Source organism: Sciurus vulgaris (genome assembly GCF_902686455.1).
Source record: "Sciurus vulgaris genome assembly, chromosome: 8".
NCBI lineage: Eukaryota > Metazoa > Chordata > Mammalia > Rodentia > Sciuridae > Sciurus > Sciurus vulgaris.
The window spans coordinates 142,777,413-142,919,354 of record NC_136468.1 but is presented as its reverse complement, the minus strand read 5'-3'; the positions used below and the strand labels follow the sequence as shown (position 1 = coordinate 142,919,354).

The 141,942-nt window shown below is 53.5% G+C and overlaps 1 protein-coding gene and 1 long non-coding RNA gene across 7 annotated transcripts; one reads left to right on the top strand and one right to left on the bottom strand.

Moving 5' to 3' along the window:
- Positions 1–42,921: 42,921 nt before the first annotated feature.
- TBX5 (T-box transcription factor 5) lies at positions 42,922–122,876 on the bottom strand. Of its 6 annotated transcripts, none has more exons than XM_079151875.1 (9): positions 122,752–122,876; positions 83,720–83,904; positions 81,775–81,869; positions 79,557–79,676; positions 78,617–78,764; positions 75,129–75,281; positions 68,360–68,451; positions 53,696–53,922; positions 42,922–43,555 (listed from the first exon to the last, which is right to left on the bottom strand). In XM_079151875.1, the coding sequence occupies exons 2-9, from the start codon at positions 83,864–83,866 to the stop codon at positions 42,981–42,983; spliced, it is 1,557 nt and encodes a 518-aa protein (XP_079008001.1). In that variant the 5' UTR covers positions 83,867–83,904; positions 122,752–122,876; the 3' UTR covers positions 42,922–42,980. The 6 variants fall into 6 exon arrangements, with proteins under 6 accessions (XP_079008001.1, XP_079007999.1, XP_079008003.1 ...); XM_079151873.1 differs by lacking the exon at positions 122,752–122,876 and adding an exon at positions 87,916–88,068; XM_079151877.1 differs by lacking the exon at positions 122,752–122,876 and adding an exon at positions 87,916–88,051 and having other exon boundaries at positions 83,720–83,899.
- Positions 88,432–93,741, top strand: LOC306668469. Its single transcript, XR_013765874.1, has 4 exons — positions 88,432–88,776; positions 88,991–89,117; positions 89,218–90,716; positions 91,922–93,741. It is a non-coding gene; the product is annotated as an uncharacterized lncRNA (long non-coding RNA).
- Positions 122,877–141,942: the final 19,066 nt, after the last annotated feature.

The window sequence follows — 141,942 nt, the reverse complement described above, 5'->3', positions numbered from 1 at the left end:
GGATTAGAAATACATAGACATTTTTTTATTTCTTTTGGCTTGCCTGCGTTTTTTCATTTTTATTTTAAAAGAAACAGGGATTACTTCAGAAATATATAGAGTTCCAAATATATCGGGGTTAGGGACCCCAAGGGCTCATTCATTAGGGCCACCTGTCCTCTGCTCAGGCAGTCCGTCCCTCCCTAACCTGCCCCAGTGGAAGCTCTGACCTGACTCCTCTTCCCGCCTTGACCAACTCGCTTGCCCTGGGTCCTTACCCAAATCCAGGCTCCAGGGCACCCCAGGGTCCCCCAAAACTGCCCCATGCGCCTGTGCAGGGGCCAGCTGCTCCTCTGGGGAGCCGGGGCCTTGCGACTAGCTCTGGCAGGCAGTGCCTGCAGGGTGGAGGGATCCCCAGGGGCTGATTTGCTGCCCACCGAGGCCCACGCAGAAAGCAGGCTCATCACGTCCCCTATGTGGGATGGTCCTGGCAGGATCTGTGGCTCCAACAGAGAAGCTTTTAAAAGACCATAAACCAAGTTCAGGGATCAGGAATTTTATCCGATTGAAATGGAAGTCAGGAGGAGGAGGCCTGACCTTCAAACCCGGCCAAGGTCCACCTCTTCGCAGGGAGCAAAGTCCCTGTTCCAGGACAGATCTGGTCCCAGAGGACTTTAGAGCAGTTCTTCCCCCAGCCCTGAACAGATCCTCATCCTTGGGCCGATCAGAGGTCTACAATGAAAACAGCCATCTGGGCTTTATCCTGAAGAAAAGAAGGTGTTCCATTCTTCCTCCCAGAGAATCGAGGGCCTCCTCCCAGATGAGGCTGGGGCATAGGGCACGGGCAGGACTGCAGGATCTTCCTGCAGTGGGACACACCTGCTAGGTAGGACGGAGAGGCTGAACACGTCACTACACAAGGAAGACCGTTGTCACTACGCAAGCAGCACCGTGCTGCTGCTCCGGGACCAAGCTGAGAATTACTAGGACTTTGGTCCAATGTCGGGGGGCCTCGGAGAAAAATAGTATCGAATGGGAACCCGAATAAAGCTAGAAGGCGGGAGAACAGTGGGATCTTTTACTCCTGCCCCAGCTCAGCAGCTGTAGATGCACCTTCAGGCAGAGGCTGATCCAGTCTCATGCTGCTCATGACTGACTTGGTCAGACAGCCTTTTCGAGTCAGATCTCTCCCCTCAGCCTGCCTCTCTTTCTTGCCTCAAATCCTCTCCACTTTGCCCTTCTCTTCCAGCCTAGATATACTACTTCTCACTCAGGGTATATAGCTTGTTCTTTCTGATAATAAATTCTCATATATATTCTAGGGTCTACATTCCCCAAACAACCTTCACTTGGTATCTTTTTTAAATATTAGCTGTAATGGTTCATTTGAATTGTCAACTTGATTGGATTAAGAGATGCCAATCATTAAGAGGCCTCTGGGTGTGTCTGTGAGGGTGTGTCTAGGAATGATTGGCATGTGGGATAGCCAACTGGAGTGGAGACCCTCCCTAAGTGTGGGCAGCACCGCCCCTAGGATGGAATAAAGTGGGAAGAAGGAGGAAGCGGATGGAGCCACAAGCTCAGCTCTTCTTGCCTGTGTTCCTGATCTGTGCTGTGATCGCCTGAGGACATCGGACTCCAACTCCTTCACTCTTCCAAAGTGGACTCTGCCAGTGATTCTCAGTGATTCTCCAGGAGCCTTGGACTTGGACTAGGGTAGCATTGCTGATCCCTCTCATTCTGGGGCTTCTGCCTCTTGGACTGCGCAGCTGCTGGTTCCTCCAGCTCTCCAGCTGCAGATGGCCATGTGGACTGTCCAGCTTCTGGTCATGTGATCCAATCTAATAAATCCCCTTTTATAATCATCCCTCCTGTGGATTCTGGTCCTCAAGAGACCCTGACCGATACCTCACCTCACTACCAATGTAGGCTGAGCAACCTCTGGGCAGAGGTGGGGACCAGAGTGAGAGGGTTGTAGGCAAGGCCCACACCCTTGGGGAACCGGGGGACTCCATCAATGCAACGAGGAGCCCCTGGGCTGCTGGACACGAAGGGCCGAGGTCGGGCTTCAACATTCACTGACGCCAAGGTGGCTCTGGAAGGTGCTGCAGCCCTGGCCGCGAGCCACATGCGCCTGTAGCTGGGCAGCAGGGGCTTTCTTGAACGGAGACCTGGACGGGCCCCTCTTTCCACCCTACTGAGGCCAATTCAACGGGCCGAGCTCAGAGTCACAATGACCAACAGGGTTGGTTCTTCTGGCTGTCTGACCACACTGGTGACCGAGCGGACCTGCCCAGAGACCGGCAGGCGCAGGCGGAAGACCCACCGCAGCACAGAGGTTGGAATCGGCCCCGGGGGTTCAGATCTCGGCTCTGCCACCCGGGGGCCACATGGCGTGGACCAGTGACGTGCCCTCTCTGCCCTCGAGCTTCCCCGTCAGTCCTCACGACCAGCTCGGGCATGGAAACGGGACTCCATAGTCACATTGCCAGTCTTGCCGAAGGGAATGTTCTAGAAAGTGCTCAGAAAATGCCAGGCGAGGAAACGGCCCTGGGGCTTCGGCAAGTTCCCAGGTAGGCGGTGGGAGGGTCCGGGCCCCAGGCAGAGGGCCGCCTGGACAGGGGCCGGCGGCACAGGTGGGGCCCCTTCAGCGGGTCCAGCGCCACCAGGCGGCTCCGACTGCTTTTTCTGGCCAGAGTTTTCCGGAGCACGTGCCTCCGTCTTGCCAAGCAGCCCACCAGGGCGCGGCCGCGTCTCACCGGGGGACCCAGCCCGGGCCACCGTCCCTGCCGCTGCCCTCTCTGCTCAGAGCCTCGCTTCCTTCCAGGACAACAGGTGTTGGCACGAATTCTTTTGCTGCCACCCACCAAAAAGGGCATAAAAGCAGCCGGTGGCTGCCTGCCCTCCGCCCAGTCCGGGTGCCCTCCCGCTCTGCCCTTCCCTCCCATCCTTCCCGCCCGCAGGTCGCGACCGTCGTGCACGCTGCGGGCTGGGGCTCCTTCCTGCTCCCCGCAGGCCCCATGTGGGACAGTTGCTCGGCTTTTACTCCTTATCACACATGGAAGCATTTCCCCCGCGTCTCGGTGGCGTCTGAGCCGCCCCATGTTTAACCCCTTGGGTTCCAAGGCACCCGCTGGGCTGCCGCCCCCCGAGGTGGAATCACGGGAATCCTCCAACCACCTGAGGCCAGGTGGGAGCGTCGCGGGTGTCAGAGGACATCCAAGTGCAAAGGGCTGGCCCCCTGGGAGCTGGCCCCTCCGTGACTTGGGAAAGAGAGACTTGAATCAGCCCCTCCTCCCTCTCAATAACCTTGAACCTGAATCTCCAGAAGAACAGGGCCGTCACCGCACCACTTGGGTGCTTAATTCTTTCAGCAACCCACCAGATACATGTTGCTGTTAGGGCGTCCGTTTTACAGAGGAAGCCCAGAGAGGTAAAGTAACTCACCCAAGGTCACACAGTTAGCAAGTGGCAGAGCCAAACCCCCGGAACCACAGCAGGGTCCCTTTCCATCCACCCGCGAGGCTGCAGAGAAACACACGCCGTCAGGCCCTGGAATCCAGGGCAGGCTTTCCACTCCAACCCCCTGAACGACAGAGGTACTGTCACGGAGCAGGGAGGGCCGAGGTGACCAGGAGGCTGCCTAACAGCCCAGCAGATACGTTCTAGGTAGAAGGCAGTGCGGAAGCAGCAGCCTGGCTGATTTTCACTTTCTGCTTTAAGAAACACAAAGTTGAACCCTGTCCACCTGCCAAGGAGGAGACCTCCCGGTGAGGTGCCTCCGTGCTGGAGCCAGGCAGGGCTCGGTTTGACTCCTGAGGCCAACGTTCCCAAGCCAGGTGCGAGGGGCAAGTTGTCCCTTGCAAGGCCTCCGTTTCTTCATCTGTAGAATGGGCCCAACCTTAAAATCTACCTCAAAGGGTGGAGGTTAAAAGAAATCATAGATGAAGGATTGAGAGCTCTGGATTCTTCTTCTTAGGACCATAGAGCCTAGAACAGCACCTGGCACCCAGGAGGTGCCAAACTAATGCTCATTGAAAAGGGGGTAAATGGCGGTCATGGCTCCAGAGGCTTCACAGGCGACCCAGAGTCTGGAGCTCCTTGAAAGAAGAAATGAAGTCTTTACTTTTTTGTTCCTACCCACAACTAGCTCAGTATGTGCTCAATTAAAGCGTCTAGATCGGAGCCAAACTCAAAGAACAGACCCTGGACGCTCGGAGCTGGTGGATGCACAGGCTTGAGGGAGGGAGAGGGCTCCAGGCAGGTCCTGAAAGACGGGTGAGAGGGAGAGGAAGGAAGTGACCCGGATGAGGAGGACCGCCATCCGGAGAGGGCTAGGCGCTCACCAGGCTGCACCAGGGGTGACGATATGTGGGTGAGAACGGAGGCTGACCAGAATCCTGTGTGCCAAACCAACGGTGGCTCAGACAAGAAGACGCTTCCTTCTCCCACCTGCACGACTCCAGTGAGGTGGCCAGGGCTTCTGCGGGCGCGCCAGCCACCAAAGACTCGGACTTGTGCCGTGGCTGCTCTGCCCTCTGCCACGCACGGTTTCCGTCTCGTGGTCCAAGACGACAGCTCCAGATCCTGCCATTACATCTGAATTCCAGCCAGAGGGAAGGAAGAAGGGGAGAAGGGGTGGGCATACCACCCCCTTTCAAAGGCATGAACCAAAACTTACACAAATCACTTTGGGTCGCAGCCCAGCAGGCAGGACTTCATTGCATGGCCAAATTTAGGTGGAGGCCGTCTGGGGAATGTGTTTTTAGACTGTGTCACCACGTGGGAAGCTAAAGATTCTACTGCTGTCATTAAACGGCAGAACCAAATAACCAGGACTCTTCACCACAGTGTTCACTTGGGGCGAACACTTGGTTTTTGTTTTGGTGCTGCAGATTGAACCCCGGGGCGCTCTACCACTAAGCTTCCTCCTCAGTCCCTTTTGTTGTTTTATTTTGAGACAGGGTCTCACTATGTTGCTTAGGGCCTTGCTAAATTGTTGAGGCTGGCCTCTAACTTGTCATCCTCCTGCCTCAGCCTCCCAAGTTGCTGGGATTATAGGTGTGCCCTACCACCTGTACCCAGGTAAGAGATAAAATTTGGTAGTTTGATTTCACAACTTGGTCAGGATGAGAGTTGCTTATTGGCAAGAATCCTGGAAATCAGACCAGAGCAACCCCTTTGGTGTTTCCTGCCACAGCTGTCTGGCCCCTTGAATCCGGGCAGCTCTCTCTTGCCCCGGTCTCTTAGCATCTACTGTTCCCTCTGCCACCAATGCCCTTCCCTCCGACTTTGCACAAACCCCAGACTCCTTCAGGTCGTGACCCAGACGTCCCTTCGCCTGTGAGGAGACGCCCCCCCTCCCGCCCACGGGCTCTGTTCCACGGGGACCCCACCAGTTCCCGCCAGGGTGAGCAGGCCTCTTTCTTTATGGAGCATCTCCGCCTCTGACTGGGCAGGAGCTGGGGCTGCGACCAGTTCACGGCTGCAGGCCCCTCGGCCCTGCCCGTCCCTCTTCACTGAGCGACCCAGGCTGCCAGATGAGAGTGGCAGGGCTCAGAGCCGCGGGGAGGACCAGAGAGCCGCCGTGCTCCGCCGCCCTCCACGGCCGCCGGCTGGATCAGGGAGCCTGGGCGGCAGACCCGGCTGGCACTTCGCCTGAGCGCGGGAAGGCCTGCGGTGCGGGGTCCCACCTGCCCCCCATCCTCGAAGCCCCGCTCGAACCCCGGCTCGAATCCGGCTCCCTCCAGGATGCAGCGCTTGCTCCCACTTCCGCTGGATTTCCAGAGCAGACCCCGACCCTCTCTGTTCAGCTTTCAATATCCATCCGCGCTCCACCTCCTCACGTGCGCTCCTTCGCTGGCCCAGGCGTGGATTACGGACCCGGTGGAAGAATGACAGCCCTGGTCTCCTCCAGGCTCTGTGCCTCATGCCGCTGTCAGCAAGCTGATCTACAGCAGCTCCTCCATCTCTGACCGGAAACCTCCAGTGACTTCCGACCCACTCAAAACATCGCCAGTCCTGACCACAGTCTCTAACCTCTACAGGAAGTGCTTCGCCTGGACCTCCTGGCTTCTGCCTCTGCCATTCACTCCCCTCCAGGAAGGCTGGCCTCTGCCATTGCTCCAGCAAACTCCACTCATGCCTCAGGGCCTTTGCACATGCAGTTCACACTGCCCAGCTTAGCTGCATGGCCTGTTTACTTAATTCAGTCCCATCTCTACTCAAATATCATCTTCTTACAGAGCCCGCCCTTGACCTTATGGCGCTTATTGAACTCTGCTCTTCAACCTGTTCTTTTCTCTGTAGCCCCTTGAACTACACCTGTGCGGGGAGTGGGTCTGTCCCGGGGCAGCGGGAGGCGTGCCTGCTGCCGTCAGCCTAGGCAGCCGCGGCCTGGTTGGGTTAAAGAACTGACCCCTCTCATGGTTCTGGAGCTTGGGTTCTGAGACCTGGTTCTACCAGGGGACCCGGCCATGGCCTCGGGGGCTGGGATTTCTAAGTTTGGGGGCGGCACAAACATACCGTGGGGAAGACAGAGCCGCCCAGCCGGGCAGTCCAGGAGCCAGGGTCTCCGTGGCCGTTCGTCACAGGGTTAGAGGAGCTGAGAGGGGAGGATTTAGGGCAAGGAGACAATGCGGAGCCATCACCCCAGGAAGCTGTGGGGACCTGGAACAGGAGGCCCTAAGGGGGGCCTGCCGGGAGACGGGAACCACGGAGGACCTGTGGCCGCAGCAGGGGTCTCCACAGCGCCCAGAGGGAGCCCCCAGCCAGAGACATGCAGGAGGGCGACCCGATGCCTCTGACCTCCCATCCGCTGGTCTCCCTCTGGAGCCTCCCAGGAGTGGACCTGACCAGAAGCAAAGGGTTGGGAGCCCCCAGTGCAGAGGCCAGCCATCCTCTGGGCAGGAGCCAGCTGAGGAAGGGCAGGACGTGGGCCTGAGAACAGCAGGGGCCAGCGGTTCCTCCCTGTGGCCCGCCGCTGCCACGCTGTGGGTGCCAGCTGTCCCCCAGACACTCACAGGTTGGGGGATCGGCCCTCCGTGGGGTGACACAGAGAGACGGCAGGGATTTCAAGAGGTGGAACCTAGCAGGAGCTTGTGCCCGGCCCCTCCCTGGTCTCCTGCTGGCTTCCTGTCTGGTGACATAGGCACACACCTGTCACGAGGCCATCGGCCCTGGGACACAACAGATGGTGGTGCCAGGTGCTCGGGCCTCCAAAACTGGGAGCTAAATAGACCTCTTTTCTTTATACATTACCCAGCCCCAGGCATGTCGTTATAGTAACAGAAAACGGATTAGTGCAGTCGCCTTTCATCTCCTGTGGACTTCCAGCATGGCGGTTAAAGGGAGCAAATTTGAGTGGAAAAAGAGAAAGAGACACATGCTGCCCTTTGACGGCCTGGCACAAACCTACCCTCCACCTAGAAGCCCATGTGGCCCTTTTACAGTCCTCATTCCGGGCGAACTGCCTGGCCAACCCACCCACCCAATCCATAAAGTCCTGCAGGCCTGCCGGTAACCAGGAGCCTGACCTGGCTGTGTCCCAAATAACCGGAGGCGACTGGGCTCTGCTCTAAGCCCTGGGCAGCGCCCGGGCAGCCGAAACCAAGCCCTCTTCCTGTCTCGAGTTTGATGGATTCTGTAATAGTGGCTTCTACTCGGAGAATTAAAAAATAATGTTTGTGCAGCCCCGGCCATTAGCGCGCTCCCCTGGTGACGGGCCGCCCCCGCCCCCCGGCGGCTGCACCGGCTCCAGCCGGAGCTCTGGCTGACGTGCTCTCGGAAAGTCACTCTTGGACCCGAAGAGAGGAAGCGGGGCCAAAGCTCACTTTGTGGAAAGATTTTATTTCCATTTGAGTCCACTTCAAGGAACAGCCAGTTTTGTTAGCGTTTTTCTTTTTTTCTTTTTTAACCTCCCCCACCCCAAAAATGGCTGGGCCTTTCCGAAGCAGATTTATAGAACTGCTTGGCAATCGCACTTCAAACTCGGGGGACCAAGAGCCCCTCTTGGAGGGGTGTCTCCAAGTGGGCTGGAACCATATTCAGAGACCAAATGAAAACCAGTCATTGGGCCTGGCACAGGGGACAGTCGGTTCCAAGGCAGGGTGGACAGACCAGCAGGGGGGCCCCAGGGGACCCGCCGATCCCCTGTACACGGCTGGATTTAAGACCCCCGGAGGGACTCATCCCACCTCTTTGCAACCCGTAAGACAAGGAAACCTAAAATTTAGAGATTTTCCGTCTCGTTCCCAAGAGAACTGAGGCCGTGGTGTGCAAAACAGGATGCACAGCATAGTCCTCTGGGGCTTGGGGAAACTTCCAGCATTTCTACTTATTTTGTAGCTGGTCGTGGGCTGGGTACCTGCCTGTGATCCCAGGAACCTGGAGGGGGAAAGCAGAGAGATTGCAAGTTCCAAGTTAGCCCGGGCCACGCGAGAGCCTGTCTCAAAAGTCAAACCAAATCCAAAGGGCTGGGGATGTGGCTCGCAGTGGGACGCTTCCCTGCCCTCTGGGCTCCGTCCCCAGTAACATGAAGGGAAAAAAAGTACCTGATTGTAACTCATCCGTTTCGTTTCTATTTTTATGTATCATACAGTCTATAACATATTTCCCCGAGAGCACCTGAGCCTGTGTACGTAGGCGTACGTATACATAAAGGTGATCCGTGCTCAGTTTTTTCCTCCTGGTGAGAGAACATAAATTTAGGTCTGAAGATCTCTGGTCAAGTCCACAAAGAGGGTCCTTCCTCAGACTTCCGGAGGGACTGCGTAAGACGCGGAAACACCTTCCCCACGCTGACGGCTAGCGTTTCCCTCGGCCCGAAGTCATCTTGACACGAATGGGAACCGTGGCTGCGTGCCTCTTATGTGCCCCGCGCGCACCGGGAATTTTACCCTGTGCGGGGGGTCAACAGGGTTGTGCCCATTTTACAGATGGAGAAACTGAGACCCCGGGAAGTGACTCACTTACGTGCCCTCCCGTAAATCGCCAACAGGGCTTCGGACTTAACTTAGATTCAAACAGAAAACACGAGTAGGGTGCACGCACCGTGGTCCTCAAGGAGGCTGCTGTGGAGACAGATTCTCAGAGGCCGGCGCGTGAAATTCAAAGACCAGCCGAGCGCTGAGATGGGCAGCGTCCGCAGGGGCACCTCAGGTCCCCGGGGGCTTAGGCAGCGTGCGGGCTGTGACCAGGACTCTGCTCTTCTCCTGTGTCTTGACTTAGAGACCAGCACCCCTTTCTCTCTCAGAACGGACCACCGGGCACACGCGGGCTTCCGATTCTTCCGGTTGCATCTCAGTCCCCACAGACACCACGAGAAGACGCATGATCGTTATTCCCACTTAACTGAGGAGGAACTGCTCGTTTTCATGGGACAAGGGGCTGCTGGGAACAGGACACCCCAGAGCCACCCAGCTTCAGGCTCAGAGATGACCCAGAGCTCGGGGGTCCAAGCAATGTGCTCCTGGTCTTGCCACCGGGTGCTCAGCCCTCCCCAGCCCTGTGCACGAGTGATACCAATGGCCCGGGGCTGTGACACCCCACCAGGGTCCAGGAAAGAGGCAGGTGCTGTTGCACCTGTAGCCCTGCTTACCTGGGACACAGGTGAGGAGGACATGGGGGAAGCCAGGGTCAAGCACGCAGGGGACATCTGGTCGGCCCCCAGTTGACAAAGCAGGTGCTCTGCTTTCCCTGGGCCCTAGGGGAGCTTTCTTTGGAACCAGTCAGCGTGTGAAGTTCAGGGGAACCGGCAGGGCCAGGGCGCCGAGAGCCGGCGGGGCTTTTAATAAGCCATAAGTCCCAAAGAACCTTGAGCAAAGATGTCCCCGCCTGGTGCGGAATCGTCCATCCTCCACCAGGGAAGGCTGGGCGGAGGGGTGTGGGTGTGAGCTTCTGAAGGTCGGGGGCCAGCGCTCTCGATTTCACAAATGAGAGTGGGCGTCGCCTCTGCTACTGTCCTGCACCACCAGGGACCCCCTTCCGGGAATGCGCTGGTGCAGGACAGCCGTAGTCACGGTTATGTCTGTCACATGCCTAGCGACACCCAGCTGGACTCCAGAGACAAGGAGTCCCCTCGGTGGATGCGTGCAGGCTGGCCCCGCAGGGTGCAGACGCAGGCGCATTATGGTCATCGAAAGGTGGACCGGCGTGAGGACTGTGCTCTGCAGCTAGTCAGAGACCTCGGAGAGGCGAGACAGATTCACCGCCCCTCGCAGGAGTGAAAGTCTGAGGGCCACCATGTCACGCAACTCCAGGGGCCACCATCCACTGCATAAATGGTGGGTGGCATGCCGGGGGCCAGGCGAGCAGGCCGACAGGGACTCCAGAATGTCATCTCAACTTGGTGGCTCACTTTTCTGCTCTGATACTCTAAGCCCTGGCTTCATCCTCACTGGTGCCTCATGATCACAGGTGGCTGCTGCAGATCCAGCCATTGCATGAAGAGGAAAGAAAGAAAGAAGGGTCAGAGCTCTTGGGAAGTGCCACCCATTTCTTTTACCGGCATCCATTTCCTTTTCCATTTCTGGGGCAAGAGTGCTTCAAACCGTTTCTGTGTCTGACCCTAGTCGGCTCTGTGGCCTTAGGCAAGAGACTCCACCTCTGATAAGCGGGATTCCCTGGCTCCCAGGAGAGCTTCCTTCCTCATACAGGAAAGGTCACTCCTGACTACTTCCGGGTGCTGGCATGCCCCTGCAAAGCTGGGTTCCACTGTGCCCCCAAGGTGTAGCAGGATAGAAAGGACAGGGAAGTATTCTCTTTCCGGTCTGTTCTCTGTGTTGACGGCAGCACAGTCTAATGCTCGTAGCCAACAGGTGTTCCAACATGGCACCCTCTTTACCAGCTGGGTAGTCGCTGTGGTCCAAATGTGTCCCTCACAGATTTGTCTGTTGGGGCTTCATCCCCAACGTGGCCCTTTAGGAGCAAATTCAATCACACATGTGAAGCCCTCACGAACAGAATTAGCTCACAGGTCCCTGATGGCACTTCCATGGGGCCACTACGTGAGGACACAGAATCTGCCCCTCTGGAGGATGAAATGCCCTGGGGCCATCTTGGAAGCAAAGAGAACAGGCCTTCCCCAGACACCAAACCTTCTATTGCCTTGATCTCAGACTTGCCTGTCTCCAAAACTGGAAGGAAATAAGTTTCTGTTCCTTATAAATGTCTTGGCCTCAGGTGTTTTGTTATAGCAGCACCCACGAACTGAGACAGTCATCATTCAATTTTGGCCAGTCCCTCCATTTTTCTGGGCCTGTTTCCTCCTCTGTAAGATGGGGCTAACCAAAGTGCTCCCCTATGGAGTCTTGGAAAGAATGAAATGAGATTGTGCAGGAAATTTCTTAGCAGATGGTCGTATGCAGTCAGTGGCGCTTTTGAGGCGTTACAGAGCCTCCCTCTTCTCTGCAAGTAATAGGGGCGGCCGGCAGGTTCTCAGCCTGGGAAGATCAGGGAGAAGGAGGACGGGGACCCCACGCTGGCTAACGGGGTGCTGAGAGGCATGGGCTGCTAGTGCAGCCAGAGGGTGACCATGGCTGAGCTTTTCTTACATCCGTCAGCAAGTGATGAGGAGTAACCAGCGTCTGACCCGGAATACCTCCCACCCTAAATGTGAGGATTTCACGTTGAGATTTCTCAAAATGCTTTAAAAAACGTAAGTGAGTGTTTATGGCCTAAGTTGCCAAGTTGTGCTTCTTTTCTGAAACCAGACCTTTACTAGGCTACGAGATTTCTAAATCATCAATAGTGTCTCCTCAACCTATTGGCTGAACATCCCCCTTTTTTCCCGATATAATTAGAAATAGCAAAAACGAGGAATAATAAAAAGTACTCACATAGTAGCTGCAGTACTCTTTTGCCAAATGGGTGAGTTCTGTAGTAGTCAGCCATTGTTATGGTGCCTCATAACACACAGCCCCCAGGCCTCAATGGCTTCCATCGGTGACATTCTTTCTCACTGGACCTGTGACTAGCTGGGGTGCCTCGGCTGCAGGCCACGGATTGTGTTCAGTTCTGCTCTATGTGTCTGTCACTTTGGAATCCAGGTTAAAACTGCATTAATGACCCCAGGTGTGTTTTTCTCATGTTTTAGGGAGAAATATGAAAGAGTCACCCAATACTCTGTAAGCACAGTTAGAGTCTCTACTGGGGGAGACTCTAATTGCATTTCACCTAATCACATCTATTAGCCAGATAGCCAAGATGACTGTCAGTGGGACAGGGAAGCATATTCCTGCCAGGAAACTCCAAGGGGGAGGGAGAGGAGAGATGTAGGACCCAACGACACGCTTCTTAACCACTATCTCTATGTATGAGGTCACTCGATTCCCTTGATAACTGTATTCCATAGCTACTCTCACCATTGGACAGGTTAAAAAATAAATAAAGACAAAAACTGAATCCCAGGGGTGTAAGCAGGTCCTTGGAGGTAACAAAAGTGTCACACCTGGGGCTCGCGTATCCGAATCCTCACCGGCTCTTAACCTGGAGGCTAGCTGTAGAAATCGAGCGTGACTTTGATGTCCCTTAATTTCCCATTTCCTTCCATTCTGTGGCCACATATTTATTTTATATGCAATGAAATGTTTTATGATGCCGAGCCCAGAAGCTCACCTAGCCGCCTGGGCATTTGTGTAAACACCTCCCTGAGCGTTCAGGAGCCGCCTCAGGTTGTCCTCCGTAGGCTGGGTCTCCCGCAAGTAATTGCACTTGGAAATAAAACAAGTACCTGTGAATTTACGGGGGTAGGAGGCGTGCGCCGCGATCGCCCTGGGTCCCTTAGCACCCACGCTTCCTGTGCGCACCGATGGCTCCCCGCCTGGGCGCCCCCCTGGCTGCCGCGGCCCAGGGTAGACCAGAAGGCCCAGGCACAGTCTCAAGCAGCGGTGGACCCGAGTCTGAGGGTGTGCGCCCCGCTTCTCAGGGACTCGGAGGCACGTCCTGCTTGTGTCCCAGAGTTCCCCGGCAGGACCGCACCTCCGTTTCCACAGCAGAAAACCCACCCAGTCACACACGCTGTCACCTGCAAGTCCCTCTAAGGCCCTTGCTGGTCCTTACCAGGGTCCCCTTCAACCAACAAACAAAATGAGACTAAGATCGCAGCCTCTGGGGTGCGGGTCTCAGGAAATACCTCTAAGACCTCCGCTGATGAATGACAGCAGATGAATGTCATTAAAAATCAAATAATCATTAATAAAATAATAAAATCTCATCAAAAAACGATGGCTCTTCTCTACCTGCAGAGCAGCTGCAGGTCTGGATTTCGTCCCTTTATCCCAGAAGGTCCAGCTTTGCCGGTAGGACTCCGATCCAGGCCACGCCGGACGCACCTCCCTGGGCTCCGCGGGCCCCTGGTTGGTTCATTCGATAGGAAAGACGGGAGGGAGCGAAGCCCCGGCCGGCCAGCCACGGGGCAGAGGCCGGGCCTGCACTGCGGAGACTCCCAGGCACTGCCCACTCGCAGCCCCTTGCGTCATGGCTGAGCTGAGCGTGGGACACCCTCCTTTGAACCCTAAAATCCAGGCGAAGCAAAAGCCGGGCTGATCCCCCGCTGCCACGGGGCGCCGGGTTGTGTGGGCTGCTGATCTGCTGGCCCTGGGTCCCGGCTCCACAGCGCTCCTCTGCCTTCTCCCTCCGCGGTGGCGTCACCAAGGACTTCAAAGCCTTCCGCACCCTTGGAAGGGACTCCTGGGGGTGCAGGGAGCCTCCTGTCTCCTGGAAAGGAAGGGGCGTGTGTGCAGAGGCCCCACCCTCTCCAGCCCCAGGACCCAACGCGTGGGCATGAGCCGGACGCGCCCCTTGCGCCCCACGAGCCAGGCCTCCCTTTCCTTGGGGAGGCTCTCCCTGGGCCACGTTCACCATCCCCGCCCCGCAGGGTTTTTTGTTTGTTTATTTATTTATTTATTTCCCTTGGTACTGGGGCTTGAATCCAGGGGCGCTTAACCACGGAGCTACATCCCCAGCCCCCTTTTTTATATTTTAGTTTAGAAACAGGGTCCGGCTAAGTTGCTGAGGCTGGCTTTGAACCGACCATCCTCCTGCCTCAGCCTCCCTGAGCCCGCTTGGGCCAAACGCATGAACCACTGCCCCCAGCCAGGCCCCGAAGTTTGACAGTGGGTAGAAAACGGACTTGGAAAACTGCAGGCCCTGAATTGGAACACAGGGCCAAAGACAGCAAAGTTCACAGTAGGTGCTTTATGACCACCACCCATTTTGCTCTCGCTGACCTTGGTACATCTCCCATAGACCCTGGGCTGTTTTCCCTCGCTAAAAATAATCCCATTTTTTTTTTTCTACTTTTCTCTCCTTTCTTTGCAAAGTCTCCGTCTTGCTCACTCGCGAATCCTTCCTGACTTGAAACAGTCTCCTGGGTTTTCCCAGAGCAACCTACCGCCCAGAGCCCTCCCGTGGCCTCTCTCAGAGGCAATGAGATCCTCCTTTATGGAAAAAAAAAAGCCCCAGCAAGAAAAGACAAAAAAAAAAAAAAAAAAAAAAAAAAAAAAAAAAAAAGAAAAAAACAGTCCAGGCATTTGAGATGTGGTCTGACAATCGCCTCCTGCTCCTTCCAGAACAATGTGCTCTCTATTGAGGCTGCGTCGTAAATATTGTACTTGCTTATCCGAGGCTGGGAAACAGTCTCCGGCTGAGAGATTGCGTTTTTACTTATTTATGGGGGAGACTTCCTAAAATGCCACTCGGGATCTGCAGGGCCCATTAATGACAGGGCAGACGACCAGGTTTGACCAAATCAAGTTGCTGTATTGCTCAGTCCTCAGTTTCCTCATCTGGAAGTCCCATTACTAATGGTGATTAGACAATTAAATCATCAGTGAGAGCAGGCCGACGGTCGCAGGGTCCTGCTGTATCCCGGACATTGTGCCAAAGGCAGGATCGGTTATCATTCCCATTTCTGGGATGAAGAAACTGAGGCTCAGACAAACCTCATCAAGCTTAATGGAAGTCCGCGGTGGAGACAGGACTTGAAACGGAGTCCGTGGGACTCCAGAGCCCAACGCCTTCATCAGCCCCAACAAACCACCCGTCAGTAACTACGGTGCATGGTTACCTCCACAATCAAGAATCCAATAAGAAAAACCCATAGGGTATGACCAGGGCCACTAGGCAGGGTGGGGACGGAGCTGGTCTCTCTTCTATTTAGTTACAGACCAGATCACCCTAGTAACTACCAGCCCCCGCAGCCCCCGCCGGCAGAAGCAGGGCCTGATGTGTGTTTTTACGGCCAGCCTCACCCAAGAGCTAACGGGGCAGTGTCTGCGCCTTTCCATGACCCTCGGGGCCTTTGGAGCTATGAGCTAGCTCATTCCCCTATAAAAACTCAGAAGCTGAATTACTGTGGAAGTGGCTCTCTTTATGATCTGGAGGCAGGGAACAGCTTTGGACAGCTTTCTTGGATGTCCAGCCTGCTGTGAAAGACCCCGGGTGAGCAATTGGTGAGTTAATTCTCTTTGGTCCCGGGGAGAGTGGGCACAGCTGCCTCCTGGCCTTTACTCCAAAAGGACATGTCCTCATGGTCCCCTGGAAAGTTCCAGGCTGGCCTCTAGAAGACCCAGTAGACAGACTTCCAAATGTCCAGCTGGAAGGACCCCAACGGTCCCACCCAGAGGGAGGCGCCCCACTCCCCAGCCGCCGCTGGCCTGGGAAGACCTGTTCCCTTCCCTCTGTTGAGTCTCCAGCCTTAGTCTGCTCGGCTTGCAGGTAGGAGCTGGCTTCTCATCTTCCTCTCCTGCGAGGAAGTTGTCACTGCCTGAGGTCCCGGATGGAGGGGTGTTGATTCCTGGGTGGGGGTCTAACCGCTCAGTCTGGCACGGAGCCAGGCGTGGGCCAGGCGGGGTGTCCGACTCTCTGGGGTTAAGCCGCACTTACTCGCCTGTGAGTTTTGACAAGTGATTTGGGTTCTCTGAAGCTCAGCTTCTGCCTCAGTAAACCAGGGTCTGGATGGAGCTTCCCTCCTGGAACCGAGGCAAGGATTCAGCGGGACGGCCCTGTAGTTTAATAATTATGATCCTCACTAAATGTTTTAATGTCTTACGTATATGATTAATAAGCATTTTAATATGTATAAATGTCATACGGACGTCTTAAATGTGTTGTCAAAAAGCCTTAATGTTTATATGTTTATTAATAAATATTTTTATGTCTTAAATTTTAAATTTATTATCTGCAGTGCATTGCTGCCAAATGTCTACGGCTCTCCATGTATTGTGTTTAAGGTTTACTGAATGAATACATTTTTTTTTAAATGAATGCTTCCAATTCTCTCTTTTCCCCACTCTGTCTTCCAAAAATTGAGGACTCGGGCCCTGAAACCAGGAAAGGCAGCCCCTTTTCTGTCCCCTTTCTCAGGCCCACGTTCCCTTCCTCACAGAAACTTCTGAGCCGAGCATTCTTATGATGCAGCAGCTGCGACAGGTGCCTGGAAATCTGACAGACTGGGGTTCCAGTCCTGCTCTGTGTCCACCTCCTTCCGTTTCTCTTTCATTATCAGCAAAAAGAGGCCCAGCGTGTCTGCTGAGGACCAAAGATGAAAGTCTCCCAGAGGTGCTCCGTCGAGTCCACACGTACTAACTGAGCACCTACTTCATGCCAGCTGCAGGGTAGACACTGGGTCTGCTCTCAGGGAGCCTGCGTGTAGCAAGCGAGTAGCTTTGCCTTCTGAGTATTGGAGTCCACGTCCCCTGGAAGCCCAGGCTTCTCAAGTCCTTAGCCGGTCACTTCTCCTTCCTCTCAAGCTCTTCAACCCACTCACGGTGCAGATGTTTAAAGAATATGCCAAGTGGAAATACTGGGGCACGGTATTGACCAGACTGCACTGTCCTGCTGTGTGCCTGCACAAGGACGTACGGACAATCCCACCAGTGTTGCAATTATGATGCAGCAACAAAAATATGGGAAAAAATGTTCTAAGAAGAGGATGCGGGGCAAGCCATGGAGCGGCGGATACTCCGCCAAGCCGCCAGGTCCCCACTAGGACTGAAAGATGTGTTCCCTCTCCTGCTGGGAGTGTCGCCAGCCAATGGTCCTCAGCTGGCATTGCCCTTGGCTGCCAGAAACCCTTCCTCTCAAGGTCACGCCGCCACCTTGGGGCATTCCACACCCAGGGACTGGTCCACCCCAGTCCCTGCAGCCCTGGGCGCTTGGTTGAGGCCCCGCCCACTACATCCTGCTGACTCCTGCTGCTCCCTAATCTCGCTGCCCCCTGTCACCCATGCACAACTGTCGGTCCCCAGGGCCCTTCCATGTAAGCATCTTGCACACGGATCTCCATCGCTGAGTCAGCCGCCTGGTGAACTCAGCCTGCAGTCCTGTGTCCTCACCAGAGCATGGAATTGGGGTCAATCGATATTTGCAGAAACCTGGTGTGTTATTTAGGATTCTTTAGACGGCAAGCAGCAGAAACCCAACTCAAACTGGCTTGGGCAATACGGCCATGTGGAGCCATCCGACCAGCGTGTGGACATCATGAGGACTTGGCTCAGTCATCGGCTCAGCGTGGTCTTTTTCCCTGTTGGCTTCATCCCCCGCCTGACCTTCTTCCTATGTTGGCCCCTAAAACTCCAGCTTTGTATTCAGCCCACCTTTTTCCTTTGTTTAATTTAGCTCTTATTTTAATTAACAAATTAAAATTGTATCTGTTTCAGGTATGATGTTTTGAAGATGTACCCATCGTGAAATGATGAAATTGAGCTCATTAAAATACACTTTATCTCCCATTTCCAGTGAGAACACCTGCCATCTATTCTTTAAGCAGTTTCCAAGAATACAAAGCACTAACTCAGGCTACCATGTCATAGATAGGTCTCTCCACCCAGCCTTAAAATCTGCAGAAAGAAAAAACTTTCATTCTTTCCAAGAGCAGCCAAAGCACCAAAGCTGAATTTCATTGGCTGGGTTTAAAGTCACATGACCATCCCTAAACCAATCACTGCTACCTGTGGAGATGGAATTTCTGGATTGACCAGACTTCAGATGTGGATGCATCAGGGAGCTCAACTCCTCCTGGGCCACCATGGAAGTAGGGAAACTGAGAGACTCCTCCAGAAGAAGCTGGATGAGAGACTCTTCCAGAAGGGGATGAAGGTGGGCCAGGGAAAGCCAACGGAAGACCTCTCCAGAGTGTCTGTACAGAAATGTCCAGCTACGACTTGGTTCTTCTGCCTTTCTGTCACTCATGCTTCTCAGCACTTAAGTATTCTGTTAGTCAGCTCTTTGTCTCCATGACAGAGAGCTGAGAAAAATAACTCAGAGGAGGAAAGATTTATATGGGCTCAGAACTTCAGAGGTTCTCGTCTATGGTCGGCTGACTTGGAGGTAGAGAAAATATGGCGGAAGGGTGTGGTGGAGGAAAGCTGTTCAGCTCATGGAAGCCAAGAAGCAGAGAGAGAGAGAAGGCACAAATACAGTCCCCAGGGGCACACCCCCATGACCTACTTCCTGCAGCCATGCCCACCTGCCTACAGATGCCATCACCTCCCAGAATGGCCCCAAGCTACCAATGGATGAATCCACTGGTGAGGTCAGAGCCCTGTGGATCCAATGGCTTCCCAAAGCCCCACCTCTGGACACTCCTGCCCCGGGGACCGACGCGCGAGTCTTTGGGGGATACTTCATATCCAAACCACAACAGGTCTTTCTGGGCCCTTTTTAGTCTTCCTTGAGGATGTGAATGACCCTATCCGCCATGAGAATGTAAAGGCACTGGATCCAGCAACTGGCGGGGACCTTTCAATAAACGGAAACCTAAAAACGTACCTGCCAAATCCCTGGTATTCTTGCAAACTCAGCTCTATGGTCGCGATCTTCCAGAAATCTTTGCTGGATCATTCCAGAGAGTGATTCACTGGTTGCCCTCCTCCAGGTTGCCTCCGCCCGCCATTCTGTGGACTCCAGGAGGTGCCTGGGAACGTCGTTTCCCACCCATGTGTTCATTGATATGTCTCCACCACTGTGAAGACATACCCAGCGCAACCCCGGAAGTATTCTCCGGACAACAGAAGCTCAACGTGAACGCGCTCCAGCTCTGTTCTCCAGCTGGCCACCAAGAGTGCCGCCAATAAACCTGCTCAAGTAATTCTCGGAAATGTTCGTAGAGATTCTAGAACGTGTCTCCTTCTTAGAGGTGCCCACTGTCCCTGAGTATGTAGCCCATGGCAACAGTTGCTTAGATGGTCAACTGTGCTGGGCAGGAGGACCCTTCTCCCTCCTCCTCCTCCTCCTCAGCAGTCATTACTTTCTCTCTCACTTGTGGATTTCATGAGCTCTACCAGCCCAGAGAGCTAGTGCCTTCCATTATCCTTGTATCCATTCCCCATGCCTAAGGAGGTGGGTGTGATTTACCTCACTGACCAGGAAGCAGAAACTGTCTCAGAGAGGGTAATCAAGTTGCTCAAGGACACACAGCTAGTAGGAGGTCAAACCAGGGCTCAGAGGCCTTTGATCAGAAGCATTAAAGTCAGTGCGCATGTCATCCTGGCAAAACCCTGTGAGGCAAGAAAGAGGACGTCTCATCCCCATTTGACAGGAGAGATCTAAGCTATAGACAAGTTCAAAGGACATTTACACGTCACAAATATGTCCCAGTGGACACAAGGATGGGCCAAGCTTCTGCAGGAGAATGTTCTCATTAACTCAGGAAAGAGGAAGGTGCGGAGCGCAGCACGCGCTCTCCGGACTCTGCAGCGTGCATCCAGCACTTGGCAACAAAACCGACCCAGAACAGACATGCGCTGAGCCGAGGTGACGGGCTCCCGCAGGCCGCAGGCTCCTGACAGATGTGATCATGCACCGGGGGCCGTTCGTCCTTGTGATGAATGGGAGGCTGTCCCGGCCTGAGCCCCGGGTCCCCTAGGAACCCTGCGTGGAGAAGCGCCCGGGCGCAGCGCCTTGGACTGGGACTTGGAGCCAGCCTCCATTCTGTACCTCGACCCCCCAGTGGGATCCGCGTCCAGTGCTCCCCGAGGCAGCAGTAAGTGCTGGACGTCGCCCTCCGCCCCGGGCTCCCCCTGCAGCCGCGCACCGTGGCCACGATGTCTCCTCATAAATCACGCGGCCCGATTAGCTGTCTCTCAATCAATCTGTTCCAGGTGTGGCCTCGGGCGTCTCTCAAGGAGCCCACAGCCCCCGGGGCTGGGAGCACTTTAAAGCCTGCGAGCTTCTCTTCCTTCTCTGCATCTCTGGGTTCAGACTTGAGGCCCCCGGGGCCTCACAGACTGCAGAGAGCTTTAAAAAAGTTGGGAGAAGGTGGAACAGACTCCGGAGGCACAGGAGGACGGTCTGTGAGCACCAGGGACTTGGCAGATATGCCCCATTATTGGGATCTGCATGCCAGAGCTGGAGTGTGGGCCACCGGCAGAGCTTGGAGCTTGGCTCGTTCCTGAGAGTTGTCATTGCTCACAGCCTGTCCCCTTCTTTGGACACTTTGGTGGATGCAGCAGAGATAATGCTGTGTGTTCATAACATTTCACACGTTTTCCAAGATCCCTTGTTAGGTGGAAGACAAGGAACCAGGTCCTGGGCAATGAGAGGCAGGCAGAGGCATGGCCTCGACTTCCAGGTTTGGCCACAAGACCTCCTGGGGGATCACCTGTGATTTTCTTCTGTCCCTCCCTCGGTGACACAGGAGGCTGTGTATCCCAGATGGAAGGAGCCTGGATCCCTGAGTTACCGCTTGGAGAAGCACTGCCCCACATGCTTGCCCAACCCACACCCAACTCTGATGAAAGAACCATTTTGAGCCACCGAGTTGTAGTGCCTTGTTGTTGTGGCATTACCTGGCCCATCCTGACTCATCCAGCTAGTTCCAAAAGTCTATCCACTACGGGAGAGGATGGTAGACCCTGCACACACAGCCACCTGCCACGACCCATCTTCACGCGTAAACGCCACAACCATGGTGTCGCACCCCAAATCCGATGGCAGGAAGCATCGGTTGCTGGGATTATGCTTAGTCGATTGCAAACCAGACTGTCCAGTTGTCCCGTAATCAGACTTAAATCCCACCGGGGACTCCAGGCAGTGGTGAACCAGGTGGCCTCTGTGATCAGGCGGAGCTGGGTTTGGCTGTGGCTCCGTCACCCCCTCAGAGTGGCCTGGGTTGAGGCTTCACTTGGACTTGCTGACCCTCCAGAGTCCTCCTCCAGCATTGAGCAAATGACCCCCCAAGAAAGACGTCAGCCTGCAGCCCTGAGCTGTCAGAAACTGCCTCACCCACAGAAAGTCACCTGCTCCACCGTCACAGACTCGCCCTGGCGAAGCCCACACCCAGTGATGGCTTACGGGGAGGCTGGGCCTGGGGATGAGCCCAGCCCCATTCAGCACTTTGATCTCAGTTTCTGGAGATCCCATGCCACAGGGCCAGCAAGGCCACGCCTGGACAGCGGGTCCTGAGAAGCTGTGGAATGCTCGCTGGCTGCCGTTTTAAGCCGTGAAGATGGTAACTTGCTGTACAGAAATAGCAGCTAGCGTGGGGCTGTCCGTGGGACCAACGAGCGCTTCCCCGGGACCCCCGCAGCTTCGCCTTGCCCTCCGTCCTCTCCTGCTTCCTCTCCTTCTCAGCCACGATCATTGATCCCAAGGGCACAACACAAATCTGCATCTGGGGGGCTGCTTCTCTGAGAACCCAACCTGTGACAGCTCAGTCCCAGTTAGTCCCTTTTCTTTTTTGCTGCTAAACCCCTGACTTGCTTGGTTCTGCTTGACATGGTCCATGATTTCAGGGAGCCAGAGAGAGGCAGGTCCCAGGCCGTGGATGAGTGGGCAGATGTATCCATGGAATGGGTGGATAAATGGATGCAGATGGATGGATGGAAGCATGGAAGGATGGATCGGTGGGGGGAGGGAGGGAAGGAGGGAGAGATGGTGGGGGGAGGAATGGATGGACAGATGGATGGGAGGATGGACGGATGTATGGATGGGAAGATGGATGGATGGGAGGATGAATGGATGGATGGATGGATGGATGGATGGATGGGTAGGTGGGTGGATGAATGGATGGATGGATGGATGGATAGATGGATGGGAGGATGAATGGACAGATGGATAGGTGGACAGATGGATGGATGGGAGGATGAATGGACAGATGGATAGGTGGACAGATGGATGGATGGGTAGGTGGGTGAATGAATGGATGGATGGATGGATGGATAGATGGATGGGAGGATGAATGGACAGATGGATAGGTGGACAGATGGATGGATGGGTAGGTGGGTGGATGGATGGATGGATGGATGGATGGATAGATGGATGGGAGGATGAATGGACAGATGGATAGGTGGACAGATGGATGGATGGGTAGGTGGGTGAATGAATGGATGGATGGATGGATGGATAGATGGATGGGAGGATGAATGGACAGATGGATAGGTGGATAGATGGATGGACGGGTAGGTGGGTGGGTGGATGGATGGGAAGGTGGCAACATTTCTTTGCTTCCTTATGTCTTTCCGCCCAGATGTGTTTCTCAAACTCTGGTCTATAGACCTAAGCTGGTGTGTGTGGTCATGTTGGGACTTCTCGCTTCCTCTAAGTCAATGGCAACGTGAAGTAGGAGACCTCTCTGGCTCTTCACCGATGGGACTGACGTCTCTGTGAATGGGAAAGGGGGTGAGCGTGCACATTCCTGTCTATTCCTGTGATCCACTGCCACCCTCCCCTGGAGGCACAAACGAGAGTACCAGACTGGGATGTCCTAGGGTCCCTTTAAACCAACAAGGCAGAACCAGTGACTTGCTGTGTGACCTTCTGCCAAATCTTCTCTGTCTCCGAGCCTTCGTTTCCTCCTCTGTCAAATATGGGCACTGGGTGAGATGGTCTCTGAGTCCTTCACCCTCCCTGGCATGCTCTCTCACTTAGAATTTGCTCAGCAGCTGGTAACAAATAGATATGACAATATTAAAATACATTGTAGATTAAACTATCATTTAACAAAAAGTCTGAAGGCAAAAGTCTCCGAAGCTATTGCTGCTGCTCACGAATTTTGTCAAAGATATAGGCTTTTGCCATGCTTTCTCTGTTCTGTATTTAACGGGCTGGCTTCGAGTCTCATCCTTTTTGTCTCATGGTCACATGATTGCTGCCAGGGTGCCAATATCACATTGCACTCCAGTGTCTAAATCAAGAAGGGAAGGACCCCAGAAATGTTTCCTGCTAACAGGAGGAGAACTTTTCAAGAAGCTCCCAGTAGAATTCCGCCATGATTCTTTGGCCAGAACTGAACTGAACGCCACGGCCACTTCTTCCTACAGGGAAAGCAGGTACTTAAACCAAAAAAAAAACAGGCCTTGCCAAGGGCACACTGCGTCTGGATCAGGGCAAGGTAAGGGGTGTCCAGGGAAGGAACCGAGGTCGCCTGCCAGGGGACTCAGATGTGCATGTCCCGTCGGCCGTGCCCAGTCTACCCCGGACAGAACAGCCAGGCGGAGGCGACTTGAGGCCATGCGGGGAGGCAGATGGGACAGGACGGAAGCTGCTCATCCAGGGTGGGCGGGGCCAGCAGGGTCCGCACCGGAAGTGCCTACTGGATGGGAACGTGCGTGCAGACGGGGATCCCAACCCGGTTCTTCCTGCCTGAGTCAGGGGCCGTGGCTCCCTGTCCACCTTGGCACCAAAATCCTCTGCGCCCTCCTGGCTGAGGCCAGCTAGCCCCTGCCACAGCGCTCCCTTGCCCTGTCCCTGCTGTGGTTCTCCATGTTCTGATGAGTTCCCTGCCCTGTGCACCTGCCCCGTCCTCTACCCAGACCGACCCCTTCTTCTCCGTACAGTTGCTTGGGTCGCACCACAGGACCTTTGCAAACGTGGTTTCCTCTGCCCTGACAATTGCCACCCTCCCGTTTTTGCTACCTAATTCCTACTTTTCTTCCTAATTGCAGATTCAAGAACATTCCCTGCAAGCAGCCTTCACTACCTCTTCAAGGTATGGCATAATCAACCTATTTGCAGGTAGCTCATCTGAATCTAGCCTACTTGCCTCGGTTTCCAACAGTTCCCCAACTTCCCACCCATCTGCTCTTTAGCTCCAGGAGGGCAGGGCTGGTGTCCTTGCCAGAAGCATAATGGAGTAATTAAAGGCAGAGGATTTGGAGCCCAGCTGCATGGGCTTAAATCTCAGCAATGCCACATGCTCCCTGTGTGACTTTGAGCAAGTTCCTCAACCTCTCTGTGCCTCACTTTCCTCATCGGTATTAAGATAAAAAATAAAATCTACTTCACAAGGTTGCTATAAAGAGTAAATAAGTTAATATCTTAAAAGTTTCACGCAGTGCCTGTCATATTCTGTGTTGTGTTTAATATGATAATAATCTTTAGTATTATTAGTATCATTACCTACAACAAGCACTCAACAAACACCTGTAGATAGATAAATGCTTATTTTGCTCACTGAAGGTGGAGAACCCAGGTCTCTTCTTTCCTTTATCCCCATCGCTTGGCACATTTTAGATGAGCAATAAATACAGAAAGACCAAGCACCCAAAGGTGGGCCTGATCCCTCCGCCCCTGAGTGCCATGGATCACAGCATGAGCCACAAAGGGCAGAAAGACGGGGACCTTGGCACCCCCAGATCTCCTTGGACATTGACAGCCTTAAGTGGCAAACTGACATCCGGAATTTCTCCTGCTTTCCTATCACCAGTAAGTTTTAGTTATCCAACTAACACGTGGATATGTTCCCCTTTCTTTAAAAAAAAAAAAAAAATGGCCTGGGGTGGTGGCCCACGCCTGTAACCCCAGCGGCTCTGGAGGCTGAGGCAGGAGGATTGTGAGTTCAAAGCCAGCCTCAGCAAAGGCGAGGCCCTAAGCAGCTCAGTGAGACCCTGTCTCTCAATAAAATGCAAAAAAGGGCTGGGGAGGTGGCTCAGTGGCTGAGTGCCCCGGGTTCAATCCCCAATAGCCCCCCAAAATATTGTGGGGTTGAGGGTGTGGTTGGGGGCAGCATGCTGGCCAAGGCCCAGGGTTCCATGCCCAGCCCCACTGAAATGGATAAATAAGTGGCCTTCCAAACGAAGCCCAGGGGCCCCACTCCTGTCTTGGTCCCCTGGTGTCTCCCAGGCTGCGACCCTGGGTGGAAAGCTGTCCCTTCCCAGAAGCCACTTCAGGAGGGCATGCCTGGCACCTCGCTCACTAGCCGCCCAGGCGTGTGCTCGGGCGTGTGGCTGGCGGACTTTGGGGCGGGGACGTGGATTCACTTGGTTTCCTCTGGATGGCGCCACTCGAGCCCTGGACTTGACAGCTGGTCTCTGCTCAGTGACATCTCTGGGGGCCGTGCCACGTCCCCGACACCTCGCTTCCTGTTCCTGTAGGTGAGCAGAACCTGGTCTGCTCAGCCCTGACTGTGGGCTCAGCCAGCAGGGTGGGTGTACTTGGGGGTCTTATGAAAAAAGAAGTAGATGCCTAGGGCCCTCTGCATGTCAGAACGCGGCAGGGGCCTGGGACTCCCTGTGCTGTGACCCCCGTGACATTGGGACTTCCCTAGCTAGGCCCCCGAGGTGTCCACATCAGCTGGTTCCAAGTCTCTGATAATTAAGAGGGAAGCCCAGTGGAGCTGCCTGTCAGCCAGACTCTGGAGGCTGAGGCAGGAGGATCGTGAGTTCAAAGCCAGCCTCAGCAACTTAGTGAGGCCCTAAGCAACTCAGCCAGACCCTGCCTCTAAATAAAATACAAAATAGGGCTGGGGGTGTGACTCGGTGCTTAGGTGCCCCTGGGCTCAATCCCCGGAGCCAAAAAAAGTATATTAAAAAATGAGGAGGAGGAGGAAGCCTGCTGGGCGTCTCTGGTCACTCTTCCCCAGCATTGCAAGATCTCCTGGAGGACAAATCGCCCGGCTGCGGCTGTGGACAGCTGCTCTGGGGTAGGAGCCCACAGGACAGCTGCTGGGGAGGACGCGCGGGCTGCCCTTTGGAGTGGAGATGCCTCGGAGCGCCCAGGCTAGGCATATCGTGCTGAGTGACCCTCCTTCCGTCCCCGTCCCTGGGGGCTGGATGCAGAAGCTGGGGCTGGAACCCGGAGCTTCCGTCTCCACTGCCCCTCTGCTAATCCGTCCCCCACCCGGGCCCTCCTGCTTCGGAATTCCATTGCAGAATCTGGAGTAAGGGTCTGGGGGTCTGGCTTGGGAGGGACGATGGGAGGAGGAGGGGTGAGTGGAAGAGTCCTGGGGCGCGTGTGCGTGTGGACATGAGTCCAGAGAGGGTGACGGCCACCGGCTGGGAAGGGGGAGGGGAGGCCGGGTCAGGCGGCGGCCTCGGAGGGAGATAAGCGGGTCCATCTGTCTCTCCTGACACTATCTGTGGCTTCAGTCTTAGGGTCCCTCCCAGGCGGGGGAGGGGGCCCGCCGGGGTGCTGGGGGAGGGGAGAGGGGTCCCTGGGAGCGGCTCCCCAGCTGGCCCACTGTCCCCAAGAGCAGGGTCGACTGCAGACTGGGGGGTCACCCTCCCCTCTGCGCCCTCCTGGGCCTGGCCTGCCCCAGCTCAGCCCTGAGAGCTGGAGAGAGAGGCCCCTGGGGACTGGAACCACTTGAAACTGCAACTTGTCTTTCTCAAGTGGTGGTTGGGGAGGGGGTGGGCGTGGAACCCAGAAAGGAGAGAATGAGCCAGCGGGCGGGAAGGGCCTTTGGCAGCTGCCCCAAAGGGCCTCTGCCCTCTCTCTCCTCGGTCTTTTGAACCTTGACCGTGGTGGTTTAGAAGAGGTATGAGCATTTCCCCCCATGTGGAGATAAGGACATCAAGAGCCAGAGAAGTTAAGGAACTTGCCTGGGGTCACACAGCTACTCGGAGGCCTCCGCGGGATCAGAGCTGGACCTCTCTGAGTGCCGAGCCTTCTGCTGACCACTCTAGCTGGGCGCTTCTCCTCTCTTAGGAGAGGTCACGTCCACAGGGTATTGACGAAGATCCTTCGCTTGACCCAGTTAGAGTCTGACTCCCAGACTTTCTTCTGGGTCCTTCTCTGCACTTCCTTACAATCCCAGTGCCGGCCAAAGCTCTGCTGGACAGTGGGGCCAGAACCCACTCTGGACCTCTGATGGCGTTCCTCGTCCTCCACCCTGCCCCCCGGGGTCTGGCCACCAGGCCTGCCTTCAGCAGGAATCTTGGCAGTGGGATTACCCAGAATTCCCCTGGCCCCTGAGATTTCCTCCTGGTCCTTTCCACCCGCCGACGCCAGCCTGCCCCTGGGTTGCAAATCCACTTGCCCACGCTGGATTCAGAGTTGAGCTCAGGCCCCAGTGCAGGACCCCATGGCTGAGGTCCTTAAGCCTGTCCCCACGGTCCCCCACCCCGCTTGGCGAGGACTCTCCCTCAACAGCGTCCGATCACGTCTCCTTTCTCATTCAACAAACCCTTCTTGAGCCGAGCGGGCCTCTGGGCCATCTCGGCTCTGGGCGCCGGTGACACGGTCCTGGCCCCAGTTTCTTTCCGGTTCTTAGAAAACATCTCCCTAGATTGAAGCCAGGCCCGCCGAGACCTCGGTAACGCCACCTCATCAGTTGGTCTCGGGAACACCTTATTGTGCCAAGCTCTGACTTGGGTTTTATCGAGGAAGCCAAGAGAAACAGGCCCGTGTTTGCTGTTGCTTTTACCATAATGGCATCATCAGGAATGCCCCCAAAGGACTGGGGACCTGGCTCAGCAGCAGAGCATTTACCTGCCGTGCATGAGGCCCTGGGTTCCATCCCAGCACCACCAAAAAAAAACCAAGAAGCACCAGAAAATCACACAGGGTGACATCATCATCGCAAGACCCCCAGGAAGACGTCCTTCCTGGTTTTCAGCAAACATCTTGATTTGTTTGTCTTTTGCGAACTTTGCAGACTCTTCTAACTGACCATGATTCTCTCCTTGTTTGGGCAGCCAGGAAGCCCAGGGCCAGATATGTTCCTGTTAACTACACGGGATGTTCCAGCACCGAAGGCCGAGAAGCTAAATATCCTCAAACAGAGCGGATAAACCGCCGCGCGCCGTGCTGCTGGATTCTGCTCCTGGTCTCTGCAGCCCCCACAGAACTGAGGCTGGAACGGCCTGAAGGCTCCTCCCTCCAGTGGCTGGCGGTGGGTGGTGGCTGGAGACCGGGCTCTGCTCCTCGGGGTGTGGGTGCTCCGCTGGCTGGCTTGGGCTTCCTCGCAGCATGGCGGCTGGGCTTCCAGAGGGAGCGTCCCTGTTGGGAGGTGGCTGGGCAGGAGCGGGCGCCCTTTGGGGAGCTCGCCTCGGAAGGCTTGCAGGCTGAGATGGCAATCTCCTCTCCACGACATGGGTCGCCTTCCAGCCCTGCCAATTTTTCTTGCCTTTACTGTTCATGGGGTGCTTGCAGTTTTGCAAGACGCCTCCATTTCTTCATGGAAACAGGCAGGAGGTGGACCACTGGGTCAGTGCCATTTTCTGAGCGTTCCCAACGACGGTTCCCCCATGTCACTCACTTGATTCCAACGACCTCTCGCTGATATTTTACAAGTGGAGAAACCAGAGCCCCGGAAGCTGATGATATTGACCAGGCTCTGCGTCCCTGAGAACTGGCCGGGGTGGGGTTCGATTCCAGGCCATCTGGTGCAGCTCTGCACGGACGGGGTCATCCCACACAACCACGTTCTTGTCCCCAGAGCCTCGCTGCACGTGTCACACGAAGGCCACACCACATTTAGCCCAGTCTCCCCCAGACATCTCCTCGGATCCCCGAGCGTCCTTACGTGCGACTGGCCCTGGGAAGTCCGAGAGCCTTCGGTGACCTCTGTGCGTCTACGGGACGAACATTCTCTGCGACTTAGGTCAGCCGGCCGGCGGGAATCTGGCAGAAGGGCTCTGAGCACCCGCTTCCTGCCAGGCTCTGAGTCAGCATGCAGGCGTCCACGCCCAGGCTTTCCGTGTCCCACTGGACCGGGATCTGCTTGAGGGCAGGGATCTTGCGCCCTGGTCACCCCACAGCAGCCGCCTGGCGCGGAGGGTGCAGAAGCCCAGAGGGTCCATCCAGCGGCGACATCCTGGGAGGAGACGGCTCGGAGCCTCCGTGTGGCCTCACCCCAGGTGGAGATGAGCAGGCTCCCTGTGTATGTCACCGGTATCTGGACACCTGCCCCTTCTGCTCCCAGCTCACAGGCAAGTTTGGGACGGAAGCATGACAAGGAGATCAAAAGCTCAGCCCCCGAAAACAAGACTCTGGGAGCCGCCTGGGTCTTGAGCCCCCAGACCCCAACGAAATCAATGACCGGGGAGAGGGACGAGCCCCTGGGGTCCCTGGTTCCCCCTCCCCCGCCTCTGGAAGTAGCAGCCTCAATGCAAGGGGCTGGAAATCGGGGATTTGGTGTTCCAAGATGAATGGAAACCTCTTTTAAGAAAAGCGAACACTCTTTTTGTAATCTTTGATCCCCCAAGCCAAGGTCTTGGGGCCAAATGTCAGAGTTGGCAGATCTCACCGAACAGTGCATGGATGGCACTCAGAGGGGCTACGTCCTGGGCGGACCTGGTTGAGGGAGCAGATGGGAGCAGAGGCCTAGAAGAAGAGGAGGCAGCAGCCCCGGGACCAGGTGTGGCTTTATCTCCCCCGGCCCAATTATCACCAACCTCTGGTTCTATTTTTGACGTAGGATGTGGTGGGTGAGTCAGGAAGAAAATAGAGGCTCATTATTTGGTCTTTGCTAGCTCTTGGAAATATCCAGAATACTTGGCCCTCAAGTCAAACCCCAGTTCTGGGCCTAAAAGCTAAATCCAGATATGTTATATATTTATTCAAGGCAGCAATTGGCCAGGAAACGACTATAAAACACACATTTTGAATAAAAGAGGGAGATTTATGGTGTATTTGCGAATCTGAGTCACATCTCTCTGCCTCCCTCAGGCCTGGGTTCCTTAATCACTAACATACCCCAGCTTGTACACTCGGTGGGTACAGAATTGCTTCCTTCTGGATCCGTCCCAGTTAAAGATGTGGCCGGGATTGTGCTACTTTATCTGACAGTCAGTAAATAAATTGCCAATTCATTCTGGGCTTAGATGGGGGCTGCTTTTTTCCTTGGGAAGAAAAAAAAAAAAAGTGGGTTTCTTTCATATGTATCTTTGATCAGTTGGAACTTGACAAATTATTTTCCGAGGAATTTCTCTATCCTTAATGCCACAGGGAAAAAATGGATTTACTCTCAAAGAATAGCTTTTATGTTTCAAAAATTAGAGCACCGTAAAAGCTTTTTCCTTGGATTCCCTCTCTCTCTCTCTCTCTCTCTCTCTCTCTCCCCCTCTCTCTCTGCCCTCGCTCTTCCAACTGCACGGCAGGTAACAAATACAGCGGAGAAAAGGTGTTCACAGGAACTGGGCTTCTGGCTGGTTATTTCAAATGCATGAAGTTAATAGGAAGATAAGGCTCAATCCCTGTGTTCAGTGGGTTGAGAAAGCAAAGTTAAAGCGTCTGCCCTGCTCATCCTGGGAATAGCTGGTTTGGATTGGTTTGGCTGGTTTTCTCCTTTGAACTCTTGTCTCAGTGGCAAACTTAAAAACTAAAGAACATCTAAGCTGGGCTGGGGTTGTGGCTCAGTGGTGGAGCACTTGCCCAGCACGTGTGAGGTCCTGGGTTGCATCCTCAGCACCACATAAAAATAAAAAAAAAATAAATTAAATAAAGGCATTGTGTCCATCTACAACACACACATATATACACACACACACACACACACACATTTTTTTTAGATAAAAAAGAATATCTGCATTGTGTGTCAGCAGGATTCAACTTCCCCACAACTCTCTCCTACCCTTGGCCTTGATGTTCGATTACCTGAAGAAAGAGACTTTGAACAGAAGATCTTTAAGTGATGTCCATATTTCACTCAGAAAGAAAAGAATGTATTAAAAGTACAGTGGCCCAGGACCGCCATGAATGGTTGGGCAGACTGTGCACTGCACAACTTCAAAAGGTACCAGATAGACCATGCAGGTGAAAGACAGTCCCTTAGTGCTGTGTTCTGTGGCACCTTTGGAAGGGAACTCACAGAAAGGAAGGGAAGATCGGAAAACCACAATTATAATAAAGGGACAATCTTGGGGACCTAGGTGGAAGAAACTAAAACAATGTTGTTGTTTTGTTTTGTTTAGGGACTAGAATGAATGAGCCCCAGCAGTTTCAACCTATTTATTTCTCCATTTGAGATTCTCTTCCTGGGAGAAAAAGTTGATCATCTCTTTGTGGGTCAAGTACCCCAACCCCTTGCCTAAGGGTGGGTGGCTCTTTGATTGGCAGCCCCCACCTCTCCTTTGGGTTTCCCCACAGCAGACTCCGAGACCCGAATCAGGATCCGGCAGTTTCTCTGGGTGAAGGGCGGGATGGGGAGGAGCAGGGCAGCTCGGTGGACGCGGGGCCCAGCCCTCCTGGGATGCGCTGAGAGGCCACACGGGAAGCTGGCCCACCAAGGGGGACAAGGCCGGGACAGGCACCCCCAACTCCCGTCCCTCGTTCCTCACGGAACGCTCACTGGGACTTGGATTGCCTGCGCTGGAGGCCTGACCAGCACCCAGACCTCACACGCCTGTGGCCAGAGAAGGACGCAAACAGAGGGACATCGAGGAGGGGGGCCTGACGTCATTGGGGTTTGTGTTGATGACATCCACTGAAACTGCAGGTGACCTGGAGGGCGGCCATTCGAGGCAGGACTTGGCCCTGGCGGCATCTGCCACCCCCACCAAGGTCACAGTGATGAGGGAGAAATAAATTCCTTCTACCCGCAAAGTATGGAGGCTGCTACTTCCCCAGGAGGAGGATGGGATGCCGGAGGTCACGAAGTGCCCAGGGCCCTGTCCGAGGACTCCAGAATGCCATCTTGCCTCGTCTCTGCGCCTCTGGCCTTGGGCAGGCCACTGACTCCACTCTGGGGACACTCGGGCCTCTGTGGAGCCTTAGCACCTGGCATTCCCAGGGCCCTCCGACCCCAGGGTCAAATCTGGCTTTAGGACTGTGACAGAGAGCGAAGGCTCCCTGAACTCTTCCTTGGTGTCACCGAGCGCCCGCTAGATCTGTCAGAAAGGGCGCCAGAGTCCAGACCACAGCAGGGCTTAGAAGTCACGGACGGAGGAGCTGAGACGCAGGGGTTCCTGCAGGGTCGGAGGACACGGGCGCACCAGGCACGGGGGGCTGGCACCCAGTGTGCCCATTCTGCAGGCGCTGCCCTTGCTCCTCAGCCTCCCTCTGCGGACACGGTGTGGACTGCCTTGGGTGCGGTCGCAGGCCTTCCTCTTAGGGGTGGCGTGCACCCTGCAGCCCTGCCCGGGACTCTCGTCTGACCTAAGACCGACCAGCTCACCCCGGCCACTTGGCCAGGTGCCCGCCTCCCTGGCTTACCTGGCATCTGGGACAGCCTGGTCCTCCGGAGAGCCCGAGGGCGGGCCTCGGCTGCTGGCTTCCGGAGACAGCAGGGACCCCTGTGATCACCTTCCTGTGGTGTCACTTGGCGGCGCTGGGGTCCCCAGCTCTCCAATCCAACGAAGGCATTTTGCGGATGTGATTAAGGTCCCTCACGGGTTGACTTTACGTCACTTTAAGAGAGAACACCCCAGGTGACCTGGAGGGTATGAAAGCAGACCCCAGCCTTCTCCAAAGTGAAGGAGGGAATTCTGTCTGTGGGCAGCAGCTTTGGCCACCTGAGCGCTCCAGCCACCAGTTAGGGGTGGAGTCCTGCCCCCCGCAACCCCAGCAAAATTCATACCCGGAAGACCCAACCCCGAAGGTGACTGCTGTGGCTGTGTCCCCGGAGCAGGGAGAGACACCGGGACGGATTCCCCTCTCTCCCTGCACACAGGGAAGCAGCGCGTGAGGACACAAGGTGGCCACCCCCAGCCAGGAAGAGGGGCCTCGCCGGAAACCAACCCAGCCGCTGCTGGATCTTGGCCCTCCAGCTTCTGCAACCAGGACAGAACAAGCTTCCAGGAAGACCCATGCGGAGGCAGGGATGCAGGGGAGCCGGCCGGCCTGGGAGTGCTGGGGAGGGAGACCCAGCCCGTTCTGCTACCTCCTCACAATGCAGCACGATGGACCCTGTGTGGGGGGCGCATGTGTCATTATGAGGCCCTAATTAACATAACCATATTAACCACAGGAGAGAGATCAGTGCAGGCCAGGCAGGGAGAGGGGAGGGAGGGAGGTGCCGGGAAGGAGGCCAATCCGACCATGACGGGTGTATATGGATATAGCGTAGTGAATCCCACTATTAAGTATGAATATGATGCACCAAGAAAAATTCATCAAATTGCTGGGCCCAATGGCACATGCCTGTCATCTCAGTGGCTCCAGAGGCTGAGGCAGGAGGATCTCGAGTTCAAAGCCAGCCTCAGCAAAAGCGAGACCCTGTCTCTAAATAAAATACAAAATAGGGCTGGGGATGGGGCTCGGGGGTCGAGTGTCCCTGAGTTCAATCCCCGGTATCAGAAAAAGAAAAATTCTGTTGTTTGAGCCACCCAGTCTGGGGTGTTCTGTTATAGCAGCCTGGGCCCTTAAGGCACTGCCCTATGGACATCACCAAACCAGCCCCTCCACTGCAGAAGGCAGTCCTTGTCACACGTAGCTTATGTATGTACGCACATACATATGTACGTGTCATCTATGTCATCTATCACCTATCTATCCATCATCTGTCATCTACCTTCCACGATCTACCATCTGTCTATGATCTCTTACCTATCATCTGTCCATCCATCAGCCATCTCCCATCCATCATCTATCTACTACAATCTGTCTATAGTCTATCATCTATCACCTCTCTATCCATCACCTATCATCTATCTTCTATGATCTACCATCTATCTACAGTCTCTTACCTATCATCTGTCCATCTATCATCTATGTTCTATCATCTATCTACCTATCTGTCTATCCATCTATCTACCTATCTGTCTATCCATCTGTCTACCATCTATCTACCTATCTACCTGTCTATCTATCTATCCATCTATAATCTATCTACCTATCTATCTACCTGTCTATCCATCCATCTGTCTACCATCTATCTACCTATCTACCTGTCTATCCATCTATAATCTATCTACCTATCTATCTACCTGTCTATCCATCTATTGATCTATCTATCCATCTATCTACCTGTCTGTCCATCTGTCTACCATCTATCTACCTATCTATCATCTATTGATCTATCTATCCGTCTATCATCTATCTACCTATCTATCTACCTATCTGTCTATCCATCTATCTGTCTACTATCTATCTACCTATCTACCTACCTATTATCTATCTGTCTATCCATCTATTGATCTATCCATCTACCTATCTGTCTGTCCATCTGTCTACCATCTATCTACCTGTCTATCTATCCATCTATCTACCATCTATCTACCTATCTATCATCTATCTACCTATCTACCTATCTACCTGTCTATCCATCTATCTACCTGTCTCTCCATCTATCTATCCATCTATCATCTATGTATCTACCTACCTACCTATCTGTTTATCCATCTATCTATCCATCTATCCATCTATCTGTCATCTATCTACCTATCCACCTGTCTACCTATCTGTCTATCCATCTATCTATCCATCTACCTACCATCTATCTACCTATCTACCTACCTATCTACCTGTCTATCTATCTGTCTATGCGCTGAGACCAGCTGCGTGTGGCCTGGGCCAGCGGGACCAGGTTGCCTCACAGGCTCAGGGTTATAGACACACGCCATCGAGGCTCGGTCGCCGTGGTTATGCAGCCTCGCCGCTGGGTCCCAGGTCATCGATGGGGCCTCTCCCGAGAGGCACTCTCCTGGTGAAGAGAACGCCGTCCAGACTCACTTGTCACAGTGGCTAAGAGCTTAATGAAAAGCCATCGCGACATCGGACGCTGGGGCAGAGGAGAGGCAGGGCCTCCCTCGCGCTGCTGTGGGCAGGTCAACCGCGGCCGCTCGCTGGAGAACAGGCTGGCCGTCTCTCAAAACAAACGCAACGCGCAGTCACCACAGGCCGGCGATCGCCGCCCTGGGCATTTGTCCCAGAGAAATAAAGCTCGCGCTTGCACAAACACCTGTACACAGACGCTCACAGCCCAAACTGGAAAGGAGCCAGGGGTCTTTTAACAAGAGGGTGATTTATCCAGCCGGTGATCCATCCGCGCCGTGGAAGACTGCGCAGAGATTCGAAGAATGGAGGGTGGGTGTACTCGGAGCTTGCCAAACAGGGGACGGAGCCAGTGCCCAAGAGGCGACCTGCTGGTTGGGGGTTAGGGTCCAGCTGGGGGTGCGTGTGGTCGTAAAAGAGCAGCATGGGGGGACTCGTGGTCCTGGAAATGTTCCCTGTGTCATCGCGCTGGCAGATGCACAAACCTACCCATGGGAGGGAATCTTCTAGAACTAAACGCACACAGGCAAAATGAGCAGATGTGAAACCCAGACATCTGCCTAGCATCAGGGGTCAGCACCACTGTCGGTCCCCCCCGCCGTGACGCTGTCTACTGCTGGTGTCCAGGGGCGAAGCGTTCCCAGGGTGTCCTGTGCCTCTCTCCACTTATCTCCAAAGCCAAAGTTTAGGAGAAAGAGAGTAGGTGAGGCTGGAGAGGCCAGGGCTGTCTGGAGATGCGAAGCCCCTGCCTCAGTTTGGGCTCAGGACCTGGAGGATGTAGAAGGTGATCTGAGGGTGGGAGGATGGGAAGAGGAAAAGCCGCGGATTCAGTTCCTGCTCCCGGTTCTGTGTGGGTGGCTGAGGATCCCCCGGCGAGGTGCATGAACGAGCCTCCTGTCTGGGCCTCCAGAAAACAGGAGGATGGGCTTCTTCCACCAGCTCCCACGCCCACCAGGCGGTGGGCCAGGGTCATTATTTCCAGGCTGTGCCTGAGTTCAGGCTGAGGGAGCCGCCCAGCTTCAGGGAAACCCTGTGGCCAAAACCCAGAGCCTAGAGGACGATGTCCCCTCTACTATGGCTGAAATCAGAGGCTGGCCAAAGGGGTGCCACATGTGGCCCGAGGCCTGCGTGCCAGCGCCCTTGCCTGGCTGTCCTGCCAGCAAGCAGCATGTCTGCAGGGCTGCTGGCCAAGCCCTTTGCGCAGGTGACCGTTAGTGGACGCCTTGCAGGAGCAGGCGAGAGGGAGCCTGGAACAGCCCTCCCTCCTGAGAGGAGAGCAGACCTGCACAAAGAGAGGGAGGGAGAGGAAGGACAAGGCTCATGCCAACTGCCCTGGGGACATCACTGCCCTGCAGAAGGCGGTCACACGGGAGCAGGTGGCCTTTTGGGCCTTAAGAGAGGGCGCTGCGTCTGCCGGGAACTCACGAGGCTCTGGCCTTTGGCACCATCTCAGGCCCAGGGGCAGATCCCAGCACTCCCATTGCACAGAGGTGGAAACTGAGGCTTCGGGAAGCGGGTGAATCTTCACACGCGTCAGAGCGCGAGCTGGGCTCTGAGACCAGGAGCCGAGGTCCCTGGGAGGCAGCCAGTCCCCAGCCACCGTCGCGGAGCCTCCTTCAGTTTCCCCCAGGACAAGTGCCCTGGGCAAAGAAAGCTGCACGGTGCCCTCCAGACTGGGCTCCCTGGTCCTCTGCTCTGCTCCTGGGCCAGTGGGAAGGACAGAGACACACTGGCCCATCACCTGAGAGAGCCCGGGCAGCGGCCAGGGCGGAGGAGTCCCGCGCAGGCTGGCGCGCCCGCCGGGTCTCTCCTTAGCTGCCGTCTGGTCTACGAGCTTGTCAGATGGAGCCCTGGTCCCGAGACGGGCTGTCCAGGTGGGCTGCCCGCATGGGGACGCAGCCCACGGCCAGAGACTGAAAGCTCCTGTCACCCCTGCCAGGACTCGCGTTGATAGCGGGGTGTCGGCCTAACGTCACAGTGCCAGGAATGGCCGTGAGCGTGCACACCTGGCTCTCCCAGCCCGACACTCGCAAGTCTAGGGACAAGGGCCCAGGTGCTGAGGTTGCACACTCGTGAGATCGGCACACGGGAACCCGCGGCTAAGTGGAATGAAAGTGCCTTCTGAGGTTGGAGCACAAAGGGGGCTGGATGTCAGCCTCTGGGTGTGCGGAAGCTACTGTCACCTCGTTGCCACCAAAGGGCTGTCGGTCACTTACAGTCACTATTTAAATCATATTTAAGAAGATGCTGCATGGGACAGTTGCTTTAATTATTGTTAAGATGATGATGGTGATGGTGGCGATGGTGGTGATGGTGGTGGTGATGGTGGTGGTGATGGTGGTGATGGTGGTGGTGGCAATGGTGGCGGTGGTGATGGCGGCGGCGGCGGCGATGGTGGTGGCGGTGGCGGTGGTGATGGTAATGGTGATGGTGGTGATGGTGGTGGTGATGGTGATGGTGGTGGTGGTGGTAATGGTGATGGTGGTGATGGTGGTGGTGATGGTGATGGTGGTGGTGGTGGTGATGGTGGTGGTGGTGATGGTGGTGGTGGTGGTGATGGTGGTGGTGGTGGTGGTGGAGGTGGTGGTGGTGGTGGTGGTGGTGGTGGTGGGGTGGTGATGGTGGTGATGGTGATGGTGGTGGTGATGGTGATGGTGATGGTGGTGGTGGTGATGGTGGTGGTGGTGGTGGAGGTGGTGGTGGTGGTGGTGGTGGTGGTGGTGGTGGTGGTGGTGATGGTGGTGGTGGTGGTGGTGGTGGTGGTGGTGGTGATGGTGATGGTGATGGTGGTGGTGATGGTGATGGTGGTGGTGGTGATGGTGGTGGTGGTGGTGGTGATGGTGATGGTGGTGGTGGTGGTGGAGGTGGTGATGGTGGTGGTGGTGGTGGTGGTGGTGGTGGTGGTGGTGATGGTGATGGTGGTGGTGGTGGTGATGGTGGTGGTGATGGTGGTGGTGGTGGTGATGGTGATGGTGAGGATGGTGGAGATGGAGATTTTTCCTAACTCCCACTGAGCTTAATTCTACCATAAAAAAGATCAGAGAGCCAAATTTCCCAGCAAGAGGAGGAGGCGGAAGAGAAGGACAAGAAGAATCCACACTGACATCTTTTCCCCAGCCAACAAGTACTGAGCTCGTCTCTCTGCCCAGCCTGCGTCAAGCACTTGTGCTCAGGGTCTCGTTGAAACCCCACCAGAACCAGGACCCTCTGGGAGGAGGACTCTGGTATCTTCGTCCACACAGGAAGAATGGAAGGTCAAAGAGGTGAGTGGACTTGCCCACGGTCTCCGAGGCAGCACGTGGCCAGGTGAACTGATAACCCAGGTCAGAGATCAAGGGATAGAGAGAAAAGGGTGGACTCCGTGTGCACAGGCTCGTGAGTGTGTGTGTGTGTGTGTGTGTGCATGTGTGTGTGTGAGTGTGTGTGTGAGTGTGCATGTGAGTGTGTGTGAAAGAATGTGTGTGTGAGTGTGCGTGTGAGTGTGCGAGTGTGTGTGAGTGTGCATGTGTGTGTGAAAGAATGTGAGTGTGTGTGCATGTGTGTGCGCATGTGTGTGCATGTGAGCGTGTGTGTGTGCACGTGAGTGTGTGTGAAAGAACGTGTGTGAATGTGTGTGCGCGTGTGTGAGTGTGCATGTGAGCGTGTGTGTGAGTGTGCATGTGAGTGTGCATGTGTGAGTGTGCGTGTGTGTGTGTGTGTGTGTGTGAGTGTGTGTGTGGCATTTATTAACAAGGAAACACCTGCTCGCCCAGAACAGCAGCCTCACCCGCCCAGAGCAGCAAGCAGCAGCCCAGGAAGCAGGGACAGGGGTGGCCAGGTGTCCCCTTGCCACTGAGGCAGAGTGTTCTGTGACTAGCAGAGTCACAACCCCACCACGGCTGTGACTGGGTTTTCTCTCCTAAGCAGGAATGAAGGACAGCGTGCTCACAGGCTGCCGGGCACACAGCCACGCAGGCTGCTGCTTCTACTTACGATGCATCTGTAATGCCATCTTTAAGTATTGTCTTCAGTGGCCTTGTGACATTCCACCGTATGGCATATACTAATCTACTGACCCCATAGTATTGGATATTAAGCCTCCGATTTTGCACAGATTAAAAAATTATGTTGAACTTTCTAGAAAACATTTGTACACATCCCTGATTAGATCCTTAGAATTGATTCCCCCAAGCAGACTTATCAGTTTAAATAAATAGCAACCTTGCTTAAACTTTTGGTATATTTTGCCAAGTTCTTTTCTCAAAATGTTTATGTAATTTTCATTCCAACTAGAAACTTATGAGATTCCCTATTTTCCCATTAGCAATAAACATCACTGTTTTAAAAATATATATTGACTAAGTCCATGAATAAATAATGCATTTTGTTGATTTAAAGTCTTTCTTTTCAAACACTTATTGAACATTTAGTGTGTTAAATACCTTCCTGGGTGTTTCCACAGATATTATCTCTGAGTCAGGCAGAATACTTTCTGTTAATGGAGGAGGAAGCCAAGTCTTGCATAAACTTAGGTTCCGAGCTGAGCTCTTGCTATATAATCAGCTGTGTGATCTGGAGGAGATTCTTAACTTCTCTGAGCTCAAGAATACCAACAATCTGACTTGGAAAGTTCTGGTATTCATTCTGGTTCAAAATTTTAAGCCCCACACTCAAGCACACCAAGAAGCTAGGCAGATGCTATAATACTTTTAGCTTCAAAGAAGCCTACCAGCTCACATAACCAGAAACTGTCCTCCACAGCTGTGGGGGCTAACTAGAAAAGGACCTAATGCAATGAGCAGATCCTCAAAAAGAAAGGACAGTGACCACACACCATGGGTCCTTAATACATGTTTGTTGAACAAATGAACAAATGTGGACTAGATGAGTTCTATCCCTTATTAACCTACATCTCAGTCTTCTACCATCTCTGCCGCAGGACCTTTGCATAAACTATTTCCTCTGCCTGAAATAATTTTCCTCCCAATTTTTTACCTGGATAATTCCTTTTTCCTCTCTAGGGCTCAGCACAAAAGTCACCTCACCCAGACTGTGTTAGGACTCTTAATGGCACTATACACACAGCACTCGACAGCTCTTTCAAGCACTACAATTCATTGATAGCAGAGATGATTACTCAAGGGCTGTTTCTTTCACTAAGCCACAAGCCCCAGGAGGACAGGGCCCCTACACCTTCTTCATCTTTTTGTTCCCAGTACCCACCACGTACCCAGGTCAGAGTGAGCAGCCCTAAATACATTTAAGGAGCATATACCGATGTCTGTCGTGCCTCTGGACATCAACCCAAGGATAAAACTACATTAACATTGGGATACTCCCTCCTTATCGCTACCCACTCAGTGAGAAGGTCCATTAGAACAATCATGTGGAATCCAACCTGCATCTACTATGCACAGAGAGTTCATTTTATGATTCAAGAAGCCTGCTGTGGACGTGTCCTTCCTGATTTTTTTAATGGTGGCAAGACCGAATAGTGGGTGGGCATGTCTCCTCGGGACCAACGGAGCATCCCGATTCCGAAAGTCTGAAATCCAAAAGCTCCGAAGTCTGAAAGTTTCTGAGTACTGACCCAACACTACAAGGGGAAAATTTCACGAACCTCACCTTCGAAATGCAAGCACACTAAAACCATTGTGTGACATGAGCTTCAGGCTCCTGTATCAGGTGGAAATAAAACAAAACTGAACTTCATGTTCAGGTCTGACTGGCTTCCTCCAAGATATCTCATTATGCATGGGCAAATATTTCAAAATTTTTTTAAAAAATCCAAAATCTGGTCCCAAGCATTCTGAATAAGAAATATGCATCCTGTGTTCTGATGATTTTCATCGGAAAGAGTAAGACTGACTGACTGAATAGTTGGTTAAAAAAAAAAAAATTAGTGTGGAAGGTAATTTCTTCCAAGGCAAACTTTTTAAAATTAAACCCATCAGAATAAATGTCTATTCAGAGCCGAGTCAGAACTTACTGGTACAACTGTACTAATTCTGTCCCTTGGGGACAGAAAAGCCATTGACCTAGTTTCTCCATTGCATGTGAGAGAAGCTTAATTGTCATTTCTTTATAATTAATTCACATTTCTCAGGAGCTTTCTGCCTAGGAAAGGGCCCAGGCTGGGGGTGGGGGGCAGGCAGAAGCATTAAATGGATACTTTGTAACCAGCAAGTCAAATTGTTCCTGTTTCCAGGGGAGGTGACGCACTTAGTGACTCCAGACAATTTGCAGGGTTGTGGCGTGGAAAATCATAAAAACAGAAGAAAAAAAAAAGTTAGCGGCACTAAGTTCCTCTGTCCCATGTGGGTTTTAGGGGACAGACTCCCGAGGTTGAAGTTCATAGGATGCCTATTAAATACCAGATCCACTGATGCTCTATAAAGCCGTTCCCCGGGGACTCCCAAGATACCTGGTTCCAAAGGTGAAATCAGGAATTTGTTGGCCATGGTGGGGCCAACACCATGCTTAGATCTCTTGGGATTCCTAGAGACATTTCTTGTCCAAAGCCCAAACAAATTCAACCAAGACAAGGAACTTCCTTCCCGGGATGCAGACCGGTGGGTCAATATAGTCAGCAGCATCGGGGACAATGACTTGGGAATGCCCCGAGATCGGCAGGAGAAAGCAGAGTCGCACGTGAGGGGCCAAATGTCCCCTCTGCCCAGTAGCAGAAAGAACAGAAAAAAAAAGAAAAAGGTGTTCAAGTCCCTTGTACTTTCTTAAGCACGTGGCATTTATTAGGCATTAATGGCACACAAATATAAGGAACAAGTACTTATTCTCCCCCTCCCCCCTTAGCAACATGAAAGGACGAAGTCGCGGAGACACTCACGTACAAACATACCCACGCTCACCACCTCGGACGGACTCAGCCTCACAAATTACCCTGTTCTCTTTATTAGGGTCGGTAAAAAAAAAAAAATCAAGAAAGCAAAGCACATTCAGAAGAAAAGGGGGAAAGAAAATAATACAAACACCAACTTGGTTTCGAGTATCAATAAAATTAAAAGCTCTTGGTCAGCCTCCCATGCTGGATTCCATGTTATTACTTAATTAGAATTCCTATTTATAAATAAATAGAACCAGTAAAATATTACATCTGGGGACCCCGACGGTAATGTCTTACTTACACACACACTTTTTTTTTTTTTTTTTTAATACTGTTTTCTGCTTTTGATACACACAGTTGAGGGTCGGCCTTTGGTGCTGGTGTGAATTCTTTGGAGCTCGAGGGTGGGCGGATGTCGCCCCTGTGGGACCTGAAGCTTCTGCCCTGCCTCCCCGGAGGGCGAGGCGCGGGCCTGGCAGCTCGGGCTGGCTTCGCTGGGCTGGTGAAGAACATCCACGTTGGCTTTTCCTCTGGTCGGCACAGAGCTTGCTCTCTGCTCATCTCAGTTCTGCCCGCAGGTCCACCAGGGCTTTTTAAGTTTTTCAAAGCAAGATTTCCGGACAGGAAGCTATAGGCCACATTTTTTAGCGACAGATGGCGGGAAAGACCCAGGCTGGGGGACGGGGGGCCGCCCGATGGAGCCGGGCCTTGTCCTGAGTCCATCTGTGCAAGTCAAAGGCAGAACCGGGCGCCGGGAGCCGGCAGAGGTGGCGTGGAGACCCAGCCGGGGACGTGGGGGACCGTCTCAGAAACGTCACGTGGCAGAGGTAGGTGCTTTCCTCAGGCAGAAGAGGAGGCGCAGGTAAGTTTTAGGGCTGGTTTATTCCAGGGGACTCCCGCCAAGTGTCTATTTGGAATCTCCCTCCAATTAGGGACTGGGTCCCAGTAAGAAAATCAGAAGAAAAAAAATATATTATTATTTATTATATAACAAAGTCGACATTAACACCGAGACAGCGAAAGGTTCCAGAGATCCATCGGGGTGAGCCACTCACTGAGCAGGACGTTCTGGAACCCAAAAGAAGGAGTGGGGAGGACCTGGGGGCAGGTGGGGTCCCGCGGGCAGGGGACTCCGCTCTTGTTTTGAAGTTCTGAAACCAAACGACAGAGTCACATTTTTTGGACGGAGGTGGGCCTGCGAGCTCCGGCTGGGCTGGTGTCCTGGGCCGGGGGCGCGGACGCAGACGCAGAGCGCGGCGGGACCTCTGGGGTCCTCTTGCCCGTCTCTCTCCCGTCCCCTCCTCCCGCTCTCTCTCTCTCTCTCGCTCTCTCTCTCAGCAAATGTCTGCGCATGACAGGTGCTGCTTCAGCTGTTCTCGCCCCACTCTGGCACCATGCCCACCCCGTGCATGGAGTGGTAGTGCTGGGGGGACAGGGTCCTGGGCACGCCGTGAGAGTACAGGAACTCGGGGGGCTGCAGGCTGCCGGGGGACTGCAGCCCTGTCTGGGGCCCGCACTGCCTGACCACAGGCTGGTGGGCCACGGAGGTCTGGTGCTGGAACATCCCCTCTCCGAGCTGCGGGGAGCTGTGGTTGGCCATGCCGGCCAGCCGGGGGACCAGGGGCCCCGAGGTGAAGTGGGCAGAGAAGTGCTGGTAGGGCAGGCGGTCCACGGGCTGCACCGTGGTGACCGTGCAGCTGCTGTAGGAAGGCACGCTGGGCCACGTGTTGCAGCTGATGTCCTCCAGGCTGGGCACCGGCTCCCCGGGCGGCGCGGAGCTGGCGTACATGCAGGCCTGCCGCTGGGCCGCCTCTGTCCTGTAGGAGGCTCCCAGGCTCTGCTGCTGCGGGTAGCTGGGCCGGTAGAAGGGGTCCTCTTCGCTGGGCGGCGTCTCCATGTAGGGCTTCTTGTAGGGGTGGTCTGCGGGCGGGCACTCCTCATCTGCAGAGACAGGGCGAGAGGGATCAGGGGCCAGCAGCAGCAGAGGCGGCCGCGTGGCCAGAGGACTGGAGGAGGTGCGTCCCCACCTCCGTCCTGAGGAGAAGAGGGAGCTGGCCTGGTCAAGCGCTTGCAGGCGAAGCGCTACGCGGCAGCCTGACCCTTCTCGGCTCGGAGTCTGCGTCCGAGAGATGGAAAGGTACCAGGATTCTTCCTACCAAGGGTGACGGAGAGGACTCCGCGGGGAATGTGGGCAAAGCACTGGCTGGAGGAAGCGCTCTTCCCTCCCCCCAAGCCGCTCAGTCCCACGAAGGTGGGACAGTGTCTGTCTTCTCCATCACCAGACGCCAGACTGACTGGTTCTGCAATAATGCCATTGATATATGGACAGTAATAACAGCAACACACACAGCGCCCGCTCTGCCCGGTGCCCACCTAAGCATTCTCTAGGTGACCAATGGTTTAATCCTCCCAGCAACCTGCGAGGCGCTGGCACTGTGTCGGTCTCACTCTTTAGATGGAAGCAAAGAAGCACAGAGGTTAGAAAACTCGCCCAAGGTCTCAAGTGGCCGATCACGGTGCTAGACTAGACCCACGTAAGCTGACCGCCAAGTCCCTGGTCCCTGCTACATGAGGAAGGAAGGCATGCAATAGATATTTGTGCAGCGGATGGGTGGGTGGATTGAGGAGTGGGTGGGTGGATGGATGGGTGGGTGGATGGGTGGATTGAGGAGTGGGTGGGTGGATGGATGGGTGGATGGATGGATAGGTGAGTGGATGGATGGATTGAGGAGTGTATGGATTGAGGAGTGGATGAATGGATGGATGGGTGGATGGATGGGTGGGTGGGTGGATGGATGGATTGAGGAGTGGATGGATGGATGGATGGGTGGGTGGATGGATGGATGGGTGAATGGATGGATGGGTGGGTGGATAGATGAATTGAGGACTGGATGGATGGATGGATGGATGGATGGATGGATGGATGGATGGTTGGGGGTGGATGGATTGAGGAGTGGATTGATGGATGAATGGGTGGGTGGGTGGATGGATTGAAGAGTGGATGGATGGATGGTTGGATGGATGGACAGATGGATTGAGGAGTGGATGGATGGATGGTTGGATGGATGGGTGGGTAGATGGATGGATTGAAGAGTGGATGGATGGATGGATGGATGGATGGATGGATGGATGGATGGATGGTTGGATGGATGGACAGATGGATTGAGGAGTGGATGGATGGATGGTTGGATGGATGGGTGGGTGGATGGATGGATTGAGGAGTGGATGGATGGATGGATGGGTAGGTGGGTGGGTAGATGGCGGCTGGCTGGCTGGCTGGATGGATAGGTGGGTGGATGGATGGATAGGTGGGTGGATGGATGGATGCATGTATGCATGCATAGATGGATAGATGAATTGAGGGGAAGGTGGGTGGATGAATGAATGAATGGCTGGATAGACAGACAGATGGACAGACAGATGAATAGACAGACAGATGGAGAGACGGATGGTTGGATGAGGGGATGAATGGACAAGCAGATGAAAAGATGGGTGTCTGAATAAATCCCTTTTCCAGAGCCCTGTGTAAGGAGGCTCCCAGGTAGCAGGTGCTGAGTTGGTACAAGTGAAATGCTTTCCATGCAGAACCTGCGTGCACTGGTCAGTCCCTGATGTCAGATGCAGAGACCCTTCTGTCTCTGCAAGAGGGTCCCCCAGCCACTGTAGCCCAGGGCCCCTGTGGGAACCAACCAAAGCACTGGGCCAGCCCTAGGGCTCCTGGGTGTCATCCTGAAGGACAAAAGTCAGCAGACTGTCACAGGGCAGGCCTGCCCCGTTTAAGGCAGCACCATGCACCATGGTCAAATGAGGGGACCCGCCCAGGTGTCCGTCCACACGTGAACGGACAAAGAAAATGTGGTGTCGATCCACGAGGGGGTTTTATTCAGCTGTAAAGAACGCGACCTGAGCGCATTATGTTAGACAAGATGAGCAGACTCAGAGTGAAGGGGACTGTGTTCTGTCACATGCAAGCGAGACAGAAAAAAGGGCGGAGAATGGGGAGGATCTCCTGCAACGAGACGGGAGACCAATGGGACTGAGGAAGGGGACGGGAGCGAGGAGTGAAATCGGCCCGATTAGATCATCACGTTGTGCCTGTCACAACCAAAGAGCGACTCTTCACCCTTGTGTGTGAGTATAAGGCACCGATGTGTAAAAACGCTAGGCCCGACTGTCTCCTAGGAAAATGGAGGGGAAGGGGCGTGGGCGGGGCAGGAGAGCGGAGTGAAAGGGACGTCACCACCCAGGTACACGCTTGCCTGCGCGGCCCCCGTGCTCCTGCCACACGGACAATCCCGTTTATGAACCATCTGTCGTGTACGACTAGTTAGAACAAATACAAAGTTTAAAAACTACGCTGACACGTGACACACTGAAAGCGACGCACAGTCTGCTCACAACTCGGGGAGGCTGGGGCCTCCCTAGGAGCAGCCTCCAGGGGAAGGAGCCTCGACCCTTGGCTTTGAATCTGACTCTTGTACGTGATGCTGTCCAGCAGGGCGGCCACCCTCCGGGCTCTCTCGTCATTCCTGAGTGAGTGCTGGTCACACGTACCTCACCGGGGGACCAGGAAAGAATAAGAGGGAGCTGGGCTTCCCTGATGGGCCCCATGGAGGCGGCTGCCGTCGCAGGGAGACGAGTCGTCACCCGGCGGTAGAGCTGACCTTCGCCACCACGCTCTGGCTGTCCTCCGTGGGGCAGAACCCTTGGGGACACCTACCCAGGTGTGAGCCTCAAGACGGGGCCGTTCCTTTGCTGGAATCTGACCCCCACTGACCCGGGTGTCCCTTTGCTCATCTTCAGATCTGTCCAATCAATAATGGTCAAGGAATCAGGTCGGGGTAGAGCCTCCGCCTGGCATGCGAAGGCCCTGGCTTCCACCCCCGGGAACAAAGAAAGGGAAAGAAGGAAGGAATGAAGGGAGGAAGGAAGGAAGGAAGGAAGGAAGGGAGGGAGGAAGGAAGGGAGGGAGGGAGGGAGGGAGGGAGGGAGGGAAGGAAGGAAGGAAGGAAGGAAGGGAGGGAGGGAGGGAAGGAAGAAGGGAAGGAGAAAGAAAGAGAGAGAGAGAAAGAAAATGGGTGGAGGAAGGGAGGAAGGGGAGAAAAAGTGTGTGTGTGTGTGTGTGTGTGTGTGTAAGGGAAAAGAAAAGAAGTCATGCCTGTCTTTGAGGAAGACAAAAATCAAATGAAACATTCCATGCCACTCACTGAAGGTCACCGGCCACGAGGGCAGGACGCTGGCCTTAAATGCTGGGAGGAAGCAGTGAGAGGGTTATTTACTGAGCACCTACGAAGTGAGCCTACTCTGATCTCAGAGTAACTCCTCAACACATGAGTTTCATTCCTGTTTCTCGGAGACAGACGCCGAAGCTCAGAGAAGCGACCTGTCCAAGGTCACACGGCCGGGAGGGAGCAGAGGCCAGGTCGGACTCCCTGGGCCTAGCCACCCTGCTTCCAGGTCCCCTGGCTCTCTAACCACGACGTTGTGCACCCCGGGATGCGTCCGATGTGTACCAAGCTCCTACCAAGTGCCAGGGCGATGCTAGGTGCTGGAGAGGGGAGGTGCCATCCTCCCCAGGGGCACATCCCCGGAGCAGCGAGTGGGGAGGACTGAGCCCCGGGACTCAGATGGGGGTGTCAGAGGCAGAACTTCCAGAACGCCATTCACTTAACAGCAGATGCCGGGCTTTGGAGCGGTGGGTCAAACTGCCCCCGACCCAGGCTGGGAGCTGAAGCCTGAGCGGCACCTGACATCTCATTTGTGAGGGTCCTTCGAGAGAGACCCGGGTAGGGCTGTGCCCACGCAGCGGCGAGCGGGTTTACTTTTAGCTCGAGTCTTTCTGGGACACATCTGGGACTCATAGGATGCCCAAAACATCGTACAAAACGAAGAAAAAAGAAACAAGCAGTCCCTCTCCCAGGTGTCCCGTCTGCTTCATGCCAACCACCCAGACGTTTGAAGACATCCAGATGAGCCAGCGGCCACGTCGGTCGCCTTTCAACTGCGTGCATTCTTTTGCAGTCTGGGGGCCACTGTGACCCCCAGCTTGTTTTCGTGCTGGTTCCCGCCTGCCTTCTCTCCGGTCCCCTCCTTTCCTTCATTCTTCCTTCCACCCACCAGATCCATAAATCTGAATGTTTCCATTGTTGCTGGGCTCATAACCTTTGGTTTTTTCACTTAGCCAGGGCGTTCCCCTTTTCAATAATAGAAAGTACAGCTGCAGGGTACCCTTGGCAAGAGAAAAAAAAAAAAAACCAGGCCAACTAACCATCTCGAGTTTCTGATCCCTTTCCAGATTTGTTACAAGTAAAAATAAAAGGGGGAGGGGGGAGAATAATAAGAAAAAGCCCGGAACGCATTTTGGAAAATCGTAAAATTATACATTCCAGTCTTTAATATCCCCATGATCTGATGCAGAACCCTAAGAAAAACCCCTCGCTGGCTTCTCAATGGAAGCAGGTCCCGCCATGTGGACATTCCACTCAGTCCTCATCATGATTTAAAGAAATTCCGAGCAAAGATCCAAAGTTCAAGTCGGTCATGATAAGTGGATGGAGACTCTGTGTCTACTTTGGTTATGACTTGGTTTCTCTCTGCATATTGGACAGTCAGGTTTGGCTTCTCTAGTTGGGGAATAAGCTGTCGTCAAGCATCAAGCCTTCCGACGAGGTGAATCTACTGCTGGACTCCAGAAAATATATGGGGAGTCAGTTATATAGAGCACTGCATGGTGAAAAACCCAGTTCTTTGGATTTTTCTAGATGTTTTTCATAAAGTGGCTTCAGTGATGAATCTGGAGCTCAGATTTTAAGGCACAAAGAGATTGAGACTCACTGGCCAGGTGGCCATGGTTGAGGCACTGGACCATTCCAATCTCAGTTCTTGACTATAAATGGGGACAATACCTGAGCTTCTTATGAGGTTTAATTGAGATACTACTTAGGCTAATGTGCTTTCTCTCTGTCTTCCTTGCATACGAAGTCAGCACAGAGCTTTGAGATCTCGTGGTTCAAATCTTGTATGTTCAAATAACCCAGTTTTACTCCTTTCTCGTCTTTTCCCTCTTGGAAGACTGGACAGATGGTTTCCTGAAGGTCACCTACTACCTGGAGGTATTTGGGCAGATTCTAGAGCTGGAGACTCACAAAGCTGCTTTTAAATCACTAATCCCACTGAGCGAATAGGGTTACGGGGCCCAAGTGGGTCACTCCCCTTACTGACCAGGCTCATTCACACGAGAGACCTTTGTCTGGTCCTCGTGGCACCTAGAATTCAAGATTTCTGACTCACAAAATAGTGCTCTTCCTGACGGTGGCCCTGGGCTTTCTGTCTTCACACAACTCAACATGCTCTGCCAACGTGGAACAGTAGCCACCTGAACCCTCACTGATGGGTGGGGGGTGGGAGGGTGGATGGACAGGTGGGTGGATGGATGGATAGGTGGATAGATGGATGAATGGATGGATGGACAGGTGGATGGATGGATGGATGGATGGATGGATGGATAGAAAGGTGGATGGATGGATTTACAGGTGGATAGATGGATGGATGGATGGATGGATGGATGGATGGACAGGTAGATGTATGGATGGATGGATGGATGGACAGGTAGATGGATGGATGGATGGATGAATGGACAGGTAGATGAATGGAAGGACAAGTGGATGAATGGATTGATAGGTGGATGGATGGATTGGTAGGTGGATAGATAGATGGATGGACAGATGAATGGACAGGTGGATGGATGGATGGATGAGTGGATTTTGTGTGTGGGTGTGTGTGTGTGTGTGTGTGTGTGTGTGTGTGCATGTGCACGCTCCCGTGCACTTAGCACTTAGGTAAAATGAAAAGGATTAGAATGCTACTATAGGAAAATCCTCAACTAATAAAAGACTCAAGTTCAAATGTCACCGCATCACCACCTGAAATCACTCAATTCATCTGTCGGCCCCGTAACTCTCTCCGCCAGTGAGAACAGAAGCTTCCTGAGAGCCGGCCCTTCCTCCAGGTCCTCTGCTTATCGCAAGCACCCAGCATTATGCCCAGGACCTAGTAAGTGCTCAATAAATACGTATCTGATGACTTTCTACCCCAGATCTGCCACTCATCAACCACGTGACCTCAGGAACTAACCCTGGCTCTCAGCCCTCTGTTTGCCCCTGTGACATGGGGGCAAGAGCCCTCCCTCTAGCCCAGAGTCCTCCTGAGGATCCAGTGAAGAAATGATGTGGCAACGCCTCTGGGAACCCGCATTACTGAGAAAACGGACCTGCAGACCCTCCCCAGCATCTGGTTCCCCTCCAGCTCTCAGTCACTGGCTTCCCTGTGAGTAGCCACTTTGTCACCTGCTGGGCCACCACCATCTTCATCAGGGTGCCTAAGGGGAGGGGCCCAGAATCGGGGGGGGGGACGAGGGTTCTCGGAGTCCCCTCCCGGACTGGATTGAGCGGCACCGATGAACACCCTCTGGCTCTTCCTTCTTTCCCTCTTTCTTTTGCTCAATCCGTTGGGAGAGACAGTCTGGAGACAGCGGGTCCACACACAAGGGAGGCCTCTGGCCCGGCGGGCCCTTTGACCTGTGGCTGGGCCTGGCTCTGGGCTGCTTGGAAAGGAGACAGACAATGAGGGGAAGTCAGATAGCGGGGCAGCAGGGCCGGGGAACCACCCCGGACTTATCGCTTCCCGGGGATCCCGGACTGGAAGGAAGCCTCGCTGATTCCTTATCGCGGGGCCATGTGGAGGCCGGTGATGAATTGCTATTTGTTGTCTCCCAGGCAGGAGAGACGGACTTCGTCTGGAATGTTCCCGGTCACCGGGAGCTCCCTTTGAGGGGTAGAGGCAGGCGAGAGGGCTGAGGGTTCTAGAAAGATGAAGGGCCCCTCCAGGGTGCACGCCAGGTGCCCCCGAGGCCACGGGCCTTGGCGGGGATGGCGGGCCAGGCCCCTCACTAGCCAAGTGACTTTGGGCAAGTTCCCGAGCTTCGGATTCGGAATCCGAGGAGAAGGGGACCGTCCTTCGCCACGCCGCCTCCAGCCAGCCACGGAGGCCCAGCGCCAGCTGCGTCTCCAGCCTCTCCCACACCCTGCTCGAGCCTGCAGCCGCCTCTCGAGAGGTCCCTGGAGTCCATTCCTGTCCTCGGCTGTCACTCAAAACTGACCGCTTCCGGACAAAAAGAAAACCCTCGTCATGGCCGCTCACCCGCCAACGGCTGCCCGCTGCTGTGGGAGCCCAGGAAGCCCTAATTAAAATGGGCTGTGGCGGCTGGCACCGGCCGGTCCCTGCCCTCCCCCTTGGGCCTCACTTCCCACCGCTTTTTCCAGGGTCCCAGACTTTTGATCACTCCCCAGAGAGGGCAGCTCCCCACCAAGGGGCTTCGCTTGGGCTTGTCCCTACCTGGGGACACCCGCTCCCCTCAAGAGCTCCCCCTCCGTCCCTCCCAGATCGCCTCCCTGGTCCGACACTGCAACCTGACATTGCTCAGCACCAAGGGCATCTCCCCGAGAGCACGATTACATAATGACCGGCATACACGCTCACCCTCCTGCACCCGTGTGAACCCCGGGACAGCAGGACTGTGCTAAGGAACGTTGACGGGGTGCTGGGGGTGCCCTGCGCTTTCCTAGGCGCGCTCTACGGCCGATCTCAGCTCGTGCCATCTCGGCCCCGTGGGGTGAACACCCTTGCCACCCTCATCTCTCACGAGGGGTGGTGGAGGCCCAGAAGGGGAAGTGACCGGCCCGCAGCCGCACAGCTGCAAAGGGCCAGCTACACTGATTATTTCTGCAACCAACCGACTAAGCAGACCTTGGTTCATCCGAGCGCCTGCAATGCACCCTGGGAAGATCCAGTGCTCCCCTAATCAAAGAGGTCTACGGGCCTGGCTCTCAAAGGTTTCTCCCCGCACTCTCGGGGACGCACGCATAAGGATGCCGCAGTAAACAGTGAACCTAAAATGGGCATCGATTCTTTTTAACTTCTTCCTCCCCTTCTTCTGGTCTGGCATTAATTTAATCAACAGGACTCCCTAATTCAAACCTGGTGAGCCTGAATCGGCACATTGCACCCGGTCTCCAGAGCAAGCCTCCAGTGGAGGAGGAAATTGAGTGTACCGAGGAGACAGGATGGGGCGGTGGCGAAACTATGGATCTCCATCTCGGTCCAGGTTGGGGGTCACCTTCTGCCTTCCAGAACCGGCCAGCACCGCTTTTAACCTGCCCCACCGGAGCCTCAGCTTCCCACCCACGAGCTGAGCTCATAACGGCGCCTCCAGACTCATGTGAAAAGGCTGGTCCTGAGCTGGAGAGAGGACGCCCTCCGACAGATCACAGAGCAGGACCTCTGCGCGGTCCCCGGGCGCACGAGACATTCTTAACCTCGGCCCTGTGCTTGAGAGGCGGAGCCGTCTGCAGGCATCTGGTCGGCAGTCCACCCAGCAGCGCACGTGCTGGGAGCTGGGCCAGAGGGGCTGCTGGGTGATACTGTTCAGGCCTCCGAGAGGCGAGGATACGGGTCGGATTCGGGTCGATCTGGACGTCAGGCCTCCCCCGGCTCCGCTCCCCAGGCCCACACGCGGAGCCCGGCTGCTCTTCCCTCCTTCCAAATGCAAGACGGGTAAACATCAGATAGCCCGCTGCTTTCCTCGTGGGACCACAACTGCAGGGACATCTGCCAAAGTGTCCATTTCTATAGGTGCTTGTAGGTGAGTGGTCGAGTTTTATCCTAAAAGCCCAGGCATGTCGCTGAAATTCCAGAGGCGTTACGTTGGCTACGGAGGCTGTGGGGTACCACGGGCTGTGCTAAGGACTAAGAGTCGGGCTTTTGAGAGCAAAACGGCTCTGAGTCGACTGAGTCACACCGGACTGCACAATGTTATGATGTCTTCAGACTAAGCCAAGCGGACAAGCCCGTCCACGAGCTCCAGCAGAGTCTCATTTTTTTAAAAGGGGAGACGCAGGTTCGGTAGGTCCATATCCACATGAGTTTCCAAATACCAAGTGTGGGGCTCACCCCGATTGCTTCTGGAGACCACAGCCTGTGAGTTCTAGGGTGAGCCGTCCCCTCTGGATCCCTCCCCGAAGCCGTCACCTCAGCGGGCACTATCGCCTGGCTTCCTCCTGGAACTGGGTTTCTGGAACGATTCTCTGCCCTTTGTGGTTACCATCTCCTGGGTGCTTGCAGGATATCAGGTGCTCTGTGGGACTCATCCCCCTTCTCAAAGTGGGAAACTCTGCCTCAGAGAGGTGACGACATCTTTTCTGAAGTCACGTCAGAAGCCACAGGAGGAAGGAGGTTCCAGCCGTGTCTCCGTGGCGTGGCTGCCTGCACCGCCCCACCACACCCGTCCGTAGCTCACACCAAGCAAAGGTGTCTGCCGGTCCAGTTTGGTCACTAGGCTCCCTGGGTCAGCCACTGTGATTCTGCTTCCCAAGAAATTTTCTTTTTCTACCTAGCCTCTGGACTGAGAAGACTTGGGGAGAAGCATCATCCATTCCCAAGGAGGGCTTCAGACTCTGGAAGCCACCTGGTTGCCCAGCAGCAGGGATGGCAAGACAAACCCTGCTCATCCCTTACAGACCACACCGCTTCAGCAGTTAGCAAGAATGCACAGCTCCGGGACCCCAGGAGGACATCCAAGCAGAGCTCAGTGACAGAGCGTGTCCTGACCACGCACGAGGCCCTGGATTCAATCCCCAGCACCAAACACACGCACACATACCCTCAAGTTTTTGTTTTTTAAATGCAAGTTGCAAAATACATGTCCCCTAATGTCATCTGGGTTGGAGGTTTTCTTTTTGGAAGACTATTTCTCCCTGTAGGTGCGTAGGGCATGCCTACTTGAGTAAATGAATAAAACAGATCTGGGTATCTCAAATACATTTTCTCCAAGGAAAGGAGAACGGCGTGTCTAGTGAGCCTTCAGTTCTACTGGCATGATCTGGATTTCTAACCCTCTCTGTGCGTGTTGGCATACATCTTACACCTTTTTAAATAAATCGATGTTATTGTGCACCCCCCACCCCCACCCCCAAAAGGAAGGGCCGCCGGGAGGAGGCGCACTGGACACCGGGGCTTCGGGCTTACCTTTCCTCTTGGTGCAGTGGTAAATCTGGCTGTGCTCCTGGGGCAGCGGGTATGGGTTGGGTGGGGGTAGCAGGTCCTGGGAGGGGCCGGAGACCCCGTTCTCACACTGGTACTGGGACCCTAGGTTGGACGAGGCGGAGAGGGCGCGAGGCTCGCTGCTGAAGGGACTGTGGTTGGAGGCCACTTTTTGCCTCACTGTGCTCCGGGGAACCACGGGATATTCTTTACTGGAAGAGAGAAGACAGGAAATAGCGTTTATCTCAGTGCCCGGGTTCAGATTCCCCTGCTGGCTGAGCCACAGATTAAAGAACCCACCTGAAAGGTCACAGAAAAAAGGGAACGAAGGGTCTCCCATGAGCAAAGCAGCCCAGTTATGCTGGTGTGCATGGAATTCTGTGCGTCTACATCTGGGCACTAACTTTTCATGCCTTATACATTAGGCGAGTCAATTTGGGAGAAGTTCTCTATGTATCAGAAAGGCAAACGGGCACCCCCAAGCAAGAACCCCTCTTTGCCATCAACAAGCACACAAAGCATTTTGAAATATTTTAACCTACATGACTTTGAATTCCCCAATTCAAGAGCCAGATGAACTGGGTGGTTGCCTGCGATCAACCTCGGGGCGTCCATCTTTAAAATGGGGCTGAGGTCTTTCTTCATAGCAGAACACCTTGAATGGCCAGGTGTGATCTCGGGTCACTCTAATCTGGACACAGTCCTGCTAGTGTCATAGAGTTTCCTTTGCGGCCCTCCCGCCTCTGGTGTGCCGAAACCCTCTGTTGCGTCTCTAGCATGGGGAAAATCAGCATCCCCAATTCAAAAGGTGGTTGAAGGAAGAACTGAGCCAAGAGTGAAAAAGATTTAGAAACGTGCACGCACCGAGGTGGAACGGAGAAAGTGGTCACCGCCCTGGTTTTAGGCAGAAAGAGGAGAGGGAGAGAGAACAGAGAGGGCAAGAGAGGCGGCATGGGGTCCAGGTGAGATGGAGTCAAGTCCAGGTCTCTCCTGAATCACTTTGGGACTGGACACCCGGGAGACGCAACCCTGCTTAGCAACAGCGTCCACAGGAAGCTGAGAGTAATAAAAACCCACAGGCATCCTGCAAGGTATGAAAGCCAGGTCCTCCTTCCCTGCCTTCAGCCTTCCACTCAGGTATGTCCCTGGGGAACTTCAATAAATGTCCCCTCTGGGAAAGAGGGGGTGCCCAGCAACACCAGGAGCCCTTGGGGGAAACTAGGCAGGTGGGAGATGGGCTGGGGGGATGCAGGAGAGGTGGGAGGAGGGGGCAGCTCAAGACCAAGGAGACGATGTTTCTTTTCTAGTTGTTTTGAAACATATCATACTGCATCCTCTACATTCCTATAAACGTGTGTCAAATAAAAGTTTTTAAAAATTAAGTTAAAAAGACAATGGAGAACAGGTCCGTAATCCCAGCAGCTCGGGGGGCTGAGGCAGGAGGATCAACAGTTCAAAAATAGGGCTGGGGATCTAGCTCAGTTGGTACAGTGCTTGTCTGTCAAGCACAAGGCGCTGGGTTCAGTCCCCACCACCTGAAAAAAACAAAAACAAAAAAACAGTCCTAAAGCAGTCACTTAGTGAGGCCCTAAACTCAGCGGGACCCTGTGTCTAAGTAAAATATTTTTTAAAGGGTCGGGATGTGGCCCGGTGGTTGAGTGCCCCTGGGCTTACTCCCCAATTCAAAAAGAAGAGGACGACTGGATCACCCAGTGTGTAAAAAGAAAACATCCCGACTCTCGACATTGCCACACCCATCAGGGAGGGGGCTTGCCAGCATTTAGGCAGGACATTTATAAAGTGCACATATTCCTATATCACAAGGAATATATTCAAACATATTGCGATAGCTGTTATTTCAACACGATTGGCTGTGTGTCTTATTCTGTGCACTTAATTATACTATCCTAAGAAGCCATCTGCGAGGCCCACGATGCCAAGCAGGTTAAGAAGCCTGTGCCAGAAATATTGCGCATCAGGAAGCCCCGAGCTTCAGTCGATCACGTTTGCCTCAACCTCAAACCAAATACTGTTTAACCCAAACACTTTTAAAATTAATTTGTGCTGGGGGCAGTGGCACATGCCTGTCATCCCAGTGACTCGGGAGGCTGAGGCAGGAGGATCACAAGTTTGAGGCCAGCCTCAGCAACTTAGCAGGACCCTGTCTCAAAATAAAAAAATAATAAAAAGGGCTGGGGTGTAGCTTAGTGGCAGCCCTGGGTTTATCTTCGGTACAAAATATATATATATATATATTTAAATTAATTTGTATTCAATGATAAGCCCTACTATAAGCAATCATATCTGAAATCATGGGCGTATGGCACTTACAGTTCCTCTAATGCAATTACAACAAATGCTTACTTTAATTAAAATCAAAGAGTACACTTGACTTTGCCTCGTGTGCAAAAAGCTACACGTAAAATAGTCTAAAGGATGGTGCAGAGCCCGGTTCATCTTTACCCGTGACGTGGTATCATTTCTGGCCCCATTTCACAGATGAGAAGATCAGGCCCTTTGTCCCAGGTCACAGAACTAATTGCGGTCACCACCGGAGTTCCAGCCCAGTCACCCCTCAATTATTTCTAAACATTCTCTGAACGACTTCTTTCAATTTTTACAGCTTTCAGGGAGGAGTCTGGGGCTCCAGCCTCCCTTGTCCCACCCCTGCCTGCCCGGTGCCCCTGCCTGTGTCCGTCCCGGGAAATCACGTCAGAGCGTCCAGATGACAGACTGCTCACGACACCCAGGGGTCTGCTCGCCGAACTTCCTGGGGGGGCATGTGCCATCGCAGACCCAAAGCTGGAGCCACCCCGAGTGGCCACTACTCAGGATCCACCCCTGGGGCCAAGAGGCTGAAAGGAATGAAATTAGCTTTCTAGCTCTGGCTTTGCGGTTCAAGCTACGTAATGGAAGAAGAAGAAGAAGAATCCTAATAGAATCCTACCAGAGTTGTCACATCTCGCCGGCACGGCTATTTGGGTGAGCTGAGGTCAAGCGCTGGGCTGTCGGGGCGCCAAGAGGAAGGGGGGTGATCTCTTTGGGTTTTATATTTTTAATGAGGATGCTTATTTTTTTTAATTAAAGAAAATAACCCTTGGAGTAAAAAAAGAAATAAGTTGGCTGTGGGAATTTACAAGAGAACATATCAATGGACCCAGTGGAATTCTCCAATCCGAGGCTGCCAAATTGCAAATTTGCTCCCTGAAAAGGCCAAACCCTGCTTTTGATTACTAACAGTCCCCGAAGCGCAGAGAGCGACTGCCCGGCAGCCACTAGCCCTGCACAGCCTGCTTCTCTCCAAGGGGCCTGAAACGTCTCCCCCGCCGCCAGTCGAGAGCACCTTTGTTAGAGGCCTGAAACACAGTCGTTCCAAGTTCACCTGACAAGTCAACACAGGAGCCTGGAAGGGTGGAGGCCTGGCTCGGCTGCTGTGACAGGCCAGAGGCGAAGGGAAGGAGCCCGGGATCCAAGACCCGGCTCAGGGATGGACCAGAGCAAGGAGCAGAGAGGAGAAGGCCCGTTAGCAGCGCAACCGCGGAAACCTCTCAGGGCCCTGGAGGGAAGATAAGCCAAGCTCCTCCACAGCTCACGAGCACCGTGCAGAAGAAGCAAGAGCACAGGAAATAAATCCGGAGTCCAAAAGTCTCTGGGGGTCTGGGCGCCCAGGCAGCCACAGGGGACGGCTCTCCGTCATGATCAACACCGTTTCTTCTTCCTGCTCCTCCAGGGCCTTCCACAAACACTTCCCCTCCTTTGATTCTCGACAGAACCTCATTCCATGCACACGATTAGGCTTGCTTTAGAGATCAGGAAATTCAAGCTCAGAGAGGTTAAGCAACCCGCCCTGATCACACAGCCGAGGCAGGCGAGGTACAGCTGAATGTCCCCCAGAGTCAGTCCTACTCCAAAGCTCCTGCCAACTCACTTGCCTTGATAACAAAGAAGCAGTGCTTGCACACCCCGACCGGGTGCCAAACACAACCGTCCTGCCGTCTGAGGCCCTGGGTGATAAGGGGGTTGGAGCCGGCTACGCCCGGGAACTTGGAGGCCTGGCGGAAACCGGGGTTCACCCCGGTGTCCAATCCCAGGCCCTCCGCGGTGTGGGCCAGCTCTGATCGGGTCGAGCACCTCCCCGGACTCCCTAGGTGTCTCCGCCTGCAGACCAGCTCCCCCCTCACACTGGGCTCCACGTGAGCTCTGAATGACGCCATTGTCGCCGGTCTGGTTGTAAAACGTTACAAGGGGATATTGAAATCGGAGGCCAAAGGCCCCCTCCGCCAGCTAACGATCGCCCGAGAGCGTTTCCACCGCCGCCGCTGAATCGCTGAATCGGCCTTTTCAGGAGCAGGTGGCGGGCGCGGCCGCCGGGTGGCTTCTGCTCTGCTGTCCGCGGACGACGCTGACCCAGGTTCTGGCAGCCGCGCTGCCGGCAGGCGCGAGGACGGAGCCAGCCCTGTTCCCGGAGCCAACTCCTCTTCAACCTGGCACTTTAAAAGGGGGCAGGTCCGCAGTCCCGGATTTTATTAAGCACCTACTATGCCGGGGGACGTGATCCCCATCTCACAGCGCGGGACGTGCAGGGACTCCAGGGGCGCACCCCGGGCAGCATCTAGCCCGGTGCAAATAAAGAACGACGCGTTCCTTGGCGCCCACAAAGCGCTTCCAGAGCTTAACCACCCGGTTCACCCACCCCAGCAGGCTGCGCAGGGCAGGGTCCCATCCGGCCCAGAGAGGACACACGGCCATGCGAACACCAGCTTGCCAATGAAGCTGCGGTTCTTCCCCTTGGAGGACTCCAGAGGTTCCCCAAAGACCCTCAAAGATGTCCAATCTGGACATCCGGTGGGTTTTTCTACACAGGAGTCCATTCTTACATTCAGAAGGGGGTTTGCAAACCCCAAAATGATTTTAGCCCACACTAGGGAGGCAGCTCTGGATCCTGGGGGAGGAACATCTGTGCCCACCGGTCTGGGTGGCTCCGACTCCTCCCTCCGTCTCAGTATCTTCATTTGCAGAATGGAGGACACAGGGCCCATCTCACAGAACAGGGGCAAGCCCAAGGCAAAAGCTGGACGCAAAACTAGATGGAAAAGGTCCATTCGAGCTATTCTTTTTTTTTAGCTCAATTTTTGATGAATTCACACTAAGAGGGAGTCAAGTAGCTTTGCCGGGCTTCGAGTTCTGAACTGAACGGCTCGGTACTTAAGTTCAGTCTCTTAAAATGAACAATTTTAGCCTGTTTAACTGTGTCTTTGCTTCATTCCTTTTTGGTTATTTTTCTGGGTTTTGGAGGGATGGTCGGACGGGGTGGAAAGGCACCTTCTGGAAGCTAGAAGCCCGGAAGAGCCTGGACTAAATGACCTTTCTCGGACTCCTTCTTGTACCGAAAAGGATGATCTTAAGCCTGGCTTTGCCCTGGAGGGAATCATGCCCTTGGGTCACGCAGAGGTAAGTCAAGGACCTCTGCTTCCAAGGATGACCTCGGAAACAGCACCCAAAGCCACCACTTGGGACGGATGTCACATGTTCTGCAGATGAACACAGAAATCCATCCCCTCCTCTAAAGACAAGCCCCTGCAGGGAATGGACCTCTGGGAAAATAAAACCTTAATGGGAAGATGGGGACTGGCGGGTGGGGTCGCTGGGAGGCAGGGCCCCGAGAAGGGACGTCTCTCCAGGAGATGACGTCTCCAACTTGGCTGCCCAGCAATCACCTGGGGAACCGAACACGCTGACACCCAAGCTTGTCCCCAGAGGGCCTGAGGTCATTGTTCTGGGATGCAGCCTGGACATGACATTTTGGAACACCCCAGGAGAAAAAAAAAAAAAATCAGGATGCACTTTGTGTGACTCTGTGCATTTACAAATTCTGTAACAGACACAACTATCCCGCAGTGAATGGAGGTCAGAACACGCACGGCCTCCGCGGAGAGCAGCAGGCGGAGTGACAGGAGGGAGGAGGGGTGTTCTGGAGGGACGGGAGGGGTCTGTGTTCTGACTGCGCCTTGGGTTTCACAGGGATATGCTTTGTCACAAAGCAAAGGGCGTTCTTGAGAGTTGCACGTGTCTCATTTTATATCAGCATAACCTGAAATAGAGGATCGTGAGTAAAAGCCAAATCCTAGTTAATGAGCCACATGCTGAAGTGTTCAGGGGTGAGATGAACTCACGTCTGCAACTCAGCTTGAAATGCAGCAACAAAAATCGGGAGGATGGGTGGACGGACGGAGAGAGGGATGGATGGGTGAATGGATGGACAGATACGCGACAGATGAATATATTGCCAAAGGTCAACTGTAGAATCCGAGCAGCATATGTTAGGTGTTCACTGCATAATTTTCCCGTGTTTTCTAGGGGTTTTAAATGTTTCATGATAAAACCCCGAGTGGAAACTACAGGTGACCCTACCCTTTAGTCAAAGGTTATCTGTTCTACAATACAAAAGTTACAAAACAGCCCACAGAGGAACTCGATTTCCAGAAAATAAAGTTGCACTTCCACCTGCTTACTTAGGACCAAGGCATGACCCAGGACTGACCAGGGGACAATGCTAGCAGAGTCACCAGAAAGTCCTGATTAAAGGACAGCTTCCAACCGGTCCCCAGAGCCACTGGTGCGGCACTCTGAGGGCGCGATGCATAAATCTGCTTTCTAACCAGCTGCCCAGCTAAGACTGATGTCACCCAAAGTTTGTGAGACGCTGCTCAAACAAGAATGAATGACCTCAAAGAAAAGAAGAATCCAATTCTTAAAATGGATGGGCATGGGGCGTAGTGCATGGGTAAAGTACGTGTTGAACACGCTCAAGGCCGTGGCTCAATCCCCAGCACAGCCAAAGTAATACTAATGATAATGATAATAATAGTTTAAAATGGACAAGGACCTTCTCAAAAGAAGACATACAAATAGACATTTAAAAAATGCTCAGCTTCACCATTCATCAGAGGAATGCAGATCAACCCTCAGGGAGATGGGATCTCACACCTGTTAGGACAGCCACCGTCAAAACAATGGAAGATAACAAGCGTTGGCAAGGGTGTGGGGAAAGGGAATCCTGTGCGCTGCTGGTGGAAATGTGAGTTTGGCACGGCCATTATGGAAAACATCATGGAGGTTCCTCAAAAATCTAAAAATAGAGCTACCATGTGATCCAGTAATCTCTCTGCTGGGTCTGTAGCCAAAGGAAATGGAATCAGTGTGCTGAAGTGACCTCACCTCCCATGTTCACTGCAACACTCTTCACATCAGCCAAGAAGGGGAAAGAACCTTGATGTAGACAAGGGTAGATGAGTAGAGAAGGAAAATGTGGAGTGCATACAGGATGGAATACTATACAGCCTTGAAAAAGACAGAGCTCCTCATACCGAGACTACCACAGAAAGATCCACCTTGCGTGATCGCACTCCCATGTGGAATGGAAAATAGCCCAACTTTGAGCAGTAGAGAGAAGGATGGATGTTTCTAGGTGGGGGAAGAGGGAAATGGGGAGAAGCTGGTTGAGAGGCACCCAGTTTCAGCTGTGCAAAAGGAACACACTGGAGATGTTCGGTACAGCACGTGACTAGAGTTAACAACACTGCTGTACACTTGAACTTTGCGAGAGGGTAGATCTTAAGTGTTGCCACCAGACACACACACACAAAGTGCTACCTGGGTGAGCGATGGAGTGATAATCAGCTGTATCGTGGTGATCTTTTCCACAACGTGTCTGCATATCAAAGCATTAAGTCATACACCTTAAATATATACCACTGTGTTCATTTCGTATCTCAATAAAGGTGCAAGACACGTGGCCATGTGAGTGAGTGGTTCGCAGCAGGCTCCCTGGGCAGGGGCGGGAGCTGGGGGCAGGAGAGCAGGCGGGGGCTGTCCCGATCATCCTCGCCTGGACACCAGGCGTGGTGGAATTCCTTCAGACAGACCTCAGCTGTGCAACTTCTCTTGCTCGGGCTCAAAGGCACGCCTCCCTGGAGGGAGCCCTGCGCGCAGGCGAAGTCACAGACCCGCAGGCTGAGCGGCGTCTCCAGAACTGCATCCCGGAAGCCGCTTCCCCTGGAGTGGGTGTTGGGCCGCTTGTAACCCCAAGCATGAGAACGCAAGGTCTTCCATTGGAAAACCCATCGTTTGTGGTCAGGACCTGAAGTTTTAGATCAGGAAGGAAGGGGTAAAGGCGGGAAGGGCCCCATGAAGGATTTCTTAACCTTGGAGGGGTCCCGGGCCCAGGAATCCCTGGAAATTGTGAAATATTTTTTTTCTATTTATATCTTGTGAACTTTTCCGGGGGGTTCTGGCTTTGATTGGATTTTTAAGAGGGTCCTATGTACAGACCAGGAAGCTACCCTAGAGGAACCAGAGAGGGAGCCACAGAGGGCCCCCAGGGGTGGGTGAGGAAGGTCGGTTCCCAAGGCGGTGTCTAGGGACTGGGCCGCGCAGCAGGGCATTGGTCGGGCTAAGAGGTTCTGGACTCCAGATTTTCCTACCCACTTTCTGATCGGCTGACTCAAAGTCCAACATGCTAAAGTGGAGCCCCAGGTACCCCGGCTTTGGGTACAGCTCCCCCCAGTGCATCAGCAGCTCAGAAGAAGAGTAAGGAGGTACTGGTAGCTTTATTCCTTCCACGAAGATCTGAGGCCATCAAAGACCCCCCAGTGATACAGCCACAACCTGATCCCTGCTCCAGTAATGCTCCAAAAACACAAGATGAGCATCCTGCTCCACAACCCCAAATGCTCCAGAATCCAATTTTTTTCTTTTTTTGATACCAGGGGTTGAACTCAGGGGTCCTCTACCACTGAGCTACATCCCCAGCCCTTTTTTATTTTTTATCTTGAGACAGGGCCTCCCTCAGTTGAGACTTACCATCCTCCTGCCTCAGCCTCTCAAGTCACCGGGATTATCGGCATGCACTAGTTACTGCCCTGACTCAAAATCCAAAACTTTCTGGGCACTGACGTGATTCCACAGGCGAGAAGTTCCACACCTGACCTCCTGAGACAGGTTGCCGTCGAAGGGAGGTGCAGGGCTGGGGTGTGGCTCAGGGCAGAGCGTTGGCCTCACATGTGCAGGGACCTGGCTTCCATCCCCAGCGCTGGACAAACAAAGCTACCTGTGCACCCAAACGGTGCATGAAATTAGCATCGGGCTTGGGCGGGCGAGAGGTGTAAGAAACACACGCGGAGATCACGTGGAGACTTGGCCTCAGCCCCAGGACATCTCCTTGTGCACAAGCAAATATCCCAAAATCCAACAAAACCCCAAACCCGGAACACGTGGTCCTCAGCATTCCAGATAAGGGATGCTAAGCCCTACTTACTGCTGGTGGCAAAAAGGCCAGTCATTGCCCCGGGCTTCTGTGGGAAGACAGTGAGGAGGACCCAGGCAAAGCCTTTGCCATCGCTTGTTCCAATTCTGGGTTTGGCTCCTCACTGGGAGGATCAAAGCAGCCCCTGGCATCCTGGAAAGGGGACCCTGTCCACCCGGAAGAAGCCAAGCTCAGAGCCAGGTTCTGCATCTCAGCCAGCTGCGTGGCCCTGAGCAGGCCACATCCTGAGGTCCTGGACACCTGACAGCAGTCGGGTGTCACTCTGGGCCAGGCCTATGCCCCGTGCCGCGGTGCACGCTGGGGCAGTTTTTATACACCTGGGCCTGTCCTTTGACACTTCCTCCAGGCAGAGGAAGAACCCTTGTCCCTCCTCCTTGAAGAGGGGCCAGCCGAGTGAGTCACACTCCATTAACGAAACAGAGCTAAAGTGACATGATGTGGCTTTGGGGGTGAGCCAGCCTAGGACACGGAAGGAGTCTGAGTGCCCCGGGTCCGCCGTGCTGGAGAAGCCACGTGCCGCTGTGCAGTGGACGTCCAGCCGGGGTTTGGAGCCTGTGACCTCGGCCGGTCCTTCTCCAGCTCCGTGCCCAGCCGACACCCAGCCTGCGAGCCCTGCCCAGCTGGGTCCACAGAGGCCAGCAAGCCCAGAGTCTCTCAGCACAGGTCACGTGCCTGGGGCGCTAAGGGGTCTACAGACTGCACGCTGGTGACACCTGGGGCCTGGCCTTGGCTCTTCAGGGAAGAAGAGCTGGCCTGTCCCACTGGTGCCTTTAGTAGGCTGCAGATGCACGGGGGAGAGCTGGGAGACCCAGACCCTGCTCCGTCTGGCCCAGATCTGGTGTTGCGTGGAGAGGAGACGGGATAGGCTTGAGGCCAGGGCCTGTCCACTAGTCTCTCAGGTCTGCGAGCCATCTGTCACACTGCAACCGCAGTCTACTCACACGCGGTTCTGATACAAGGCCCCCAGAGACCATGATATTTCAGAAGGTTGGGTCCCCAGCCTGCAGCCCTACTAAGAGGTGGTGGGACCTTCAAGAGGTGGGGCCCGATGGGCAGAAGGGAGGTCACTGGAGGTGCGTCCTTGAAGGGGACGTGGGGCCCCAGCCCATTCCTCTCTCGGCTTCCCACCAGCCAGGAGGTGAGCAGAGTCTCCCACGCCCTCCCGCCATGGGGTTCTGCTAGAGGCCCCAAGCACCGTGCACCCCAAGCACCGATCCATTGAAACTGAACTCTCTGAAATCACAAGCCCAACACACTTCCCTCTTTTTAAGAGACTGTCTCGGGTGTTTCCTTACAGTGACGAGAAGCCACGCCTCCTCTCACAGAGCCTCCCCAGCTGGCTTCCTGAGATCTCTGGAATCCGACCCCTCCTCCAGGTCCCTAGGCTTTTCTGGACCCCTGGTCCCTGCCACAGCCCAGGAAGCCCCTCTTCCCAATAGATTCAAAGCCTGGTCTCCAGAAGGCCGGCTCTCCTCTCCCCAGAGGCCTCCGGTGGCCCCAGCCCTGCCCTTTGGATGGCTCAGACCAGTTCTGAGCAGCAACATCTATGACATCACAGCGCCTATGACATCACAGCGCCTATGACATCACAGCGCCTATGACATCACAGCACCTATGACATCACAGTGCCTATGACATCACAGCACCTATGACATCACAGCGCCTATGACATCACAGCGCCTATGACATCACAGTGCCTATGACATCACAGCACCTATGACATCACAGCGCCTATGACATCACAGCGCCTATGACATCACAGTGCCTATGACATCACAGCGCCTATGACATCACAGCGCCTATGACATCACAGCGCCTATGACATCACAGCACCTATGACATCACAGCGCCTATGACATCACAGTGCCTATGACATCACAGCACCTATGACATCACAGTGCCTATGACATCACAGCGCCTATGACATCAATCACAATGCCTATGACATCACGCGCTCTCCGTCTACCACCATCTCCTTCGTCGCCCGCCTCAGGGGCTACAATCCGGCCACACAGTTTCAGGAGAGATGTTTCCAGGCACAGACGAGCCTTTCTAAATGACCCTGGCTCGCATTTTCTCATCGGTAGCTGGAGACAGGATGTTTAAATGGCTTTATTTTCCTTCTTGTGCTTCTCCACGGCCCTCTCATTTTTTATAAGAAGCAGTGAATGCGCCTGTAACCAGAAGCCGTAAATGAATGTTGGAAAATAACTAAGACATCATCTGCATTTTCTAAACAGAGCGCGTGGGGCGAGGAGAGGGAGTGGGCGAGAGCCCAGCCGCTGGCTGGGACTCCAGGGGTGGCTCTGTGGGATAATAAGCGCACGGCCTCCAAACCCCACCTCCCGCCCCTCTTCCAATTGTCGGAAGAGAGGAAACCTCATCCCTCCTGCTTTTCTGCGAGCCAGCTGTCACCGGGTGTGTGGGGGACGGGAAACAGGATTACAAGATTAACAGTGAGCCTGCCGGGCCTGCCTGGCTGTTATCAGGGCTGACTCCAGAGCCACGGTCCCCACTTGTCGCTACCTAGGGCAACCTGGGGGCTGGGACTGGCACCCGAAATAAATTCTGAACAAGGGCAAAACTGACGGGGAGTCTCCCCTGAATCAGATCAGCTGTCCTGAGCGCGGAGCTGGGAGTCGGGCCCTTGAGAGGGGCTTCCCCGGGGGTCCAGGAGCACCCTGGGAACAGGGCGCTACATGTATCCAGACCCATCTCTCAGGCGAGGGTGCTGGGGCTCTGTGAGGGCACATCACTTGCCCCGCGTCACCTGCCGATAGACACAGGGCCAGGGTTGACCCGATTCGTCTTCTCCAAGAACATCACCAGAGAGCCGGGTAGGAGATGACCCCATCTACGCCCCGGCCTGCTGAGGGTCACTGCAGCCCTCTGGTTCTGCTACGCTGCCCCTAACATGGCCCAGAGTCACACAGGGCTCTCAAGTGACAGACTGGACCCGACATGTCAACTCGTGCTAACCAGCTGACACCTCTTCCCCTGGTCCACCTACACCAAGCCCGGGAGGAGGCCCAGTCCATCTGGGGAATGGTCAGGACAGCCCAGCCTGCCCAACCTAGCGTCCTGCCTGAAGGGCCAAGCAGCTCTGGATCTCGAACACCTGCATCTCCCCGCCTGTCTCCTTTCAGGTCTGATATCTGCCCTCGCCCATCCAAACCGCAGGGACCAGGCCTGACTCAGGAAAGCCATAAGGAGTGGGGACGAGGCACGTGCTGGGCCTGAGGAGCCGCTCAGGGGTGGAGCGCTTGCCCAGCGCACCTGAGGCCTGGGTGCCTCCCAGTACCGCAAAAAAAAATAAGAAAAGGAAGTGCTGCCCACATAATCTGTGGGTGGAGGAGACTTCCTGGAGGAGGGAAGAGCCTCGAGAGACCCAGCAGAGTCGAGAGAGGCCAGGTGGGAGAGCGGGAGGCAGGCTTAGGGCTTCGCGTGGAGCCCTGGGCCTGGACTTCAGCCAGGATGGCGGATGTGTATCCAGAGGGCTGAAAATAAAGGAAAGAATACAGAGGGAGCATCCTCTGCGAGTGACCAAAACGGAAGGCAGACCAGCGGGGGACAAGCTGAGGCCAGGCCTGGTGGGAAGGGCGTGGCACCCGTGAGGAACCTGGCCTCGCACTCAGGGGCACAAGGGGCGGCCCTGGCCTGGTGTGGGTCCTGCTGGACGAAGATCTGTCTGGTGGCCACCTGGAGAAGCTCCCAGCGGTGAACAGGACCATAGGCAGGTCCAAGCCAGCTGGGCGGCTGGGCAGCCCGGAGGGTGCTGGCCACACAGAAGGAAGGAGCCGCCTGGCAGAAAGAGGGATGGATGCAGAGACCCCTGAAGAGGGTAGACTCAGGGCTAGGCAAGGTCGGGAGCAGAGTGTGAGCTGAGCCCAGCATGCCCAGGGCCCTGGGGTCCGTCCCCTCCCAGAACGAATCTACAGGACCTGGTGGCCAGCTCACCTGGAGAGGTGACCGGTGGCACCTTAAGTCTGCTACCCCTGCCCCTGACCTTGTGGGAAGGCAGGAAGGCCCCCCACAGCCAGCTTGGTCAAGGCCGTGGGGCAGGCCAGCCCCGACCTGCTCGGCCCCGACCTTCGCAGGAAGCCCTGGGACATAACTGTGGCCATGACGTAGCTGAATTCCGAATGCTGGGGGAGCAACGTGGCCCTTGGCACTCCAAGGCCACAGATCACCGGGCCCCTCTCAGCTAAGATGGGATTTCTGTTGCCACTGCTTCCACCGAGCCTAGGACTCCATCCAACATGGGTTTCAAAATAGAGCTGATCGGTACCAGAAAAGAAAAAGGAGAAAAAGTGTCAACGGGTGTGGCAAGAAGTTGGCCACCAAAAGCACCTTAGGAATCTACCGCGGTGACAGAAGCCAGCCAGGAACACCAGAAGGTACGGGAGCGTGCTGTCCGTGGGCACACCGGAAGGTAAGGTCACTGATTTTTTCAAAGCACGCACAACCAGATCTGGGAAGCCCGCTACCTAAGAACTTCCCCGCACGCAGGTCTGCATCCCATGCCGAGGCCACCAAGCTGGGCCTTTCTCCTTCCCTCTCTCTCCTTCAGTGGCTGAAGGAATATGTCTGTCTCACTGCCTGACCCTCCCTTGTCACATCCAGGATTAGGAAAAACATCCTAAATGACCTCATTTTATTTTGAAACACTAACCCCACCAAGAGGAGGGAAAAAAAGAACTTCTTTTGGTCAAAGAGATCAAGATGTGGTTTCTAATTCTCTTGCCATATGGCAAGTTATTCTGGAAGCCCGCCAAGAGCACAGGGAACATTCCACGAAATCGACCATGCTGGTTCCATCTTTTCAAACCTCTTGCACATGGGCGGGCGACTCTTATATCTGTCATATCAGCGCTGAGACCACAGGATATGTAAAAATACCGAGCAATTTTTAGCACCAGCTCCCAATGGTCCCCGTGCCCTGGACGACACATGGTGTCAAGTTCCCACTTCACCCCCAGGAAATCAAGTCATTAGCTTCTCGCTCATTTACCGTGAGCCGAAGCCAAAAAAAGAAACGCCTTCATCAGCCAGGACTTACGGGAAGAAAGAGGGAAGGGACTCACTAGGGGGAGTCTGTGGGGGACAAAGGGGAACAGAGTTGGCCACACTCCCCTGGTCCGTCTCCCGCCTGGAAGGATCACCATCCAGGTTGCTGATGGCCTCGATCACAGGTGACAGTGGTCAGAAAGGGGAACGGAATGAGTCCTTTCTCCCATCTCTCGGGGCCTGGTGCTCGTGGGTGGGCAGGGAGTCCGTGGCGGGATGGCTGGGTGGCCACCGGCTCACCTGGGCCGCTTTCCTACCTCTGCATCCTGGACATCCTGTGCAGCTCCATGTCATCGCTGCCCCGGAATCCTTTGGCGAAGGGATTATTCTCGATCTTTAATTGCGTGATCTGAAGGAAGGAGGGAGAACGTGTCTTTTTACACTTTATTGCTACCAGAATACCTCGGGACAAGAGCTAAGAGTGCCATGGAAACGTGGCCTGGGGCAACCCAAAGAAGCAAATTAAGCCAGTTCTGTCACCGGAGGACCCACCACCTCATTCCCGCGGAGCCTTTGAAAAATGTCCTCGATCAGACTGCTTTTAAAAAGGAGAAAGAAAAAAAACCTGGATTCGGTTTGTCCATTAATTGGAGTCATATTCTGCATCATTCCAGCCGGATTCGTGAGTCTGTGTGTGTGTGTGTGTGTGTGTGTGTGTCATCTGGGCACTCTGTGTTTCAAACACAATATAGACATCAACATTGGGCCGCCCCACCACGCCCCCGCCTTGGAAAGTCATGCACGCTGGCACCGTGGCTGTGTATCCGGCGGTGTGGTAATCCCCCATTCGGAGAAAACATGTTCTCCATGATTGCTTTCAAAAATCAAGTCATGCCTCATTTCATGTTCATTTTGGAGTTGCACAGATAGACCTCCCTGGCCCAGGTGGGAAACGGTGCCCAATAACATACACACCCACACGTGTGCAGATCACATCAATGCCAACGATCCCACAGCCCCCGGTGGCTTCCCCCCGCCTGGAAGAGTGATCGGCAGGGTAGGGAGCGGAGCAACAGAACGTGGGGTCTTTCTGAACGTTTTGGTTCCAGGCCCAGAACTTTAATTTAAACCATCAACACGTATTATGTTCGTGTGAATGTGCAGTAGCAGATCCAGGTGACAGAGAGCTTCCATATGGAGTTTGCTAGAAGTATTTCCTAAAAGTTATGTGTGAATTGATTTTTCTTTCTTTCTTTCTTCCAGTGCTGGGAATCGAACCCAGGGCCTTGCACAAGCTAGGTCAGTGCTAAACAAAAATTATACCCCAGCCCAGAATTTTCATATACAGAGTCATGTCCCCGGCACCAGGGCTTCATGTCTCTAGCTTCGGTCCTGGGTCATATCTATATGATCACTGTCTTACTTATACATCACCTGTACACTGGTTGACTTGATATTTATATTTAAGTCAAATCCCTTTTTATTGAAATTTATTTTACCCAGAAATATGGTAGCACTTCTCTGGATGACAAACTAGAATTCTTGTTGCTTGTCAATAAGAAGAAAGCGATTATATCAAAATCTCTGTACTAGGACGCACAGAAAGCTCTTTCTTGCCTTTCCCTGGTGGCAAGAAAACATTAGATGCTTTTGCAGAAGTTTTGAACAACAAATACCAACTTGGACTGAATGAAAGCTGTCTCTCTTCCACTGAGAGAAGACTAGAAAGATAACCGAAAAGGGAACTTTCTCCCTATGATTTCAATCATAATTGAGTACCTTGCAGAATATCTCATCTACCCCCACAGGATGTGAACTTCAGGAAACTCTGTGCTAGGAATCATGAATAAATCCACCCTTCTCAGTTGCCCGTTGGAGGTGTTCTGCTACATCCAGCTTTCTGGAAGAAATGACTTACATAGTTTCCTTCTTGCTCCAAGACTTTCTAATGGACATGAAATGACTCTGTGAGGTCTGTAGCTCAGAGATCGAGCTTTTGCTTAGCACGTAGGAGGCCCTGGGTTCAATCCCCAGCACCACAAAGAAAAAAAAAAAAACTGCTTAATTAAATTGCTCTCTCTATATACGTATGAGTGCATTTTCATAACGAAAAATATATAATATTTTTAATATACGGGTCCAACAATATGACATCCAGAGAAAGCAAAATCATGGAGAAGAAAGGTCAGCGGCTGTCTGGGGTCGAGGGGTAGGATGACCAGGTAGAACACAGAGTTTTTCAGACATCGAGGAGACCCTGGGATGCCACCGCGCTAGGATCAGTCAGCAGACCTTGGTCCAGACCTACGGAATGTACAGCGCCACACTATAGCTATGGACACTGAGGTTGACGACGGACTTAGGGAGATGGCGATGTGTCAAGGTGGGATCGTCACGTGACAGACACACCAGTCTGGCGAGGGAGGCTGAGCACGTGCAGGGGAGGGGTGCGAGAAATCTGCACTTGGCTGGAACCCCAAAAGTGCTCTTTCACACTCATTTAAAAGCATTTTCAAAATACGTGTGTGTACACACATCCGTGCACGGACACATGCCCTTTCCACCTCTTTTATTTATTTTTTATTTTTTGGTTTTGGGAATTGAACCCCACTTTGCCACCAAGTTACACCCCAGCTTTTTAATTTTTTTTTTTTTTTTAATTTTGACATAGGGTCTCAACGAAGATGCCCAGGCTGGTTCCAAACTCCAGATCCTCCTGTTCAGCCTCCCGAGTCGCTGGGATTATAGGCATGGGCCACCAAGTCTGGTCTCATTTCTTCTTTCTTTCTTTTTTTTTTTTTTTAACTGGACCCATTTCTGCAGCTTTCTATTTTGTCTTGACTCTTCATTGTGAGAAAAAAAAAAAAAAACTCTACAAAATTCTTTCAGAAAATGATCTTCACCACGTACACTCCTGAGCAGCTCCTTTTAGGAGTCTAAGATTCCACCACCTACCGGCTTGCTTTCCCACTCAGATTTCATGACAATAAATTGCAACTCAATGAATAATAAATCATTTAAAAAAATAAACTCATAAAAAAGTGAAACGAGATCATTTACACAGAAGAGGATCTCAGTGACATGGGAGTCTGTGGTAGGAGGATGGCAAATTTGGAGACCAGCCTTGACAATTGAGCAAGGCCCTAAATCCCTGAGTGAGACCCTGTCTCAAAATTAAAAAATAAAAAGGGCTGAGAATGTGCTTCAGTGGTTAAGTGCCCCTGGTTCAATCTCTAGTAGAAAGAAAGAAAAAGAAAAGAAAAGAATAAAACAAACCAGAATAGGAAGGAATCCTTGCCCGCAGCCCAACCCACCTTAGCCACAGAGCCTGGTTCCTGCGGACATTGAGGGCAGTAAGGATGGAGATTCGGGGCTGAATCAGTGTGGCCGATCCATAAAGTCACTGCCCACCCCCCACCCCCAAGAATTCAGGGCCCCAAGGTAAAAAAAAAAAGTTTTATTTTATCTGCAAAAGTCTTTTGCTCAAATCCATTCCTTACACCCCAAACCAGGTCAGTACTACCTACTTCTAAGGCTTTATCGCTGAAGCTTAAAAGAAATCTCCACAGTATAGGATGGCACAGTGCCCCAAATACACACTTTGGAGACTGTAGATGCCTTCAGGACGTGAGAATTGCCTTTGAGAAAAGTTTACAGGTGAGCTTGTCTGCAAGTGAAAATACCCGTCTCAACGTGTCTGCGTCCACTTGAACTACAACCCTGTCTGTAAAGTTCCCTTCCTAAGAGACTGTGTGTGCTCAGGGGTACCCAAGCCCGTCCACCTGGATGCGCCAGTCCTGCCAAAAGGCTCCCCTGAAACCCACTTCTATTCACCATACAAATGTACTCCCTCCAAAATCAGCATAAAACCGGATATCCGGGGGAGGGGTGGCAGTGGTGTGGGGGGGGACAAATATAAATACCGGCTCCAACTGGTGAGACAGAGGTTGTAAAAATTAATGAGAATAATTGTTGTGAATTCTTGCTTTTGAAAAAAAAAAAGGAAAAAAAAAAAAAAAAAAAAAACTCAGGAGAGCCAAAAATCTTAATTATGTCTCTCTATTAGGGGTTCATTTCCTGGTCCCAACCAGAAAACTCATACCTCATAAATATGGGCTGCATACACAATGATTTAAGCAGGAGGAAAATGCTTTCTGATGGAAAAGTAAGTTAATATCGGGGGCTAGAACTGCTCGCATACACGGCCATTGTTGCTAAGGGCAGGAAAATGAAATGCCCACGTGACCTTTTTTAACACCTAAATATTTCTAGGGATTGCTCTGGGAGCTGAAAACTGCAGCAAAAACCTTACAAAAACATGTTTCACAGAGTGAAACGTCGCTGGGGAAGATTCGAGTGTTTAAATATCTTTCTCAAGCTGTCAACCATCTGGGGAAATAATTCCCAAATCCAGCTTGGGATCACAGCTGGACTGAGGAAATATGTCTCGTCATTAGGAGCCCCGCGGTCTCCGGGCATGTGACGGCGGCCTAAGAAATGAACTCTTGTCCAATACCTACTCCCACCTGGTACCTGCGCCTGCGTGAAGAAAGATCATCCCGAAGGTACTGAGCCCTAGCACCAACACTTAAAAAAAAAGTGACTTGTATTTTCCCAAATTGTCCTGCCAATTGACTCACTAAGAGTCCTTGAACTGACGACATGATCAGGGAACGAACCAAGGAAACCACAAAGACTAACATTTGTAGTTATTTTTCAACCACAGTCATAAGAACTTATTTAAAATCTCAGTCTTTCAGATTCTCAAATAGCCAGGGAGTGGTACTGAGAAGGCAGAGTGTTCTGGAATCTGTGTTTGGAACCCAGTTGCCCTCCTACCAGGTCAGCCAAGCCTTGGACCAACGGCTGCGTCGCCGTGACTGACACCTGGAGGCAACCTGACATCAAGCCCTGCTCTGCCCATCTCCAGATCTCGTGTCATCGTCGCGATGATCTTACGGGGCAGATGTTCTTATTGTCCCCATTTTACAGACGGAAAAAACGGAGGAAGTCCATTGTCCAAAATCGAATGGATTTGAAACCAAGCAGTCCACCCCCAGAGTCCGCCCGGCAGGTTACACAGCGTAAGAGCCCAGCTGGATTCCACCCATGAAGTCAGAATTCTCAATACCCGTTCCAGGTGGGACAATAAACTAAGGAGAAGGAGTCCACAAATCACGTGCAACCCCGGCCCGCTTATTTAAATCACACATCGTATATCCATGGGGGAAATGTTTGCAGGGTCTTGGACTTGACTGGAAACGTGTACTGCTTTGGCCTTACTCCTCACAGAGAAAATAGATGCCTAGGGACACTGAGAGTAAGAAGTGAGGGAACAGCCCCAATGGGTAGGATGACAGAAAGTTGTCTCCTAGGAAATCCTTGTACTGCCTGCCAAGGACTATGTCAGGCTGGCTAAAAAGACCTTTATATGCAGTTCAACTGGACTCCTGGATCCAGGTAAAGAAAAATAAAATGCAAACCCTGTGTATGATCACCAAATACACAGGTATCTAAATGCACAGTTGAAGATGCACATTTTAGACCCATGAGCATTTAGACAGGAAGCACTTGAAATCCACACGTACGCACCCCGCTGGTCGGACACCCATTCACAAACACAAATTGCTGAATAGATACGTGGGGGAAGAAAAATTTTATATAGAAATTTGGGAGGGGTTAGGTGTATTCATGAGTTCTGCTGATTGTTTTACTGGCACCCACGTGTGTCAATCACGAAGTTGCATATGCTTTGAGGGGCCAGGGTCCAGATTAGTGGAAGAGTGTGTGCTTAGCTTTGTCTAAGGCCCTGAGTTCAATCCCCAGCTCCCCCCAAACAAATAAATAAGTGTGTACTTCCAATATTGCATGTTACGTTATGACATAAATAATGCTGCAAACAGAGAAGGGGAGAGACCTATCCCCAACTGGTGGGTCCTAAGGTCATAACTATACAGAATCTGGAATTTTTCCCCCAGGGACCTGAGCACCCACATGGTTGTTGGCAGGATGATTTCAAGTGTCTACTTCTTTCTCTGTGAACCTGGGCTTTCTTCAGAGAGAGAGGTAAAAAAAGAGAGAGAGACCTGAGACAGTCTCGGGCCCTGTGTTGGATCTCGGAGCCTCTGAGTATCTCTACATGTGGCCTTCCGCTTCCTTTTTGCCATTTGTCCTGTGACCACCACCACAAGTTAAACGTGGGTTTGCAACAGCCTTAGAGGACACAGCTTTCTAGGAGCTAGATTCAAACTGATCTGAAATAGCTTGGCCACTCCCAGGGATTTGAACTTCAACGTGCCTCACTCTTGCTGGTTTGGGAAGAGGGGAAGACTCAGGAAAATTCCTTCTCCTTTAAAAAGCAATTGCTTCTTCAAGGGAAGGAGGCTCTCCCGAGATCCAGAAGGAGTCATCCACCACTGCTTAGCCTGGTCATTGACAACCTGAATTTGGAGATTACCTTCTCACAGTCCTGGCCTCAGAGGGGGAATGATCTGCCCCCCACCTGCTCTGGAATGACCTTCATGGGGTGATTGGGGGCTGTCGGGTGCTGACCTCCCCTGGCCTCTCCTGCCAGGCTCCATAGCCCTTACAGCTTCCTCCAACCCTTATGTAGGGTGGGGACAAAGGCCCCGGGACACTCCCCACATCCATCCAGATAAGTTGCCCTGTGATCTGCCCTCACTGTCCCCACATGGACCGCCCCCTTGACCCCCGATGTTATCACTGCCTGTCCTCACTTGAAATGCCTCTAAAGGGAGGATGCTGGCCCTAACAGAAAAGCGTGTCCCATGGAAGGTAGTGCTAGCCATCTCCCCATCAATAAAATGATGCCTTCCGGTGGAATCGGAGTGAGTGGCCATCAAAGTCATAACAAGTTCAGTTTCAACAGGTGGCTGTTGATTGACAGCCACATCAAGTCTGAGGATACATAGGAACCCCTGCCCGCCACACCCTGGGGTAGACCTTGTGGGCACACCACTCCAGTGGGGAGCCTGCCTCACAGCACAAAGTTGCTGCAGGGACCAGACCGCATATTCACGAAACCAGCAGGCAGCCCCAGGTGCTGGCCGCCGGAGCCCGGCTCACCTTGTGATTCTGATAGGAAGTCACGGCAATAAATGCTGTCTCTGGGAAAACGTGGGTGCAGAACGCCGTATTTTTGGAACCAAATCCATTATTTTCATCTGCTTTCACGATGTGTAATCTGGGCTGGTATTTGTGCATGGAGTTTAGAATAATCTAAAAATAATAAAGAGAATGAGATTGTAAGAAAATCAAAACTCTCTTTGTTTCCAGATAAATCCCTGCTCCTGCCCCCCCACCAATTAGCCTCCCTCTATAGACTCTAGAAAAAATACTTTTTTTTCCCATTTTTTTGAAAAGGGGCCAATGATTTCATTAAAAAGAAACATTTCAAAAATGACAATTTCCAACCAAAGAAAGTCAAGGTAATATTCCAGGAATCTACCCAAGGCACACACAGCAGTAAATCAGAATTCTTAATAAAGTTTGCTTAATAAATTAACTCTCTGCATAGGGCACTTCCCGCCCCCCACGGGAACCAATGCGTCTGGGGAAGGCTGGGCAGCAATTTTGGAATGACGAAGGTAAAAAACAAACACACAAATACCCCCCCCCGCCCCCGCCAGCAGCAAAACCCTCTAGGAATGCAAAGGAAGATACAAGCATTTGCAAAACTAGAATAAAACTCAGATTTTGCTGAGACTTGGACCTCAAATCTTGGCCCTTTGTTTGTGAAACATGCAAACTAATGTCAATAAAAAGAGAATTTTAGAGGCGGGGAGTGCAGCCTGGCCTCTAAGGGGAGCGAGGTATGGACAGGAAGCACCCAGCCACCCACCCATGGAAGCAGGGGCTGGCTCCCTGAGGCTCCTTTCTCCCACTCTATCAACCTCCCCATCCACAGCCCACATCACCTCCAGGCTTGGAGTTGCTGCATCTGCTCTTGGGGGGATATGCTGTCCCCCCTCCTTCCCACCTTCCCCAGCTCAGGGTTTCTCCGGGGAGAAGTGAGCTCGCTCTCTGCAGCTTTGCGGGCAGGGGGACCTCCCCGCTGCCTGCTCTTGCTGGAGCCAGGGCGGTTCACGAGAGATGAGCATCGCTTCTAATAAAACCGGGTTTGTTGTCCTGATGACGCCTGGATTTTGAGGCTCCCGTACCATGAACACTAATATTTACCAAAACTGTCCTAAGACCCACCCACCCAAGGGGCGAATCGCTTGCCTTGAAGGGCCCCCAACTCTGGCCTGCTTTTTCCCCAGGGTCGCAATCTGGAGCGACTGGGATTGTCTCAATGTCTTTGATTCTTTGCATTGATGACCCTGGGGCAGGATTTTCGGACAAACCCGGCAGACCGGCAGCCGGGAGGGGGAGGGGCGGCCACTCGCCGCCCTGCGCTCCCGACCCGGCCGGGGCTCTAATCTCCGGCCGCCGGGCCCGGCCGCCTCCCTGGCCGATAGCGACGCCGGCCGACCGGGGCAGCGTGGCGACAGAGAGACGCAGCGGCCCCCGCGGGCCGCCACAGCCCCCGGCCCGGCGCGGCCATCCTCCCGGCTTAGCCAAATTGCCTTGACGGCTGGGGACGGTGTGGAAACATCAACGCCGGGGCGATCTAATGGCTCCTAATTTCATTAGGGAGACTCTGGATTAAAAGTCCCGAGTTTGGGATACAGCGCCTCTGGGCCTTCTCCTGGGCTGCTCAGAAGGACCTGAACCAGCTCTGAGAGTGACCCAAACTTGGTGGCAGGGCTGTGCGCCTTGCACATCTCCACCCCAGAGCATCCCCAAAGGCACAGCAGATAGGTACTGGGAAAGTTAGGGGCCGAGGTGGAACTGGGGGACCAGCATGCTGCCACCCCTCCCCCGACCAAGCCCCTGACCAGCCAGCCGGGAGATGTACGTGGCACCTTTACAGAATGGTCTCCTTCCTCACAAACCCTTGAGACCTAAAATGTCTGTTTGGAACCAGCAGCCATGCTCCTTACGCAGGGCGTCCACACCCAGGAAAGCTGGAGATCATTTCTGCACGGGGTACCACCAGCAAGAAGGGCTAACACCCAGGTTTAAAGATAAAGGAGGCTCCATGTTTTTGGCTAGACACACTCGATATCCCTTGAAGTCCTCCCTGGAGCACAAAGAGGGCAAAGGACTTTCTCCTCTCTGGCCAGCACTTCCATCTCCCCACCACCCACTTTGCAGATCCAAGGAAGCCTCCTCTTCCCACCCCAGAACTCAGCAGGTCTGTGATGAGCCCTAAGACCTGGCCGGAGGAGAGTTCGCATTTGATCCTTCACTGCTGTGCTCCCCCATGGCCAAATCCACACCAGCCCCGTTCCTTTCCCTAATCTGGACACCATGTGTCTCTCTGTGTCTTCTCTCGGGAGAGACAACCTGGTGGGATAAAAGAGTCTCTTTGGAGTTAGAGCTACTCTCAAATCCCTGTTCCCAAATGCAAGCTGCATGACCTTGGGCAGGTCACCGGGACTCCCCTTTCCAAAGGCTGTGCCTCTTGTCTTCCTGAGAAGGCTACTGTGAGGAGCAAATGCCCCAGGGAGAAGGAGCCCATTTGCATGATGACATCATCAAACGGGATCCTCAGCGCTGATTCCTAGGCTGTTCTAGCTAACGTTCATTTCCTGCAAAGAGATTTAGGGACATTCTGGCCAACCCCCATCCCCCCCAAAATCAGTGTTTTGTTCTTTGCTTTCTTTTGAGGAAGAGGAGTGACACCCTGCTGAGAAGTCCCTAAAAGCTGCACACTGGCTGTGGAGGAGGCGGGGACTGCACACTCCATATCCAGCATGTGCCCTCAGGGAATTCACCAGCTCCCCCTCTTGGGACCAACCTAGACTCTTGTGGCTTCAATGGCCACCTGTAGGAGAAGGGGCAGGCAAGCCGGGGGTCTCCCTCTCACCCAGGCCATTTCAAAACTGAGGCCTGGGTGAGAGGAAGATAAATGGCCCCCTGTGCGTGGCCTTGAACCGGGTCCCTGCTGGGCCCCAGCACCCATGTTGTTTCAGACTGAAACAGTCCCCACTTCTCACCACCATCGGGACTAAGGCACAGACTGACGTCGCAAGCCCCACCGTCCAGACCTGAAATAAGCAGCCCCAAGACTCTGGACCCTCAGCAAAAGCAGAAAGTCAGGAATTGGTGGCACAGATGCAGCCCCAGGCCAGGAGAACCAGAGGAACCAGGAGCCCTGTCTCCGGCCACCAGGGAAATACGGACCCCGACCTGGCTCACAGGAGGCCAGCAGAGGGTGGGCCCTCTGAGCAGCAGGGTGGTGGAGACAGGAGGAAGTCGTGACAAGGAAAAGCAAGAAAAGGGAAGTCGAATGGGAGGAGAGAAGTACAGAAGGAGGAAAGAGGAGCAGAGAAGGGAGGAAAGCGGGGGAAGAAAGACAGGCAGAAAGCCGGATCAAAAAGGGAAGAAAGCCACCTGGGAGGGAAAACGGAAGAAAGAAACGGAGGGAAGTGGACCCGAGAAGCTGAGAAGAGTGGGGAGGGAGCAGGGGGGACAGAGGAGGCCTGGCCCTGGGACTGGGTACTTACGTGCCCAAATGGGTCCAGGTGGTTGTTGGTGAGCTTGAGCTTCTGGAAGGAGACCAGCTGCCGCATCCAGTGCGCCCCGGTGGCTGGCGAGTCTGGGTGCACGTACAGGCGGCCGGGCATGGCGGGCTCTGCTTTGCCAGTCACAGACCTAAACCAAGGAGAGGCATGACCTGGGGGCCTGTGGTGGCAGAGGAAGTACCACACCAGGTGCCACCATACCAGGCAAGGGCTGCCAAGTACCAGCCGGGGAGATCCGGGAACCCCGGGCCCTCCAATCTGTTAGGCTCCCAGATGCCCCAGGGTGCCTGGCGCCAGCCTCCAGGCCACTCTCCTGGTGGCCTAACTCTTTCTTCTTCCACCTGGATCTTCCCCTAGCAGCCAGGCTGGCCCGGGGTCTTGTGGCCTCTCACGGCCCTCAGCCAGGCGGATTCTGGAAGTCTGAATGTGCAAAAAATCTTGAAAGCTTCTTAAGGGTTTGCAGAGGGCTTCCTCTTCAAGCCTCTGCAGGACTGGCAGGCGGGGAGCAATCCACCCAAGGAATGGGCCTCTCCTCTCTCGCCTTTTTAACTAAAATGCCAGGGGCCGAGTTTGTAATTTCATAAAAAAGGCATGTTCAAAGCAGGTAACTCATAAAAAATAACTGTAAATGGTTTTTATGCCCCCAGAAATACATCCAGGGCCTGGTAACGATACTCTTTCTAAAAATCCAGAGCCCATGTGTGCAACAATCGATAGAGGACCTCGTTTCCTCTGAGCCTCAGTTTTCTGATCTATAAAATGGGAACTAATGGCTGCTGATTGGTTTTCGGGTGGTCAGCAGGATGCAATGGAATAGTCACACACATACCTGGTGCACACAGTAGGCACTAAAAAAATGTTTACTTATGCAAGATAGGGGATTCCGATTCCCTCCCTGCCCCCCTTCCACGCCGGTGCCTACCATTTATTATCTGCGAATTTATATCTGTGGTCATCCGCAGGAACAATGTCCATGAGGAGGATATACTTCGTTTTGGGATTAAGCCCAGTCACCTTTACCTTGTAACTGGGAAACATCCGCCTAGGAGAGAGGGGAGGGAGGAGAGACCGGGGAGGGGACAGAGAGCAAGAGGGAATTGATGTCAATATTCGGAGGAGCATGTCTGCAAATTTTGATGGGAAGTGCAATTCCTGAGACAAGTAGAACAGAGGAAAACTGGCTCCACTCCACTCTCCCTGCGATCCATCCCGGGTTTCCCTTGGAGTTATGGTGTGGGGAGGAGGAGAGCCAAGGATGGGAAAGGAGGAGGCACCTGGGTACCTGTGGGGACTTCGGAGAAATAGCAACCAGAGGCTGCTTACAGAGAACTGGTTTTAAAGAGGCTTGAAAGGGACCCCCTTTCAAATCCTACTACATTCTCCTGGGGACAAAGTTTAGCCAGGTGCTCTGGCCTATTCTTGCATTACTTTATGCAGAGTCAGTAGACACCAAGGTGTGCGCTCCAGGGACATGCAACGCGTGGGTGTGCCTCTGCCGCCTGTTCCTGGCTTTGCTCGACCGCCCCCGGGGGCGGGGATTAGCGGCGGTTCCCGGCTTAACTCGGTTGGTGACTGGGTCTCCAGCAGGAGTTCACTCTAAAACGCCCCACTTCGCCAAGGCTCCTGGCCCTCTTCCTTCGGACAGTCTACACTCGTGGGCCCTCGGCAAAGAAACTCCAAATCTATCCAGATTTGGTTTCAGCAAGAGCTGGGGCCTGACCTGGGGTCGGCGATGGAAAGGCGATGCGCGCAGCCGTGTGGTGCCGACTACCTCTCCGCGCGGGGCGCACTCCACGCTCGCCTCCCGCCTCGTGAGGAGTGCGCCCCAGAAAGCAAGGATTCTCCAGGCTGTACTGGGGCGCAAGGGCCAGATGCTGGACCTGCGCTGGCTCCGCGCTGGCGGGCAGGGGGAGCCGAGGCCTCTAAGCCTCGCGGTGTTTATCTGCCGGAGCTGCGCGCCTGGAGGCGGAGGCGCAGGAGACTTCGCAGGCCTTTTATAGTTACATCCTCGGCGCAGGCGAGGGGGGAAAAGGGTCCCAGCTCGGGCTTTCCTTCTCCGGCGGACTGGGAAGAGGACCTCAGTCCGTTGGTATAAACAGATCGCGCGCCTCCCAGTTCACTCAGGCCTTGGGCCGAGCGGGGGAGCCGACATTGTTTAATTTCAAATAATAATAAATGTCACTGTTGTCAGTTTATTGCGGGAGGCTTGGGCTGGAGAACCGGGGCGTCTGGAGAGTCGGCTCCACCCTCTGCCTTCGCACACTGGGCGGCGTGGGCCTGCCGGCCTCCCTCGCTCCACGCGCGCTCTCTGGGCAGACTCCGGGCCTTCCACCCTTCTCGGCGGGGAGGACCAGCCCAGCACCGGGAGGCATGTGGCGAGGATGTCCTCAGGCCTGGGCCTGAGCCCTCTCACACTCAGAGAGCTAGCCACACGACTCTGCCGTCCCCTCCCCCATAAGTCTAGCATTTCCAGCTCAAACTCCGCGAGCTTTGAAAGGGAACTCTGGGGCCAGTCTTGGCCAAGATGCCGTGTTTATCGGTGTCTGCATATAGAGCTCCACCGAGCCCCGGTTCAGTTTCAAAGGCTTCGCCTGCTTTCTATAAACAATGGAAGAGGTAGCGAATACATTCAACAATTCAGAGTTTGGCAATCGGGTGGGACCCTGGATCCACTCCAAGGTCAGGGAGGGTGGGAATGTGGCTGGGGGCGAGGGATCAAGTCCGAGACCTATGAAACCCAAAGCCCTTCTCTGTTTTCCCTTTCCCTCTTCTCTCCCTTTCCCCTGGTCTCTCTCTCTCTCTCTCTCTCTCTCTCTCTCTCTCTCTCTCTCACTACTAATCCGTCCAGAGAGCACAGGCTTCCCTGCTTCTTATTTCTAAATAGGAGTTGGGAGAAATGCCCAGTTTCCAGAGTTGAGTGTTTGGGGTGCATCCCCATCCTCCTGAGGACCCGCAGAAGAATTCTCCCTGTGCCTCTTTAATAAGAATTGAGTCAAACAAATATTCTGTCCCCCGCCAACTTAGACTTTCTCTGCACCCCGCTCCTCTGCGTCTCCAATCTGTCTTGCTCCCCAGCCGCAACCGTGCTTCTCGCCTCCCACAGCTTTCCTGTGCTCCCTCTGGACTCCCAGCCAGCTCACCTTCCAGCCTTTGTTATGATCATCTCTGTGCCCACTTCGTGAAATTTCAGCCACAGTTCTCTTTCGTGGAGAAACACCTTGATTCCTTCCATGCCCTGCAGGCCCGAGAAAGACTGCAGTGAGAAGCTGTGGGGGCATCATCGGAAATTCTTTGCCCAACTCCAGAACACCTTCTCCCACCGCCTGGCAGCCTGGGGACTCAGAGGGTGAAAAGTGCCTCCGCCCCCGGCAGAGTTATCTGGGCTCTGGAGCACCCTACAGCCTCCGCCCAGGAATCCCTTTGCCTGCTCAGCTTGGGAGGGGGCTCTCCATGGGCACCTGATTCCACGGTGCCATACGGTGCCCCTAAGCCCATCAACACAAAGCTCGAGAGTCATCAGCGATATCAGGGGTCTCCAGGATGGTGGGGAGGATCCACTGGCCAAATTTCAATTCACTTGATCTGGGAAATGGTGTGTGTGTTGGAGGGGGGCTCAATCTAGGGAAAATATTTAAAAACCACTGAGGACATTCTCCGTAGACAACCTGATATCCACTCCCCAAAAACACGAATATGCAAATCATTTTCTCATGAATGCTTATTCTCAGTCATGGTAGAACATATTAAGGAATTTTAAATATAAAAATGTATTATATTATGGCTATAGTATATGTAGTTACAGTCCAAAACAAAAAGTCTCAAGGTCTATATTAATAATCTTCCCAAGGCCTCCCACAATGTCAGCGATTTTGAATGTGGGGAACAGCTGAAATCAATGTTTTCACTTTCAATGAAAAGTTATTTTACAAAATCAATGCAAAAATAGATATGGAGTCTTAATGTAGAAACAATTGGCAATTGTCTAAAGAGTGGATTTGTTTTTCCACAAAAGAAAAAATTCTGAGCCCTGAGCCTATGGTGTACTTCCATAATCCCAGCTATGCAGGGTGGCAAGTTCCAGGCCAGCCTGGGCAATTTATCGAGACCTTGTCCCAAATTTTAAAAAAAAATTAATAAATTTAAAAGCCGGTGCAATCCCCTGGGTTCAGTCCCCAGTACCAAAATAATATTGATGATGATCATTTTGTAAATTTCCCAAACTGTGCTCGCAGGCTGGTACTTAATAAATATTACACATATTTTCCGAAATATGAAGACAAAAGAGAAAGTCTGAAAAAAGCCTGGAAGGACATAGGACTCTAAGGAAGGTTGTAGCTATGTGTACCAGTCTCTTCGGGTCAAGTCTACCGCTTCGTGGTCTGTGACACCTATTTAAAATCATCTTCGGTCTTCTAGGGCCTTTGGCACCCAGTGAGCCGGGGGTTAGGGCACAGAGCGCAAGGCAGGGGCTCCTCCCTCTGCTGGGGCCCAGCTTCAAGTCAGGCGAGCCCGCGACTTCCTGTGCCCTCTCGGGCCAGCCTCCTGCGCTCCCCTCGGCCTGCGAGGGCGCGCCAGCCCGCCAGGCCCCGACCGCAAGACAAATGGTGCGGGGCGCGGGTCTCGGCGGCGGCGCGCAGGAGACTGGCGGAGGCGAAGGCTACGGAAGATCTAAAGAAGGGTCAAGCCATCGCTCATACCGGCCTGAAGCAGCCGCTGACCCGACACTTAATAAGGCGCTCAGGGCCAATTCTACACCTAGTGCAGCAGGAAAGGAATTCTCTGGGCCATTGTTTGCTGACCTCAAATAGCCGGATAATTGAGATTTCTCTAACAGTTTAACTAGGTTTCAAAAATCCTCAGGCCGTAAAGATAATCGTCACAATAAAGTGCACTGGAATACACTGGTATTTGGGGAGACAGAGCAGAGAACAGCGGAACTGAGTGGGAATGACAAGGAAAAGGGACAAGAACAAATCTCAGGCTCCCCACCCCTGCCCTGCACCCTCAGAAGGAATCCAGCAGGGAAGCGGACTCCAGCCGGCTTTGGTGTCTGCAAAGGGCCTCCAGGTGCGGAGGTCTGCTTACCTGCTGGGTGAAGGCGGCCTGCGGAGAGGACGGGGACTTGCTGGGGGCCCCTAGTGTGCTCTCGGGTTTTGAATCACAGGACAGGTCTTTTGAGTCAGGCTCCAGAGGCGTGTGCGCCAGGCCAAAGCCCTCATCCGCGTCGGCCATGGTGCGCCCAGGGCCCTGTGCCCGTGCGAGGTTCTGTTCTGAGAGAGAGAGAGAGAGAGAGAGAAAGTTGGAGAGTGGAGAGTATAGCTCAGCGTCAGGAGGGAGCGGTTTGACCCCGTTTCCAGCTACCGGCCCCTCGGTTCCCAGCTGAAGGAGACTGCAGAAAGTTCTATTATTATTATTACTATTACTTTCTGACCACGCACAACCTCTTGCGAAAGACCCGCGTCAGACCCGGAGGAGGAGAGGCCCCCATCTCCCCTGCGCAGGCTCTCCACGATAAGGGAGCTGCCTGTCAAATTTGTCTGAACTCCTGAAAGAGCCAATAAAGATAAGGGTCGGTATTTTTGGAAGCCATTGGGTACCAACCAAAAACAAAACAAAACAAAAACCCAGTATCCTTTTGTGAATTTCTTTTCTTCGTCCAACTGCAGGAGGCCATCGGAATTTTTGATTAAACCTCAAGAGAGGAAGAGTTGTCTGCAGCAGAGAGAAAGCCTGCAACAACCCGCCTCTAGCAAAACCAAACCTTAGGAAAGATGTGCAAATGGAGAGCCCAGAATTCGCATGCATCTTTTATCAGCTACAGGCTGTAGGACGAACAGTCCTTTAAAAAAATAAAAAATAAAAATAAAAGTCATCGCTTAGCTCCAACCTTAAGCAAGACTTATTTAAAAAAATAAAGAGTAGTCAGACGGAAGGCCCCGGAAAGAAAGCAACCGCTCGCTCTGGCAGGTCGGAGAGAGGAGAGCACTGAATGCCAGCAGCCTGCGCTCCGCCGCCGCCCGGGATGCGTGTTCTCCCTGCTTGCTCGACTCTCTGCTCCGGGCCCGGTATTTTTTCGAGCGTCCAGGCCGAAGGGAGCTTCTCCAAGCTGCAGCCCGGCCTGGCTCGCTGAAAAGGCAGGCAGGACTAGCTCGAGGTCGGAGGGGACAAAATCGGTCCCGCATAAATCCGGGGTTACAGGCGTGGAGCTGGTCTCGCCTTCTGCCGCGGCGGCGAGAGCGACCCGGGGCTGCAGCTTCAGAGGACGGACCCCGCAAAATCGGGGCGGCAAGGCCGTTGGAGCCGGGATGAGTGTCTCCTGCTCTCTGATCTCCTTCCAATCTCCTCCACATTTCCAAGTAGGGATTCCCACCACCATCGCCACCACCCCGCCTCGAATCATCGGCGAGATTTTGGGAAGGGGGTGCAAAGGATGGGCCCCACAATCTTGGCATATGCGTGGGCAAACGGTTGAATTTTCCTGGTCTGTAATGGCCCGAGACCTAAATATGGGACCGAGAAGGCCAGCTTCTGAGGCCAGACCTCCAAACGGCTTCCTTCCCCTCGGCCTGGGGGGTTTTGGGGAGGCAGGGAGAGGAGCCCCGGCAGCCTGCCTACAACAAAAGAAAGCAGGGCCGGCGCCCCCGCCCCCGACACGCACGCGCTCCCATTCACTGCGGATCCCCGAGAGAATCCCACCGCGCGCCCCTGCCAGGGTCCGGGCAGCTCGGGGCTGGCGGAGACGAACGAGATGCGGTTTGACAGAACCAGGCCGCGCGTCCTTCAAGCCTCAGCGCCGCTCCCCCAGCCGCGGCCGCCTTCCGGGCTGCACTCGCCCGGGATCTCCGGCCGCGCAAAACCTCTGCGAGCCGGGCGCGGCAGAACGCAGGCAAGGCTGGAGTCCGCCATTCGCGCCTCCGCGAGCGGACTCCGCGCCAGCAGGCTCCCTCCCGAGCCTCCCGGGCCATCGGCGGGGACATTACCTCGCTCGGTGAAGCCGGTGCGTTCACCACATCCCCTCTTCCTCTTAGAAGGGAAGCCGGCGGCCAGGTGGGGGTGCAGGCATGGTGACTCCGGGGTTTACGCTGGGGACTGCTGGCCCAGCCTAGCGCCTACTGCTGCCTACAAAGGAGCACCCACCGCTGGAGTCTCGGCGGCGACTGCCCACCTCCAATACACACCTTCTCGGCGTGCGATCGCCCTCCTAAACGCCTCCAACTTGTCAGGCGCCAGAAGGGCTCCGAAAAACACAAACCAGCAGCTCCGGGAGTGTCCGCAACCATATAACCTCAGTGCCGGAATCCTCCCTTGCAGCCCCAGGGAGGGAAAGTTGGGAGACCAGAGGGAGCCACGGGGAATTGTCCAAGTCCTTCTCTGAGCACCGCGTTCAGGGTTAAAGTTCCGGAATTCGAGGTAACAGTCTCTCTCTCCTCTCTCTCTCTCTCTCTCTCTCTCTCTCTCTCTCTCTCTCTCTCTCTCAGAAATACAAGCCAACTTTGCTGAGTGCAGTGACGTTGGATTGCCTTGATGCTTACAAAGTACTGAAATTGCCTACCCAACTAGCTCCCACCGCACACTGCCTGCCCCTTCTCTCTCTCTCTCTCTCTCTCTCTCTCTCTCTCTCTCTCCCTCCCTCTCTCTCTCTCTCTCTCTCCCCCCCCCTCCTCCACCACCTTTTCCACTACATTTCCCGAACATTCAAATCATAACAGGACTCTCAAACCCAGACCTGGCAATGGACCCCTCCTCTCTGCCCCCTCCCCAACGTTCATCCATCTCAGCTGCTCTAGACCAGCAGTGGTTTCAGAAGAAAAAAATGAAAGAAAAAAAAAAAAGCCTTCACAAATCATGGTAAAGCCAGCCGGCTTCTACCCGGGAAGTACAGGAATCTCAGCGACTGGCCCTGCAGAGAATGGAGTCTGAACACACACACACACACACACACACACACACACACACCATGGATGGGCCTCTGAAGCCTGCATCCTCTCTCCAGAGTTGACCTCAGATGGAGAGCTGCGTGACCCCACCTGGCTGGACAAGCCAGGGTGGCTGCCCTGACACCTCTCGTCCACCCCCACTCCTCACCACCACCCTCGATGACTGTGGGTGAGGCAGAGAGAAGGTGCATTGGGATAGGGGACCAAGATCACAGATGCCAAGACATGGACATCGGTCCCCGCCCTCCATCCCCCATCTGCCGGGGTCACCAGACTGCCCTGGCTGGACATGTACATAAGGCAGTGCCCAGTTTTATTAAAGTAATCAAGCAGTCATTGGAAACTGGTTGGGGTCTTCTTCTCTGTGTGCCCGGCCTGTGTTCCCTTCTCTGAAACGTATTATTTTGAGGTTCAGCGGGAGAGGTCAGTAGAAACGTAAACACAAGAGGTCTCTGTGTGAGCAGACCCAGATTGGGCCACCAAATACTGGTGCTTGGAGTCAAGGCCAGCAGTTCCAGTTTCTCCATTCTATCCCACTCTCAGCTCCTGTGCCTCTGCTCTTCTCTGGGGCTCTAATTAAGGACTCACACCCAGGAAGTCAAGGTCTGGAAAGAAGGATGCAGGGAGCAGAAATGACCTGGAGACCAGCGGTTGTGTGGTCCTCTGTGATTGTTCTGCCAAATTCCCAGGCCAGGTCACCACTGCAAAATTGCAAAGGGGACTGTCCAACGCTAGATGTGGGACAACTTGGGAGGAAAGCAACTCCACCTTTCAGGTTGGTTTTCAAATAGACCTTGGCTAAGGCGATTTATTTATTTGTGAAAACACCTTCACTCTTCCAAAGTGTCAGCTCAGAGGCTAAGGAGGCAACCTCAGGCCAAGAGTGGACACTAGCTATGGTATCAGAACGAGCTTGAATTTCCACGTCTCCGCTGGAAGGAAGGGGAAATCCAGAAAGATCTCTCCAATCCCTTTAAATTCGTAGAGATTTGCGGATGAAATTAATTCCCATAAATAATCTGTAGGCCCTTCCCAAGAGGGAAAACCTGGATTCCCCCACGTAATAGTCCAGCCAGATTCACTTAGTTCCTGGAGTTTAGATAGCGCTTGCTGCCTGCCACCAAGCAAAATCGGGATTTTTAAACCTGGCAGGGGGGAATCCATTCTTGCCAGGTGACACCCGGAAGGCTAGAGAGTGTATTCCTGTTTTCCTCTGGAACAGCAGCAGAGCTGGGTGGGGGGATCCAACAAGGCAGAATTTGGATGGGAAGCCTAGATTCGCCAGCAGAGGAAAATCGGAGAGAAATCAATCCCCCCTCCTTAGGTCTCCGGGGTAACACTCACCTCCAAAAATCCCACCTCTTCTTTCCAGCGCAGGAGCCAGGAGTGACGCCTCCCAGAGGCAGGGGCTTAGGTGAAGACCCCCGAAAAAGACGCCCTTTAGGCCAGGCCTTCTAGGGTCTGACCGGAGGAACACGGTACCTCCCAGCTCAAGTTGGTTTGTGGTCTCCGACAAATTAAATATTACTGTTTATTACCAGGCATACCCCAATAAAATAAAGAGGCAACCAGGCGATACGGACTATCTCACCAGCCGCTGCACCTATAGGACTCGGAGACGTCACGAGTCACGCAACCGGCCCGCGCACTGTCACGCTTGACTGGGGGGCAGCGGCGGGAGGTTAATTTCTCTCCATCTTCGTCTATCAGTCCCGGGTCTGGGAGGCCACCAGTCCCGGACGCCTCGGCCCCGGGGAATAAATAAAGAAATAAACAAATCCCGTGCTCTCCGGGGAAATGGGGGTGGTGACCGTAAGACACGAATAGAGCCAAGATCGATTTTCTCAGCGAGGGGGAGACGAGGGAATAGCCAAGCGAGGTGGGAGCGCAGCTCAGTCCCCCCTGGAAAGAAATCGAGTTGTTTCTGGGGAAATGAGGGCTCTTGCAGGAGGCGAGGGGTTCTGATCATTTAAAACTATTATTTTTTCAGAGGAGTTGTTGTCAATGAATGTCCAGGCACCTCCCTAGCGGTCGCGTTTGCTAGGCGAGAAGCTGAGTGCCCGGTTGCCGACCTGCCCAGAAGTAATCACCGGGTTAGCACCAGGGGGGACCAGACAGGGAAGTTCGGAGACGGAGAGAGGGTGGCCCGCTATGTGTCTTGCAGAGGAAAAGGAAAGGCCATTCTGCGAAAGCGCCTTTAGCCAGGTCTGGGGATGCAATTTGTCCCAGAGTGGCCCGGCAGGGGCGGGGTGCGAGTGGGTGGTGGGGTGGGGGGTGGGGTGGAGAGGGGCGATTTCTGCAGAGAAAAATAATAGCGCCGGGTCCCGCAGAGGGACGAGACACTATTTTGTTGTGTAATGACAATTATTTCGAATGTGATCAATGGGCATCGTTTCTAAGACGCGTGGATGTGCGCAAGCCTTTGCAGGCATTTGGAAACCCTCTGCGTTGGGTTGCGAAACGTACCGCGTAGACGCCCCTGGCGGCGCCGCGCGAGGAGCCAGGCCTGCCCGGCGGAGCCAGCGAGCGCCAGGCCTTCCGCACGGGTAAGTGCCCGCCCAGGCCCCGAGGGAGCCGGACGTCTGAATTTCGACTTGTCCCCAGCTTCGGGGTTCGATCCTGGGTTCTGCGCGCCCCAACCCCCAGGGTTTTCGGAAGCGTGGCCTGGCTCCAGGCCGGGTCTGGCCCGCACTGCAGCGACCGCGAAATGTGCAGGACGCAGCCGGCGGAGCCGCGGCAGGAGCCAAGGTCAGGCCCTCGGGGAGCGTGGGCAGTGGCTTCTGCGGGCGCCCAGGCCGACCGGGCCGCAGACCTTGGCTGCTTCCAGCGACCCCGATCCGCGTCTCTCCTCTCGGCCTGGCTGTGGTGGCTTCGCTGGGCTTCGCTTTCGTTTCCCAAGTTAGTAACTGTCCCCCGGTCGGAGGCCTGGTGTGGACAACGCTTTCTCCCGGGTGTCAAGAATGGGACCCGAAAGTCAGCCCCAACTCGGGTCTGATGAGTTCCTAGTCGACCTCCGGCGGCGGAGGAGGGCCGGGAAGGAGGCCTAGGCCCCGCGGGGCGGAAAGGGGAAGGCCAACTCCACTGGGGCGCGCTCCTCTGCATTCGGCTCCTTTCTTTTATTTCGGACACAACCACCTGGACCAGAACGAGAAGGTCTCTCCAAGGCCAGCATCACAGCCCCAGATGTTCAGAGCCCGCTCGGCAGAGAGAACGAAGGAAAGGCCTCAAGGAGATTTTCGTCCGGTTCTTCTTCCTGAGCACTTGCACAGTCCGCCCTGATCCCGGTGCGACCCATCTCCCTCCCTTCTTTTGGAAAACCCATGCTTCCCGGACCTGCCCCCTTCTTCCTTTCAGAAGTGTGTTGTCTGTTCCCTTTTCAAAACCCCTGCCTTGATTTCAACACTGCATGGGTGGGAAAGCCCAGGATCCTACTTTAAAATCAAAAACAAAAACCAAATACAGGGGGCGATTGCTGCTGATCTTTTCCTTTTTTCCCCTCCGTTCTGAGGAAAGTCGCATTCAAGACTACCACACTGCTTTTCTCTCAAAAGAGAACACACTTAGGAATACAGTCCCTCCCATTTCTCTCCCCAAGGCATCCCTGTCTCCGATTCTCAGGGGTCCCTAAAGTAGAGAGAAGTGCAGATGGAACTGGGAAAATTATAACAATTGAAACGAGAACAAAACTCAACTTTGACCAACTCATTTTGCAAGGAAAGGGTCAGGCTGAGGATGGGAAATTCTCTCTTTCCTCCGAAGGTCATTTCCCTCTCCCCGACTGAAATCTGGCTCTATTATATTTTTTTCCAGGACTGCAATCTCTTCCTTCCCAATATTTCATTCCGCTCCTACTTTCCCCCGTTTTGACCCGAAGTCTGTGGCGAGAGTACCGACTGTTGTTATTATTCAATATGCAATATTCCCCTCCACTATTTCCACCAAGAAATATTGTTGCTGCTCTCCCTATGTGTGTGCTTAAGAAATATTCCTCCCTGCTCCCCCAGGTTGGTGCTTGAGTGTGGTTTTTCCTCCCTGCTAAGGTGTACCGAGATGAAAAATGGAAGCAGGAACTCATTCTAGAGACCCAGCTGCGAGAACACAGCCGCTGGGAATGTGCGCCCTCCCCAAGAGCAGAGAAGGCAGCAGTAAGTGGTGCTTGGTAGTGATGGATCCCCTGTTCTTGCCCCCATTTTATGTGGGGCATCACCAGTGGAGAAGGGTGAGGATCTAAGCCAAGAGCATCCAGAACCTCTGTGGGCTGCAACGAGCCTGAGAACTCCACCTCTGCAGCCAGAACCCACTGAAAATCTTGTCTACACCATTAGCAGCCCCAAAAGTGTGGTAGGAAATATACTGAATTCCAAGGCTTTGAGTTAGTAAGATGAAGACTTAGGCTACTATGTCGTGCTCTGGGGTGCAGGCGGGGGTCTGTCTGGATACCTCCTCCCTCAACTGAAGGGTGGGATGGAAACTTGGGAGCCCACTGTTCTCTGGGGCTCTGGAAAGACAAATTTTCTTTGGCAAATGGAACAGTGTCGCGCTGTCGACACAGCAGACTATTTTTCTTGTTCCCTTACAGTGTGGGAGGGGGAAAGAAAAGAAAGCAAGAAAGACAGGGAAATTAAATCCACACGTGCTAAGCTTGCTCAAAGGGCTGGATTCAAAACCAGAGATGAAGCTGAAGGTTCAGTACTGGCGGCCTGCGGGCCTCTTTCCAGCCAGCCTGGTCCCAAAGAGCAGAACGTCCCCACCGGAGAGAATTCGATCCCAAGTTGCATGAAGCACTGTATTTAAGGGGTAGCAGGGCGGATACCTCTCTGAGTCAGTCCCGAAGAGGTCCACAACTTCTAGGGGCAAAGAAAACAAAGGAGATAGCGATCGTGGAATAATCCCTCCTTTTATAAAAGCTCAGCTTGAGATCTCCCAAGGCCACCCAGTGATTCAAAGGCCAAGACAACCAGGCCGGTGAATTCGAAGATTCTCGAAGTCTGATTAGGTTTTCAATGTGAGCCTACCTTGGTCAAGAGAACCCAAAACACTGCTTCATTGACACTGACTAGCTGGCTCAATCTGCCCGGCTCATCTTTGTGGCCCTGGCTCCTCTTTTTCTGGGAGAAATTTGCCAAACAAGAGGGTACTGGCCCCGCTGCCAGAGCAGCACAGACGTGCCAGAGAGGTGGAGACGGCCACCCTGCCTGGAGCTGCGAGTGAAAACTCTAGTAATGACCTTGAGGAGGTGAAGGGAGGTGGCTGGGGGTGCGGGTGACGAGGGCGGCCAAACCCCAAAGTGGAAGGATCCGTCACCGAAGGAATTGCTCGGTCGAGACCTCTAATTTTTCTTCCCCATCAGCCCCTGCCTCCAGCGCCCCAGCTGGTCCCCTCTGGCTTCCCGGTGCTGGGTTACTGGCCTTCGAGAGAGCATCCCGGATAGAAGGATCTGGAAGCGGGAACCCGAGAGGCCTCGCTTCTCCTGCCAAATCACACCCGGAAAACAGTGGGGTGAAGCTGACAGGCTCGCCACGGGGTGCAAGGTACCGAGGTTCCCGGTGGAAAAGTTCCTGGTGATTGTTTCCGCAAGGGCACAGGGTTTCCTGGTCACCATGGCAACCCCGGAGTCACATCGAGTGCTCTCAACAATGGGGCGCCGAGCACAATCGCGCACTTGGCCGCGCGTCCTGGGGCCTGAAGGCGCTTCCGCCGGTCGCTCCTGCCTTTCCGGAGCTTCTTGGGTGGGTGCAACGGAACCGTTTTGAACTCTCATCGGATCTCAAAAAGGGGAGAAAATCGAAGCTCAGCGCCCTTGGGTTTCGATCTTGAGCAAAAGCCGCGCTTGAGTTAAGAGCGACGACCTAGGGAACGTGCGCTCGGGGCTGGGATACCTTAGCGGGAACCGAGGCGGGGACGCTCAGCCTGGAACCTGGGACTTCGGAGGCGCCGCGAGTCTACATCGGCGTCCCCCTTGCGTTGGACTCCCGCGTATCTGCCCAAGGCCCTCTGAACGCCAGCCTGGAGTCATTTAACTGGAAATTGGGTCCGCACTGTTTGCAGAGTCGCAGGGAAAGATTAAATGCCACTCCTTTTCCTTTTGGAGAAAAGAATTCCCACTGTGGCTGTAATAGAAATAACATTAAAATAATATGCTTTGTTGCATTCCTTCTTGAATCTAATGGGGTAGGAGTGGAAAGTGGCTTGCTTTCTTTTGTGTGGGGTCAGCGGACGCCACAGGCCGAATCTGCTGTGTCCCGTGTGGAGGCGGCAGGAACCAAGGTGCTGCTTGGCTCTGACTGCGGGACTTGGCAGGAACTAAGGATCGGGAAGAGCCTGGGCAGAAGGGAGAAGGGATCCAGGCCCCAGGCCAAGGTGCGGGCAAAGTCCTTGGCCAAGGAGTGGGAGCCACTTCTCTGTGGACCCTGCCTCTCAGCACTGATCCAGAAACACATGGAACGTCGCCCAAGTCCCTGGCTGGCCTGGCTGTGGGTTTCCATCCTGGAGGCTGTCTGCTGAGGTCCTCTTCCCTAACCCTGGAACCCCGTCTTCCTTCTTCCGCAGCATTTCACATGCGTGTTTTCAGAAGAATCCTGCTTTGTCTACACGGGACGGGGGACACTCTCGGCTCCTGGCTCTGTTAGCACTTGAGGGTCTGTAGGAGCAGGCCAGCAAGAGCCCTGGGGACACGGATTTCACTCATATGGCTCTAAGTAGCTCTGTGGGAAGGGGCTTCCACCCTCCCTAACTTCACCAAAGAGATTTCTGGGGCTCTCGACACCCCTAGTCTGGTGGGATTTGAACCTGGGCAGTCCGACTCTGGAGCCCCCTCTCTGCTGAGCCAGGGAAGGGATCGGGGAGAGGTCTGTGGGTTGAGGGCAGAGTTCTCTGTTCGGTCCGCAGCTGGGTGGCAGGCTCGGATTCCCCCCATCTCTTCCGTCTCTACCCTTCACTCCACTCCCACTGAGGAGGCGGAGGAACCCAGAGGAGGGCCGTGGGCAAGGGGCCAGGCTGGTGGGCACTTAGCAGGATGAGATGGAAGGTGGAAGATGTTCTCCTTTCCGAACCTTGGCGTCCTGTCCCCGCGTCCTGACCCTATTCATCACAGCCTCTGAGCCAGTACACAATGTCCCCTGGAGGAGGGAGGGAGACAGGATGGGTGGCCGAGATGGAGAGGGGAAAGGAGACAAGATGTGCTTGACTCCGTTTTTGTTTTCGTTTAAGCAAATAATTCCGCTAAGGGAGGAAGAAGACTTGCCCAAGGTCACACAGCCGCGGCTGGAAACGCACCCACCCACTCTTCATCTTCCCCTGGCTCTTGAAGCCCTCACGCAGAGTCTGAAAGGGAGCCCCAGCTGCTGCCCCAGCTCACACAGTGAGCACCCTCGTGGTGCCCTGCTGGGGTTGCCCTGGCTCAGGCCTCCTCACCCCTTGCACTCGAGGTGGGGAGACTGCTCCAGGCTGGCCCCCTTCTCTGGGCTCTGCTGGCTTTCTGTGGCTGAGCTGCCTCTAGGCCCCCAGGCGGGGGTCACAGGAAGGTTCCAGGCCTCCCCAGGGGACCTACTGCCTCCCCAGCCGTGGCCTCGCCATCCTGTTTAGTGTCCTCCTTCCTGCGGCCCTTGGTCCCAGGCAGAGGCCACCCAGGCCGCAGTGCTGGTGAGTTGGGTGTGGAAGACCTTCTTCAGAAAATGGGGGACTCTGAGTCCAATCCGGGAGCAGCCCCTCGAAGGGGAACACAGAGGGCCCGGCTCCGTCTCGTCCTTCCTTAGTCCCTTCCTGACCTGGATCCTTCTTCTGGGGATAGCATTTCCTCGGAGGCTGCTGCATCCCCAGAATTCCAGGCGACCCCCATGCTAGAAGGCAGACACCAGGCTCAGCGTTAGGGGCGGCTCCAGACTTCTCACACTGCCCAGCTCCTCGCCACCAACAGCCCCACAAGGCCCCGACTCTGAGTCCTGCTGAATGCCCAGGACCCCGCAGCCGGCATCCCAGGATCCAGGCCCATCCAACTGCATTCCTGCTGACCTCCAGGGTCCATCCTGCGGCCTCGCTGCACAGAGAGGGGTCTCCCTGTCTACCTTCCAGGCCGCTGAGTCTGACACCGACCATGGGTCACTGAGGAGGGACTCGATGTGTTAGTGTGTGTGAGCGTGTGCGCTGTGTGGCGCCCCCTTGAGAGGGGCGTTTTCACCCTCTGTGAATTTGTTCCGTGTTCCTCCTTTTGTGAGCTCCAGGCGTGAGGGACCCTGTGGGGAGCTCCTGGGGCTCTGTGTCATGCTGGCAGGTCCTGGGTGTGTGTGTGTGGAGGGGGTCATCCCAGGGGGCACCTACCACCCCAGCTTCACAACACGGCACACGTGCACCCGGCTTAAACCTGGCGCTCGGCTCCCCTCCATGTTCGTGGGCCACTTGGGCACTTATTCTTCTTGCCCGCGGCTCCACGCAGAGGCCTGAAGGCCTGGGCCTCTGGGAAGGCCATTGCTGGGCTGCCCAGGGGGCTGTCTACAGGCAGCCGGGGCCACCAGAGTCTATATTTGGAAACAGATTCCACAGCCGCCTCCTGGGAACTGGGCGAAAGGTGCCTGCGAGTGGAGGGACAGTGTTGTCAATGCAACCCTGTTCCTGTCCCCAGGGCTCAGGGAAGCCCCACGCTGCTGCAGGTTCCAAGTATCAGGTGCAGGATCTGAAGGGGTCACAACAGGCAGATGCGCACACTCAAGCTGGGGGCGTGGGGGCCGCGGCTGCTTCCTCCACCCCCGGGGCCCCCACCTTCTGCTTCACACGGCTGCTCGGCCACCGTGCGCCCGGCTTGCTCACACACTGCTTGCAACCCCGCAGACCGCCCCTGAACTCTGAAGCCTGGCCAGGTGCACTTCCTGGGGGTTGGTTCTAAGAGATCTGATTCGCCAGCCAGGTCGCCCCCAAGTGCCTGCTCCAGGCAGCCTTGGTTGGCTCTTGTCCCCCAAGTGTGCAGACGCCCTTGGAGCAAGCCTTTCCTGGGGCTGCTTACCCCATCCTGTGTTGGAAGCAGCTGGGCACCTCTGACCTTAACCCCCTCTGCCTGGATGGTGCTGGGAAGAAGCAGGCTTCTCCTGTTCCGAGCAGACAGGCCCCACAGCCTCCGTCCCCGAGGGGTCAAGCAACAGGATGCCCCAGACCCAGCCACATGGATGTCACTTAGGGCTCACCCGACCATGGGTAGCCACCCCTGCGTCCCGAGCACAGCGGCGTGTCCCATGGACATAGCACACACGACCTGCAGGGTCGCCTCACGTCCAAGTGCAGCAGCTTGGCTGCCCAAAGCAGGCACTGTCCTCAACAGAGCACGTCGCACGGACACACACGGAAAACACTCAAGTACACGCACACACACGTGTTCATACATGCAGCACATGTGAGTCACAGGCCCAGTCCTGTTACAGTCGCACAGAGACACGCATACACACCGTGGCCCGGTCATAAATGCGTTGCCACCGTGGTCCTCGTGCCCAGCAGCACCCCACAGAGAAACACTGGTGCAGTCACACACACCGCACTTAGTACGCACGTGCGCACACGTCAGCCACATGCTCTCAGACCCTTGCTCACATGGACACGCAATGGTGACCGCACACCGCCACCCCAGGCTCAGACCCGTGAGAAGGCAGATGGTGATTCAGGCCCCCCACATGCACACTCACCAGCTGTCGCACTTGCATTCACACTTGCCCATTCACACTCGCTCTCAGCCACACCCTGGACACACCCCCAGAGATCCCCACGCCTCGCCGTCCGGCACACTTGGCATGATCACGGTCACGTGCATCCTCGCGGTTGCTCACACGCAGCTACATGTGCTCACGCGCAGTGGTGCACACGGATGTGTGTCTGCTGGCCTAACACTCAGCCTCCAACAGCTGCGTGACCCTGAGCCACGCACATGGGCACGTGCAACAGCCGTGGCCCCTCCCAGGACATTCATTCAGGACCTGCACTCAGCGGCCACGCGCCTGGCCCTCCACACCTCGGCCTGGAGCCCCGCCCTCCTCTCACACGGTTCCACGTGGCCCTGGGCGCCCCTTCCCAGCCTGGCAGAAGTAACCGGGTGGGTGCAGTCATGGGGGGTAGCTCCTGGACTCGGCAGGCCCCACGCACATGGGGAGGAGGAAGGTTGTGGGGGGTTGGACGGGCCAGGAGAAGCCTATCTCCAGCCGCACCCTCTGGTCTCAGCCCAGCCCTCCCAAGCCACCTGTCAGTCCCCACAGAGGCCCGGGGCTGTGACACAGTCCCCCCCCGAGGGACTGGGGGCCGCCCAGGCCCTTGGTGATCTCTCCTCTACCCTCTAGTTTTGCAGATGGAGAATCTGAGAATTTGAGGGAGTCGCTGGAGTCCTCCCAGCCTGTGGTGTGGAGCTGAGGGCGGCACCCTTCTGTCCTCTGTGCCAACCGCATTACAGAGACTCCGTGGAGGATGGAAGCCCCAGCCCCGCCACCCACACTGCCACCTCTCCCACCAGGCCCTGAGGACACCCGAGCCCCCCCCCCCCGCCCCATGCAGCAAAAATGCACCAGATAAGGTCCGGTTCCTCCTCACCACCCTGCAAAGTGCATCTGAAAAGTCAAAATAAAATCCCACCCCCTGTGTCGTCAAAGTCCTTCAAGTGCTGGCTCCTGCCGCTCCCACCGGCCTCCTGCCCTGCCCAGCACCTGCCTCTCCATTCCACCTGCCTCCTCCTCTGACCCATGTCAGCACCGACTGTATTCTGACCTCAGGATCTTTGCACCTCCCATTCCTCCCGCCCTCCTGGGCGAGGCCGGCCTCTCTCTCCACTTCACCCACGGCCCACCCCAGCCCCCTATTTCTTTCTCCTCACAGCACGGGTGGCCCCTAGCAGAAATTCTTTTGCTCTGTTATTTGTTTGCTTCTTCATTCATAAAGAAGAACTAACCGTAGTGCTCCTGCTGGGCTTTTGTGAGATCAAGTGACTCACTCTGTCCAGCAATGGCTCGGAGGAGCACCCAGCTAAGCTGGATGCATTAACTGTCGTTTAGGCTACGGGCTTGTTTATTTACGTACTGTGCCTTTTACATAATTGACACTAGATAAATACGTGTTAAATCAAATATAGGGTGGTGTCACATGTAGACCCGAGGGGTGGGACGTGTACTAAACATAGAGAAGCAAATAAAATGCTTCGATAAAATGCACAGGGCTGTAGCATCCTCCCCTCTCCCTGCCATAAAAATAAGAACACAAGTCTGAAGGGTGATAAGTTTAGAGGGGAAAATAAACCTCCTGCCGCGGGCAGAACCGGGGTTTCCAGGCCCTTGCTCCAGAGCTGCTTCCCTGCTCCCGGCCCCAAGTGCCCCCGGCCCCTGTGCGTCCCTCCCTGGTCCTCAGCCCTTGCTTTTGGCCACCCCTCTGTCTCTTCCCAGGAGCCTGCAGAAGAAGCCAGCAGATAAGTGAAAGTGGTATTTTTATACGCTGATAAAGCCCCTGCTTATCTAGAAAACACTGTCCCATCTCCCCGAGTGTCCCTAATTGGCCATTTGCCCAATGCCCTCTCCACAAGGGTTGCGGACACCCTGGGAAAGGTGACTCCAGCTGTCCTCCCTGGTCTTCTTATCCTGCTCAGCTCCCCCTGCCCTGTCCCCTGGGGAGGGCTGCCCCAGAAACCCTTTCCCAGGAGGCTTGTGGAGTCGTGGAGTCGGGGGGGAGGTGAGAGGAGAAGGAGAGGGGTGAGGTGGTGGCTTTGCTGTGCCACTATTTAATGATGCCAACTATATTAAATCCTATACTCTAGCAGCCTCTTAAATCCGTTTATGGCCCATACTGGACCCTGAGCTATAATAATAATAAAAATAAAATAAAGGATTTATGCATCCAGGGTGTGGACCCCGTCGCCGGCAGGAAAGAAAGAACCATTTCTAGCTGATCCTGCTGGCCTGGGGCCCACGCTCTGACCTCCTGGTTTGCCTGGGTGGACAGGAAGAAGAACTGGGTTCCTGCTGGGAGGGGGGGTTTAAATAACCAGGAGAAAGGCTGACCTCACAGGACCAATCCCTGGGCTGGCCCACAGTTTTCCATACTGTTCTCTCCACTTCCCTCTCCGGAGCTGATGAGGAAGGGTTTTGTTGCAGGAGGGCCTGGATAGCTCTAAAGCTCAATGGTGACCGGGAATCGGAGAGAGAGCACCCAGCGAGGAAGCTGGGTATCAGGGTGAAGCTCATGGGCAGGGCTGTGGGTTCGAGTCCTGCCCCCACCACTTCCTCATTGTGTGCACTGAGCAAATGTCTTCACCACTCCCAGCCTCAGTTTCTCAATCTGTACAATGGGCCTCATAAGGATATCAGACTCAGGGGGTTATCACAAGAAAAAAAGGCCCCACGCGTGCAGAACGTGTCACCCGGGCCGGGTGCGGGTCTTGAGAAACGCCATGAAGAGTGCTGATCCGCCTGAGAACAGCGGAGGCAGCGTGGGGATTCAGCAGCCAGGTGCATCGCTGGTACCCTGGGAACTGAGTTTGTGCCAGCTTCCTAGTGTCTGCAAGGAGAAGCTGGCCAAGGTTTCTGGGGAATGAGAGGCAGGGCGAGGACAAAAGGAGGAGGTCAGAAATGCTCATGGCCGGGTCTGCAGGGCCCAGGCAGCCCTGGCCCCAGCGTGGGATGGGAGGAGAGGAGAGGAGGGGCTGTTCTTTGGCAGCCTCGTTATCACAGGGCAGGGCCCTGCCTGGGCCACTGCAGCTCTGTGGCCTCATCTCTGCTCGGCACTGAATAACGCAAGTTGCAACCACCGACTCCCAGCTCTGTGTTCCCACGGGAGACACCCCTCTGGGGACAGGAACTATGTATTGTTGCCTCCCAGCTCCCGGACCAGCAGAAATGCTCCTCACGTGACTAGCTGAACGGCTGTAGGAGGACGGGCACCTCAGGCCTGTGGTCCTGGCATGTGGTGTTGAAGAGGCCAGAGGCAGGGGTTAAGAGCCACAGCAAGAGTCTCACTTCCTGATTACGCCCCAGCCGAAGACAGAAAGAGTCTAGGGAAGGTCAACTGTATTTAGTGGTCCGATTTTGCATGCCACCTTACGCCCTGCTCTCGGACTGTCCTCTCCCACATTGAGGCAGGAAGTGGCCTCTGTGACTTGCTTTGCTAATGGGATGGTAACAAGCTCTGCACCTGGTTTCTGCTCTCCTGTCCCTCCCGCTTCTCCTTGTGAAAACCTTGGTGCCGGCCTGCTGGAAGGGGGGCCCATGACTGGGTCTACCCTGTCGTCCCAGGTAAAGTCCAGCTAAACTCAGCAAAGCCCTGTGGTCCACTGCAGCTGAGCCACAGCTGGCCACAAACACCCCAGCCCCAACCGGCTGACCCATCCTGCTACCCCACAGACTCCTAAGCAAACATAAATGCTTAATGTTATAAGGCCCTGGTGCTGGTGGGTACTGTCACTGGGCATTATTGCAGCTACCGATGACTGATCCGAGGCCCTGAGCCGAATCCAGGCCTGACTAGCCCTACTAAGTTCTGGTTTTTGCCAAGGAAAGGAGTTTCCAGGTTCCAGTTGCACAATTTAGGCCCTGGATTTAATTTCAAGGGATAATTATCAAAATGTCAGAAATAGGTTGATGCTTCTGAGTTCAACCATGGTAACCAGAGTTGACAAGAAGTCCAGTAGGGCCAGGTCTACACTGAAGCAATTTCAGGGTTCATTCAAGTCACATGGACCTTGGTGTAGTGAGGCAGGGTGAGAAATTGCTGGTCTGGGTTTCCATAGCACAGGTGGGATGCCCCAGTAACGGCATCTTTTCTTCTTCTGGCTGCTGAGTGTTCCCTCTCATTACTCAAGGGGTGTCCAATTAGCATATTCCATCCCCCAGCTGCAGTGATTGGTCCAACAGTAGGCATGTGTCTAATTCCTGTCCAATCAGAGGTTGTTGTGGGACTTTGGTCAGAAATACTGGAAAGAGAAAGTCTCTTGCTCTCTACTGGATTTGGAACCTCAGGGGTGGAAATCTTAACACTACTAGTCACCATCTTGTTACCACCGGTTACCAGGTGGCCTGACAGCCTTAGTTTTTTCATCTGCCCAACGAAGATAATAATGGTAGCTCCTTATTGTTGTGAAAGTTTGAATGAGAAAGTGAATAAAAAATTACCAGCAAGGAATACATAAATGTTAGCTATTGTAATTAATTTGGTGCAAGAATTCATCTAGATCAGTATCTGATATTGAGCTTGTAACTAAAAACAAGCATGTGTGTGTGTGTGTGTGTGTGTGTGTAAGAGGAAGGTGCTCTCCGTTTTCCCATTGGTGCTGGTAAACACATCGTATGGCAGATGCTTCTAGATGCACTGATAAGAGGTCTGACCCTGATCAGGTTTGCTCTTTGTCTTTCTGAGTGAGGGTTAGGCTTAAAATGGGCCACTCCCCCTGGACACCTGGTCACCAAAGCCGTGGATGTACCACCACAGGAATGATTGCCTACAAAGAGGATCACCCTCCTGCCCTGCCAGGAGCTGCATCACTTTCCCAGGGCTGTTATAATAAGGCTGTTATAAAGCAGTTTAAACAACAGAAGTTTATTTTCCAACACTTATGGAGGCCAAAGTCCAAAATCTTGGCACTGGCAGGGTTGGTTCCTGCTGAGAGTTAGAACGAGCACCTGTTCTCCGCTCTGCCCTGGCTCCCGGGGGTTGCTGGCACGCCTTGGCATTCCCCGCAGAATAGATCCGTGGCTCTGGTCTCTGCCTACATCTCCACAGGGCCTTCTCCCTGGGTGCCTGTCTGTGTCCACATTTCCCCCTTTTTATAGGGGTACAAGTCATATTGGATTAGAGCCTATCCTAATGACTTCATTTTAGCTTAATTACCTCTATAAACTCCTTATTTCCAAATGAGGTCACATTCTGGAATCCTCGGGGGACTTGGGACTACAACAGATGAACTTGGGAGGAGACACGATCCCACCCATAACCAGAGGGTCTTGCCATCTGTGCTGGCCCACGGAGCGGGTCCGGACATGTGGCCCTCGGCCAGCGTCTGGACGGCTGAAATCCACAGCCACGGGCCGGGGGACCTCAGGATGGCAACGCCTGCCCGGCAGGACTCTGTAAACAGCGATGGGAAGAAAAGGACCAGGGGGAGATGCCCCCGACCTGCATCTTCCTTCCTCTGTGGACCCTGTTCTCTCTGAGCCTGCGTTTCCTCCACTGCCTCACAGGCTGGACGGGAGAAGAAAGGTGTTCTCAGGACGAAACAAAGTCCTGCAGGGGAAAGGAGGGTGCCTGGCATGAGGCCAGGAGCAGCCTGGCGGCCACTGAGTCCAGATGTCAGGGTTCGAGCCCCAGCTGTGACGGTTGGCAGGCGATCGGGCTCTGCGGGCCTCGGTTTCCTAATATCCAACATCGAGATGATTCCAGGGCTGCCCTTGTCCGTCAGGGAGATGGCTAAAGGACGGTAATGCGTGCCCATCGCCATGCCTGCTTTGTCTTCCTTCCTGAGTTGAAAGGGCAGGAAAGCAGGGACAGATGGCAGCCCGTCTCCCCAGAGCCCAGGCTGGCGGAACAGAACGCCCAGGCTCCTGCGGTAGAGAACTCAGGTCTCCGGGGCAGGTGGCAGCCTGTCACTCACAGCTGCTAAAGCAGCCACCTCTCCACGTATGTCAAGAAGCAATGGATGAATGTGCCTTGGCCCACGTCCTGGGAGCACTCAGTGATTTACCTGGAACAATTAATTACGTTCTGGCCGAAGCAGCCATCGGCAGAGCCCACGCCAACCCCAGGGACGACTCCTCCTCCCCACCCATTTATGCCAGAGCCTCGGTCCCCACCATGCCACCCCTAAAAAGAGACTCAAACAGCCCAGGGCGCACCGTGCCATAGCGGAGGCGGGTCTTGCTCAGAGCTGACAGGGCTCCTTCTCCTCCAGATCACGAAGGGACATCAAGGGCGGCCAACCTGAGGGTGGGGAATCTGAACCGGGCCCTTCGTCTCCCTGTCCATGCGGGAGCTCCAAGTCACTGTCATCTGCGTGGAGCTGGGCAGAGCTGGGGGTCCGTCACCCCAGCTGCAGCTCCGCCTCCACACCTCAGGAGCCGGGCAGAGCTGCCTGCAGGCAGGTGAGCCCAGAATCCAGCCGCATCACTTCCGGCCTGTGCACCCCGATGTTGGCGCCTTTCAAGGACACAGAGGGAAAGGGGCGAGCTGTCGCGCCACAGAGCACAGCTGGGTGGTGCGGCACTTGCCTGGCACGCTCCAGATGGGGTTCCATCCACAGCAGCGGAGCAACAGCAGCCTCATCCCTCTTGGTCTTCCGGGGCTCGGCAAGGGGGTCCCCGACACAAAAGCACACTTAGAATGGAGTTGTGTGCCGACCATTATTAGGTCACGGCCCAGCACACAGCCCAGGCTTGGTAATGATGGGTACATTATGAAACCTCTCTGATCCTTTCCTCTTCTGTAAAAGAGACATAACAGCACCTGCCTCTTAGGATTACCCAGGGGATTAAATAAGATGCTCTCGGGTAACACACTGCACCCCTGGCGAAAGGGTACCAGATGTGGTGGGATTGCTCTTCTCCTTTCATGTGGTCCGTGTGTAGAATACGAAAACTTCACACGTGCGCACACACACACACACACACACACAAACACACGTGCACACACAAACACAAACACACAAACACACACAAAGACATGCACACACACAAACACAAACACACATGCACACAAACACACACAAACACAAACACACGCACACGCACACACAAACACACACACAAACACAAACACACACACACAAAGACATGAACACACACACACACACACACACACAGAGTCTTCAGGCCGCTTAAGGGAGAAAGAGGCCAATCCCACAGAGGTTGTGCTCAGTCACTGCCTCTATCAGGAAAGGCACAGCCGTGACTTCTCAGAGGGCCTGGCCGCCTGTGGAACAGGCCAACAAGTGGGCACCACAGAACCACAGCCCAACTGGGGACTCTCAAGGAGCCCTGGGACAGAGCATGCCCAGCTTCAGGGCACTGCCGCCCTGAGACGCCCCCCTTCAGATGGACTATTGGCACTTCGTCAATGCCCCCTGGTCTGTGGCTGAGAGCGTCTTTTCCACATGTTTTTGGGGACCAACTGAAAGACATTTAGCAGATGGAGATCTGAGCTCTACCTGGAATTAATTTAACACTGTAACCCCATCTTCTTCCAAAACCAACCTCCAGGGCTACCCAGCTGTGGCTCAGAGTGTAGGTAAATATTGACTGTCTACTACATGCCTGGGCTTTTTTCCCTCTTTTTCTGATGCTGGGGATTAAATAGAAAGTCTTGAGCATTCTACGCAATTGCTCCCCCACCGAGCTACATCCCCAGCCTCTCTGGAACTATTCTTGGTGCTGAAGTTACGGAAGTGACCAAAGCAAACAAACATCTGTGCCCCCAAGAAGCTCATAATCTCTGGGTGCAGTGGTGCACACCCGTCATCCCAGCCTCTTGGGAGGCTGAGGCAGGAGGATTCAGAGTTCAAAGCCAGCCTCAGCCATGGCGAGATGCTAAGCAACTCAGTGAGACCCTGTCTCTAAATAAAATACAAAATAGGGCTGGGGAGGTGGCTCAGTAGTCAAGTGCCCCTGAGTTCAATCCCGGGTACCCCCCCCCCCAAAAAAAACCCTCCTATTCTTTGGGTTGGGGATGCAGCTCAGTGGTAGAGCACCTGACAGACCTGCCCTAGACTCTGCATTCAATCCCCAGAACCACCCACGTAAAAATAGGAACCTCATACTCTGAGGTCATGCTGACTGACCACCCATGAACCAGGCCTGCCTGACTCTGTGACACTTCATTCACCTGCTTATAGACTTTTCTGTGCAGATCTTTGTTTGCAAGGCAAAGACCTGAATCTGCCCACCTTGACAACTGGAGGCAGATGTCTACAGTACGTAGCTCAAGGGATGGAGTTCAGCCCGGACGCTATGTCGGGCATTTGATTAAATGCCGAGCTTGCCTTCACTCAAATCTAAACCTCCCCACAAACCTAGGAGATGGGTACTCTGGTTATCTCCTGTTTAAGGAGAGAAACACTCAAAGCTCAGAGAATAGAAGAGACTCCATTTAATAAAAAAAATTTTTTTTTTCCAGAACTCCACCACATTTGGTGTGGACAAATGCACCTCGTGAGTAAAACCTCAATTACTGGAACCATTGGAGGAGCGAAACACCCCAGGTGAGCTGGTGTGTGGAGGGCTAGAAATGGTTTATGTGTAGGTAGTCAGAGGAAGGAGAGCAGAGACCACATGTCTTTGCAGGAAGGCTGTGTGTGTTCCCAAATAAACCTTCTGAAAACAGTGACCCAAATTCGTAAGCAGATTTTTGGAAACAGGTCTCACTGAAGATGTCCAGAAATGGACCACAGTCTCGAGGTGGCTCCACACAATGACATGACCTTGAAAAGCCAACAATTTTAAAGACTTGGCCAGAGAACCCCAGGAAACCATGAGCTTCCTCCAAAGACTTGTGTATTCCTTCCTCCAAAGACCCGCGAATGCACAGAGACCAAAGGCTCAAAGCTGTCCCATATCAAGTGTCCGGTGACAAAACCGTCACCTTTAAGGATTCAATATTTTCCCCCCACAAAAATGCACATGGAAACATCACACAAACTCAAAGAGGGGAACACTTTCCAAAACAACCGGTCTGTACACTTCAAAAAACATCAAGGTGCACAAAGACCAAGGAGAGCTTCCAGATTAGAGGAGAAGAGTAACTTGTCGACTCAGCGCAGTGCAGGAGTCTGGACTGGTGGGGTGGAGGTGGCAGGGGGCCGGCCAGCCCATGGCTGGCAGTGGACGGCAGGGACTCTGAACTGCCTCTGATTTGGTAACTGTGCTGTCATCGTGTAAGGTAACATCGCTGGTCTTAGTCAATGCTTCCTGTTGTATTTAGAGAGGAAAAAGGGGCAACCTCTTTACCTTCGATGGTTTGTGAAAAAATATTTATATAACTGTGGAGAGATCTGGGGCGGGGGGATCCGGTCTGATGAAGAATCCAGCAGAGAGGGAAACGCGGCCAAAACACAAAGCAGCAGTCCTTTGATCCAAATATGCCTGAAACCAACAGACCCTTAGACTTCTCAATTTCATGAGCCTGTAAAATCCTCTCCTTTAATTTTTTATTTTCTTCTTAAGCCAGTTAGAGCTGCGTTTCTGTCGGTGAGGCTGGTTGAGAGCTTTGTGAGTGCTGCCTGTCCTGTCATGTCCTGGGGAATGACCCCTGGGGTCAGGCAACAGGTGTCCCCGAGACCAGCCAGACCCGGTCCTCTCGACCATCCCACCAGGGACGAAGTGGACCATCTGCACCAAAGAGGGAGGCCTCTGAGTTTTCTCAGCCTCTCCTCTGGCTTGAAATAGCCTCTTCCCTTTCTCCACCGGGCAGGGCTAGCCCAGCTGCAGCCTCCTTCACAAGCCTTTGCCACCTGCTGTCTCCATGGTGATGGAGAAGCCCTGCCTTGCCCACCGCACCCCTAGCGCTTGAATAACAGACAGAATGGATGCAGTGTTAAAGGAGTGTGTTTGGGGCTCGTCAAACCTTATAAATGAGCCAGTGGTTTCTGGATGGAAGGGGAGGGTGGGCATTGGCAGCCGGATGGGGACGTCAGTGACGTTTCCCACGAGAGACAGAAGCTGAGGACAGATTCCCAGATGCATGTTCGCCTCTCAGGCGGGTAAGCCCTTGGAAACGCCTGACAACCTTCCCGGCCTCTTGAACCACGAAGCTGGACTCGACATTTTAGTCACATTAAAAATGGCTGCAGAGGGCTGGGGAGATGGCTCAGTTGGTAGAGCGCTTGCCTTGCAAGCACCAGGCCCTGGGTTCGATCCCCAGCACCGCAAAAAACCAAAATGGCTGCAGAGCTGGGGACGTAGCTCAGTGGTGGAGCATTGGTACAAGGCCCTGGGTTAAGTCCCTAGTACCTTGAGAAAGGAAGGAAGGAAAGAAGGAGACGGGAGGGAGGAAGGAAAGGAGGCACATCATCATCCCCATGACCTGATGCTCAAAGGGGGTAAATAACTCGATACCATTCAACAGCTGCCAGATGTGAGCATTGGACTTGAGTGGGGTCTGAGGAAGACCTCACCCTCCGTCCTCAACCATAACGCTACCCAAGCTCAAGATAATCTGAGCTGTAACCTAACAGCTAGGAGAAAACGCTAACCTTCACATATTCCGTACTATATATCTTTACAAAGAATAACCCAGGAAACTCACAACGGCTTCTGATGAAGCCCACGTGGGGTGCTTAGGTTTAGAAAAGCAAATGAAAAAGAAAACGGAATAATAGCTGGTGCTTGGATGCGGCCCAACCCAGGAGCAAGCTCACCATGGACTGAGTTTTGAGAACCCGTGGCTTCTGCGATACGCAGACTCATGCCACTGCAGTACAAAACCACCACCGTCCACCCTTTGTCACCCCGACACCCACACGCAACTCCTCAAACTACTAAACCACCCACTGAAGACAGCAGCAAGTCCTGCTTCTGCCAGACGTGACACACACGACCCCGCCGACAGTGACGGGCACGCCAACCTCTCCCCACACCAGATGGCCAGCTCTGTGAATGATGCCCGTCCTTGTAGCCGATTGATACAAATATAAAACACCTATTTTGTCATTGACCTCTCCCCCCGCCTCCAGCCCTGTTCTTCCCGCACCACCAGCCTTGGGAACAGAAACCACCCATGATACCTCCAGGACTTGGCGTCAGGAGCAGGTTTGAACCACAGCCTGGGTTTCATTCTGATTTTCTCCCTCCCCCCCGGGATGTGTTGCATTGTCTCCCTGCCACCAACAGCAGCCAGGATCTTTCATCAGGTCTTCACCATGAATTCTGGGGCTTTATTAGCAAATGAAAATGGCCCAACTCCAGCTGACATCAATGGGATCTTGCATCCACAAGGAGCAAGACCCGAGCGTTTCCTGTGGAGTCCAGCCTCAGACGGTCTGGCTTGAAGAGAAGCCAACTGGCTTTGCCGGAGCTACCCGAGAGCTATTTTTGACTTAAAAAGAAGCTGAATTCAGCTGATAACTGATTAAAGAAATTTTAAACAGAGCTGGTTGGGTTTTTAATATCTTGGTAGCGGCAGAGGACAAAGGAAAGGACGCTGAACTTGGTCAGGCAAGTCATTTTGGAAACAGCTCATTGGATCCCAGCAGGTCACCAACTGTTTGCAAAACAAACGTTCGATTGCGTGGCCTCTGTCTCCTCTTTGGCATCTTAGTCCATCCTAAATCGGTTTATGGAAGAAATGGAGTCTCCCTAGATTCTTGAGACTGAAGGAGGCATACAAAGCAAAGAATAAAATTCCATGAACACACTGATAGAGCCTGTTCCCTTCCTTCTTCTAAAGTAGACTAACTTCAAAAGTTAAGATAAAATTTTCTGAAATGTTTTGGGGAGGCATGCAACAGAAAAATCGTTCCTGATGTCCAGCCAAATTTAAGGTATAAACGACAGCATCTTTATATCTACTTTAGGTCTTTTATTTATTTGTTAGTTAAATTAAATGAATTTATTTACTGATTGATTGTTGGTGCTGGGAATAGAACTCAGAACCTTGTGCCTGCTGAAAATGTGCTCTACCCACTGAGATACACCCCCAGCTCCTGGTCTGGTCTGGTCTAAATTTTTCCTTTTTTTCCTGAAGGGCTGGGGATTAAGCCCAACGCATCACACATGCTTGACAAAGTGCCATCCCGCTGAGTTACATCCCCAATCCTTTTTATTTTTTATTTCGAGACAGGGTCTCACTAAGTTGCCAAGGCTGGCCTCCAACTTGCGATCCTCCTGCCTCAGCCTCCCAAGTAGCTGGGATTACAGGTACATGACACCGCACTCTGCTTGGTCTTTTATTTCAATAATTCATAAAGTGCCCATCTGTGTTTCTTCCAAACAGCCCATTCTTGCAAAGCAAAAGCTTATCGCTATTTTGCCTTGAGACCTCCAGGGAATCTGCCTGGGGTCAGCAATCCTCAGTGGGTCCAACATAGTCCAGGCCTGCCTTTCCAGTCTCCCTCTTGTTGCCTCCTCTGGGTGCTCTGGACTTGGTTTGATGGAAAAATTCAACCGAAGCTCCTGTTACTGATTTTCAAGCAAAGGAGATGAGGCAACAGTGAAGAATTGTTCCATTCAGTCCTAAAGACCATTTCTTCAACTGTGAAGTTTTTTTTTTTTCCCCCTTGATAAGAGGGTCTAGCTAATATGGTCCCAGTAGAATTCACCTGTGCTGTTCTTATATCACGCGTAACAGCTACTAGTTATGGTGTGTTTACCATGTAGGCTCTTTTCCTCTCCGCCTCCACCTTTATGAGCTGATCTGTAGATTCCCATTTTACAGGAGGAAAACTGAGGCTGACCCACAAAGGTGAAAGGTGTCCAATTCTCAGCAATTGCTAGGTCTCAGCAATTCTACTCTTGGGTATCTGCCCCAAAGAAATTCTCAGGCATAGAATAATTACTGGCCTCTGTGAAGAAGTGTGTGTTTGGGTATTATTATTAGTAGTGGTTTTTGAAAAAAGTAACAATCCAGGGTTGGGCTGTGGCTCAGTGGTAGAGCGCTTGCCTGGCATGTGTGAGGCCCCGGGTTCGATCCTCAGCACCACATATAAATAAATAAAGGCCCATCCACAACTAAAAAAAATTTTTTTTAAAGTAATAATCTAAGAATCCATCATCAGAGAAACGTGTGGATTGATTGCTTATGGAGAAGTGGATATTTAATAACAAATGAAGAAAGTCCACTGCAGGAAACTTACCAGCCTCTAAGAAGAGAAGATATAAGGGACGATGTCAGAAAGAGGGAAACATACCTCAACTTGATCGTGTTTTTTCATCATTAAAAAGAAAAAGATCTGCAGTGAGTGTGAGCACAGCTTCATTTGTGTTTTTCCTGGGTTGTGAGTACGTAGGTATTTGACATATTAATCTGTGTGCTTTTCCATATTTAAACAAATTTTTTCAAGTAGAAAGAAAAAAACCCACAAAGTTTGTTTATGTTGCTACGAGAAGTTCACTCACGGCATATTTGTGATCTTGCTGTTCTCCTATTTTTTTGGCTTCTTTCCTGGTACAGAGGAGGGATAGATTTTATTTGCTAATGGCCAAAAAATAAAAGCATCACTTACCATCCAACTGTACAACAATTTTATTTTATTTTATTTTTTGCAAAGAGCTATGAAGACATCATCTAAAGACATTTCCAGGAAGGAGCTGAGCATTCATGTCACGTCTATCAAGTACAGAAACCTTCCATCACGCCCGAATGTCAGCATCAGAGAGCGCTCCATTGCCAGGGAGGTCACAAGAGAACGCAGGGGACCTCACTTCCAGTGGCCTCGCTGATATTTTACACACAGTAAGGATTTAATTTAAGGACATACTTCTAAAAGGGAGTGCCTATTTTTCTAGAAGAATTCATTTCAAAAGTCAACAGATTATAGTTTATGCATAGCCTTAAATTTGTAAATGGCACCCGACTTTTTAGCATGACCACAAACATTTTCAACTTTAATGCAGATTTCCTGAGGTCTACCCACACACCAAGTGGCCAGGTCCTGGGCTCCAGGCATCTGTTCAAGGGCTAATGTTACACACCATGAAAGCGTGCACACACACACACACAGAAGTAGTAACAGAAATTCCAGTTCCGTGTTATAGAGAGCTCCCTCTTCAATCTCTCCACATGGTGGAAGGCAGGATTAGGGAATTTTAACATCTTCCCCCTTTTCCAATAGCTGTAAGATACACTGCAGATGGGGGCAACTTAGCTCTTCCGTGATTTTTCTAGCAATGGGTCTAAGATTCTGTTACCCATGCAGCATCAGGGAGAATGAACCAGCTACATAAAGGAGCTAGGGGGTGACTCTTGGTTCCAATAAGACCAGCTAAGACTCCTTTAGTGTTTTCTCTATGCCAGATAGAACTCTAGATGCTTTGCATGTCTCGACACGTTTAACTGTCCCAGGTAACATCTCAGGCACATACCAGGATCATCCCCATTGGACAGATGAGAAAAACAAGGCAGGGACTTGGGGGCACTTGCTTAAGGTCATGGAGTCAAAACTCAGGGGCATCTGGGCTCTGAGTCTGAGAACTTACAATTCAAATAAGATGCAGTTACCCGTGGATAAGATCAGAGGCCACCCCTGGAGCCAGCTTGGAAGAAGGAAAATCGGAGGGCCGGGGAAGGGGTCGAGATGGGGCTGTGTTTTCGTTGTACAGCTTCTCAAAAGAGAATTTGAAGCTGATTTTGATGCTGCAGACGTATAGACGAAAGGAGGGCACGTTTCGGCTGCCCTGGGCGAGCAGCGTCTCAGACGTCCTAGGTGTTCACAAGACAGCTGCTGCCTCCCCGTGACTCAGTTCCCTCTGCCAAGAAACATGATTCCTGTGCTTTCCTGGGTGGTTGCTCGAGGAGCAAAGGAATGTATTTGAAGTTGGAAGGCATCACCTGTAGCAGCAAAATCCCCAGATAAGAGGAAATGTGGTGCCCGCCCCGGCGGCTGTGTTTAAGGACTCCCCACAGGAATCTTGGCCCCACATCCGGATCCTAACCGAGAATTTTTCCAAAGCCAAATTCTCACACCCCATTAGCTTTCAAGGCTCAGGGTTGGCTCTGGGAATGAGGACCTGCTAGGATTTATGGGAACTGCTGGAGGAGCTAGGGAAGGGGACAGGCCTAGGGACCCAGCTCCTCCCAAAGCAGGCTTCCTATGAACAGCTGATGGACGAGCTGGATTCTGTCTGTCTCTCACAAAGCCAGCCCCCTCTGCTGTCCCTGCACCATGTGTCCAAAACTTGCCTTTGGATTATCCGTAGGACCACTGGCCTGCGTGGGTCTGAGCTAGCTGTTCTCTCCGCAGCACTTTACGTCCTCTTGTTTGACTGTGAGTGGTGGAGACGGGCTGGAAGAGTTGAGAGTACAGGAGGCAGGGAGGACGTGGAGGTAGAGGTGAACTAGGCTGATTTAGTGTAGCGAACAGACTGGGATGAAAGCACCTTTACTAGGGATGTGAGCCTGGGCAGGAGAGTTGCCTCAGAGAGCCTCAGTTTACCCTCCTATAAAATGGGGCCACAGTGCATCCCTCCAGGAGCTGACATGAAGGTGAATGAGAGGCTTCGTAAACAATTGGCACCATCTCTGCATGTGACACATGTTCATCAGATGGTGGAAGACAGGGAGAAGGAGAGAAGAAGGTGAAACACCATGAAGACAGTAACCAGTTTCTATTCTTTTTAAAATTTCATTTAAAATTGTGTTTGAAGGGGCTCCAGGGTGTGGCTCAGTGGCAGAGTACCTGCCTAGCATGCACAGCACTGCAAGCAAATAAATACATAAAATTATGCATGACGTAAATTGGAGAAGCAAAAGGCAAACAAAGACCCCCTGAAAAAGTGCAAAAAGAAACTCAGTGCAAGTGAAATTTCCTCCCCCAAACCATTCAGAGTCGTTTTCAGAGGTAACCATGGTGACAGGGTAACAGTCTCTCAAAAACCCTTTTGGAGAGTCTCTACACACACACACACACACACACACACACACACACGGTTGCCCGCTGTACAAACTGATCTGCCTCCTTGCTTTTAATTTTATCATCTTTCACTTACAGCCTAGAAATCTTCCGTATCTGCACATACACAAGGCTCTCAGTCTTTTCTACAGCTGCGTAATATTTCACTGCCCCTCTCCCCATCATTAGCTGAACCAGCTTCCCATAAATATCCATCAAGTCGTTTGCAAACTTCTGCCATGACAGCAGTGCTGCATTGAAGGTCCTCATGCACACGTCATTTTGCAAATGAACAGTCACATCTGCAGGATTAACACCTAGGATGTAAAGGTGCCATGTCAAAGGGTTTTGCTCTCTCCACTTTGATAGCTATACCACATTGTCCCCCGCCATGGGATTGTTACCCATTGGAGAATGCCTGTTTTCCACACCTGCCACAGTGCTGTGTGTTGATTAAATATTTCCACCTGTACCTATTTTTTTTAAACCAGGTTCTAAGCTCCACAAGAACTACACCATCAATGGCTGGAAACAGGGCTCGGTAGCTGGCTGAGTCCAGAAAGCCAGACTTAAAGAGCATGTGCTCAGGAAAATGATCTGCGAGACTGCTACCAGGTTTCTCTCCTGAAGTCATCCCTGGGTTTGTCCCTGGGAGCGCTTGCCTCTCCCTGTCTCTGGAAGCACCGGCTGGCCTGGGTTCCCAGGAGGCCTCTCCTCCATGAAGATAGGGATCTGGCTAATCTTACCACTGGCTCAGGTATGCCAGCATTTTCTCCCTGTCTGGTCGGAATTGCAGACTGAGCTTAAAGTCTGGGAGGAAATGACCTCTGATTAATAAAGAAGCTTTGGAAAGGTGGACAGGGTGGAGGCTACTCCTGAGGGCAGCGTGGTCAGAGGTTAATATTCTCATCACTTGGGAAAAGGAGGCAAGGGGAATTCCTACCCTCCTGGTCAAACCAAAGTCGCGGAGCTGTTGGAAGATGAATGTCGGTGGCTCTGAGCAGCACATGACGGAGCATGAAGCTTTTCATTCATGTGTATTTATGGGTTTATATTTACCTAATAAATAGAACAATGGAGGAGCAGCTGTTGAGAAGGGAGACCCAGGCTCCAGGGTGGGAGGTGGGGATCTGTCATCCAGTGAGCTAGGTGGTCTCAGAAGGAGTTTAATCCTTGTTTGTCTCCTCAAAATTCTTGCTAACTCTTGGCACGGTTTTCTCCTGGGTTCTCAGCTCAGAGATGGGAATCAAACAAACCGCTGATCTGCAGGCCCTGTATGCACGTGGGTGATAATGCGTGGGCAGCGGCTGATCATGGACATTTCCCCCTTCCGAATGGACAATTCCCTTGACCATGGAAAGTCTGGGTTCTTATTCATCATCCAGTCCCGGGAAGGATGGGGCTAACCCAATGTAGGGATGCTCCAGCCAGGTTTTCTCCTCCCCTTTCAGATTTTCTACAGACCAACACAATCTTTTTCTTTCTTTTCTTCTTCTTCTTTTTTTTTTTTTTTTTTTTGGACTTGTAGTAATCAGTAAAGTTTATGTTCAACTGCAGCCTCTTCTGGGCCAAGAAATAATAGTAGAATGGCAAAGGGCAGGAAAGAAAAAAAAGGGGGGGGGGGGGACAATGTGAAAGAGTGTAAATAAGGTTGAGAAAAAGACACTAGAAAGAAAGAAGTTTTTTTTTTTTTTTTTTTTAATTATGGGAAAGAAAGAAAATTGGGAATAACCTGGGAAAGGAAGAAGCAAGGATGGAAGAGGAGGAAGAGAGAAGGAAGGAGGAGAGATGCGAAAGGAAGCCAGGGAATGAAAAACAAATAAAAAGAAAGGTGGCAAAGAAGTCATGGAAGAAAGAAGAAAGCAAGAGGACCCCCTCACCACCACCCAAAAAAGGCTGAAGGGTAGAAGATGCAGCCCGCGGTTTCTGAACCGCAAAGCTTCTTAAATGTTTTCCAACATGGCGCCTTTGTGGCTGCGCACCTTTCAACCTTCTCCACCAAGCTTGGCTCTTGGCTCAGCACGGGAAGGCATTTTCCATTAAACCTAATTAGCAAGTGGCCCGAGGTCGAGGCTCCGAGGTTGCGAGGTTGCTCAGCCTCCAAGGGCCAGAGGCCGGCAGGCTCGGCCTGGTTCCTTTTCTCTCCAGCGGGCAAGGCGACCCAGTTTGGATCCCTAGGCCTAGCCGGGGCCCTGCTTCCCAGCGCCCTACACCGAGGCTGCCCACGCCTGGAGAAGGCGCAGCAAGTCCCCTGGGCGCACGGGCCCTCACGTCTCCCCACGCCCAGCTTGGAAACCCATAACCGTCTTTCTCCAACGGCCAGACTTAGGTCTTTTGATAACACAAACCTTTAATTTACACATTTTGATTCGGCCTGTGATTTTGCCCTCCCAGGTCCGATGCCATAAAATCCGTGAGGCCTGGCAAAGAGACCCCCACCCCAGCCCCGAAGGCCCCAGCGCTCCCTGGAGTTCCCTGCGCGGCTACAAATAATCGCGTGGAAGAGAGCCAAGAATAACTAGAAAATAAACACAGTTCCGCGGCCCTCTGAGCCAGCCCAGCATAGGCAGGCCGCGGTCCCTCCCAGCCCCACCTGGCTCTCGGGTCCCGGGGAGGCGCGGAGGCTGCGCCGCCGGCTCTACGCTCATTGTACTCCTGGCGCAGCGGGTAACCCCAAGACGGTGCCCCGACCGCTACTCAAAACAGGGTGACTCGCTGGTCTTTGTCCCTGTTGCCTTTCCTAGCAGGAAAATTGTTGAGTTTTCGACATCCATCGGAAGCAGAAAAAGAAAAAGAAAAAAAAAAAAAAATAGCAAACACCCCAAACCCCAACAGCAACAACAAACAAAAGCAGACCAGAGAAAGTTTTCTCCACTAAATTTGAGGACTTTCCGGGTCTGCGCATATGCGTTTGTGTCAATGTACACAGCGCAATCGCCGCAAAAGTACCCTTAACTTGTATGTGTAAAATGAAGTGTACACGTGCTAATACATGTGTGCACGCAAAAGTGATTCTGTCTACAGATACGCATAAATTATCCGTGGCTCGGAAAGTGCAAACAACATGTGTAAATGATTATCGATTTGCAAATAACTCCATGCCCGAGCGCCGACGACTTGGGGTTCGCAAGTACCTCTGGGTGCAAATAATTCTGTGGGGCGAATTGATGCGTACGCAAGTGATTTGGTTCGGCTGCTGCAAGCAATTGCGCGGATGTGTTGATTCGTTTAGAAAACGCTGCCGGAGAAAGGAGACCACGAGTTCTTTCGCACCGCTGGTCAGCTCGCGCATCCTGCGAAGCTGCGCCTAAATGCGTACAATGCCTCGCTTCCAACCGTGCTGTGTCCTGGGAGCCTCGCCAGCCCCTCGCGCTAAAGGGAAAGCAGAGGGTGCTTGGACGGTTGATTTCCGGGCCTCCCTTCGCCTCCCGGAGCTTCTTACTCAGCGAGGTCGGCCGCGTTCTGGTTGCTGCGTAGGTTCGCACTGCGCTGCGCTCAATTCCCCCAAGACGCACGATCTCCAGGGTGCCCGGTGGGCTCTCCACTGCGGCTACCGAGTCAACCGGACCCTGCCTGGGTCTCCGATGCTGGGGAGCTTCCAAGAATCTCCCCTGATCGTTCCAGCGGACCTTGAGCAGAGGTACCCGGAGAAAGCGAAAGCTCTTGCGTTTTTCGTCCAGCGCTCTTCCGCGCTGTGAAACTCCAGTCCGCTAGGGAAAAGGTGCGATAGCGAGACCATGTGTCCCCTACGGGCACTAAAATGGCGCAACGTGTCCGGGCCAAGGCATTCGGTCTCTCCCAGCGCGCACACGTGTGCCCAGAATTATAATACAATATAACACATCGTAATAGCGGGTATTATACTGCGTTTACCTTTCATTAGGATGCGTATGTTGTGTTAGGCTGAGCTCATGTGTTTGTTACGACGTGTCGCGATGCTGTCCCTCTCAATCTCCCTACCTAGTGCCACGCACCTCCTCGCTCCACCACGAGCCTTCCAAGGCAGGATTCATTTCTCCTACTGTGCTCGCAGGCACGGACAGGGGGAAGGCACTCGCCCAACTAGAGAGGGGAAGGGCTTGGATTGGAACCCACAGCCTGCGGACGGTCCTGGAGGTGAACAGCAGACATTCGCCCATACAGCTCGGACAGGAAGGTATCCTATACCACACACCGGCTGTTTCTGGACTCGCAGGATAATAGAGATTTATTTTATTACATTCTCACCATCTGGCTGAGAGGGGAGGCTGCCAGCCAGCACTCCGCAACCCACTGGCTGAGAATTCAGTGCAGACAGGTCTCCAGCTCTAATGGAGAACTGACTCAAGCTGGTCCAACCTTCCCCCTTCTGCTGCCCCCTTGGTTGGCTTCTCCTAAGAACCCTCGTTATCGTCACCAGATGAGAACTCGGTTCAGAAAGGTTAAACTGCTTGCCCAGCACCACTCAGCAAGTAAGGAAGGGGGTTCCGATCTGGCATTTAGACTCCACAGTCCTTGTTTTGAAAACTGTATTCCCAACCCCACCCAGAGTGTCACCCCCAAGTAATTAGATTTGGGAAGTCCTTGGAGGACCACTACTGGTCACAGGTAATGGGATCTTCTCAACCTTCAGAAGTTAGGAACATCCAGCAGATGCCATAAAACCTCTGAATCTCCTCTCCAAGGGGGAGGGGGTTCATAAACACTGATGAAACATTCAGATCCGGACTGTAGTCCAGGCACCACATGTAATTTGGTCGGAGAGCCCAGGCTTCCTCCCAGATAACTCAGCAAAAGTTGCACCCCTTCTGCAGCAGGAACAGGGAGGGCACGTGCTTGGGCACAGCCACAGGACACGTTTAATCCCCTCTCCAGCTGCCAAAAGTCAGGGCTCACTGTGTCCCCAAGAATAGGGGGATAATAACCACCCACAATCCTCAAGGAGCTCCCGGGGAGGGGATTTTTGGGTCTCCTTCTCTCAGACTCTTCCCTTCTCCCAGCAGAGGGGCTACCTGGGTAAACTAAGATCCAGCCCAGCAGGATTATTCCGATTCCCACCCCCAAGAGGCCAGGAGTTTTCCTTTCCAAATATCCAAGCTGAACAAATTCACTGGACTTTGTGATCATAGAATCAGGAGAACAGATCTGGGAGAATCCCTCTTCCATGCTCAGGTCCCTAAGGAACAAAAGGGTTGGAAATTGGCGCTGTCGGTGAAGGGTCGGCGCTGGAGGTGAGAGCCAACAGACTTTCCCTAACCTGAAAAAGAGGGAAAAACCCTCCCAAGCCCAGCCCCGCTCTGCGGCTGCCCGGTGACCCCGGCCTGGTTGGAAGAACGGAGCTGCTAAGTGCTGGGAGGAAGTTTAAAACAAACATACGTTGTTTTGTTTCTGGTCTTTTGTTTTTCTTTCTTTTTTCTTGTATTGCCTTTCAAGATAAAACTTGTACATCTACACTTTTCATAAGAGAATGGAGATGAAAGAAAAATGAGAAAATGATGTGAAAATTTTGGCCTAGCTTCCTCTCTCCCTTATACACTAAGCCGGCTGTGTGGCTGGGGGACATGTAAAGAGGTCCAGCATCTGGAGGTGTGGAGGGATAACTTCCATTTATATTGGGGGGCCATGGGGCACCTCCATTTGGGAAAACTGGTAGCTCTATTACAGGAAGTGCCTTGAAGTTCACAGAGCTCTTGGAAGAGACCAAAGTGACCAGCATACCCTCATGGACTGGCCATCCCGCTGCCCATCTCTCCTTGCCTGTCCCCACAGGTACCTGGAAAACTCAGGAGAGAGTGGGTCCTTTGGGTCCGAGCTGGAGAACAGAACATTTCCACGGTGCTAAAGCAATCTGGACAGGGGTCCCTTACGAGAGCAGATTTCAACTACCTGGCAACTCCAGAAAATTCTAGACCAGATAATTGGCAATTTCAACTAGGTAATTCAAGAGATATACGAGGAGGGAGTGGGTGGCGAGGCAGCCAGTTCAAGCCACTGCAAAGGAATTAGCGTCGCTAAGCTTTTTGTTTTGTTTTAATTCAAAATGCGCGGTTTGGCTTGGAATTTCCGCCCAGCGCCACACTCAGGAGTCTCTAAGAACAGCCGATGGTGGGCACTTGTCTGGGCCAAGCCCCCAGAGCGAACCCCTGGGGGCTCGGCGGGGCCACAGCCGAGGGCCACGCGGAGGGAGGGTCGCTGAGCGCGCGCAGAGCAAACTGGCCGGTGCGCACCCAGAAGAGATGACATAAGTGACGTTGACGAGCGCTGCCCGGCCGGATCGCGACCAAATAAAGGGTCCGCCTGCAGCCTGGGCCGCAGGGATTGCCTCACACTCCGGAATCGGGCCCAGACACGTTTGGAAATGTTTTGCTGGACGCCCGCCCCGGGAGGGCGACAGCGGCAGGCAGCAGCCTGGGCGAAGCTGCGCTGCTGGTCACAGGCTGGCGCTGAGAGGCGGTCTCGGAGGTGTCCCCTGTGGAGGAGAATGTCTCTGCCTTTGCCCGTTGGGGTGTTTCTTTTTCCTTTTCCTCCCATCACGTTCGGGTACTTGGGGGGTGGGGGGCAGGGGTCTGTCTGCAGCATGCAGGTCCCCAGCTGTGACCAGACAGGCATTAAGGAAACGCACAGGCAGGAATTTGGCACCGAATGAGGTACTATTGGTTTCAACAGGGGTCTCTCCCACTGACTGGCGGCCTCCAAGTAGCAGAGGGCCATCCTGGTCACAGCTGGAGCTCCAGGGCCCGGAACAGAGCCTGCAGCTAGTGGAATATGTATGGAATCAATGAATGAGTCCAGAAATCGGGCTTTGGATCTTAACTTTATCATAATTCCCTATGGAACACGGAATCTCTCTCTCTCTCTCTCTCTCTCTCTCTCTCTCTCTCTCTCTCTCTCTCTCTCTCTCTGGCCCTTAATTCCCCTGCATAATAATAGGACAGTTTCCCTCTCCCTGCCAGGCTGCCATAATAGTGATAACCACAAAAGCACTGAACACTGATTGACCACCTATATTTTTCTACGAGCGTGACATTAATTTACTTTCCCAACACCCCTTCCGGACCGCACGGTTCTCCTATCCCCATTTTACAGATGGGGATTGCGGAATTTCAAATGAAACCAGTTAACTCAGACCTCCTGGTTCACGCGGGGATGTGATGAGACTAAGTGAGGAGTCATCATTTGGTGAGTCACGGAGATTTCGTGACTTCTGTGCGGGGCTTGCTCCAGGGCACGATGTCCATGGCCCCAATTGTGCCAGACTTAACTCCTACAAACTTCCCCCCGCAGCAGGGAGTCAGCCTTTGCCCTTCTAGCCATACATGGAAGCCAAGCAGTCCAGCTAGACCAAGCCGGGACACTTGAAGGAGTCTTGTAACCAGCTCTGAACCAATCAATACATTAAGGCTGGGACCCGAAAACACCTGGGCATCCCGCGCGCGCTTACTTTGGGGGCTAGAGGAAAAGGGTTTGCCTGTGATCCTGCCCAAGGCCACGCATAAAAAGACTGTTCGAAATTCCTAAAACCCCTAACGTGTTCATAGGTAACAGACAGAAGGGTCCAGAGAAAAGTCCACCAAAGGCGGATGTGATCGACTTCAGCCAGTGCGCCTTGGCGCCCTGCGCTCTACCTGCGTCTTTACGCGTCGGCTAATTGCGACCAGCGCGGTGGCGCAAACCTAGATCTTGCCGGCTGGTTCTAGTCCCGCCAGACTTTGGCCACTGCTCACTAGTCAAGGTAATGAATGGAGAGAGAAAAGAGGAGGCGGGGAAGGAGGAGACGTTGTGATGAGGGTGAAATATCTTGGAAATAATACACCGAGAGAAGGAAACATGGACAACAGTTTATCAGCACCCCCGCCCCCATTGCCCGCATGTTTAAAACCCCTAAGTAATTTTAGATTGTGTCTTCAGTTAATATATCTCTCTCCCTTTCCCGCGGGCTGACAGGGAAGCGCCGTTGCTGCAAGATGTCTGCAGAAAAGGGTCTTTAAGAGTTTCCACATTGTTTAGCTGCGCAAACGTGTTTGTGGTTCCCGAGGCCCTTCCCCTCCCCCGCCCGCCTCCGAATCTCATTTCACTTTATGACTCCAATTGTTTGAGGATGCCCGCGCCACATAAATCCTGCTTCGAGATTAATCTCCCTCCAAGCTCGCGCTGGGCGCAGTGACTTTTTTTTTTTTTTTTTTTTTTTGGACTTCTTTAAAAGAGGGCGCCGGGCGGAGATTTATTAACAAGGAAAAATAGTTTATTTTTATATAGCTGACCTCGGAAAGGTGGGGGTAGAAGTGCGTCGCGGGAAGGGGAGCCGTTCACATGGGTAAACAGAGAGGCTGAGGGAGTTGGGGGTGTTAAAGACCACTTAGACTGTCGACTTGCACTTTCCTCCCGGCTCCCCTGGCTGGGCTGTGGATGCCTAGGTAGCTTTGGAGGGACCAAGCCAACGGGTGCAGAGATGCGGCCCTGGGCTTCTGTTGATGGTCTGTGTGCGCACCTGGTGTAAGGATCACACATACTCTTGGGGACAACCGTCTGCAGAGACTTGGAGCCAAGACAGGATCCAGGATCCCCCAAACTGGCTACTCCCCCAAGGACTGCTCCTAACTGCAGGGATGGGCATCTGAGTTCTTCTTAGTCTTGAGTCCAATATTTTCAAAATTGTATTTATTGGTGTGTTTGTCCAGAGCAACTTTCCACCAGTTTCTCTTGGTATTTTGTCATCAACAAGGTTAAGAACCGAGTAATTAAGGAAAGAGCTAAATCGGCCCTTTTGCCTTCCCTTGCCTCTGGCAGCGAGCACACCCAAGTTTTTGTCTTTCAAATCACTTTGGCACGTGCCATTAAAGGAGACCCAGACTGGGAGCCTTTGTCTAGAGTAGTTTGAGGTCAATTTGAACACCATTTTTGGACCCAACATATCCTCAGGATTCTTAGGAGCATCAAGAGCCAAGGGTTCTGGGCATGACTTTCAACCTCTAAATGGCTGTTTGACCTTGAGCCAGTGGCAAGGCCTCTCTGGGCCTGCTTCCCTTCAAACTGTTGAAAGGTCCATGCGTGCTCCTTTGCAGTACTGGGAATGGAACCCAGGGCCTCCCTCATACTAGGCAAGTGCTCCACCGCTGAGCTACCTCCCTAGCCCAGAAGGGGAAGGAGCATTTTTAAAAGGCGTGCCTTTGAGCTTATCTATATTCTCTCTCTCTCTCTCTCTCTCTCTCTCTCTCTCTCTCTCTCTCTCTCTCTCTCTCTCTTTGCCAACTGTCTTGGGAATAGATGTGGAAGAATACAGCATCTGCCACATTTCATCTTGCACCAAGGAACCCCCGCCCCCCCAGCTTCTGCAGAAGGGTAGACCTTAACTTTGGGGAGATTGTGGACCCCATTGACCAACCAATTTAAAAAAGACAACCTTCTCAGAATCAGAAAACAAGCAATTTTGTAACCTCCCAGGTTTCCTGAGCAGGTGAAGGCCCCTGCTTAAAGCAAACTCATCCCAACGCCTCAGGAAAGGGGAGCTGGCTGGTCCTCGCTGGACTGGGTGCTCTTCTCCAGGCAGAGCAGGGGAAAGTGTGAGAGCAGTGCGTTCATCCTTTGATTCGCAGACCGACACGAGGCGTCTGTCTGTCTGCGCCTCTGCTCTCCGGTCCCGGCTGCGGGGGAATGAACTCAAGGTGCGCCCAGCGCGCGCATCTGCACCAGGGCAGGGGCGCGCGGTGAGTCTGGCTCCGGAGCTGGAAAGTAGGAGCTGGGGGCCATGCTCTGGCCGAGATCTTCCCGGGCCCAGATCCCAGATCCAAACGGCTTATTTGGAGGGGGGGGGGGGGGGGGGTGTTAAAGGCCTTGGAGAGGCACCAGGTGGGTATGCGCAAGACTTGGAGAATCACTGACTCCGGCCGCTGATTCTCCCAAATGTCTTTCCATGCTTTTGAGGACACCTGCTCAGAGCGAAGCTGCTCTGGTTCAACTGGTTTGACCTCTCCCGGGACCCCTTCAGGGGGAACACACAGCCCAGTCATCCCAACTGTCGGCTGACACTCTATAGATGGTGCCAAAATTTTCTAAAAATAGTTGACCACAAAAAATAAGGTTCTTTCTGTCTTACAGCAATCTTTCAACTCATCAGCTAACTAAACTTAAACAACTCACTTAGTTGCTCTTAGAATTTCTCCCTCCAGGATGAAGAGACTGAGCCCAGAGAGGTTAAGCAACCCGACCAGGAGTGCACAGGAGTAAGAAGGGGAAAACCTGGACTCAAATCAGCGCTTCAGACTCCAAATTCCCAGTTACTTCCTGCTGCACCACAAGCAGCTTTTTATCACATGTCCACCCGCCCCAAACGCAAGGCACCCCAATATGCATGCTGGCGTCGCGGTGGAACAGCGCGCACCACGCACGGGATGTTCCTTATTCCCGAGCTCAGGCAGAGCTGCGGGAGAGTGGCAAGGCACACGGAGGTCGGGCGCACACCGCGAGCGCACCCTTGCCGACGACTTGGGGTGCACGACCTGCATGCCAGCATCCCCCGCTTATCACCGTTTTCGTCTCAGGTCGTGGCACCTTGGCATCCCTACTTTTGCCCCTATCCCCACTCCCCTCTGCCCCCAGCATCCGTAAAATACCCGCCTTCCACCGGCCCGTGGCGCAACGACCCGCGGCTCCCCGCCCACCTGGTGCCTTACCTGGTTGCGCGTGGACGGCCGGAGACCGCGCCTGAGCCTAAGCATTGGCCTGCGCGCACCGCCGCGCCAACTGCTCCATCCAGCAGCCGCTGGCCTCTAGCCGCGTTTCCGGTTGTCGCACTGGGCGCCCCCGGAGTGGGCTCGATAAGCTATCGGCCGGCCGGGGAGGGGCGGTGCACGGCCAGCAGGGGCACCTCGGGCGGCTCCCGCTCCCGGGCCCGGCGGCCTGCCAGCGGCCGCGCAGGACAGAGGCGAGATGCCTGCCCCGGCGCTTCTGGTTACAATCACCTCACACAGGGGCCTGCATTCTTTCCCCCCCCCCCCCCCCCCCCAGTGCTTACCACTGAGTCTGAAGTCACACCTTCTCCCAGGCCGGGAGCTTGTCCGGCGTGGGGGAGATGAGTGCTGGGCAGAGGCTGTTAATCTACAGCGGGAATATTTTTGGTCGGGGGGAAAAAAAAAATCGACCTTAAGTAGGTAACCTCGCCCCCTCCCCTCTCCAGCAGGAGTTAAATTTTCTACCCAATTAACCAGGACTGCTGCGTGTTCCTGATTATTTTCTGGAAGGGCTGAAGCATAGTTTCATACTCTCAAAAGATGGAGTTCAGGGATAGGAAAATGCTTATCCTGGCTCTTCGGTGGCCTGAAAAAATGATCACGTAGTAGCGCCCTTTAGTGAGCGCTTATGTGATTGACAGCTCAGAGAAGTCTGTGAGGCGGGAACTGTGATTTCCCCATTTTGCAGATGCATGACCAGAGTCCTGAAGGGTGAAATGATGTTCCAGAGTTAAGAGGGTGGAGTGGGGGGGGGGGTGGCACCAGCCCCAAATGGCCCCCTGATGTCTGGCCCAGGTGCTGGGTAGGTCTGAGATGGTCTGTGGGAAGTCTTGAGGGGGTCTTGAGGGATAAACCTCAAGACCCCCGGGTGCACTGTTTTTTTCCACCCTATGAACTGACTCATGCTGGAGAGGAATCTGGGACAGCATGATGGGCCGGGAGTGAGATTCGGTGCAGGACCTGGATGGGGGGACGTCTGAGGCTTTCTCCAGTTTTGATAATAATTGCATTGTGTTCGCCTGCCAGCCCGCGTCCCAGAGGCGAGGGCTCCGGCGGCCCCAGCCCCCTTCCTCCTCCTGGTTTTCCTCCTCTGCGAGGCCTAGGAGCCCGGGCTGCGCCTCTGGGGTCAGGGCCGCCTCGTTGAACCTCCCCCCATCTGGAGAACAGGGCCGCCCCCCCCCCCAAGGATCCTCGGAGCAATTAACCTCACCCACCCTCTCTCTCCTAGTTTCCTTAAAATAAATGTGACAAACGTGGACCTAATGATCTGCAGGGGAAGATCTATACGCTTCAGGACCCTCCTCCCGGGTCGCGCAGGCAGCGGGACTTCAAAGCACCGCCCGCTTGGTGCTCTCCAGGGTTTTCTGGCTTCCAGGAAACAAACAATCAACCCAGTTATTTGGGGGAGCACATCAGCCACAGACAGTCACTGAGGTGACGGTGATGGTGACGATGGTGACGGTGGTGATGGCGATGGGGAGGGGGGATCCCTTGACCACACATGTCACGCTCTGTCCCGAGACCCCTGCGCGTGCCAACGCATCCCTCCTCTGCTCCATCCAGACAATAGATCGCCTCATCTTTCAGCCAGCGGAGGCTGAAGTGTCCCCCCGAGCTAGTGGGTGGTAAGGCTGGATTTGAACCAGGTCCCTGAGGCTTCTAAAAATAACCCTAATAGGATCTTAAAAAGTAATAAATGCACATGACAAAAAGAAAAAAAAGAAAAAAAAAAGAAAAAATCCAGCAAGAAAAGAGTATAGAGAGATCTGGGATCTCTACCCCTCCCTTTTCCTCTCTCCCACACTGTTAGCAAAGTTCGGGTTTGGTGTCTATCTAATGCTCTGCCGAGGTATACGTAAGTAGCCACACATATGCATACGAACGCCTCCTTGCCAGTTGCAAATGAAGGGCGTGACACAACCCGCTCTGTGCTTTGCGTTTTAATGATTTGGTTAATTGGGTGAGGTCCTTTCCAATCGGCTTTTCATCCCTAGAGAAGATTTTGCCAAACAAAAGGAAATGCACCCGGGTGTGCTGCTTTCTGGGGCTGGAACACCGGGGAAGATTTGTGCTCAGTCACTGCAGCCGCTTAGGGACAAAAATGGGGTTGGGCAGGAGGGAGAGGGAGAGGTGGAGGGAGAGAGAAAGAGAGCAGGAGATTGGAGAGGAGAGGGGCTATCGGACGCTAGACATCTCTTGCATTCCAGGGGAGATAGCGGATGTCCCGGGAACAGAGCATGCTCATCCCTCTTGGCTCGGGGGTGTCACTGGACCCGCGTCTCAGAGCAGGAGCTTTTCAAAGCCTTAAATGGTCTCTCTCTGAGAGCAGGACGGGGCCATATTCATCTTCCGTTTTGCGCAGAGGGGCAGGCGAGCTTTTGGGTGGAGGGTTGAACAACACCAGACTCCGTGGACAACAGGAACTGGGGACACAGGGCTTTGCCTATTTTGGTCCTGTGGGCTTGCCGGGCTGGAGTGTAAGGAATCCTCACCCCAACCCCATGGCCACTTAAATGGTTGAAAAAAAAATTCTCCTTTGCATATTTGGGTTCAAATAATTCCTAGCCTTCCCAAGTGGCGTGGACGCCTTCGTTCATACATCCTTAAAATCCGACTTTGAGCGGTACAGTATGGGGATCCAGGGTAGAGGGGGTCATCGGGACAGACTCATACCTGCGCAGAGCTCGCTCTGCGCAATTTCACCTCCCACGACCTCCCTTCCTCTCTCTCCCCCTCCCCCTCCCTGTCCTCGGCTCGGCTGGGTTTTAAATACATCTTCTTAACAAACCTAGGAAGCTCCAAGTGAAGACTTCCAGGCCGCCACCCAAGTGACAGGTGGGAAGGGCCTGTGGGCTGTTTGGAGAGGCCAGAGTGGCCACGTGAAGGGCAGAAGCCGGGTGAACAGGCTGTGGTGGCCAGTGATGCTCTCTGCCTCTGAGCTGCCCAGAGCCCCCGTCTCTAGCAAGGGGTCGCCATGGCCTGTCCTGGGCGCTTCCATTCCCCACTTCTGTTATGTCTTTCTCTGCAGGTATGTGATTACTCCTCCTCCGTCTTCCTCTCTCCTCCCCTCCCTTCTCGCTCCTTCTTCTCTCCCTCTCTTTATTCTCTCTCTCCCTAGAACTCTATTATTTGAGGAAGGGAAAATTATAATGAGAAATGCATGCCAAGTCTCTGGAGCCTTTCAATTCAAAGGCCTTTGGGAAAAGGACCTTAACTGAAACAGCAAGTCCCTTTTACAGCCCTGTGGGGGTGGGTGTAAATTGAAGCCATCTTACCAGAGGCAGTTTGCAGTTTATTTCAAAGGTATATTCATGCCTGCTTCATTTCTCGAAAAGTTTTTAAGGAAATAATGAGAAGGGCGGGCAAATATTTCATCTGTGAGAATGTCCAAAGCAGCAAAACAGATAATAACAGAAAAGTTGAACACTTCCATGTCCCAAAATAGAAAGTTGGTAAAATGATGCTTTATCCAGAGGTGGAATACTATGCAGCCATTAAAAATTCAATCTCACAAGCAAAAAGAAGGTTAAAGGTAGTGTGTTTTTGTGATTGCATTTTCTTTATGCGTGTGTCTGCGTTTGTGCAGGACACACACATCCTACTCTGGGAGGTAGGGTGACAGCATTTGGGGGGAGGTTGTTTCTTTCGATATCCTTTGCTCAAATGTCTGCATTTGAAGCTGGGTGATGAAATTATGGGGTTCGTTACGTTGTTCTTCCGACTCCTGCGTCTGTTTGACACTTTACTGTAATCACATATTTTCCACATTTAGGATCACGTGTGGTTTTTGATAAGTGGGAAAGACAGTTCAAGTTCCTTCCTGCTTGGGGACTCTGGTGGCAGAGCTGTTCTTGCAGCCAGGATGCTAGTTCCTGGTCCCTGAGCCCAGGTCACCTCCTGCTAAGCCTGGCGGGTCCTGGGGCAGGGGGGCGCTGCCCTCTCAGTCTTCCCCAGTGCTGCTGAGCTACTGGGAAGACCCGGAAGGGACTGCACGGGGGCGGAGCCTGGTGCTGTCAATCAGCCGGGTTTTTTTTGTTTGTTTGTTTGTTTGTTTGTTTTTGCGGTGCTGGGGATTGAACCCAGGGCCTTGTGCTTGCAAGGCAAACACTACCAGCTGAGCTATATCAGCCGGTTTGAAAGAAGAGTTTATTCCAAGAAGCCAGGAGTAAATGGAGAGGAGAGACACTTGTCCCCAAGGGGAGGGAGAAGGGTCTGTTAGGGGACATTTGTTTGCTATTATGAATGAACAAACCCAGCAAAGCTAAAGCAGGAAAATGACCAAGTTGGGCATCTCAGTGGGCTAGGGAGAGGCCAGTGACCCTGGGGCTAAGTAATTCCAAATGGTCTTTGAAACCTGCTGGTGAAGCAGCTGAGGCAGGGGGTGGGGGAGGGAAGATTGGGCAGCAGAGGGTTCCAGTAGGAATGGCCGAGGTTCTAGCCACTGGGCATTTTAGAGAAGGCGAATTATGTCCCTCTCTTGCCAGAACCCTGGAAGGAAGCCCAGGAGATGCCCTCACTCGCCAGGCTGCAGAAACCTGCATTGGGACTTTTGAGGGGAGGGAGGTGCCCTGGAGATGGGCCACCTAGAAACAGGGCCACGACTCAGCCATGCAGACAGCAGTGGCCGGGAAGTGCCCAGGAGTGACCAGGACTCACTGGACATCAGTAACGACCTGATGTAGAAATGAAGTTGTTGATGAATGAATTTTTTTAACTTCATGCAAAACGGTCCTGCTGATACTGCAGGACTTAGCAGAGGTGGTCCACCGACTGCTACCCATTCCTACGCCCGACAAGCTCACGGCCTCGCGACCTCTGATCTGAAGCGACTGTTCTTTGGGCCGTGCTGGGGACTGAGCCCAGGGCTTCCTAGCACACGTGCAAGGCAAGTGCCCTGCCACCGACTACCCCGCAACCTCAGTCTTTACTTCATGCACCCTGGGAAGGGACGCGGGAGCTCAGGCTGCTTTTGAGTGACAGCACAGGACTCTAACCATCCTCGCACGTAGCCCTATCCTGCCTTCAGCCTAGCAGAACATGGAGATGGCCCATGTTCCTCAGGAGAGAGACAATGTGGAAGAAAAATGTCAGACTTGAAGTTTTTAAGGGGTTGGTCGTCTCTTACTCAGTTTATCCACCTGCCGAATGGGGAGAAGGGCTCCTTGAGAGTGGCCCCAGCCAGGGTTCCAGCAGGAGGAGACTCAGGAAAGGCAAGAGGGAGATGGACCACCCGTCAGGAACCTCGGATCCTAGTCCCAGAGCCAGCTCCCGCTCAGCCTGGGTCTTGGCGGTCTGGCCTTGGCTGGGCCTCCGTCTCCACCACTCCGGAACATTCTGAGACCCTAGGTTCCTGAATCCCAGTTTCCATGTCTGCGCAAGGCAGACCCCCGGAGAGCCCTCCCTGTTAGCTCAGTTCCTAGAGAAGGAACGCGTTAAGATTTGGGGAGCAGATTTCCCAAAGTAAAAGTGGATTGGGAACGTGGCCCCCTAACCCAGGTCATTAAGCAGGGAAAACCCACCGCGCTAAGAAAACAAATCCTGCTCTCACCGTAAGTGCGGGTTATCGGTCGGCATTCTGATGAGTCTGGGGCTGACAATCTTAACCACCCTGAAGTCTCACTCCGAGCCTTTTATCTGACTGTTCCACAAACATTGTTAAACATGGAGCTGGGCCCGGGGAAGCGGGACTGTGTGGGAGAGCAGAGGCCCCCGGCATTGCGGGATGCAGGGTCCCCTCCTCCCGCGCCCCTCACTCAGCTAATCAATGGCCTGGCCAGCTTACCATTAATAAGTCTGGACTCTTGCACTTTTGACCTAGCCGCGAGATAACCACTCCTTTAGCGAGGCCGTGGGTTATTAGGCATGAAGAGGCAATTTGATAAACAGATGACATTTTATTTATCTAAATTTCTGAAGAAGGATGGTGTTTATTTTAAAAGCGAGGAATGCAATTTATAAATAATTTATTTGCACAGGAAGAGTTACAACAGTGAATCCTTATTGGAGAAAAAAAAAAAAAGAATAGTTAACAGCATGCCCAGGGCGTCCCGCATGGTGAGCAGTTTTTAGAATCCTGGCTCTTTCTAGATTTTTCTAGAAAGATTTTTCAGATTTTTCTCCCCTTCCATGGTGTCCTGGATGCCCAGGAGGGTGGCATTTTGATTGATGGCTCTGCTGTCTCACCCAGGCAGACTCAGGGCTGAAATGTGAAATGCCACCTTTGCCACCGAGCTGCTGAAATTCTGCAGCGATTTGTGTTTCTGCAAAGATGGAAAGAGACTGACCATTCCCCAGCTAGGGATCAGTTCTGCAAGATGAAGCATTTTTCCTTTTTCTTTTTCTTTTATTAGTACCAGGGGTTGAACCCAGGGGTGCTTAGCCATAGAGCCACATCCCCAGCCTTTCTAAAATCTTTTAGAGTCAGGGTCTTGGTAAGTAACTTAGGGCCTCACTAAGTGGCTGAGGCTGGCTTTGAACTCTCAATCCTCCTGCCTCGGCCTCCCGAGTCACTGGGATCACAGGAGTACATTACTGCGCTGGGCCAGATTGAGTGTTTTTGATATCCTCAATATCTATCTCTCTTTTTGTCTCTGTCTCTGTCTCTCTCTCTCAACACACACATATTTAAGTTTAAAAAAACTTTAAAAAATAGTTTGATTGCATCTCTTCAAAATACCCAGATGAGAATAACAAGCACGCATGCCCTTCGCCCAGCGGTTCCGTTTCAGGATCCACTGGGGCGTTTGCACAATGGTGTGTCTACAGGGGTAGTTGTTGCTGCAGCATTTGGAATAACATATGCTCAAAAAGCTTTTAAATACCCAGCAGCAGACCCTTTTTTGAGAAGTCATAATTTAAGCCCTGGGGTGGAGTACTATACAATCGTTAACAGAGGGAAAGTGCTGGCAGGTTTGAGACACTGCTAAGCAGCCATTGCTCCAGACTGGGAAACTGAGTGGCAGGGACAGGTTTTTTCCTATACTTTTGTAGCTTCTGAAATTTGAACCACGTGAGTACTTTCTATGATAAATGAATGAATTTAGAAACAAGGTATTTGTTTCTCCTCACGCAGAAGACTTTCAAAAACAGAAGAATTGGCTTTATCTGGGGAGCGTGGTCCTAGGATATTTTATACCCGCCTTCTTGCTTGCCCACACTTTCTGTGCTTTCTGAAATGGACATGAAGACAGTGGTTTTGTAGATTTTTTTTCTTAAGAAGGAAGGAGAAAATGACTTCCCCTTCTTTGCCCTCGGTGGTGCCGACTTCTTCATACGTGCATTCGGTATCTCTGAGTCGCCATTGTGAGGCGCTGGTGATGCTGGGGGCAGGGAAAGAGCAGTAAAAAGGGGTTTATGGGTCTTTGGGTGGAACGAGGACTTTCAGACGCAAGTGCGCCAAGATGGGGAAGAGGAGAGGCTTCTGCCCAGGACGGCCCGAGATGCACTTCTGGAGTTTAGGCTGCTGCCTTCCGGGCTCCCTGCAGGAGCCCCCCAACACCGCTGCTCTGGATGAGTACCAGTGGGAGAGGCACCAAGCTCTCCTTTCAGGATGAACAAAGTCAGACACTGAACAAGGCCCCTCAAGGTTCCCCGAGGACCAGGGTGAGAAGATTCTAAGTCTCTGTTCCCACGCACCGTGCAAAATGCTCTGCGTGCCTTGTCCTGTTTAAATCTCATAGGTTTGGGGGAGGATTGCACAAGAGAATTTTTTGTCCCTTGGGCAGTGCACAACGCTTGCAATGAACCATGGCTGCACTTTCTAGTGCACTTTCTGGTAGGTGAGACGGAAGGCATAACCGTGGTGCTGGTTAGCGCCTGCCCGAGTCTGTTCATATTTCCTGTGCCAGCACACTAGCCTGACTTCCAGCTGCCCCCACCGGAACTTCCTTGCCTGACCACCTTAGCCACTGGAGCCAGCTCTGCTCGCTCTCAGGCAAACTGGAATGGCCAAGGAATGGATGAGCCAACTCCACGCAGGGCGGCCTCGATCAGTGTCCAGCCGAGCAAGCGCTCTCCCGCCTGCTGGTGAGCTCCAAGACCTGTGGTCTACAGGGACATCCTCGACGCCCGGTGCCTTCAGCTCCAGCAGCTGGGTGCTCACCGGCCTGATGGCCGATGCCGTGTGGACAGCCCCCCACCCGGCCACCCTCAATCGCTCCTTTCCGTACCTCCTGGTGTCACCTCCCACGGGAACGGACGATCTGTACTGGAAACCTCATCTCAGGGGGGACCCAGACCACAGCACGGACGGTGTCCCCACCCTGAGCCTCTGTAACGATCCCGATGAGCGTAAGGTCACACACATGTGCCCGAGATGTCAAAATACACTCCAGGCCAAACTGCTAAAAGCCACCACCTAGCCTAAAAAACCTGCTCCTCTCTCTTTGCTTCTCCTGGCAATAATAACCTGCAGCCACGGATCACTCGCTGGGTTTCCGACCCCGTTCACAGCTCTCCTCTCCGTCGAGCTCCCCAGCTCTGCTGTTCAGGTTTGCGGCCACAGAAGAAGACACTGAGGGTCAGAGTGGTCACGTCATTTCCCCAAGAACAAGCTCAGCCGGAAAGGTGCAGAGCCCAGATCCAGGGCTTCCTCTGCCACACCTCCCCTGTCTGTCTTTCCTTCCTTCCTCTCATAAGAATGTTTCATTTATACACCTCCTTGCACCTTTTTTTTTAGACTATTTCATGCAAACTTCTCAGGTCCATGAGGATGCTATCGACTTTACTATCATTTACAGGGGAAGATGCTAAGCCGTCTTGACCTCTCGTGCGGTCCTGGGGCCCCAGGCTGCCCTCACCTCTGTCATCGGGCTCCTGGGCCCTCTGCGCAGGTTGGAGGTAGCTTTGCAGGTGGGCAGGAGCTAAGGAAATAACTAGGGCAGCCCCTGACCCGCAGCTGGCCCGGGCAGGCACAGGACAACTTGAACTTTAAAAACGTACATGCGTGAGCGCTGAGCTCGGGCCCGAGGCCACGCGTCTATAGTGCAGGGCTAGTGAGGGGGTAGGTTTGGACCTGGGCCGAGGCTTCAGCTCTCCTCTCTGGTCATCCTGGGGGAGATACGAAGGTCGTTGAGCCTTTAAGGACCGACCTCTGTGAGTGCCCAGCGGGGCCCTGGTGAGTCCTCTCAAGACCCCAGCCTCACAGTGACTTCCGAGGCTAGACCCTTGGAAGCTGTGCCCACCGCCTGCACCTGGGCCTGTTTGCTCTGGCCGGTGAGATGGCCCCGCGTGTCCTGCTGTGCAGAAGCCCCAGTTAGACTCACCCGGAGGCTGCCCGGGAGGAGAGGCCTGGCCGCTGTCCCCAGCTGTCCCTGTCACCCGGGTGAGCGGGGGGCACGCTCCCCACCCCAACACACACGCACAGCAGAGTTTCTTTCCTGTGGACACATCAGTTCCAGATGCGGTCGCTCTGGACACAGGACATCCAGGCGAGGGCCAGTCCAGCTGAGGACAGCAGGGCGAGGACGGAGGGGCCTGGGCGCCCGGGCACTGCAGTCCCGTGGGGCGGGCCAGCCCCGAGCACCTGGCCCAAGACGTCCTGCTGGTGCAGCCGTGCCTGGGCCCTCTGTCTGGGTGACCAGGACTTGGCCTTCCCTGGGCCAGACCTTCCTAACTGAGTCCCCCCAAGAGCAGGAAGCTAAGCGGGGCCCCTAGAGGCCAGGGGCTTCACCGTGGCCTCTGCTGCTGCCTCGCTGGGCGGCCCTGGGGCTTGGGCAGCAGACGTTAAGCGAGTCCCTCCTGGGCCTCGGTTTCCTCATCCGTCAGCTGGGAGGACAGAGTGGCCTCCCCGGGGTGATGAGGAGTCTGTTGGAGGGACACACTCAGGTGAACGGACAGTCCGACCCTCACAGACATGTGGACCATCTCTGGGTCCCTCCCCGCGGCTCCCGCAGCCCCCAGGGCCTCAGGTGCCTCCTCAGAGGCCAGGCAAGACCAGCGGAGAGACCTCCCCAGCACGCCTCGTTTCTGGGGTCTGGGCGCCCAGCGCCTCGGGACCCCGGCGCCCGCCCGCCCCACGCCTGGCCCCCCATCGCTCTGGCCACCTTCTCTTTGAAGTCAGGTGACCATGCCCAGCGGGTCTGAGATTGAAGTTTAAACCCCTCGGAGTTTCCTCTTCCCCTCTGGGCTGGCGAACCTTCCTCCTGCTCCTGGGCATCAGGGCGAGAGGACCCCTGGGGGCGATCACCAGACTCGGTCTGGCCAGAACCAACAGCGACTGTCCCAGGTGGACATCATCCAAAGCTGTTTCACCCTGAGGCTGTGGAGTCCACACAGAGCAGACCAGGAAAAGGAGGGGAGAAGACTCACAGGTCTCCGAGTGCCTTGTTAGGGGAGTGGAAAAATTAATAATCATTTGAGGCCAGGTACCACCCACCGCGGCCCACGCCTGTCATCCCGGCGGCTCGGGAGGCTGAGGCAGGAGGATCGCGAGTTGGAGGCCAGCCTCAGCAATTTAGCAGGACCTTGTCTCAAAAATTAAAAAGGGCTGAGGATGGAGTTCAGTGGTGAAGTACCTCTGGGTTCCATCCTTGGTACCACATCATCACCATCTTTTGAGAAAGTTCTAGGTCTCCCTGTACGTAAGCAGTGCGTCAGATGGAACCCGATGCAGGGATTTAAGATCCAGGGCTAGGTGTCCAAAGGACATATGCCAATTCTGTTTGCCTGTTATAACGGCCGACGTCTGTTTGGATTTGTTGAGGTCCCTGCTGTACCTATTGATATTTTGAAAACCATTCATTCAAATGACTCTCAAAACAGAAGCAGCTTTTTATCTTCAGAAACACAGGCTTCCAGGAGGAACTGGGAGGAGGTTGGTCCCAGGACACCATTCCAGCGCTCTGCCGTGGCTGGAGGAATATTCCTGAATTTTATTCTCAAAAATTGCTGAGAGCATAGCTTTTTTGCATTTTCTCAACACAAAAATAAGCGTGGGCGACAGTGGATGTGTTGATTAGCTCGCGTTAATTAGCCCGTCCACCGACACGTCTCTCAAAATAACATGTTATGCTTTTTATGTCCATTAAAATCGAATAATAAATTTTAAAAATAGGGGGGAGATGGAGGCTTTGGCTTGGCCCTGGGCTCCCGGAGATCGCCCAAAAAGCTGAGAAAATATCTACCGCCCAGCCTGGTGGCCTGGGGCTGCTCACCGAGGCGTCTCTTTCACGAGGATTGATCCAGGCCGTGCTGTCCTTGGGTCTGTGGAGAAGGTGGCTTGAGAGCTGGTTGAAGGGAGGAGGTGGGAGGGGGACACAAGAGGACCGTCACTCAGGGATCATGGGCACAGCTGTGGGAGGCCCAGGAGACTCGGAGCTGGGAACAGCTGCCTGCCTGCTACCATAGGACCTTGGGAAAGAGGAGCCAAGGCTACTCTCCCACTGGCCTCCTTCCAGGGCCTGCAGTCATTGTTGTGAGGGTGACTTCGGCTCAGGACAGAGGATTTCTACTCAGGGAAAGCAACCGTGCGTAGGTCTGTGTCCGCAGCAGAGGAACCCATGTGTGAGCCCGTTTGAATCTCCTCTTTTGGTAACCGCCGCGCTATCTGGTGACTTTTGCATTGATCGACAGTTAGGTGGTTGCGAGTGATGGAAACTGGACTCTGACTTAGTCAAGAAAGAGTCTATCTGTTCTTGAAAATGGGGAGTCCAGGAACAGGGATGGCTTCAGGCATGGCTTGACCCAGGGGACTCCAACGACACTATCGGCTTTCTCTTTCTCTCTCCTTAAAAAGTAACTGAGGTGGAGCCATCTGTGGGTGAAACCAGGAGATGAAAGAACATTGCAGCGGAGGGATCCGGCTCTCCTCCCCCAAGCCCCTGGTCCATGAAGGACCTCTACCCAAGTGGCCACAACCGAACCTGGCCGGGCCTCGAGGGAAGAAGAAGCATCGACCTGAACCTGCGCACACCGTGAGCTCGGCTCCTCGGAAGCAGCTCTGGGTGCAGCCCGTGAAGGGCGAGCGTCACACAGGCAGCCCAGGAGCCGACAGCCTCGGCCAGCTGGGGGCTCTGGGAGCCGCGCACACTGTGCCTCAGGGTCGCCCGCCATGGGGACGGGCGGCTGCCACAGCCTTGGTACTACAACATCATTCTGCAGGGCCGGGGCTTGAACCCAGGACCCCATTACTGAGCTCGCACTCAACCCCCAGCTGCCGTCCTGATCCTGGTCCCAGCGGAGTATCCGTCGGGCAAATCCCACAAGCCACTGGCTCAGGGCTGTTCCGGAGGAGGGTGGCTCCCGTCCTTGGCTCTCTGGCCAGGGGACCCAAGAGCACCACAGGGCAGTGGAAGACAGGCAGTGTCTGTTGACCGCTGTTGAAGTCAGCTGCCCCAAAGTGGCCCAGGCAAGGTCAAGGGCAAGACCAAGGGTATGGCACCAACCATACCCACCACCAGCTGCTGGAGCTCTGGAAGCCCAGGGGTAACATGAAGGTGGGCCACCACAGGTCCCTGCAGGATGACAAAGGTCCACTTTCCAAAAGGACACACAGTCCTAATGTGCCCACACCTTACAACGGAGCCAAGACGGATGTGGTGGCACTCACCTGTAATCCCAGCAACTCGGGAGGCTGAGGCAGGAGGATCGCAAGGTAGAGGCCAGCCTCAGCAACTCAATCAGACCCTGTCTCAAAATAAAATATAAAGGGCTGGGGACGTGGCTCGGTTGTAGAGCATCTCTGGGTTCAATCCCCAGTACCGAAAAGCAAACAAAACGAAGGTCAAAACATACGAGGCAAAAAAAAAAAAATACCAGGCAAAACTTGGTGTAACTGCGAGGAGAGATATACATGCCCATTATTCTAGTTGGGGACTTCAGCAGTCCTCTATCAGTAAAGGAAAGATCCAGCAGGCGGAAGATCAGCAAGGACAGAGTTAAACCCCCAAGCACCGTCAATCACCAGGAGGTAAGTGACATCTATAGGCTACTTTGCCCAACGGATGACAGAGTGCGCATTCTCCTCAGTGTCACATGGGACATTCACCCAGCGAGACCACATTCGGGCCATAAAACACACCTTAACACTTCAAAGAAGGGCAAGCACACAGCGTAAGCCCTCAGACCACAATGGAGCTAAACGAGGAACCAGGAGCAGAAAGAGTTGGAAAATTCCAAAATACCTGGAGATTAACAACATGCTTCTCAGTAACTCGTGAGTCCGAGAAGTCTCGAGAGAAATATTAAAATATGTTGATTAATAGAAAATGAAAATACAGCTTATCGAAGCTCACCGGTTGCCAGGAAAGTGGTGCCGAGACATTTATATCCCTGAATGCGTCCATCAGGGAGAAAGAAGTCTCAAGTCAGCAATGGAAGGAAGCATCCACCTTTGGAGACTAGAAAATGAACAGCAGAATGTGTGCAAAGCAAGAAGAAAGAAAGAAGAGAACCCGGTGGTGCGTGCCTGTGATCCCAGTGATGAGGGAGGCCGAGGGAGGAGGATCACAAGTCAGAGGCCAGCCTCAGCAATTTAACCAGACCTAGTCTCAAAATAGAATAAAAAGGGCTGCGGGTGTGGTTCAGGGATAGAGTGCACCTGGGTTCAACCCCAGAACAATCAATAATCAACGCAGAAATCAATGAAATGGAAAAAACAGAACTTAAACGAAAATAAATTGAGGCAGAACACAGGGCATTTTCTTTGACTGTGAACAGCCAGGGGAAGGAATGTTCCAGATGGAAAGATATCCAAGTGTGACTGATTGCCCTTCGGACCCCCAACCAGAACAACTCAGCTGTGAAAGACTCTTGGGGACCTTCAGTAAAATCAGGTTGGAGACCGGCCACCTCACCATGGCCAAGCAGTATGGTTACAGTTGCTAATGTGCCAATGTCATCACGGTTGTGTTATTTAAAAAAAAAAAGGCCGTGTGGCACAGAGACGTTCACCTAAGGCTGCAAAGCCAGGGCCAGCTTCCTTTTTAAATTCTCCAGGCTCGATTTTAAACAAAAGTCGGGCCTGGCCCTCGCTTGCCACCCCAGCCTGCGCCCTGGACCGAGTCGCTGGTGCTTTTATGTAAAATGTGAAACTGAAACAATGTGTCAAGTCGCGGGTTCCTTGGCGGCGGTTTGGACGTGGTGAAAGCATCGCATTCACCAGCCTGGGTCTGGATGGTTGCGTTCTGGGGTCCCCTCCGGAGACCCACCGCCTGCCCCGCGCCCTGGCGCCGCGGAATCCCAGAGGCCCGGTTCCTTCCGCGGTGACCTTGGGGTGACCTTCCCAGGTAATCGCCCCAGGAGGCTTCCCGCCACCCACGCTCACCGCACCGACGTATTTAACACCCTGCGCCACCCTGCGAGGGGCCACAATAGAAGCCAGAGCCCCCATGGAGGACTCGGTGGCTTGTGGTTAATTAGGAGTCCTGCCAAGAGGACACGTTTACGATCCGGCCTCGCCCTGACTGGCAGCCACGCTCTGAGGCTGCCTTCAGTTTCGTTGGGGACTTAAAGGTAGCTTTGAACCACCCCCCAGCCCTGCAGAAGGGCTCCTGGCCACCCGGGACTCTCCAGGTCCCCATCTCCAGCTGAGGCCTGAGGCCAGACTGGGTCTCCCTGTCACTCTGCACGCACCTGACAGCCCCTGCCTCCCAGATGCCGGAGTCGTTAGATGCAGAAGGTTCTACTTCCCGTGCTCCTCAAAGCCCCCTAGAAAACAATAAATCATCATGCTTGGAAGGGCCTGAAAATGGTTTGAATCTATGCTCCTACCCCCTTTTTTAAAATAAGGTAGACAAATCTCTATTAAAAGCTGAATAGATCTGTTATCAAATTCTGACTCTCGCTGTGCACCTCTAGACGACTACCTCAACCTCTCTGAGACTCTCTGTCCCTTATCTGGAAAGGAAAATTCTAGAACGGCGTGGACTTGTTGGGACAGTAGGTGAAACGGTGCCCATGGAGTGTGCCTAGCACGACTGTTGGCACAAAGTAAGTGTTTAATTCACGTTCGTTGTAGTTATAGTTCTTTGGGTCCCCTGCATCCCTGTGAGAATCTATGGAAAGTTAAGAAAAACGCCTCTGGAAAATATACGGGAAGAATTACAGGGGTGTTTTACAAATTAATCCGTAGGTGTATTTTGTGTGATTATTGTGGACGTAATTTATGAGAAGGAAAAAATACTAAAAATATTCGTTTGCAGTAAGATGGTTTAACAGACAGTGTAACAAATAGAGGGAAAGCAACCGTCTCCTCCCTCCGAGGGACAGGGTCCCATCCCCGTTTTCCCTCCATCCCAGACACGCTGCCACATCTGTGATCCTTGTTCTCGAAGAGCTGAGAATCACTGTTTGTCCTGCTGATGCTCAAGGTGTGAGTTAAGATGGGAGATGAAGTCTCCACGCCCCCTTCCTGGAGAGAAGCACTGAGCTCCCGGCTTCCTGCGCACCACGTGGGGGCGCCTTGATATCTTGAGGGACTTGGCTCCCTCCGGGTGCCCCACCCACCCTGCTTCCTGGCCCAGGAGGTCCGTGAGTGACCTTGGACATCTTGGGCATTACTTCTTCTCCGTCTCCTTCTCCTTCTTCTTTTTGTACCAGGGATTGAACTCAGGGGCTCTCCACCACAGAGCCACCTCCCCAGTCTGTTTGGTATTTGATTTAGAGCCAGGGTCTCGCTGAGTTGCTTAGGGCCTCACTTTGGCTGAGGCTGGCTTTGAACTCGTGATCCTCCTGCCTCAGCCTCCGGAGCTGCTGGGATTCCAGGTGTGGCCACTGCGCCCCTGGAGGGACATCCCTTCTAACTTCTCCAAACCGCACCACCTCACCTGTACAACGGGGAAATAGAAGCGCCCGGCCTGGAGAGAAGTCGCCGGTATTGAGGGCGCTGCGGGGAGCCAGCAGGGGTTTCTCCACGCGGGCACCTGGGCGTGGGGGCTGGAGAACCGTCAGCTGTGAGAGACAGACCGTCCTGGGCCTTCGCAGGCACTTAGCAGCAGCAGCCCTGGCCTCTGTCCACTAGATGCCACTAGCGCCCTCGTCCCCTGCCTACCAACCAAGCGTCTCCAGATTCTGTCAAGTGTCCCCTGGGGACTGAGAAGCACTGCCTTAGCCCAAAGCCTGGAGCCTTTGTGAGTACTTAATAAACTCTCCTTAATATTAATATCGTCGTTATAACAAAGTAGCACATTTACTGAACATAAAACATCCAATTGCTCAATTAATATAAATCCACTGGCATTTTAACTGTCTGTAGCCGTAGGAATCCAATTTCTCCATAACTTGCAGGCCCTTTGGATCCGGTACCTGGCTTAACCCCCCACAAACGGCTGCATATAACAGCTTTTTTATTTGTATAATATTAAAATACTGGTGAAATCCCACCTCGTGATACCGTTCACCGTATTTATGGCCACCACGCCTCTCCTCTTTCTCCCGGGCCCCGCAGGTCAGAGACAAGACTGGGCCACCGTCAACCAGCGGCCTTTCCCGCCTCGGAGACCTGGTTTTTACCGCGCCTTTGCTCAGAGGTGTTTTGCACAGAGGTGTTTTTGCACGGAGCCCCGGGAAGATGGGATTAGGTTTATGCGAGTGAGCATTCACGGGGCCTTAGGATCGGAACCCCCCAGGGAGGCCACTTGGAAAATGACCGAATTAATCACTTAGGATCTGCATTCGGTGCACATTATCAAAATATTGATATAATGCACACACTGTTCTTTGCCTATTTCTGTACCGAGTGAGGCCCTGCAGCCATTTGGAGGAAATTTGAGACTCGAGCACCTGGCTAAAAGCTCGTTCTCTCTCTCTCTAAATAATCCGAGGGTCTCGGGGTTTTCGAGGATCGGCCTAAAATGAGTTACAGTTGCCAGAACATTTTTAAGTAGGGAAATAAATTAGAGCGGCAATAATCATAACAATTATATAATAAATGTTAAGAATCGTAAGCTCCCCCGCGTCCCCGGTCACTCTGTATGGGTGGGGGGATGTGGAGATCCCATAGTCTGCACCTGGTGACATCATCAGGCTGAACTGACGGGACGGGGTTTCTGAATTCCAAGTGTCACTCAGGTGCCGAATGAGGTGGCAACTCGGGCTTTTCCAGTCACACTGGCCGGGCTTGGATTATTAAAGTCATTTGCAAAATCAATTCAGGACTTCATGAACGTGGCTGGATCGACCATCTCCCTCTCCCTCCTTCTCCCTCTCCTTCTCTCCTTCCCTCCCTCCCTCCCTCTCCTTTCTCTCTCTCTCTCTCTCTCTCTCTCTCTCTCCCCCTAACCAAGCAGCCCCAGCCGGCCTGTTCATCCAGTGCTGCCCGCTCCCGATGATTCCTCCTTATCCAGCTGCAGACTGAGGGAAACAAGGACAGACAAATTGTGCCCGGAAAGGAGACCCTTCCAGGAAGTCCTGATGACTAGAAAGCATGTCAATGTTCCAAACCCACATGCCAGAATATAGGCTTCAACCCGGAACCTTCCGTCCAAGACCCACAGAGGAGAGGATCCAACCCCCTGCCGCAGGACTCCACCCCCAGGAACGCCAGCCCAGCGATACGGAACGTGCCAGGCGCGTGGAGCTAAATGCTTCACTTGCATGATCTCACTTTTTCCTGCAGTTGGGACTCTTATTCTGCCCATTTTACAGACGTGGAAAGTGAGGCTCAGCAGACATAAATCCCTTGCTCCAGGTTAGCGCAGGTTCAGGCAGGAGAGGCAGGAGGTCAACTCCAGATTCGGGTGACTTGGGTACTGTCGATGACACACGGCACCTCTGCGGAGATGAAAGATTTCCAAGTAGAGGGTGCAGCGGTGGACACCGTGACCCCAGCTCCTCGGGAGGCTGAGGCAGGAGGATCGCAAGTTTGAGGCCAGCCTCAGCAAGACCCTATCTCAACATAAAAAATGAAAAGGGTGTGGTCAGTGGCAGAGCACCGGCCTGCGTGCACGAGGCCCTGGGTTCCATCCAGGCACCACCAAAAAAAAAAAAAAAAAAAAATTCAAAGCCCGAAAGGCACTTCTGCCGTACTAATCCAAACACCAGAGCCGGGATCAGTGCAAGCCGATTCTAGCACAGGATGTGGCGGCCACAGGATCTGCCCAAACGCACATCAAGTGTTTTATCTGTGACAATGTGGAGGAGCCCTGGCCCTGGGAGCTGGTGCTGCCCCACGATCAGGCAGGCTTCGCTGGACCCTGTGCCATTAGAAACCCAGCTACCTTCCTGGGCAGAACTGTGTGACTTGGTTCAACGAGACACTTTACTGCCATCTTCTGGAAGCCAGCTGCAGTGTGGGCGTGGGCGGGCGTGGAGTGGGTCACCTAGGAACCCGAGCACGCCCGGCAGCAGAGAAGGACCCATGTGCACAGGGGACCTCTTGTGACATGCGCAGGGCACGTGGCCGCCCTGGCCATTCCTCCCTGGATGGTAGGGAAGGGAAAATTTCATATTGCTTGCCAAGCGTTTACTTTGCACTTCGGTAGACACAGCACACAGGTCATTAAGAAATAGTGGCTTCTCTAAATTCCGGCTGATTGGATGATATTGTCCCTTGTAGCCAAGTGACAGTCACTCAAAAATCTCACGGAGCACCAAGTCTTGGTGCTACTGAGATCTGGGTCCCTGGCCCTCCACACTTCCAAGCACTCTGGCTCTCCCAGATAATAACTCCAAGCCCCTGAAGGTGACCTCTTTCTTGTGCCCTGGCCAGGAGAAGGAACAGGGAGAGAAGTTTCTACACTGATTCTTTTTTTTTTTTTTTTTTTTTTTTTGCTGTTTTGAATCTCTTAGGCACCCTGGACAGCCTTGCAAAATGCTTAGTATGTTTGATAAGTCTTTGTCCCCAGTCTTAACTTCCTGGAACAAGTTAAGACATGGTATCTAGCGGTGAACAGATACATCTTACCTTTGCTGTACACTGGCTGTGTGCCCTTAGGAGAGTAACCTAACCTTGCTGTGCTTCATATCTTTACAGATTAAAAAAAAAAAAATGAATGAGCTCTTAAATACTCTATTACACAGAGATAGAAAAACCAAAGGAGAAAATATGTTCAAAGCATTTTAGGTTGAGCAATCTCTGAACCAAAGTTGCAATGATCCTTAGCAACGGGGAAAGACAGCTCCTATTTTTTTAGGTCATCCATTTCTAGCTGCCTATCTGATCTCTGATAATCTTGCATTGAACCCCAAATTAGAACC

Bases quoted from the DNA above. Each gene is read 5' to 3' on its own strand.
- TBX5 (XM_079151875.1), bottom strand. From the start codon at position 83,866: ATGGCCGACGCGGATGAGGGCTTTGGCCTGGCGCACACGCCTCTGGAG. The intron at 79,677-81,774 runs GTGAGCTGGCTG...CCTCTCTCCTAG, and splicing joins ATCATAACAAAGGCTGGAAG to GCGGATGTTTCCCAGTTACA. The intron at 53,923-68,359 runs GTAGGAAAGCGG...TCTCTCTTCCAG, and splicing joins AGGATGTCCAGGATGCAGAG to TAAAGAATATCCCGTGGTTC.